This window comes from Vulpes lagopus, chromosome 4 (assembly GCF_018345385.1).
Source record: "Vulpes lagopus strain Blue_001 chromosome 4, ASM1834538v1, whole genome shotgun sequence".
NCBI lineage: Eukaryota > Metazoa > Chordata > Mammalia > Carnivora > Canidae > Vulpes > Vulpes lagopus.
Window position 1 is genome coordinate 55,474,736 of NC_054827.1, and position 144,179 is coordinate 55,618,914.

The 144,179-nt window shown below is 33.9% G+C and overlaps 1 protein-coding gene across 1 annotated transcript; it reads right to left on the bottom strand.

Annotated features, from left to right (window-relative positions):
• Positions 1-121,273: 121,273 nt before the first annotated feature.
• On the bottom strand, positions 121,274-121,781 carry LOC121489008 (ATP synthase subunit d, mitochondrial-like). Its single transcript, XM_041751404.1, has one exon. The coding sequence runs from the start codon at positions 121,779-121,781 to the stop codon at positions 121,296-121,298; it is 486 nt and encodes a 161-aa protein (XP_041607338.1). The 3' UTR covers positions 121,274-121,295.
• Between the last annotated feature and the right edge of the window lie 22,398 nt (positions 121,782-144,179).

Here is a 144,179-nt window from a genome sequence, read left to right on the forward strand (position 1 = left end):
CATCCATGTATGAGAATTTTAATTCCTCCACAGCTTCACTAACATTTGTCATAGATTTTTATTCCTTTTTCTTATTTAGCTATTCTGTTGCATATGTAGTGATGTCTCATTGTGGGGCTTTGGGGTTTTATTGGTATTTATGAAATGATTAATAAAATTAACTCTTTCTTTTTATGTTCAGTGACCATTTGGAAATCCTTTGTTATGAAGTACCTATTTAGAGCTTTCATCCACTTCTATATGAGGTTGCCTGTCTTTTACTTACTGGTTCGTGATTGTTGTAAATGGAAAGCCTTTGTCAGATCTAAGTACTGCAAATATCTTCTTCCAGATTGTAGCTTGACTTTTCACACTCTTAATACTGTCTTTTGGTCAACATATGTTTTTATAATGAGGCCCAATTTATCAGGGTTTTTTTTTTTTGCCTATACTGTTAGCATATTTTCTATGCATTGTTTCTAGTATATAGAAATAAAGTGAAATTTGGAATATTGATCTTAGATCCAAAGATCTTAATGAATTGTTAGGTTTTTAATATTTGTTGTTATTATAATTGTATCTGAATGATCACATAAGGTATACTGTAACAAAAATTTACTAAATACCTAACATTACATAAGTTAATCAGTCCTCATTTGTCCTAGAATTCACTCTTAGTGTGATGGGATGAAAGCCAGGTCAATTTTTCTGAGGAACTCCATACCCCATAATCAAACAAAAAGGAGAAATGATTTTTTTTCTCCTTACAAAGGCAGTTGTCCCTATTCCCTCTTGGGTTTCCTTCTCACTCTAGCCATTTGGTATGTAAATACAGTGTCTCCAGATAGCCAGATAGCTCACTTTGTCTCAGCTTTTACAATTTAGAGAGGTTTCCAAATTCCAGGCTTAATCTCTTTGACACCTAAATATGTAAATATACAGGGAGATAGTTTTGGAATCATGCAGCAATGTGAGGCTTCACCTAGGGCCTTTGTCAGGGTGTAACCACTTAGCTCTCTCAGGAAATAAGATGAGTTTTATAATCTTTTGGATCAGAGCAATTCACTAGAAAAAATATTGCAGACCTGATTATCTTGATGTGTCAAGAAATTTAGGTGACTAGGACTTAATTGCATGAGCAATAAGAAATCTTGATTTTTCTACAAATTCAAGTACAAATTCTAAAGTATTAATTTGCTTCTGGAAACAGCTTTTTTAGGAATTCAGTTATGCTCTCTGTGAATAATTTCATTTTAATCTTTTCAATCCTATGTTTTTTATTTATTTTCCTTGCCTTATTGTAACATATTTAAAATACAACGTTGAATAAAAGTGGTGATAGTGGTCATAATTTTCCTGATCACAGATAGCAAACATCCCGGTAGTGTGTTTGAACTATTCTGTATCAATTTGAGAATCTTCTTATTTTGCCTGGTTGCCACAATTTTATTGGCCATTAATGAGTGTTGGAGTTAATAAAACTTTTAAATGAATCCAGGTGAATCTATTTTATTTCTCCCCCTACTACTCCCCACTTCCTCCTACACTGGATTAAGTCATATAGAATTTTCTCGTTGTGAAAATACTGAAGAGATTCGATTTTTGAAGTAGATGTCACACAATTCATTTTGGGAAAGCAGTGTTCTAAAAAAATTGGGACATTTCATGCAATTTTTCAAGTAATTAGACATAAGTTGCTCACAATATTTTCTTATTAACTATATGATATCTAGGAACAGTAAGGATGTCTTCATTTTCATTCTTGATGTTGCTAAATTATATTTGCTCCTTATTCCTTGCTAAAAAACTTCAATTATAACTTTTAGAGTAAACTATATTGGGGGCTCCTGGGTGGTTCACTTGGTTGAGTGTCTGACTCTTGATTTCGGCTCAGGTCATGATCTCAGGGTCCTGATGTTGAGCCCTGCATGGGCTCTGGGCTCCATGATCCTTGGGGAGTCTACTTGAGATTGTCTCTCTCCTTCTCTTTTTCTCGCCTCCCACCCCACCCACACCACAGGTGCTCTCTCACTTTCTCTCTAAAAATAAAAAGGGGATGCCTGGGTGGCTCAGTGGTTGAGCATAGGCCTTCAGCTCAGGGCATGATCCCAGTGTCTGGGGATAGAGCCCCACATCAGGCTTCCCGTGAAGAGCCTGCTTCACCTTCTCCCTATGTCTCTGCCCCTCTCTCTCTCTGTGTCTCTCATGAATAAATAAATAAAATCTTAAAAAAAAACAAATCCTGAAAAAAAAAAAGAATAAACTATATTTTCTATTTTGGTTCTTTTATCCTGGAATCTTAAAATAGAAATGTTTTAAAGTTTTTTAAACTTCCTTTTTGGGGATCCCTGGGTGGCTCAGTGGTTTAGCATCTGCCTTTGGCCCAGGGCATGATGCTGGAGTCCCGGGATCGAGTCGTACATCAGGCTCCCTACATGGAGCCTGCTTCTCCCTATGCGTGGAGCCTGCTTCTCCCTCTGGGTCTCTGCCTCTCTCTCTCTCTCTCTCTCTCTCTCTCTCTTTCCGTGTCTCTCGTGAATAAATAAATAAAATCTTTAAAAAAACATAAATAAATTTCCTTTTTAATGTGCATTTTAAAAGTTTATTTTCTTATTTTCCTAGTTTTAGCAGCATCCATGAAGTGCAAGTTGTTTATTAAGTTGTGATTTATTTTCCTATTTGACAAACATCTTTTACATTTCTTTTATTCTCTTTTCTTGCCATCTTTTGGACTAGTCAATGTCTTAATATTCTATTTTTCTCCTCTATTAACTTGACATTATATATCTCATAATATTCTTTGAGAGGCTTCCTGGAGATTAGAACATTTATCTTTGACTTCTTAAAATCTAATATGAATTACTACATTTGGCACAACTTCCAGTACTTCCTGATGACACTAGGACTTAGAAAACTATTCCGTTTTTCCCTTTTATGGAGTAACTGCATTTTTTAGTGTTCCATTTTATGTTCACTAATGGAAATTTAACTACTTTTTTCTTTGTTGCTCCAGGGTTAAAATAAATATCTTTAATAATTTGTCACAGTCTCACTCCAAATTACATCACTTTATGTAAAGTTAAACTCTTACAATAATTGTTTCATGATTCCTACTTCCTGTCCTTTATACTGATTTTTTAATACATAGATATTCTCCATATGCTATAATTGTTACATTTCAAGCATTTTGCTTTAAATTGTAAATTTTCTTAAGAAATTTTTGTGGGAGGGCAGCCCTGGTGGCTCAGAGGTTTAGCACCATCTTTGGCCCAGGGTGTGGTCCTGGAGACCCAGGATTGAGTCCCACATTGGGCTCCCTGCATGGAGCCTGCTTCTCCCTCTCCCTGTGTCTCTGCCTCTCTCTTTCTGTGTCTCTCATGAATAGATAAATAAAATCTTTTTTTTTAAAGACGTTTTTGTGGGAAAAGTTATTGACCACATTTATCACTTTTCATTCCTTTTTTTTTTTTTTTCCAGGAATGAAGTTTTTTTTCCAATACTTTTTTTCTAACTGTAGGTCTACTGCTGATAAATTCTTTGAGTTTTCTATGTCTAAAAAAGCCTTAATTTTATGCTTACTTGTGAAGGGTATTTTTCCTGGATAAACTATGAGTTTTTTTTTTTTTCTTCTTTCAGCATAAAATTTTTCAATTATTTTCTGTTTTTTTTTTTTTTTTTTTTTTTATTTTGAAGAGAAGTCTCAGGTGTTTCTTTTTTTCCCTCAGATGAAATTAAACTTTTTTTTCTCCTGCTGTTTAGATGTCCTCTTTATTACTGGTTTTCCTAATATACTTATTTCATGCCTTGGTGTGTCTTCCTTTGTGCCTATTTTGCTTACGTACCCTTGTCTTTCTTACCTTTCTTGAATCTATGGGATGATAGCTTTAAACTATGTTTGTGTATTTTTAAGCTATAGACTTTCCATTGTATCATTTCCATATGGAGTTTATCTCTTTCATCACTATGCTCATGTTTTCCTTTAACATCTTACTGCTCTTGTAATAGATGTGTTGAAGTCATTGTTTGCTAATTCCACCATCTCTGCCATTTCTAAGTATGTTTTATTGACTGATTCTCTGACTCATGAGATCCATTTTCCTGCTTCACATATTTTGTGATATTTGTTATTATATTGCCTATTAAAAAAGTTAAAGAAAGTTATATCGTTGAATATTGGGATTTTGTTGTTGAGTTGGAAAATTCTGTGTTTCTCCTTTACTTCACATTACTATAATAATTCACTTCTGGTTACCAAATGTGTGGGGTTTTAAACACATAGCAAGCAATTCTCAACGCCAGCTAGGTGTCCTACAATTTAATTCATTTCTGACATTACCTGGAAACAGAATCAGGTCCCCAAGATTAGGCTCAGTTGCATAAGAGTGTACCTTGTTCTTACTCTAGATGGCATCCAGATTGTCACCTGGACTTCTGGGTGACCAGCTATGAACTGGGTTCCCACAGCCTCCTCTTTGGGTTTGATAATTTGCTAGACTAGCTTATAGAATTCAGAGAAACAATTACATTTACCAGTTATTACATAATAAAGGGTAAGATAATGAATACAGATAGACACATATAGAGACACAGAGGGGTAAGGTCCAGAAAAGTCCCAAGTGTGGGAGATTCTGGCCCATGGAGTTGGAATCTGCCATCCTTCCAGCATATAAATGTGTCCACTCATCTGGAAGCTCTCCTAATCCTGTGCTTTTGGGATTTTATGAAGGCTTCATAGAGTAGGCATGATCAGTCATTAATTCAGTCTCTAACCCCTCTCCTTTTCCCAGAGGATCGAGGCAGGACTTAAGTTTCTAAGCTTCGAACTATGGTGTGATCTTTATTATAACCAACACCAATCTTAAAGCTATTCAGGAGCCCATCAAGAGTTGCTTCATCAGAACAAAACAGACACCTATTACCCAGGAAATTCAAAAGTAACAGGAACATTGTGTATCAGGAACTGGCACCAAAGACTAAATAATAGAACAAAAAATTCTCTTTGTGCTCTTAACACTTAGGAAATCACAAGGTTTTAGGAGCTCTGTCACCAGAAATGGAGGCAGAGACCAATACCTATATATTTCTATTGTTGTTTAAGGAAGTTGTCTTTCTTAAATTTGTAAAACTCAAATAGATTGGTAGTTAAGCTGCTTACTAGTGGGTCAGCTTTATATTTTCCAGGCTTTTTATTAGTTTTGTTTTTAAAGTTATGAGGAGTTTGAAGTTGCTTTTACTTTAGGGCTTATTTAACCATACTACTGTCAAGTAAAAAGAAAGAAACAGTAAGAGACTGTATTCAAAAAGAATAATGCAGCAGGAAGAGGACTCTTACCTCAGGATCTGTAAGCAGCAGAAAATAAAAGGGAGAAAGTATTTTATTTCATAAAGGAGTACTGCACTAATTTTCTAGAGCTGCCATAAAAAATGATCACACACTTGGTTGCTTAAAACAACAGAACTTTATTCTCAAAGTTTTGGAGGTCAAAAGTTAGAAATCCAGGTGTCAGCAGGTTTGTGCTCCCTCTTGAAGGCTCTAAAAGAGAATCTTCCTTTTCTCTTCCAGCTTCTGCAGACATTCTTTGGCTTGAGTTGCATTAATCCAATCTCTGCCCTCAGTTTACATGGCTTTCTCCTCCTCATTGTGTCTTCTCTTTTGTCTTTTATGAGAACACTTGTCACTAGATTTAGAGTGCAACTGGATAATGAAGCTTTTTTTTTTTTACTTTTTTTTAAAGATTTTATTTATTTATCCATGAGAGAGAGAGAGAGAGAGAGAGAGAGGCAGAGACACAGGCAGAGGGAGAAGCAGGCTCCATGCAGGGAGCCTGACGTGAGACTCAATCCCAGGTCTCCAGAATCAGGCTGAAGGCTGCGCTTAACTGCTGAGCCACCGGGGCTGCCCACGAGGATGAATTTATCTCAAGATCCTTAGTTTAATTACACCTGCAAAGACCCTTTTTCAAAATAAGGTAGCCCTCACAGATTCTGGGGGTTAATCATGGACTTAAATTTTTGGAAGGGGTAACATTCAACCCATTACAAGGGGTTAGCAAGGCTAAGAGAACTGAGACAAACAACGACGAGTGAGCAGAGAGTATTATTGAAGCAGATCTACAGAAATTGTTCTTTGCAGTCAGCCAATTTCCAAAATGATCTGATAAGGGGAGATGTTCTGCATGCTAGTCCTTGGTTAAGTTTGCAGGTGAACCAAAGTTCAGAGGCCTGTGGGAGGAAGTTAGGTAAAGGCAAGTCAATGGGTAAATTATGGGCCATTGTGAGAACTTGGTGACTACTATAATATAGCATTTCTGGAGTCTCTAGCTGAATGCTCTTGGTGTTCAGTATGGTTTTTCCAATTTGCCTAGTAAGAACTTAACTATCTCCTGGTCTTGTGTGAGTTCTGGGAATTGATTTTTTTACATCTCTTGTAAAGCTTATTATTCAGTAACACACTCAAGGGGAGCCTTCTGTAGATTTTTGGATCTCTTTTTCTGTATGGCTCATTTTTGCACAATAATCTTTCCCATCAATTCTAGACAGTTTGTCCTCCTTGAATTTGGAGACTGGGCTCCTCAACTCTGTCAGAACATCATGCCTGCTTTTTTCCCTCTTCCTGTGCTGTAGTGTAAAAGTGCCTCCAGGTAGAAATCCAATAATTGTAAGCCTCATCTCATTTTTTTTTTAAGTATCATGGATCAAAATCATGCATGCAATGCCTCTTGTCTGATGTTTTAAACAGTTTTACCATAAAGCTTCCCAGTTGTTGAATTGTTTACAGTGAGTGAGCAAGTTCTGCAGTAGTTACCCCATCATGGCAGAAGGAGAAGCCCCCACAGCAGGGTAATTTTTAATTGGAACTTTCCATAGTTTCTTCACTGAAATAATTTTTACTTCATTATACCCAGTACTTTGTTCATGCCGTTGCTTTTTCTAATAGACTAGTTTTTAAAATTTATCTGTACCTTTCAGAATCCTTGGCAAGCATGTGATTTCAGTAGCAGAATTATTTCATTGCCATCGTGATTAAAGTCTTCCACTGCCTCTTCTACTGGGTAGAACAATCAGGGACTTAGATTCAGTAGAATTGTAATGGCAAATATTCAACTATAAACATGAGGGAACAATGAAATGTGAAAGAAATGGAAGCATTATATATTGACTATTGCTTTTATAAATTTTTTTATAAAAATAAAGGAGAGTGGTACATTCTGATGAGATATCAGAAATAACAAGATTGAAGAAAAATGGTTTTGTCTGAGGTAAGAGGACATTTATATGCTTTCAGTTTGAAAGAATAAATCATTTGGAAGAAAGATAGAGTGTGAAGAAAATATTTGACAGAAAAGAACCTGGCAGAATTAGAAAAAAGATGGAATTAGGGGAATAGAGGTTATGGGTAGAATTTGCTTTGAAAGGAATAGGGACAGTGTTTTATCTAACTCAAGAGAAAGAAACACAGAAAAAGAAATATTTGTTATCAAGATCTTATTATGTGTCAGACATGCATGCTAATTCATTCAATGCTTATGGGACAAACTAGGTAAACATTATTATTCCTATTTCAAAAATGAGAAATTGAGATTTGAGAGTTTAAATTGCTTGCACGTTCTCTGCCAGCAGCCAGTGTGAGCCTTTTACAGCAAGAATATATACAGGTCATTTCTACTCAGTATCTCTAGTGATTTCCCATCCTAGGCAATGTGCTGTGGGTACAAGGCCCACGTGATCTGTCTCCCACATACCAGTCTGAACTACTCTCCTGCCTCTTTTGCATGACACATACTGCTTCAGCCACTTGAACCTTAACTTTTGTCTCCTCTCTGAACTCCCAGTGCTCACTCCCATTCCAGAGCCTTTGCACTAGTATTCCCCCTACTAGGAATTACTATTAGCTTTCTTATTCTATTACCTCAGCCATACCTCTGTTCAAATGTTGTCTCTTCGGAGAGGGTCTTTCTGTCCAATCTATTAAATATTATACTTCTATTTTACCATGCTACTTCACTCTTTATATGTCTGTAGCTGCCCATGTAATGGGTTTGTTTAATCTGTCATATCCACCAGAATGTATATTCCGTAGGGAAGGCACTTGGTTTGGTTTTGGCTACTAAAGTAGCCCCAGAGACTAGAAAGTTTCCTGACACAGATGAGCTGCTTAATGAAAATGTACTGGATGGATAAATAAATGAAAGAAGAGCCATACAGCTAACAAATCACAAAACCTCGAATTCCAAAATTTTTTTTCTTTTTATTCCTGATAAATAAGGGAAGGCAAGGATTATCATCATATCATGTGGTCTTAAGGTTTTAGTAGACAGCAAAGTCAGGAAGAGTATTTTCCTCATGGAAGCAGAAGAAGGCAGATCCTAAAATCTTCATTTTTTTTTTTTTTTTTACAGTTGTGATAGTCACAGTAAAAGCTAAGCTTGGTTGAAGTTCTCATACAGGGATCCCTGGGTGGCGCAGCGGTTTGGCGCCTGCCTTTGGCCCAGGGCTCGATCCTGGAGATCCGGGATCGAATCCCACGTCGGGCTCCCGGTGCATGGAGCCTGCTTCTCCCTCTGCTTCTCCCTCTGCCTGTGTCTCTGCCTCTCTCTCTGTGACTATCATAAATAAATAAAAGTTAAAAAAAAAATGAAGTTCTCATACAGTGTGACCTTTAAAATGATACTTAATAGATACTCAAGAAAATGTTAGCTTTAGGACTGGAAATATAAAGAACAGGATCCAGTCCTCCAAATATAAAAGCTGTATCTTAAATTAATGTTATGTAAAATATAAAAATTTATTTAGAGTTTAATTAAAAACAAAGCTTTTGTTTCAATAAACTTATTTTCCAGTGTGGTTAACCTGTGGCACTCTGAAGTCGATTTAGATTGCTTTATCTTTTATTTCAGACATTTCTCTACACAGGGAGATACTGCTTTGCAGCAGAATGTATTTTCCTAGATAGTATTTATTACATTATTTGAGGGTTTATAGAGGACAGATCAGGGTTGATGAATAGAGGAACTGGACGAGATTATACATCTGAAGAAATCAATAAATGCATAAACAAAATCACCTTTAGAAACTAAGCAGATTCTTTGAACACTTCACTGCTTAATTTACATTACAGCTTTTGTATGATGGAGTTTACCTTGTGGCACCAATTGTTTCAATAATCTTTTCTACTCCAGAAGAGAACAAAGAATTTGCTTAGCAGATGAAATAAAATTGTTTTACTTTTCATGTGCTTTGTGCTTTGAGTTTTTTTGAATTTGGGTGTTATTGATTATGGTAGATAAACATTGAGTCACAAAGCAGTTTATACATGAGCACGGTAATTCTTCATCCTGTTTATTGAGGGCAGGTTTGAAATTGAAATGCCATACGCCATTATGAGGAACCAGTAGTTTATGCATGAAGGCAGCCTAGAATAGTTTGCTGGAATTAATGTCATGGAAACTCTTGGAAAAGCAAATGAAACTCTGAAGTTATTTGTAATTTTTCTACTTATTGTTATTCTATATCCATTTTAAATATTGATTTTTAAAATTTAAACAGGCATAATCATAAATATGGTAATATTAGATTAATGATAATTCCTGTTATTTCATTATTTCCTAAATTTAGCAAGCTAGACTAAAGCTAATGCTCTATCTTTCTATTGACTTCTTGGGTTCATAAAAGCCATATTCACATAGTCGTATAATCAGCATAAATATCAGTAAAAGTTAAGTGAATCAGAAGTGAACTGAAGTCAATGTGATTTGATGTAAATTTTCTTTTGAAGTTTCAAAGAGTTCTTGATTTTACCTGGCCTAAGTTGCCAAAAAAAGCTAATAATATGTTTCTCTGTGCATAGGAGAATTTATATACATATGTATATATAAAACACCAAACTGCAGGAAAAACTGTTGTTTCTAAATAATGTTCTTACTTCAAGTAAATGACTATATAAAATTGAGAATAAGGAAAGGGTTATTATGTTAATTAATATTAAGCTGAAAAAGAATCTTGGGTATTTAATAATTTCATTTGAGAAACACAAATTGTTGAAATACAAATGCTTATTTTCAGGTGTTAAGGTCAAATTTGTCTTCCTTACTATTAGTAATCCTTTATTCCATCCGTACTGAAGAAGAATTTCTGAAATATGAACTCAACTTGTGCATGAATTGACTCTGACATTATACCAATATTCTAAAAGCTTAATCAGATCATAAGTGGTAAATTATAGATATAAGCTTAATTAATAAATCCTGGGATAAGAGGAGACCTGGGGTATAGCCACCTTTTTTATTTTACTTTTTATTTTTAAGAATTATTTATGTTTCAATTTGAAGTAGAGTTGACATATAGCATTATGTTAGTTTCAGGTATATAACATAATGAATCAGCATTTATATGTATTATGAAATGCTCACCATGATAAATGTATATAACGTTTAAAAATTGTTAATTCCCTTTCAAGAGCTTAGAAAAAGTACTAAGTTTATCTAGTTACCTTGTTTGAAAAATGCATACAATAATATTTTTCCATTTCACTGAGATTTTTCAGAGCATCAGATGAACTTTTTCAAAAACTATAAGTGAATGATGAATCTTAGAATGAGGAGAGAGCTGGAGAAATGCCAGTAGTGTGTGTAGCTACGGAGATACTATTTCAGTGCCAGGAAAGAGATCTGTGGTAGAGTAATTGAAAGAGAACATGGTAGAAGGAGAAGTTCTAGAACACCAACTGTAACCCATGAGTAGAAAGCATGAACCTGAAAAGCTAAAAGAAAAATAAATTTAGTCAGGATGGAGAGAAAGAAGAAAACAGGAGTGGGATAATTGTGAACAAATAAAAGAAAGAAGATTGTTATTCTGAGCATCACTGATGATGGTAGAAAAGGAAAATAGAAAACAAAATTGGCAATATTTATGAGCATCCAGGGGCCTGAGAGTAGTCTTCTGAAAGAACTATGGTAGGGTCTGTCACCATGATAAGCTTTATTTTGCATAGTTCAGGACACATTTGGCTTCTGTGAATCTCAAGTTGATTCAGTGTTAGGAATATCTTGAACATATCCCAACACAGTAGCAATTAAGATATATAAGTTAGCTGATAGACACTAGAGTAAATCAAGGTGGTAGAAGATGGTATCAGGAGAAAAAATGGTCAAACCTAAACCTGTATTTTGTGATAGCTAGAGCCCTAATGGCAGAGCAGGGGCAAGAATTAGTTTTTGACCTGAGTCTAGCATGGGTTATCTACTATTTTGGGTTAACACCTTAATCTCACTGAACCTCAGTCTTGCCATGTCTAAAATGGGATCATGCTTTAGATGCTCTTCATAGACAAAACAAAACAAAACAGATGACGTGTAGAAGAGTACTTTGTAATATATGAAACCCTAAATGCATGTAAAATGACATAACTTTTCCTTTAGGAATTTTTGGATGCTTCTATGCAGAGACAATACTAAAAGACCCTATTGATCTCTTCAGCATGAACTAGTTGCTATATCACATTCATATAATAAAAGTAATGTTGGAGAGTCTCAAAACTCCAGAGAGAAGACAAGAGAGTTTGAGATGTGAACTGGAGATTATACATAGGAAAGAAAATTTTGGCAAGTGGAGGATGGAATTAATCACCTGCCAGGTACGGTTCACATAAGCAGAGAAGGATTATAACTCTGTAGAGGACAGTCAAAGATATACTATAAATGTGAATCAAGAAACCATTTGAGTGTAAATGAACAGTCAAAAAAAGGTGTTCTGGTGTGGAGTTCAAGGGCACAGCTGTGCTCTCAGTAAAAGAGACTTGCATAAAATCTCTGAGAAAGGAGGAAGATGACACAGAGGCAAAGTATTCAAAAGCTTTATCATTACCATTTCTCTAAAAATATCTTGTATAATGGATTTCAATTCATAAAGATCCTGTTTCAGTTTCATTGGCCAATATGAACTGTTTAAACTGAGAGGAACTCTCATAGGATTTCAAATTGACCAACCAACTGTTAGTGCCAAAGACAATTTAATTTATCTCTCTTTGGGTCTTAGGATCCATGTCCACCATGGGATACTTTAGGGTCGTGAGTGCTATGTCTATGGGGAATTAAGGCAGGAAAATAGTCTGATGGTTAAGATGAAGCATATTTGCTTTTCCTCTGTTCTCTACTTGGTAAAATTATAAGTAGTGCCTTGTTTAAATTTAGTGGGGCCTCCAAATATATCTATAATTTGAGTCTCAGTATTAAGGCCATAAAGGTTGGCCAATTGACGTATTTCAGCAGATGTTAAAATTAATTCAGAACCTATGTTTTAGAGGTCCTTTTAAATTTTGTTGTAAAATTTCTTTTAGTAAGTTTTGGATATCTGTTTGGGTTAAACTGAACTGTGGGCTCCTTTTCAGTTTTTAATTTTCTGTTTTCTCCCTCCAAACCCAGATTTTACATATGCCCACCTCCATCTTCTCTCTCAGTCTGTCTCTCCCACACTCTCTCACTCTCTCTTTTGCTCTCTCTCGTTCTTTTCTTCTGTCTTGTAGTAACTAGATACACTTTGAGTTTGGGAAGAGAGGTTCTCTCTAACCTGCTTACATTTAAATATTCATCCGGAGAGCTTCAAATCAGTATCACCGGGGTTAGGAGCCTCATACCAATGGCAGAATTAACTCCCTGTGTGTTTTTTTTCCCTATAGCTCCAAAAATCAGAATCTTCATTTTGACTGAAACATAGGCAGCATCAGTAGCAATAAGGATATTCTGTAGGGTCTTCATACCAACCAACAATTGTACTCTAATATTTTCCACATGAAGAATGTGGAAATATTGGACTGCTGAAAGATTTCTGTGCAAATATTCTTAACAGTATTATTTATAATAATAAAAAAGGAACTAGAAACAATTCTAATATCCATTAACTAGCAGAAGGATGAGCAAACTTGACAAACTGCCATATTACTACTATGGAAGATTACTCAGCAATAAAAAAGAAAACATTAGCAAGAGTATGTCTAAATTTTAGTTATTTATCGTATTTTTGTTTTATTTATTTACATTTTTTAAAATTTAAATTTAATTTGCCAAAATATAATATAATACCCAGTGCTCATCCCATCAAGTGCCCTCCTTAATGCCCATCACCCAGTTATCTCATCCCCCTGCCTACCTCCTCTTCCACAACTCTGTTTCCCAGAGTTAGGAGTCTCCCATGGTTTGTCTTCCTTTCTAATTTTTCCACTCAGTTCCCCTGCTTTCCCTTATAATCCCTTTCACTATTTCTTATATTCCACATATGAGTGAAACCATATGATGATTGTCCTTCTATAATTGACTTATTCAACTCAGCATAATACCCTCCAGTTCCATCCACGTCAAAGCAAATGGTGGGTATTCGCCCTCTCTGATGGATGAGTAATATTCCCTTGTGTATATAGACCTCATCGTCTTAATCTATTCATCTGTCGAAGGACATCGAGGCTCCTTCCACGGTTGGGCTACTGTGGACACTGCTGCTATGAACACTGGGTGCACAATGTGTCCTGATGTTTCACTGCATCAGTATCTTTGGGGTATATCCCCAGTAGTGCAATTGCTGGGTAAATTTAACATGGAAAATGAAAATAATCACATGAAGACTGCATCTTGTGTGATTCATTCATATGAACTTCTGGAAAATATTTATAGAGGTAGAAAGCAGATTGATAGTTGCAGGAGGCTGGAGATTGAAAGAGGACATTACCTTCAAAGGACCATGAGAAAAGTGGTAAGAACAATGGAATTCTTCCATCTCTGTTTTTGTAGCCTAAGTTAAGCACCAATATAAAATTATCAAAATTCCTCAAACTGTAACCTGTATTGAGATGGGTAAATACAATTTAAACAGTTAAAAAACTGTGAGATAGAATCAGGTTTTAATTCTAAATTTGCCAGTGTTTACTTTTGTGGCTTTAAGCAAGTTCTGTAGCTTCTCTGATTTTTCTGTGTAAAACAGAGAATAACAGTTACTTGGCATGGTTGTGGTCATGGTTAGTGTAATAGACACAATGTGCTTAGAATTGTACAGATCACGTGGTTTATTACATAAGAGAAAATGAGACTGATTATTTTTATTAGCAGTAAAAAGACATCTTGAGTCAGAGAAGAAAACATTAAGTTGTTTTGCATATCAAATTATTTGGTCATAAAATCCAAAGTATCCATATTCATGAATTAAATATGAAGATTGTTTAAATGCTCTTTAAAGTGTAATTGTTTTTAAAATGCTTAAATTCAACTGGGAGTTTTTTTTAAACCAAATGCATTTGATGATTACCTACAAATTCATGGAGTTTTTAAACTCCAAGATTTTTGTTTATTTCAACAAACAAAAGATATAACTAAACAGTACCCAAATAGAAAACTTGACAGCACAAGAGCACACAAAGATGGGAGAGGAAATTGATTTAGTCTTGTTATCCCTGGAAGCCATATTTCAGACAGCGATAGCAAAGTTTTTCAATTTCTTCTTTAGGGACAGGGTAGTAGGCTGGTTCTGCTTGCTAAATTATTTTATCCAGGCTTTTGTAATTCCAGTTCCAGAAAAAAGTGTCTAAGTGTGTCACGTGGAAGAAATGAGTCTTTGGTTACATGTATCTGAGGATAAGCTATTAGTAACTTATAGAAAAGAGAATGTCGATTGTCAAGAAAGAATAATAGTGATAAAGGAAATGAGAGGAAGGAATAGGGAGTGAAACATAGGGAATTCCAAATAAAAATAAATAAATGATACCATCATAAAAGGTACTCAGTTATTAGCACTGTTTCAACACCTTAAAAATAAGTCATATAGCAGCCTTAATAATATGTTTTATCACAATTGATTATTTAAATGGACCTTATTATTTAATATGCATGATTGCCTGAGAGTTAAGAGGAAGTCTCCAGAAAATCCCTTGTGGGTTACTCTCTTGGGATGGAAGATTCTCCTCTCTTTTTGAGACAATAGAGCAAATAGTTTTCTTAATATTAATATTGATATCCTAAATTTGCCTCAGCCACACCTCGGATAGGAAGTTCTCTCAGTGCTGTGCTCATTCATAGGTGCTGCAGCAAACTGCTAAATCGTTTGGGAACCTTCTTTCCCAAACACCTGCCTTCTTTTTTATTCTGTCCCCTAACTCTTTCTCTCCAGTAATTCTGAGGGTTCTTTTTTATTTTAAAAAGATAAAGCTGCTCTACTCTTCCCTGTTATTCCTTTTCTTCATATCATTCTGTAGAATGGAAAGAAAGAGTGGAAGTCATGAGCAAAAGTGTTTGTCATAAAAAAAAAAAAAGTTGTCCAATTTGGTGTTTGATTAAATAAAAGCTCACCTCATTTCCAAAACATTCTACTTCCTGGGAAATAGAATTAGCTTGGGTCAGTGTTTCTTTTGAACAGCGTGTTTCTCTTTTTCATCAGTTCTAGAGCGATTTGGTGAAATTTTGTATTCAATAAATAAATGTCGATTAAATGAAATTCTCTTTCTCATTCAAGCAATGGGAAATTAAAAAATTCAGTGCTGGCAAGGATGAAATGAGATTTGCTCAATCATCTGCGGTGGTTATAGACATAAAACGTATAATAAGGGTCCTGGTATTAATTCCAGTTTATAGATATGAAGTGTATAACTACATTCTTTTCTTTGTTTCCCCTGCAATGTTGCATTCATCTTTTAATGTTTGCTAGTCTGATAAATATAAACTATAACTCATTTTAATTTACATTGCCTTCAGTCTTACATTTAAATAAGTTTTCATTTTTTATTTGTATTTACTCTTCTACACTTTGCTTATTCATATACTCTGTCAACTTTCTTTTGTCTTTTTAAATAAAGTAATGAGGTTCTTCATATATTATAGTTATCAACTTTTTTTGTGGTCAAATTTATTACAAGTTGTTTTTTTCCAGAATATCATTTACTGTGACCTCATTTATTGTGTGATTTGTCTTCTGCCAAACTGTTGCACCATAAAACACAAGCAGCTGCACTTTCTACAATTTCCTAGGCTAGTGCTTGTTAAGATGTGTTAGAAACTGGGTCTGAGCTCCATTAAGTACAAAATGTAAAATCACTACATACATAAATAGTGCCAGAGAAGGAGCAAGCAAAGTGAGTACAATAGTCTGAAAACAAAATCTGGGCCCTGGAGGACAAAAAAAAATAACTTTAAAAATATGCTAATGAAGATAATGAATGTACATATAAACACACACATGCATATCTTACAGATCTGTGTATGTATATATGCATGCACATGCATAACATACTTAAGGATAATCCTGCATGACAGAAATTTGATTTTCTAGAATTAAAAATACTCTGTAATTTCCCAATGTGACACCTTTGAGTAGAAATATCTTTATATAATGAGCAAAAAATAGCAAATGATGAAAATATTGTTCATAAGTTCAGGAGGCTTACATATAAATAAAAAGATTCATTTCCTGCCTACTTCAGTATTCATTTGGGGAGAGAGTTAAGAGAAAAAAAATGCTTTCTGATGTGTGGGGTATGTTTTTCCTTTACATCAAATAACAATTTGGTGAAACTCAGTATTAAACAGATAAATGCCAATTAAATGCTATTTCTCATCAAAGCAATGGGAAATTATCAAATTCATTACTGGAAAGGGTGAAATGAGAAGTTCACACTCATTTGTAGCTGTTCGGTATAGATGAGAGAAAGAAAGTCTGTATTTGTGTCTCTAGAATTTTGTAGCAAATTGAGAATAGATTGCGTAGTGAAAAGGGATGTAATGGAATTTAAATCAAAAGCACCAGTAAAGCACAGATGAATTCACACTCAAGTTCAACCTAACTGAAAAAAAAAAGAGTGAAGTCTTGCCATTTGCAATGACATGGGTGGAGCTAGAGTGTATTATATGAAACGGAATAAGTCAGACAAAGACAAATGCCATAAGATTACACAGATGTGTAATTTAAGAAACAAAACAAATGAGCAAAAGGGAAAAAAGAAGGGGGCAAACCAAGAAATGGACTCTTAACTGTAGAGAAAATACTGATGATCACCAGAAGGGAGGTGAGTGGAGGGATGGGTGAAACAAGTGATGATTAAGAAGTTCACTTGTGATGAGCACTGGGTATTGTATGGGATTATGGATTCACTACATTGTACACCTGAGACTAACACAATGCTGAGTTACCTAACTGGAATTTAAATAAAGACTTTTAAAAATAGAAGAAAATGGGTAAATAATCCCAATATTAATAAACTAATCTCAATGATATAAATATGCCCAAATGAGCATCCATTTCAATTCGCTCCATATGTATATATGATAGAGAACTTTTCTTCAACATAACATTTCATATAGGTGACTTCTGGTTTTTGACAAGTGCGGTGGTTTGTAATCCATCATTGTGGTTAGGATTTGAAATTTCTGCTTAATAATGTTAAGTACTTTATCATATGGCTATGAAGCAATTGGTCCCTTTTCTTAATGGAATTGGTGTTAGCTTATTAAATTTTTCCTCTTTTATTATACCTCTTACCTGTCTTATACTACTAGTCAGGGAAGGACTTTATAAATAATATCACCCTAGGGGTGACTGGGTGTCTCAGTCAGTTAACGTCTGCCTTCAGTTCAGGTCATGATCCCAGGGTCCTGGGAACTCGCGCAGCATCAGGCTCCTTGCTCTGCAGGGAGCCTGCTTTTCCCTCTTCCTCTGCTCCTCCCCCTGCTGATGTTCTCTCTCTCAAATAAATAAATAAAATCTTAAATTACCCTAATATGTAATCCAGAACTACATTCATGAAAATTCAATTTAACAAAATCAAGTGCCATCCTGCGTACCCTCCAATATGATGGTGGCTGGGGACAGAGGGTTAATGGTATATAGGTGAGAAGCTGTTTGGTACTGGGTGTATTTTGAAATAGTGGGGACAAGATGTGCCTGAGAAATTGAGTATGCAATGTGAAAGCAAGCAGAATCTGTGATGAGTCCAAGATTTTGGAATGGGCAGCTGGAAGAATATAGTTGCTGAGATGGAGAATATAGTTAACTGAAATAGAGAGAAATAAGAGCAGGTGTGGAGTGGGGGTGGAAGGTGAGGTTTTACAGATGTTAAGTTTGAGAAGTTTATTAATCAATGTGATAGAGACAGTTGGATATAGCTGGAAATCAGGGAAGGGAAGGATATTGGTTGGAGAAAGAAATTTGAGAGTCCTTGGTGAATGGACACAAAAATATATAGTACCTGCTTTATGAATAAATGTTTAGAACACTTTCTGAATTATTTTAGTGCATGTTCTCATCTATTCAGTAATTTCTTTAAGGTTCTGGAGTTTTTATGAAGTGCTAGGACATGATTAACTTTGGTTATTATGGTGAGCATTTTAGGAGCATCTCTGGATAACAAAAAGGCCAGACTTAAGGATTACAAATAAAGAAGCATAACCTATTCCTATTGATATTATTATAGTTGAAAAAAGAAAATATTATTTGGAGCAGCTACATATTTTTACTAATGCTATAATAATGGTGGGTTCTTATGGAATGCTCAGTGTACCATGGAAAAGGTTTTTGCCTATATATAAAAATGGCCATTTCTTTTAGAATGCTTTGACTATTAGGATCTTATTGTGATCAAGAGCAATCTGAAATTCTCGAAATTTATAAAGATTCTGTTACTTTCATTGAATTTAAAATTTCAATTGTATTTGATTGTATTGAATTAGCAAAATTTATTTGGAGCATTGGGCAGAAAAAAATGAATATTTACCAACTTAAAATACTGAAAATATAAGATGCCTAACTGGATGGCCTATTGAAGCATTTTTAAGTTGTGTCTTGTAGTAGCTCATGCACAGGACATTTTTATAAGAATTTTATAAGTACCTGTGAAATACTCTAAGAGGAAGTTATGAATAAGAATGGCATTGAGTACAGCTAAAGGAAGTGGAGCAGACTGAGACCTGATAATACTTCATCTAACATGTGATTGGAAATCCAAGGGACTCTACGTATTCTCTGTCTCAATAGTTTGTAAAATAGGTTGCTACAACTCCAGTTAGTCTACTTCCCAGAGCACATCTCTGAAGATGTGTATGAAAATCTGCTTGTCATTTTCTCTTGCCAAATAAGAAGCTGCTTTTTTTTTGCTTGCCAAACAGGTTTTTTTTTTTTCTATAGGTAACATTAGAAAAGAGTAAAGCTGAAGTTTCATGTATTAATCAGGTTCGTAAAACCTGGAAAAGAAAATAACCTATTTCTTAGTAATAATTTTAAAGCACAAGGAATACAGTTATACATATAAAACAGCAGCTTCTCATTACCACTAGTGTCTAGCTATGACATCTTTCTATTTGAAATTCAAATCCTTGTGAACATATATTTACGTACTTCAAAACATATACGTGTTCAGAGAAATAAAGAAGTTGACTTTATGGTTTTCACAAAGAGTTTGTAGTCTTTATGAACCAGTCAGAAGATACTGAGCACCATGAATGTGATGAGGCAATTAAAAAAGAAGTAGATACTAAAATCTGAAAAATATTTATGTAACAGTTGAAATTGCTCATATAGAATGAACAATGTCTTAATAGGGTAAAAAGGGCTGAGAAAAATCCACATCAGGGGAGTAGCATGCATAAAAGATATGGATTATATGGAATGTGGAGCAACCAATAAATCAATTTGTCTGAAATGTAGTGTCATGTAAGAATATAGTAATAGATAAGGGAGAATGTTGAACTTCATTGCAATAGACCTTGATTACCAGCTTATTTGGATCTTATAAAGCAGTTCTAGGCAGTTTCATCTAGTACAAATTAGTCAGTGAAGTAAAAGGTGAAAAACTCCCAGCAGAAAGTCTTGAGGGGAAATGAAGCCAAAATTCAACTTGAATGGTGGTGGAAATGCAGATGGAGGGACCAAACAAAGCAGATTTGATATTGATCAGTGAGTGCAAATTTGGAGAAAGCCATATCAGACGTAAAACCTAGAATATGATTTGGAGCAAAATGTCAATCTGACCACAAGAAATAGGCTTTCAAAAACTTGACAAAATAACTGGTAATAGGAGTTTATCACAGGTGTACATGGGAAATGGGGATAGCAAATGATACACCTCTTGTCATGTTTCTCTGGGTCCATGTGCTGCTGAGATTGTGATGTACTGTGAACTTTATGGAAAACCAAAATGATGATACCTCATCTTCTGGAATACAGATAACATTCTTTTGGTTTAGGCAGATTTAGGTGAAACTAAAGAAAGTTTATTTTCAGTGTCTCTCATTTACACTTACTTTTAACGAGCCCTTACATCCAATTTCATGAGCCCACACCCATCCCCCAAAAATACTAACAATATTTGTGCTCACTCTTACAAATTCAACTCTCCTCTCTACTGATTTCTTACTACAGCATTTAAGGATGTCAGCATATTCCTTGCATATCAGAAAGTTACCTCTGTTATCTGTTCCACTGGCTACTTCCCTGACATTCTCTCTCCTACTCTACTAAATCCTTTCTGATATTCACATCAGGGACCTCAAGGAAAAAGCAACAGCTGTCACCTCAGTTTCTGCACCTCCTATTTCTGAACTCCCATCAATTGCATTCAGGCTTGAGTCACTACCACTCCAGTGGAACCACACCAACCAGTGCCATTGATGATCTTACTATCTACCAACTCTATTAGATTCTTTCCATGGCTTGTTTTTTTTTTTTTTTTTTTTTTAAAGATCTGCATTGTTTGACAGCATCAACCTTTCTTTCTTTCTTTTTTCTTAAGAACTACTTATTCCTTTGGATTTTGTGGACTGATTACAAGAGATTTCCTTTCCAGCCTTATAGCTGTTGCTTGACAGTATTTTTGTAGGTCATTCATGCCATGTCTACTCTTAGAAGTCATGGTCTTTAAAATCCTCTCTCTCTCTCTCTTTTTAAAGATTTTATTTATTTATTTATGAGAGACACAGAGGAGAGAGAGGCAGAGACACAGGCAGAGGGAAAAGCAGGCTCCCTGCAAGGAGCCTGATGTGAGACTCAATCCTGGATCCCAGGATCATGCCCTGGGCTGAAGGCAGACGCTCAACTGCTAAGCCACCCAGGCATCCCTAAAATTCTCTTTTCATTTAAACTTTCCCCTTATTCTCCATATGTGCTCAAACTGGGTGATCAGATTCAACTCCACAGAATTTTATTATTTTATTATTTATTTATTATAGATTTATTATAAATCTAAAAGGCTACCCTTGCTACTTGTTTCTTTGTATTGACCTCACTTGAGTTTGGCTTATCTTGTCCTTCATCCCAAATCTAAATATATCACTAAGTTTTGTTGATCAGTTTCCAAACTATTTTACCTGTGGTTTTCCTCTACTTTCCTACATCATACCCTCATTCTTTTCATTCTAGAATAGCTTTTCAGTTCAGCCAGGTATCAATGCCTTTAGTGATTTATTCTTTATACCACCTATGTTGTAGTCATCTTCTAAAAATGTAAATATGCTTGCTTTATCCCAGTGCCTAAAAAGCTTTTATATGTGCCATGTTAGTTACAGAACATATCTGAACTATGATCCAGCAGGTTATACCCTTCACAGTTTGGCCCTGACATAAATTCTAGGGTACATTAACGTGTGTTTATATAAACACAATACCCTCAACATACATAATCCTTAATGCAATTTTGTTGGTGTTAGGAACTTACTCAGGGTAGATTCAAAGAATTGTAGAAGTTTATAGTGATGGAAAATTAGGTCAAATACAATCAAAGATGAGAGATGAAAAGATGAAAACACCTTTCAAAGTGTTTCAAAGATGAAAACACTAATGCTCAGAATTGTAACAGGTTTAGTGTATGGAATTTGTTATTGACAGAAGAGGAACAAAAACCTTAGTCTATCTCCTTAGGAACTATTAGCCTCTTACTTGGCAGGGCAAATATATCCTACTAGTCAATGGAACCATGGTATTTTTGAGTAGTTTCAGATATCCTAGGCAACAGAAATTAAATTTATGTTGTTATACAGGTTTTTTTGATCCACTTTTTGCTGCCTGGCAATTGCCAAATCTGTTTTGTATGTCGGCTTCTATCTAGATCTGATCTGGAAATGTCTCTAGTTAAAAATTTTCATGGACAGCAGCTCACTTTTCTTCTTTTTGACTTTTAATGGAAAATGAGGTGTTCATATGATTGCAGTTTCATAGTAAAACACTGAATATTGACCAATGCTAATATTTGAAGTAAGGACTAGTAAATAGAGAAATTCATGTTAATTATAAAGCATTTTCACATAAAAACAGAATGCAAATGAGGGAAAAAGACGGAACTACTATGTCTTCCTTCTTACCATTCTCTTCCAGCAAAGGACATAATCTCTTCAAGACAGAATCACCATAAATATTCATATATTTTCCAAATGTGTTTACTTTTGTTCCCTTGTTTACTTCCTTGGTTGTGTTCACACGGAAAACCAAACTTGTTAAAGCTTCTGGACATGAGGACCATTAGATAGATACCTGACTTCATCATTCTTTGGTTGTAATGATGGAAGGAAGCATAGCTTAAAGGTTTTCTTAAAACTTTGAGATTGCTTTCTTATTTTGAATCAAATTTGGGCAGAGCCATCCATCTCCTTATTTCCTTGGCCCTTATTTACTTGGCCTGGCAAATGACATATGACCCATACAATTTCCTAGTCTTATTCAGAGCAATGCAATCCATTTTCAAAGTTACTCATGGTTAATAGGTTTGTAGAGGAATATCCAGTCATCAGAGATAAAGCATTCATTCAAAAGACTTTTAAAATACAATTCTAGTGAACTCCATAGGATTTTTTAAGCACCTCAGAAGAAATAACTTATCTTTCATCTCTTCTACTCAACTCAGTCCTCTCTGATTTTCACATCAGGGACCTCAAGGAAAGATCAATAGTTGTCATTTCAGTTTCTTCACCTCCTGCTTCTGAACCCTCATCAGTTGCATTCAGACTTAAGTCACTACCACTCCAGTGGGACCACACCAACCAGTGCCTTAGTAACTTTACTAGTAACACCACTGGATTTTTTCCAGGGCTGATTTTGTTTTCAGAGAAATAACCTTTCCTTCCCAGTTGCTTATATGGATAGCTATTAGAGACACTGTGTTTCAGATACTGGAATGTACCATGAGATTTGGTTAACAAAGCACTGGGAATTAAAAAGTTCATTCATTCTTTTGATTCCATTAACAACGGATAGGCACAGACTCAATGTGCTATTTTCCTTGCATGGATTATGCATTTTGGAACTCTTTGCTCTTTAATTTAGCATTCTAAATTAATTCATATCATAGCCATTATAGAGGAAGATGACCACCTGCCACCTCCATATGTTTGCTTTAATTACAAATATTTCCATTCGAAAGTCACAAAACTCTACCCAATCCTTTATTCTATATAAGTTCAAACAAGGAGGACTAAAATTGCATGAAATAATGTCTTATTATAAGGGTCTTCACATAAAAAAGAGAGAGAGAAAATGACCTATAAAAAAGGCATCAGAAACCTAGCAGATGGCTCATAGTAAGGGATTTGTTAATCTAGTTACATGAAGCTTCAAAAATATTTGACGACTAATAATGCATAATTTTTTTTTATTCCTTCTAATCACAGAAGCTCTAATGTAGAATTTCATTTCTGTTAGCTTGGTTCGGGTTGATTCATCCCTTCTCTTCCTTCTTGCTTCACATGTTATATCAATAAACAAATAGCCTTAACTGTTTTTTTAATATTTTATTTATTTATTTAACAGAGAGAGAGAGAGAGAGAGAGAGGGAGAGAGAATACAAGCAGGAGGAATGGCAGGCAGAGGGAGAGGGAGAAGCAGGCTCCCCGCTGAGCAGAGAGCCCAATATAGGGCTTCATCCCAGGACCCTGGGATCATGACCTAAGCCAAAGGCAGATGCTTAATGGAATGAGCCACATAGGTGTCCCAAATAGTCTTAAGTAAAAGTTAAAAGTTAGCTTTACACAAATTTTCTAAGTAAAAATTTATGGTTAACACTTGACTTTCTGGTTCTTTATCATCAACTATCATTTGCCTTCTGGTTTATTCTAGAGCAAGTATTTATTATGCTCCTCATGTTTCAGATACTTTATAGTTGCTGTGGATATGGAGCATATTGGAACATGGTCTTTTCAATAATGACCTCTCAGGGCAGGGCTGGGACAGGTCAACTATGTGATAAGTGTACAAATAAGCTGTATGGTTATTACTACTGTGAAGCATCTCCTTACCTGGAAATATCAGGAAGTTATTTTTAGCATTGATTATGTATGGGCTACAACTTGTAGGACCCTTAAGAATTTACTAGGAAATGCCATGGGGCAGTGAAAGAAGAACCGTGAATTTCCTAAAGCTGACCCTTCTCTGGGTAACTTATCTCTGCCCCATTTTATGGGAAAATTGTTGTTTTTCTCAACCTGAGTCTTAGCTAAGAAGCTTTTCTTAATCTGCCTCCAGTGTATTTTTATATATAGTGTCTTTCATTGAAAACTAAAAGTCATTTTATAAAAGAAAAATGGTTTCAGGGGTTGCAGAAAACAACATTTTAGAAAACTTATTAAAGGCTAGGCATTTACCTTATGCTATTTCACTTAAACCTTTCTATGCTATTATTATGGGCATTCATTACAAATGAGTAAACAGAGGTAGGTCAGGTATGTCTCTATATAAAGTAAGAGATTATCTCAGAGTGTGAAATTAAATCTTTATTATCTGCTTTCCTAGAATGGAAGAACATGGTAGTGCATGATCTTTGACTCTGCTTTTTTGTTCTTTCATTCTTATTAAAATTCGTCTGAACCGCCCAAGTCCCATTTCTATGTATACTGCTCTCCCATCTCTGTCACTCAAATTGCTCCCAATACCTCAAGCCTCTGATCAAATGCATTTTCTATATGAAATCTTTTCTGATTACTTATTACAGAATGTGACTTTCCAAACAATTTTCCTCCTTTGCCTCATTGCAGTGATCAGGGCCCTGATTAAATGAATACTTTTGTGAATTCAAAAACCACAAATCGAAACCTCAGGAATTTGATTTTTATCTAATTTCAGTCCATGTCTTCCATGCACTACAAATCCATAGCATTGCCTCCTTCATAAACTGGAGAAGTCCAACAAAGACATGACATATCTTGCCCTACAGCTAGATGGACCTGGCTCCCTAAAGAGAACACTGCAGCAAATCTCTGTTAAGAACAACCAGTTCTCTTAGGAACAATTTTGGTTGCTGTTTCTAACACTAAGGTAGCCCCCCCCACCCCCCGTGTCTTCTTTAAATTTGACATCAGATTTTTATCTCTCTCTCTCAACTCCAGCAACATGGCCCTACTTGTACTAATAAGTGTATCCTGCTATAGCTGAATTTCTGCTTGACTGAATATGCTTCCATATTCCAACTCCAAAAGGAATTGAGAATTGCACAATTTCCGTTGCTGATCATCTCATCTAAATAACTTCTTGACGAATCCATCTTTGGCTACTTGCTCTGTGTCAGTGTTAGAAGTATGACATCAACCATGGTTCAGTGGCAGGAAATAGGAACCTCTTTATCTTAAGCAGAAATGGGAGTCTGCCACCGAAATTACTGAAATTACTTTGCTAGCTATAATCCAGTACCTGTTATTGCTCATTCACACCTTTGCTACATTGACTGGATGCTCAGCAATGACAAAATATTTATGGGAGCATGTTGGTTTGCAGTTCTCGCAAGAATACATCATGGTTTTTGCTTCATTATTTTGCTAGGGAGAGATAATTTCAAAGCTTCTACTGAGATCTTTCTACAAACCCATGGATCAGAGTCCTGATATTGGTGATACTCTATTTGCCAAAGTAGGCCTTTTTATAATTAAGCTTTCAGGAACGGGAAACTAATTGCAGAATATACGGAGGGAACTCACATACAAACTACATCTTTTTAGTCCCACACAAAGCTGAGAACATCTTTCACTTTCTTTTCTCTCTCTCTCTCTCTTTGTTCAGTACCTCTTTATTGAGATATCAATTGACATATTAATTTCAGATGTACAACACAATGATCCCATATGTGTATATATTACAATATGACCACAATAAAAGTAGCCGATTTCATCAGCACGTGTAGTTAAAAACTTTTCTCTGATAACTTTTAAGATTTACTTCCTTAGTGACTTTCAAATATATAATACTGTATTATTAACTATAGTCACCATGATGTACATTGCATCCCTAGGATTTACTTATAACTGGAAATTTGTACATTTTGACAAACTTCACCCATTTCACACAACCTGTGCCCCGGTAACCACTAGTCTGTTATTTGTACCTTTGAATTTGTTTGCTTTTAAACTCCACATATTAATGTTATCATAAAGTATCTTGTCTTTCTTTGACTTATTTCACTTAAGTTCTATCTATACTGTTGCAAGTGATGGGATTTTCTTCATTTTTATGACTGAATAATAATACATTGTGTGTGTATATATATCACCTTTTCCAGTTTTATTGAGATCTATTGATATCGCATTGTATAAGTTTAAGGTCATAATTTGACTTACATATATTGTGAAATGATTGACAAAGCTTAGTTAACATCCATCATCTCATATGGATACTAAAAACTAAAAACTAAAAGAATAAGAAAAAAAGTCTTTTCCTCCTTGTAATGAGACTTCTGTGAACCAGTCTCTTAACAAATGTCAACTATACCAGATAGCAGTGTCAACTATAGTCATCATGTCCTACATTACATTCCTAGTATTTATTTATCTTGTAACTGTAAGTTTGTACCTTTTGCCCAGCTTCATCTAATTCCCCCACCCTCCACCTCTGTTAACTATAAATCTGATGACTTTTTCTGTGCGTTTGGTTCTATTTTTTATTCCACATATAAGGGACATCATACAGCATTTGTGTTTCTGTGTCTAACTTCTTTTACTTAGCAAAAAATACCATGTGAGTCCATTTGTGTCATTGCAAATGGCAGAATTTCCTTTTTTTTGACTCAAAAAATACTCATCTATGTATCTCATAACTTCTTTATTCATTCATCAGTGGACACTTAAGTGGTTTCTATGTCTTAGCTAATGTAAATGATGCTACTATGAACATGGGGGGGGGTTGAAGATACCTCTTTGATAAAATGTTTTTGATTCCTTCAGATAAAGTCCCCAAAGTGGAGTTGTCGGTTCATATGGTTAGTTCTATTTTTAAATTTTTGAGAAACTTCCAACTTGTTTTCTAAAGTAGCTGTACCAATTTGAAATTTCACCAACAGTGTGTAAGGAATCCCTTTCCTGCATGTTCTTACCAGCATTTATTATCTCTTGTCATTTTGATAACAGCTATTCTAACAGGCATAAGATGGTATCCCATTGTGGTTTTGATTTGCATTTCCCCTTTAAGCATTTTGTCATGTATCTGTTGGCTGTTTATATATCTTCTTCAGGAAAATGTCTAGTCAGATCCTTTGTCCATTTTTTAAATTATTTATTTTGTTGCCATTTATTTTTTGCTGCTGAGTTGCATGAGTTCTTCATATATTTTGTATATTAACCCTTTATCAAATATATCATTTGCAAATATTTTTTCCCATTTCATAGGCTGTCTTTCATTATATTATTATTATTATTTCTTTTTGTTATGTAAAAACTTTTATTTGATGTAGTCCCATATCCAAAAAGTCATTGCCAAGAGCTATGACAAAAAGCATTTTTCTTATGTTTTCTTCTAGGATTCTTATTGTTTCTTATATTTATGCCCTTAATCCATTGTGAGTTAATTTTTATGAGTGGTTTAAGAGAAGAGTCTAGTTTAATTCTTTTACATGTGGGTATTCAATTTTTTTCAGTGCCATTTATTGAAGAAACTTTTTTTCAATTGAGTATTTTTGGCTCACTTATCAAATATTAAATATATATTCATGAATTTACTTTTGGGTTCTTGATTCTGTTTCATTGGCCTATGTGTCTGTTTTTATGCCAATACTACACTGCTTTGATTACTACAGCTTTATGATATAGCTTGAAATCAAGATATGTGATGTGTCCTGCTTTGTTCTTTCTCAGGATTGCTTTGGCTATTCAGGATCTTTTGTGGTTCCATATACATTTTAGGATTTTTATTTAATTCTATAAAAATGCCATTGGAATACTGACAGAGATTGCATTGAATTTATTTGTACATTTTCACAATATTATCTAATCCATGAACTTGGGATATCTTTTCATCTATTTGAGTTTTCTTTGAAATCTTTCATCAATGTCTTGTAGTTTTCAAAGTAGAGATCTTTCACTCCTTCGTTAAATTTATTCCTAAATATGGTACTGCTTTTGATGTTATTGTAAATGAGATAATTTTCTTTGATTTTTCAGACATTTCACTGTTATTTTATTAAAAATCTTCAGAATTGTGTATATTAATTTTGAATCCTACAATTTTATTGATTTTCTTAATAATATCTGACAGATTTTTAGTAGGGTCTTTAGGAATTTCTATATATAGAATCATGTTATCTGCAGATAAAGACAGTTTTACTTTTTCCCTTTTACTTTTCCCTTTTCTTTCTTTCGTTTAAATTTTTAAAAATATTTTTTGCCTGATTGCTTTGGCTAGGACTTCTAATACAATGTTGAATAGGAATGGTTACAATGGGTACCCTTGTCTTAGTTTTGAACTTAGAGGAAAAGCTTTCAACATTGAATATAATGTTAGCTGTGAGCTTATCTGTATTCATCAGGAATGTTGACCTATAGTTTTATTGTAGAATATTTTTCTGGTTTTGTTATCTGGGTGCTGCTGTTCTCATAAAATGAGTACAAATTTTGGTGAGAGTTTGAGAAGAATTGGTATTAATTGTTCTTTAAATGTTTGGTAAAAATACACCAGTGAAGCTATTTGAGCCTTTCTCCATTGGGATAAATTTTATTACTGAATCTATCTTTTTACTTTTTTTAAAACTAGTAATTGTTCTTCTCAGATTTTCATTTCTTCTTGATTCAGTGTTGATAGACTGTATGCTTCTAAGAATTTTTCCATCTGTTCTAGATTTTCTAGTGTTTTGGGCAATGATTGTTCGTATTAATCTCTTAAGACTCCTTGCATTTCCATGGTATTAGTGTAATGTCTCCTTTTTCATTTATAATTTTGTTGATTTGGGTCCTCTCCCCCCCCCCCCCATTGGCTAGTCTAGCTAATGATGCATCAATATTGTTTATCTTTTCAAAGAACCAATTCTTGGTTTTGTTCATCTTTTCTGTTGTTTTCCTGCATTCTATTTTGTTTATTGCTGTTTTAATCTTTATTACTTGTTTTCTTCTCTTAACTTTAGAATCTGTTATTTTTCAAGTTCCTTAAGGAATAGAGTTAGGTTTTTTGAGATCTTTCTTAGTTTTTAATGTGTAAACATTTATTGCTATGAACTTTCCTCAGAACTCCTTTTGATGCATCCTATACAATTTAGTATGCCATGCTTCCATTTTTATTTTTCTCAAGACACTTTTTTATTTCCCCTTTAATTTCTTCTTTGATCCATTAGTTGTTAAGTAGAGTTTTCAGTTGCCATGTATTTGTGAACTTCCCAGTTTTCCTTTTATTAATGATTTCTAGTTTCATACCATTGTGGTCAGTGAGACAAAATATGTCTGGTGATGTCAGTCTTCTTAAATTTGTTAACACTTGTGGTCGAACATATGATCAACTCTAGAAAATGTTCCATGTGTGCCTCAGAATCTGTATTCTACTGTTGTCAGTTAGAGTGTTCTGTATGCGTTTGTTAGGTCAATTTAGTCTATAATGTCTTTCAAATCCAGTATTTTCCTATTGATTCTCTGTCTGGGTGGTCTATCCATTATTAAGAGTGGAATATCAAAGTCCCTATTTTTATATTGCTATTTATTTTTTTAGTTATTTTAATTTTTGACATATATTAGGTGTCTCATGTTGGGCATATAAATATTTACGATTGTTCTATATCCTTGATGTTTTGACCCCTTTATCATTGTTTTCTGGTAGTTGTGTGGGTCCATTGTTCCTCATTTCTTATCCTGCTATTTTTGTGTTTTTATGTCTTTTGGTATCAGTATGCCTTGACTTTTTTCATCATGTTCTTTTGTATATTTACACAAGTGTTCACCTTATGATTTCTATCAGGTTTACATAAAGTATATTAAAATTATAACAACTTATTTTAAACTGATAATTTAACTTGGTTAGAATTCCTAAACTTTAATTTTTTTTATTTCTCTTCCTCCTTCATATTTGAGATTATTGATGTTATAGTTTATGTATTATTTTTACTTGTATCCAGTAGCAGATTATTGTAGCTAAGGTTATTTTATGTTTGTGTTTTGACTTTTTAGTTTTTAGCTTGTTTTTTAAACTAGAGTTGTAAATGAATTATAAAGCACTATTATCTTACTACACAATCTTTGATTATATATTTGTCATTACCAATCCATTTGACTCTACCTTCTTATGTTTTTATAATGGGTTATATTCTCCTTTTACTTCCACTCAAAGAAATCCCTTTAGCATTTCCTGTAAGGCAGGTCTAGTGGTGACAAACTCCCTCAGATTTTGTTCTGGAAAGCCTCTATCTCTCCTTCATTTATGAAAGAAAGCATTACTGGTTATAGAATTTTTGATTGGCAGTGTTTTTCTCTTAATATTTTGAATAAATTATTTCATTCTCTCCTGGCCTGAATAATTACCATTGAGTAATCTGCTGGTAGTCTGATGGGTGTTTTCCTAGACCTAACTTCTCTCTTTTATCTAGCTGTTTAAAATTTCATTATTTGTGTTTGATTTTTCCAATTTTAATATGTGTCTCAATTTAGCCCCACTGAAATTCCACTTCTTTTGGGGTTCTTTGGAGCCTCATGGATTTGGATTTCCATTTCTCTTCCCAAATATAAATTTTCAGCCATTATTGTTTTAAATATACTTTCTATTTTTTTCTCTTTCTCTTCTCTTTCTGGAATATTCCTAAAGCAGATAATATTTCAGTTGACTATGGCAGATTCCATAGGTCCTGTAGGCTTTCTTAACTCTTTCTCATTTTATTTTTTCTTTTTGTTCCTCTTTTTGGATAATTGAAATATTCTGTCCTCTTGGTCATTGGTTCTTTCTTCCGCTTGGTTATATCTGTTTTGAAGCTCTCTACTGAGTCAGTTCACTTATATATTTTTCAGCTCTAGAATTTTTTATAGTTTGTTTTTTTGTTGAACTTATTGCTTTATTCATACATTGTTTGCTTAATTTCATTTAGTTGTCTGTGCATTCTTGTGATCCACTTCTTTAAGACAATTATTTTGAATTTTTTCACAGTTCTTAGATCTCCATTTCTTTAATGTCAGTTATTATTGGAGCTTTACTTGTTTCCTTTGGTGCTGTCAGGTTTACCTGATTTTTCATGATCCCTGAGTCCTTATGTTGGTATTTGCACATTTGAATAAGAAGTCTCCTCTTCCTGACTTTACAGGTTTCCTTAGGCAGACACAGTTCTTTATCAGGTAAGCTCAGATAAGCTCAGTCTATGTTTTTGGATGTGTCCACTGGTAATATACTTGGGCAAATGGGTTTGTGATCATGATCTATTTTGGGGACATATCACTTCTGAGCTCTGAAGTCAGAAGGGGAGTGCTGCTGGCCAAGAATAGTTGGATAGGACTGCTAGCTTCATTCCCCAGACAAGCAAGGTTATAGGATGGGCTCTACAGTTGCCTGAGTTCTCTGGCCAGGCCTACTAAATAGTTGTGACTGAGACTATACTCAGTATTAGGAGGGCTTTGAATTAACTTTCCTATCTTCATAAGGCAGCAGAACAGGCTTCAGGGCCCACACAGCTCATTATTTGGGGACCTGCATCATACAAGACTAGGCACTGAATTTCCTGGCCATATGCGGCCACCAATTTTGCTTTGCAGACAGGGAAATCCACAGGCTGTGCTCTCTACTTAAGTGCCACTGTAAGCAGAATTATTGGATAGTCTACAAAACTTCCTATGCAGTCTGGCTAAGTCTACCTTGTTTGAGAAGGTTGAAAGCTTTATTCAGTAATGGGCAAGGTTATAAATTAGTTTCCCTGCCTGGACAGAGCAGGAGAACCAGATATAGCATAGAAAGACTCTTTGTGGTTTTGACTCAAGATGGCCCATGTTGCAAGTTCCCTGGACAAACATTGCCACTGACTTAGTGTATAATGGGCTCTGCCTGCTGCACTTTAGGCTTGAGCATTGTTGGGCTACTAATCTTCCAGAGGTTCTGGATAATTTGTCTGTTCACATGGGAGTTACAGTCAGCAATGGGCTTTGTCTTCGTGTGGCTAGACCAGGCTCTAGGGTTAGAAGGACTCTTCATTTGGAGACCCATATTAGGCAAAACCACACACAACCAACTTGACTGGTCAAATTGTGCCACCACATTAGCTCTTTGGATGAGTAAATCCATGAGTTTGGACTACTTAAGCACTACAGGTGGGAAATCTGTCTGGCAGGATCCAAGTATTGGTGTTACAACTCCTTCCCTGCTTCTTTCATAATCAGATTTCCTATGATCAATCCCTTTAGATTCCCCTACAATCCCTAAGGAATAAAACCAGAGTAGATATGTCCAACCTGGGCTCTTTTTCCCACAGGAGGGACTTTAGGCTCAAGGGAGAGTTCTGATCTCTTGGCATGGTGCTCTGCCCAGAAGTGAAGTAGGGGCAATTCAGTAGTAACTGCCATTCTTACCCTTCTAATGTTGTATGTCTTGGCCTCTGTGGTACAGGAAGGGGTGGTGCTTCAGCCTCACCTCCATGTTCTAAGATTTTCTCAGTGATATATTGTCCATGAATAGTTTTTAATTCTTTTTTAATCTATTTTTTTAAACTTAAATTCAATTAATTAGCATATAGTGTATTAATTTCAGAGGTAGAGTTCAATGATTTATCAGTCATTATATAATACCCAGTGCTCATTACATCACATGCCCACCTTAATTATTGTTCATCGAGGGGAATAAAGTCATGAATGATCTATTTATTACCTTGCTGATATCATTTTCAGTTTCTTTTGCTTGTTTGTTTTTCTTTTGTTCCAACAGTAAAACCTTTGTCACTTTGGCTAAGATGTTGATATTTCCCCACTTCTAATTTCTCAAGGATAGAGTGAGGGGAGTGATCTGGATGGACCTCTGCTGTTCTTCTAATTTTAACATGAGGCTGCCTTCTTTTATATTTAATTCTCAATCAATGTGTTTTCATACTTTGTCCAATATTCCTTGCACATGTGTATTCTTTCCCCACTATAATATAGGTTCCATGAGATTAAAGAAGATAAACATTTTATTGATAAATATCCACAATGCTTTTTAATAAATACTTATTATGTAAAATGATTCATAACTGATTATTCATTCACACTGTTATGCTATATTTTTCTTCATTCATTCATCATGTATAAATGTACTTAGCAAATAAAGATCTTCATATCACCTGCTTCTTTTTGATTCTCTGAATCCTGTCTCCCTGCAAAGCCAACTAAGCTTCAGCTTGTCTACTAAACTATACTGAAGTTTTCAGCTATAACCAATCTCTATCTTACTTAAATTCCTATTACATACACAGTGTTTATCCTGTTATAATGGACCTATGAATAAAATCTTTACGGACTTACTAATATGGCACTCATTGATACTACACTACTTTTTAATATACTGTCCTTGAATGGTTCTGACTTGCTGAGTCTGTGGATTTTTCAAAGACAAGGGTGTTATAACATGCTTTCTAAAATTTATCCATGGTATGTAATAACATCTAGATATAGAATCTGAAAACTGTAACACCTTCTCTTTCTCTCTCCTTTTCTCTCTCCTAGTAACACATGTGCAAACACACATATATACACATGATCCTGAATGGCACTTCTGTATCCATGTTTTTTTTTTCTAGCAGAAATTGAGACAGAAAGAGGGGTAAAGTGATAAATACTCCAGAAAATGGCCACTGAATTTTTTATCTAGTTCATGGGGATGATGGTCAATCCATAATTATCTGAAGTATAAGTGTATCATTCCATTTTCTAGTTGTGCCCATGGTGTAGAAATGCTTCTTTGTCTTTGCCACCATTTCTTTCTTTTTTCTTTCCTTCTATTTTTTTTTCTTTTGCTATGAGAGAAGTCAAGAAGTCTGAAGTTATGCTGGTGCACAAAGCATTCTAAAATAGCCTTCATTTATGAGCAATCATCTATGAAGGACTAACATTTAAGGAACCTTGCTGTGTCCTTTTTTGAGATTACAGCTTCTGTGTAAGTGACAAATATATTTAGATGGAGCATGAAGTGTTCTCTGTACAGTTTTCGATTTGTATAGTTAGCATTTGTATCTTTTAGGATAAAATGCCCAATGGGGAAATATTGAAGAATGCTAATAACTACTAATAAATAACTAAAATAGATGTTGTCCCAGAAGGGCAACAGCAGGCTATACTTCTAGGGAATAAATTTGGGTAAATGATTTATGATTCCTTTCTGAGTATATATTGTTAATAGTTTTTCTGATTGCACATTTCCCAAAATACAGAAAGAGATGATGGGAGAGATTGAGAGAAAGACAGACTTCTAATTATTTATCTTATGTCTACTTCTTCTCTGAATACTGTATGTGAAAAATCTCAAAAGAAAAATAAATGTATGGTAATGCATCAATAATTCCCTATTTTATATATTTCTGGCCAAAGCCCAATTGATCCAAAACCTCTAATAAAAGAATGTTGTATACATAATTCCTCATTAAGAGGATTGCAAATATAGAACTATTTAGAGTATAGGGCCAAACTACACCTTTCTGTTATTTTCCTTAGAGAAGGAATATAAGATTTTACTTATTGGGGCTCTCTCCATATTATAAAGAAATGAGCAACACTCTAGAAAACACATAAATGAAAATAAAGACTTGCTCCTCTAGGGGAAAGTGTCTTATTTAAAAGTCTGCTATATCACATTTGTTAAAAATTTAGGCCAATGCAAAACTAGAAATAATAATTATTGCCTAAAGCATAAGAGATTTCTGAATATTGAAGTTGGAGCATGAGAAAAGATGAATGATTAGTGCTAAATAGAGACTTAGAAATTATTCTGTGACTCATTTAACTGGTGATAATACTGAAGCCCAGGGAAGTACAATGATGAGCCAGACTGAGATAAAGACCTAAAATTCTAGAATCCAGATTCCCTCATTCTGAGGAATTATGTATTTGAAAGTATATATGTAGGTATTTGAAAGTATAGATATTTTTCTTTGTAAATATAATATAAAACGTTACTTTTTGAAAACAATTGAAAAGTAAATTAAATGGTAAATTTAGTGCATCTTCTCAAAGTTCATCAAAAATAAGCTCCTGACACAGCTTTTGTTGTTGGTGGTGTTGCAATAAAATATAGATAACATAAAATTTCTCATTTTAACCATTTTATGGGTACAGTTCTGAGATACTGAGTACATTCACATTCTTGTGCAACCATCACCACGGTCTCCAGAACTTTTATATCTTCTCAATTGAAATTTGTACCCATGACACCAACTTCCTGTTTCCCCCTCCTCCCAGCCACTGGAAACCACAATTCTTTATATTTCTACAAATTGGACTACTCTAGGTACCTTATATAAATGGAATCCTACTATCTCAGTCCTTTTGTGATTGGCTAATTTCATGTTATATACATATAATCTTTAATAATATGTCTATTTTCTTTTTTCCCATCTTTCTGAGGGATAACTGACAAATAAAAATTGTATATATTTAAGGTATACAACTCCATGCTTTAATTTATGTATACATTGTAAAATAATCACCACAATCAAGGTAATTAACATAGCCATCACCTTGCATAGGTTACCATTTTCATTTTGTTATTGTTTTTTTGTCATGACAACACTTAAGATCTACCTTCTTAGTGAATTTCAACAGTACAGTACAGTATTGTTAATTGTAGTCACATTGCTGCACATTAGATATCCAGAACTTATTAATCTTGCATAACTGAAACTTTATACTCCTTTACTGACATCTCTTTACTCCCTCCTCCCCAGCCCCTGGCAACCACCATTTTACAATCTGCTGGTTTCATTTTGATTATTTTAGGTCCAACATATGAGTGAAATCACACGTGCTTACTTTCTGTGTTTGACTTATTTTACTTAACAAAATGTCCTATGGGTTTACCTGTGTTGTTGCAAGTGTCAGGGTTTTCTTCTTTTCCAAGTCTGAATAATATATATATATTATATATATATATAATATATATATAATATATCACATTATATATTGATTATTGAGAATAATGCTTTAATAAATATGTGTGCACATATTTCTTTGAGATCCTGATTTCATTTCCTTTGGACATATATCCAGAAGTAGGATTGGATTGCTGGGTCATATGATAGATATGTTTTTAGTTTCTCTAGGAATGTCCATACTCTTTTTCTATAATGGCTGTACCAAGTTGCATTCCTACCAACAGTGTCAAGGGTTCTTTTCTCCACATCCTTGTGAACAATTGTTATTTTCTGTCTTCTTGAGACTAGTCATTCTAATAGGAGCGAAATGGTAGGTAACTGTGATTTGACTTGTATTTCTCTAATGATTAGTGATGTTGAACATCTTCTCACATACATATTAGCCATTCGTATACCTCTTGAGAAATGTCTATTTAGGTTATTTGCTCACTTTTTTTCAATTATATTATTTGGCTATTGAATTTTTTTTTTTTTTTTTACTATTGAATTGTAGGAGTTCCTTGTTTATTTTTGGATATTAACTTCTTATCAGAGAGATGGCTTGCAAATATTTCCTCCCATTTTTCCATAGATTTCACCCTATATCTCTCATGGATTGTTTTTTTTTTTTTTTCACTCTCTTGGTTGTTTTCTTTGCCTTGCAGATGGCTTTCAGTTTGACACAAACTCACTTTTCTATTTTTCCTTTGTTGCCTGTGTGCCTTTGGTGTTATATCCGAAAAATCATTGCCTAGACCAAAGTCAAAAATCCTTTTCCTTATGTTATTTTCTAGTAATTTTAAGGTTTTCAGTGTATGTTTAAGTCTTTAGTCCATTTTGTGGTGATTTTTGTATATGATGTGAAATAGGGTCCTATTAATTCTTTCACATATGAATATTGTTTCACTAACACCATTTTTGAAGAGACTGTCCTTTTAAATTTGTCATGAAAAGTCTGAGATTTTACACTGCTTAGAAGCTAACAAAGTAGTTTGTTAAAGTCATAGGCATGTTGGTAGAAGACATGAAAATCCTGAGTTAGAGATAAAGGAACAGCTTACTCTTGGCACACTAAGCCCATGGGTATGGTGTTTGCATCACTTTTGCCTCTCTAGTCCCACAGATTTGAAGTGAAGGTGTGAGAGGTCTATTGCATTCATGTGGTTATGTATCACAGCTGAGGAGCCCTGAATTTAGGAAATCCAAACCCTTTCTTTCTTCCTTCCTTCCTTTCTTTCTTTCTTCAAGCAAATTAGCTTGTTATCCTAAAAAAAAAAAAAAAAAAAAAAAGACATATTTGTTGTATTGGACTGTAAGTAAATCTGTCCTTTGTTTTCAGAGAACTTGATTATTTTCCAAGGCTTTTCACCATACTAACATCTTTGAGAAGATTGTGAAAAAGAAAAAAAGACATTCAGTGCTTCACCCACAAGACATGCAACAGTGGGGTAGATACAGAAACTGTGACCCAAAAATCTTTTATTGATTCTTTCTTCATTTACTAATGGAATCATTCATGTATTCATTCATTCTTCTATTCACTTTTTTTTTTTTACTATTTATTCTGTGAACATCTCATCTTTTTGACAGAGACTATTCTATTCTTCCATATCTCTCCATTTCAACCAAATGGAATAGATCTTTCTACTTTCAATTAATCAATCAATCCTTCCATGAACTTTTCTAACATAGTGACAGTGTTGATTTCTTTTTAATGTTCTTCCTTTACTCAGAAAATCATCTAACTTATTTCTACTATTTGAAATCCTTTGTTTCCCTTGAGAAAAAAATTCTTTATCATTTTTTTTCCAATTCCTATGATTGGAACTGTCTACTTTGATTGATCTCATATAACAACGATGCCTTATATATTTATGACCCTTTTTGAATTCTTGATTTCTTTGACATTTGTCAGTTATTCACATTTGGTTCTAACTCCCTATCTTTGAGTGTAAGTTCCAAGGAAAGAGAGCCTGTTCAATCCTCACTTTTTTGTTATACCCTATAGTGCCTTTGCAGTCTCTTGCTCATAGTTAGAAACTGCATATTAATTAAAATTGATATTTTTAAAATTTGGTCTGTGTTGCAGCTGTGCTTTTATTTGGTATGCAAAATTACAGTAATTAACAAAGTAGTTACATCATTTAACCTATTTTTTCATTGCATTTGTACTTACACAGAATGAATATATGTATGTATGTAAGCATATACAGGGCATATATATATATTTCAGAAATCAAATTTTGCCTACTACCTATTATTTGGTTACAGATAAAAAATAGGTATATCACCTCAAAAGAAAAACAAAACAGGGTGTCTGGATGGCTCAGTTGGGTAAACTCCTGACTCTTAATTTTAACTCAGGTTATGATCTCAGGATCCTGAGTTTGAGTCCAGCATGGGGCTCCATGCTGGGTGTGAAGCCTACTTAAGATTCTCTCTCTCCCTGTTCCTCTGCCCGCCCCCCCTTCCCTCAGCACACATATGTGCTCTCTCTCTCTCTTTTTCTCTCAGGAAAAAGAAACAAAACCCCACAACAACATATTCAAAATTAAGCTTAGAGACAAAATGACTAAAAGTGAAATAACTAAAAATGCCAAGTATTTTCAAGGATGCTAAGCAGCTGGAACTCATAAATTGCTGGAGAGAGTCTAAATTGATATAGTCACTTAACATTATTTCATAATATCAATCAGAGATTAAATATACATCTATTCTGTGACCCAGCAATTACTCTCCTGGCTATACAACACCATCCCCAAATAAATGCATATGCCCATCAAAAAGCATACACAAGAATCTCCATAGCATGTTTATTCATAATAACAAAATAATGGAAATAATTCAAAGATATATCAACAGAATTGGTAAATCATGATATATTCACAAAATGGAATATTATATATAAATTAATTGTAGTTTTGCTACACATAACAATATGGATGGATTTTATAACACAGATTGTTGAATAAAAAAAGCAGATACAAAGAGGGCTTGGTATCATTAGTATCATTCCACTATGAGAAATTCAAAACTAAGCAAATTAAGTTTGTGGTAATAGAAGTAAGAATAGCATTTATATTTGTGGACTATTAACTATTGAGGGGGCTGCTGGCATGGGATCAATTTTCTAAATTTTGATATACTTGTGTATGTGTGTAGTAGTTGTGTATGTGTACATATGTATACAAATAGTGTGTATATACTGTGTTCATAGTGTGTATGTACATTGTGTATATTAGAATAATAAATCTGATGTGGTGAAAAATAATAGATAATTATCTCAAAAACTTAACAAAAGATGTTGATACTATTATTATCTTAGAATATTATGTTTACTAGTATTTGATATTCTTGCAATATCCAGCATTCAACATGTTTTATGATCTCCTGTCCTGATGAGATATAGTCAGCCTACTTGTTCAGCAGCTGAATGAGTTTAATGCCTGTGAGTAGTGATAGTTCCAGGTGGTTCTGAGCTCAGAGGTACTGGCTATCTTGATCCATGTTGAAACATTTAAGATTTACTAGCAGGAGATACTACAACTACTACTACTACTACTGCTACTACTACTACTACACACAATAATGAAAGCACTAATGGTAAATGCATTGGAGAGGGTTGGTGGTATGTGAGGCAAATCTCTAAGCATGTTCCCTTATCTCTCCAGAGCACATGGTTGATCCCCTTGGGGGTGGTTAGGGTTGTCACCGTACTGAAAGCTGGTGAACTATGGAAAATGTAGAAAGTCACAGCAGTATGGAGAGAGGTTTAACCAATGGATGTTTTTGTGGAATCATATTTACAATGGGAAGTGTTTGGGATTTTATATTTTCTCCCCACAGGAGCTGGGATCTTAGGTCAATAAAGCCACCTAAGTTTCTGCAAGAGAAGGTACACACGTTCATTATATTTCCCAAGCAACTCCACAGAACTCATGACTGCTAAAGAAATCTTAATAAAAGAATTGTTTCCCAGTGTTTTCAGAATCAGATAAGATAATGTATGTGAAGATTGCTCACAGAGCCGTCGTCTTGCAGTAGGTACTCATTTTACCTTGTTATAAGATGAAAGCCAATTATCTTAACCGAATATATGATATGTGGGAAACAGAATGCCGAGCTATTGGCAAAACACTTTCTCCCCCCTCTTCAGTCCTCACAAAATCCCATGACATGGCCACACATTCTTGTGTCTGGAGAGGGTGGAAGTTGTAGGTCGTGATTAAGTGGCTCAACAAAGTCATTATAAAAATAAGAAAAACCAAAGCACCTAATTCTGCAATCTGAAACTTGTACTTATGTTAAGTAATGAAGACTACACAGGTGCAAAGCACATCCTGATAATAGAAAATAATGCATCTGAGCAAAAATAAACATTTTCATCATTGAAGGAGATAAATCCAACATACTCTGGCTTTCCTGAAATCTTTATATTCTCTAGCTCAAAAGATGGTTTTCAACTGAAGATAATTTGAGCATGAAATTCCATACACCAGTCATCCTCCTCTGCTTAGAATTATACAAGGAGTGGTTAGTACTGCATAACTATTGAGAGGTCAGTGTCTAGACAAAGATGCACCAGGCAGTTTGGGTCCTGCTCTGTGTTTTAGAGCATATGACGTGGCGTGAACCCCTTCACCTCTGTCTTCAACCCATCCTTGAGAAAATAATGATGATAAGAGCAAGTTCTGCATAGGGTAGTCATGAGAACACAGAGATAGTCTGAAAAAAGCCCACAGTGTGTGTTCCACAAATTTCCCTATTCCTATTACTCTGTGTCCAGAAGTGTGCTGCCAACACCGTGGAGAGCTCTTCAAATTAGAGCTACAATCTTGTAGTTCCCCTAACTTTTACAGTTCCTCAAGTCACTTGGGTTGAGGGTATTAATCTATTTCAATTGATTGACAGTTGCACAGTAGTCAGTTACTTGATTTATAATTTGCACCAGGTTATTGAATTTATAATTTGGACTGAGCTCTAAATGCATTTTTGATTTATGTGTGTCCCCCACGCAGTTACAACAAATCATTGGTGGTTGAGCAACATTTACTGTAAGACACACACATTTAGCAGTTGGATTTTAAAGGGCAAAGAAATTTATATTTCTTCATGTAAATGTAAAAAATCAATGCTTCAAATAATTGCAAAAGAAGCAATGTGATCAAGTGAGGAGAGTCATACCATTTAATAACCAGAAAAAAAACCCTTTCTGTTTATAATGTTGTCCCTGTCTGGGTTGCATTACAGAGGTTGAGAGTTATGCCAGACAATGGCGAGGATCTAGGTCAGCATTTTTACTTTACACACAAGAGGGCTAAAGTGCTCGAGGCCATAAAGTAGTTAGTGGCTAAGTTAGAAATTTAACCAACTTTCCTGATTCTTGTTTAGGAATCTTTCCACTCTGTCTCAGGTTTTTTTTGTGGTTCATTTTCTTTCTCCGAAAAGTGCAAGGATAATATAGTCTTTGCTTCTCAGTGGAGTATTTTTTTAATACATGAAACAATACACTTGGTAGGCCTTTACAGTATACAGTACTGTATAAATTTTTACCTACATCCAAACCTTGGTTTCTTAGGGAAAGAGTGAACAGAAATCAAGGAGCACTATGAGCAGAAGGGCTCTATCACCCACATATTTTCAGTTTTAATCCTGACTAAACTATTATTTTCAGATGATAAAACTAAGGGTCAGAGAAGTTAAAGAAATACTCAATCTAGGATTTCAAATATCCAAGGCTTGCATATGTGTCACTGCTGTTGGACTCAGAAAATAAGGCCTACCAGGTCCCTTAATGCAAGAGTGTGAATTTAGTATTTTCTGGCAAAGGAAAAATACCTGCCTCTTTAAGATTTGACCCTAATTGTAAAACAGTTTTCTTCTTGCTGCAATATTAGGTGTCATATTAATCTTTCTTTCTGACCTCATTCTGGCAAATCGTCTTGGAGAGAGGAATAAATAATGTTCTTGTAAATTGATTTATATGAACTCTAGAGATATAGCACTAGCAAAAAATACCAGGCCACGTCTGGGCCTCAGTCAGTAGATCAAAGGTGTCTCTGCCTTATTATTTGCTCCAAATCAAGTTCAGAATGATTACTGAAATGCCCATTTTCCTAATGTCATACCTCCAGTCAAGTGTTCTGACCTTTGACCTCCACTGATCTTGTCTCAAATAGAATGCAATAACTTTTCAAAATGGCCAGGAAACATCCAGTTGTAGGAACCTGAACTTGAAATGGAGGGTCAGGCTGGAGCTGCAAAAATGAACAATCAGGACAAAGAGAATGTAACTTTAGACTTCCAAGTTCTAAAATGAACTCCGCAAAAATACTATTTTAGGGCATCTTAGGGCCCTATCTCTTTCACTTTGAGCTGCATGATTAAAGCCTGATGATTGTTTTCAATTTTCAACTCCCTTTTGATTATTACTGAATGCAACTTTCATCCAGCAGATACACTAAAGCAAGGGGGTATGGACGTGCCCATATCCTCCCACACTGTTTTAATCATTTCCTTCTCTGTGGAAAATGGCACTCTTTATTGTTAAGAGAGCATGATCATCTTTCCTTCAATTCCAAACATGCTAATTGAATGCCTGCAATTTGATTAGCACTCCAAAAAAGAAAAGGAAAAAACAACCCAGGATACACTTACTGACCTTAAAAATATTATTTCATTGATGGAGAAATAAGTAACATTGCTTTAAAAAGGAAATGTAGTATATGATTTTGTCTTAAAGTAATTGTTGCAGGTAACCAATAGAATACTAATTGCAAAAAAAAAAAAAAAAAAAAAAAAGAATACTAATTGCATAAGAGGATGGACAGGTATAGGAAAGCAGCCAAGAGATGAATTTTGCAGAATGGCTTGACAGGGTCATGACATGAGAAGAGAAAAGACACAGAAGTAGCATGGCTGACGTGATGGAGATACACAGTAAACATGTTTAACCTAAACATATTAAGAGTGAGACATTAACTTGGAGAATCAGTGGGACAAAAGTTGAGTAGAAATGTGACCTCAGTAAGAAGATGCCTGGAATCCAGCTGAGAAATTTGGACTCAATCGCACGTGGACCCAAGAGCAATATGGAAGATTTCAGAGGCCATGATAAAAGGCTTCAAGACAGCATGCACAAATATGTTGGATGAGAATGCCAGGTGAGGAACCAGAGGCAGGGAGTTTATATATCATAGATACTTCCAGGTGGCAGCATTGACAGGAGGGACTAAGCCAAGTAGCAAGAGGAATTATGTGAGGACAAGGGGGACAGAAGAAAAACACAAAGCTGAGAACTCTGGGGAAGCCCGATGGAGTCTCGGTAATAATTTCCAAGTAGTGGTAGTGTTGCCAGCTACAGCAAGTAAAAACACAGGAGCCAGTTACCTCTGGTTTCAAAACAAATCATTAATACAGTTGTAATGCAGATATGACCCACACATGTATAATTACACTAAGAGTTATTTATTATTTATTTGAAATTCAAATTTAACTAGGTATCTATCATCTATTATCTATATCTATCTATCTATCTATCTATCATCTATCATCTATCTATCATCTATCTTTCTATCATCTATCTATCTATCTATCATCTATCTATCATCTATCTTTCTATCTATCATCTATCTATCATCTAGTTTCTGTCAGCCCAGTCTGAGGAATTCACCTGTACCAGTATTTATCCTACATTTTGGAAACACTCAAAGAACATTCATTTTTGTGCTACAGAAATAGATGGATTTCTAATATTTATGTAATGTCAGAAGTACAGACCTGCTTAAGTAAAAAAAGTTATATAGATAACAGATACTGTATATGGAGATTAAACTTAGCTTGGGGAAAAGTTATAGCACTAATCTAGGTAAGACTTTCATTAAAAACACACATTTGACCTGCAGTTCTGAGGAAAACAGTGGAAATTATAGTTTTAAAGGAGAATATGCAATTACCTAGAACTTGTAGTTTCAAAAGTATAATGAAACATATTTTAGTGTTTTTGTGGAGAGTATATGAATTAGAATGAACAGCATAGTTGGATGAATTGCTATACCACATGATGCCAATTGAACTAAACTTTAAAGGTGGCCAAATAAGGAAGTAAAATAATTTGTCATACAGTTTTCCTGTTTTTGTAAAGGGAGCGATGATTAAGAGTAGGCATTATGGAAATAGGTACTTAAGACTCCCTTAAAAACTAAGATTACACTAACAGCCTTAAGAAACTCAAGAAATCATGTCAACTATTAAAAAGTGGTCATAGAAGCAAACAAAAGCATTGACCTTCTGATCAAAGAGCTATGGAGAAAGAAAAAAAAAGATTACATGGATTTTGTATAATATAAAATCGAAAAACAGGAAAACCAACAAACTACATCTAGAAGATGCACAACGGGCAGTGGCTGGCAGCAGAATGTGCTGTTGATGTGGGGAGGTTTGTGTACAAGGGCTGGAAAATCCCATGACAGAGAGATTTGGTTGTACCTGTGAAATGTCCACATTCGTATTTCCTTAACCCCCTTTAGCATAACCAAATTCTGCTCACTCCAAGCACTCTCTTCTCATTATGTAGACTTTCTAGATTGCTCTCCCTACTGTTCATTTCTTCCTTCTTCTAAAACCCTTATAACCTACTCTACTCATTTTTTCTCATAAGGATACACAGCTACATAGGCTTCATTTGTTACACATCTTCTCCCACCATTGTGAGAAAAGAGATCAATTTCTTTTCTGTAGGTAGTTCTAAGCACATAATGGGTGCTCAATAGTCTGTAGGTTCAACAGAAACATGGAAAAGAAAACATCATGCAACTTTGAATGGGTAGCCAGTTTTGATTGATTTAGTTGATTGATACAAAGCTCATTTGTTTGTTGGCTTGCAACACGGAGGCTTGATTTGGTAGCAGATTTTCCATATAGGCTTCCTGTAGCACAAAGTCTATGAATTCATGAAGAAAGTGTCTCACCTAGAGAAGAGCAATATAAAAGACAGTTTGAGATATTACTCCTTGTCTATTTGTCAAGGCAGTTTTTAAAAATCCAGAATGACTGTCATATCTGACTTTCAAATGAGGGACATTTTCACTTTGATTCTTGTCAATTATTAAATATTTATCACTTTTATAAAAGGAAACAATAGACTAGTTGCAGCAGTCAGAGCTTTACATGAAATAAAATGTGTTACCTGGAAGTACCCAATCATTCTTTTATATCGCTAATCTTCAGAATCATCTGAAAACAGATAAAAATGACAGATTTCCAGGATCTGCTGGTCACAATGTGTGTGTCTTAAAATCTCGTTATTCCTTTCTAAAGTTGCAACTTCCCTAATCACACTGTAGTCTCAATATACAATATTTTATTTATATGTATTTTTCACTCAACCCTGGATTTCCGAATTTAGGTAAATATAAAGATTCATATTTTTCTGTAGTGCCAAACCAGTTGTTCCTTGACTGTGTCTATTTTGTAAAGAAATCATTGGCATGAGGAAATTCTCCAGATGTGGTTGTCAGATTCATTAAGTCTGGGGTGGGATCAAGGAAACTAAAATTAAAAAAAAAAAAAAAATCAACAGTGATTCTGTTCATCAGTTGTATCTGGGAATCACAAATCTATTCTATTGCCATGGTTTTGTATTTAAAAAAATCAACTAAAAAAAAAAAAGAAGAAGAAGAAGAAGAAAGAAATCAAGGTCTCAGAAGGTGAAAAGAGATTTGTGAGTATCATAAAGCTTTTTATTATTGAAACAGAGTAAGAGCTCTTCAGTGTACTGGAACTTGTGTGTCTACACTTCTGCTGTGTTCATTTCCTTGACAGCCCAGTTCCCATTGATGTAAGTATGCCTAGGACTTAATCTGAGGAAAACCAGGGCAATCTGCCTTCTGGAAGCAATGCTTTTGAAAACTGAGAAATTCAAAGGGTTGCTGGAAATCAGGCATCAATGAGAGTCATTTAAGAGTGAGATGAATATTTACTTCTTTGAACAATATTATATGAAAGAAATGGACAATATCTTGTCACAGTGTGGGATCAAAATCATGTGCTCCTAAGGAAGGGCTCAATTTATGAGCTAAAAGCACTGACAATAACGTAGCACGTATATATTCAAATAACCCCTTGATTATATCCAGAATGTAACAGCACCCTAGCATTAAAAATCCTCCCCAAAACAAAAACACACACACACAAAATATTGTTCCTGCAACACCATGGTATATCATGCTCATTTCACAGACAAGGAAATCCAAGTGTGGGGATGGGTAGCACAATGAATTAGTGGTTAAATCCAAGAGTAAAATTTATCTTTGTGTCTTGCTATCTCAATTATTTTACTTATTGCTATACCTATGCCCTTTTCTCTTCTTTTACAAAATTGGGTAAACTCATTCTATATGTAACTATATATGTATATAAATAAATGAATATGAATATGTTTATTATAAGAGGTCTAAAAAATGTACATGCAGATTTTAAATATTCAATTTAGGTGGAAAGTGTCTGACTAGAAAGTATACTAAGTGTTTTGTCTGGGCTAGAGCTGATACTCAAAATGCACCATTAAAACAGAGGTGAGAATAGCATATATGTGTTCCTTTGTATATTCTGTATCAGATCAACCAAAGCAAAAAGAAACCAAAATATAATAACAAATAAAATCAAACAAAAGGAGGGGAAAGCCATTTTAATCTTCACATAGGAACATGGAATAGATGTTTCATTAAATTTTTATACTTAGGGCTCAGAAATCCCAAGCAAGAGAACTTTTTGTATCCAAAATAGGGTTTCAGACATAGACACAAATAACTGATGAAGCTGAGGTAAGAAATAACCCATGGAAGAACAACTATTTTCCTTAGACAAACATTTCCACAAAGAAGGAAGGAGTTCTGTATAATAGGCAACTTTATTATTATTAATTATTATTATTATTATTATTATTATTATTATTATTATTAAATTAGGATTAAAGACCATGTAGTATTAGTTTCAGGTGTAAATGTAGTGATTCAACACTTCCGTACATCACCCAGAGCTCATCACAAGTGTACTTAATCCCTATCACCTGTTTAACTCATCATCCTACCCACTGCCCCTCTGGTAACTAGCATTTTTCTATAGTTAGGGGTCTGTTTCATGGTCGAACTCTCTCTCTCTCTCTTTTTTTTTTTTTGCCCCCTCACTGCTTATTTGTTTCCTTTCTTAAATTCCACATGAGTAGAATAATATGCTATTAGCTTCTCTCCAATTTATTTCACTTAGCATAATACTCATTAAGCTCCATCCATGTCATTGCAAATGGCAAGATTTCATTCTTTGTTATGGCCGAATAACATTCATTTTATCCGTTCATCCCTTCAATGGACATCGGCCTGTTTTCAGAATTTGGCCATTGTAGATAATGCTGCTATAAATACTAGAGTCCATGTATACCTTTGAATTAGTATTTTTGCATTCTTTGGGTAAATACCTAGTAGTGCAATTGTGGGATTGTAGGGTAGTTCTATTCTTAACTTTTTGAGGAATGTCCATACTGTTTTCCAGAGTGGTGGCACCAGTTTGCAGTCCCACAAACAGTGCAAAAGGGTTCTTTTTTCTCCAGGTCATCAACAAAATCTATCGCTTCTCATGTTTATTTTAGGCATTCTGACCGGTGTGAGTTGATATATTCTTGTAGTTTTGATTTGTACTTCCCTGATGATCAGTGATGTTCAGCATCATTTCATTACAGTGGGCAACTTTAGTGACGGAGTAAATATTGGGGAGAACAATGCTGTTGAGTATTGTACTAATTGCTCCTAAATATACTTCACACCTATCAATACCATCATCCACACACCCACCCCTGGAAAGGAGAGAGCTGTATAGAAAAAGAAAAAAAAAAAAAAGGAAAACTTCTTTTTTCTAAGTTACACCCCCGCCTAAAGAAGGGGTAAGAGAAAAGAATTTGTCTTGATATTAGAAAGGAGTACAGAAGAGCAAGAGGCTAACTGATGATGAAGAATTGCTCACTGTAGAAGTTGACTGAGGGAAATGCTCACTCAGCCACAGAATGAAGGCCTGAACCACGGAGAGTGCCATCCAGAGGCAGGGGATACCAGTGAAGAGGGGAGCCATATAATTGCAGGACTAGAGTCAAATAGAATTATTTGTAAGGCAAGTCCCCGTTATTATTATTATTTCACAATAGATGAGATGGACACCTGGAACAGACCTAGAGACCTCAGAGTTGCCAAGTAAAATTACCCTGTTAAATCTGAATTTTAGATAAATGACTTTAAAAAAATCCAGTATAGTTAAACTGTTAAATTAGTTTTAGTTGTACAGTATAGTGATTTGACAATTTGAAATATTACTGCTCATCGAGATAAGTGTACTCTTAATCCCCCCTTCACCTATTTCACCCATTCCCTACACCCACCTCCTTTCTGGTAACCATCTGCTTGTTCTCTCTAGTTTAGAGTCTGTTTTTTTTTTTTTTTCATTTGCCCCCCCCCCCCTTTGTTTTGTTTCTTAAATTCCACATATGAGTGAAATCATATGATATTTCTCTCTCTCTCTCTCTCTCTCATTGATTTCCTTAGCACTATACTCTCTAATGTCATCCCTGTTGTTGCAAATGGCAAGATTTCATTGTTTTTATTATGGCAGATTATTCCATTGAATATATATATATACTATTATATATATATATTTAGTATTTTTGCATTCTTTGGGTAAATACTAGTAGTGCAATTGCTGGATTGCTATTCTATTCTTTCTATATATATATATATACCACATCTCCTTTATACATTCATCTGTTGATAGATACTTGGGCTGCTTGTATAAATTGTTTTTTTTGTAAAAGTCTCAATAAACATAGGGATGCAGATATCCTCTTGGATTAATGTTTTTATATCCTGCAGTTAAATTCTCAATGATGTGGGACACCTGGGTGGCTCAGCGGTCGAGCGTTTGCCTTCAGCTCTGGTCGTGATCCCGGGGTCTGGGATCGAGTCCTGCATCCGGCTCCTTGCAGGGAGCCTGCTTCTCCCTTTGCCTGTGTCTCTGCCTCTCTCTGTGTGTCTCTCATGAATAAATAAATAAAATCTTTAAAAAAAAAATTCCCAATGATGCAATTACTGGATCATAGAGTAGTACTATTTTGAATTTTTTAAGGAAACCTCCATATTGTTTTCTACAGGGGTTAGGAGAGTTTGCATTAGGACAAATTAGGTTAGGACAGTTTCCACCCACAGTACACAGGTTTTTTTCCTCCACATCCTCACCAACACTTGTTTCTTGTGTTTTTGATTTTAGCCATTCTGACAGGTGTTAGATGATAACTCATTGTGGTTTTGATTTGCATTTCCCTGATAATAAGTGATGTCGAACATTTTTCATATGTCTGTTGGCCTTTTGGATGTCTTCTTTGGAGAAACATCTGTTCATGTATTCTTCCCATTTTTATTTGGATTATTTGTATTTTTTGGTGTTGAGTTGTATCAGTTCTTTATATATTTTGAATACTGTTTATCAGATATGCTATCTGCAAACATCTCCAATTCAGCAAGTTGTCTTTTAGTTTTGTGATTATTTCCATTTCAGTGCAGATGCTTTATATTTTGATGTAGTCCCAATAGTTTATTTTTGCTTTTGTTTCCTTTGCCTTAGGAGACACATCTAGAAGGAAATTTCAATGACTGATGTCAAAGAGGTTAGTGTCTGTGTTGTCCTCTAGGGGTTTTGTGGTTTTCTGTCTCATATTTAGGTCTTTAATACATTTCAAATTTATTTTTTTTGTGTAGGACATAAGAATGCGATCCAGTTATGGGTTTTTTTTGCCTGTTCCTGTCCAGTTTGCTCAACATTATTTGTTGAAGAGACTGCCTTTTTCCCACTGGATGTTCTTTCCTGCTTTGTTAAAGATAGTCCCAAAAGTTAATTTTTACTTTTGTTGCCCTTGCCTCAGGAGGTATGTCTAGAAAGGTGTTGTTATGGCAAGTGTCAGAGAAATTACTGCCTGTACTGTCTTTTAGGATTTTTATGGTTTCAGGTCTCACGTTTACATCCTTAGTCCATTTTGAGTTCATTTTTGTCTATGGAGTGAAAAATTAGTCAAGTTTTGGTTTTTTACGTGGGCCCATCCAGTTTTCCCAATACCATTTGTCAAACAGACTGTCTTTTTCCTGTTGAATATTCTTGCCCTATTCATTGAAGATTAATTGACCATATAATCCTGGTTTATTTCTGGGCTCTCTGTTATGTTCTATTGATCTGCATGTGCACTTTTGTGCTAGAATCAAACTGTTTTTTTTTTTTTTTAAGATTTTATTTATTCAGGAGAGATAGAGAGAGAGGCAGAGACATAGGCAGAGGGAGAAGCAGGCTCCATGTAGGAAGCCAAATGCGGGTCTCAATCCTGGGACTCCGGGATCACTCCCTGAGCCAAAGGCAGACGCTCAACCAATGAGCCACCCAGGCATCCCATCAAACTGTTTTGATTACATATCTGTGTAATATAATTTCAAATCTGGAATCGTGATACTTCCAGCATTGTTTTTCTTTCTGAAGATTGCTTTGGCTTTTCAGGATCTTTTATGGTTCCATACCAATTTTAGGATTTTTTGTTCTAGTTCTGTGAAAAAATGTTGTTAGCATTTTGATAGGGATTGCATTAAATATGTAGATTGCTTTGGGTAATATAGACATTTTAACAATGTGAGCATGGAATATTCTTGTTTTTATCATCTTCAATTTATTTCATTAGTGTTTTGTAGTTTTCAGTGTGTATGCCTTTAGCCTCCTTGGTTAAGTTTATTCCTAGCTATTATTTTTGGTGGAATTGGGATTATTTTCTTAATTTCTTTTTCTGCTACTTTATTCTTAGTATGTACAAATGCATCTTGGGAATAAATCTCATTTGATCATGGTGAATGATTTTGTATTTATTGTTGGGTTTGATTTGCTAATACTTTGTTGAAGATTTTTGCATCTAAGTTCATCAGAGATATTGGCCCATAGTTCTCTCTCTTTGTAGTGTTTTTATCTGCCTTTGGTATCAGGGTAATTCTGGCTTCATAGGATGAATTTGAAAGCTTTTCTTAATCTTCTATTTGTTTCTGAAATAGTTTCAGAAGAATAGATATCAAATGTTTGGTAGGATTTGTGAAGAATTTCTGAAGCCATCTGGTCCTGGACTTCAGTTTGTTGGAAGTTTTTTATAACTAATTCTTTTTTTTTTTTTTTTTTTTTTTTTGCTAGTAATTGATCTTTTTACATTTTATGTTCCTTCCCAATTCTGTTATGGAAGTAATCTATTTCTAGGAACTTATCAATTTCTTCTATGTTGTCCAATTTGTTGGCATGTAATTTTTCATAGTATTCTCTTCTTAATATTTCTGTTGTGTCAGTTATTTCTCCACTTTTATTTCTGATTTCGTTTGAGTCCTCTCTCTCTCTCTCTTTTTATGAGTCTGGCTAAAGATTAACCAATTTTGTTGATCTTTTCAAAGAACCAACTCTTGTTTTCATTGATTTTTTCCCCCATTTCTAATTCATTTATTTCTGCTCTAATCTTTATTATTTCCTTCCTTCTGCTGTTTTTTTTTTCTCTTCTTTTTCTAGATCATTTGGATGCAAAGTTAGGTTGTTTATTTAATATTTTTCTTCTTAAGGTAGGCCTGTCTTACCATAAACTTCCCTCTTAGGACAGCTTTTGCTGTAGCTCAAAGATTTTGGACCATTGTATTTTCATATTCATTTGTCTCCATATATTTTCTTGGATTTTCTCTTTGATTTGTTGGTTCACCGAGTCATTTTCTAGTAGCATGTTATTTTACCTCCATGTATTTGTGCTCTTTCCAAAATTTTTCTTGTGGTTGATTTCTAGTTTCATAGTGTTTTGGTCAGAATAGATGCATGGTATAATTTATTCTGGAAAATGTTTCACCTGCACTTGACAAGAATATGTATTCTGCTGTTTTAGGATGAAATGTTCTGAATACATCTGTTAAATCCATCTGGTCTAAGGTGGTATTCAGAGCAACTGTTTCCTTGTTGATTTTCTGTTTAGATGATCTGCCCATTGATGTAAGTGGGGTGTTAAAGTCCTCTACCATTATTGTGTTACTATTGATTAGTTCCTTTAAGTTTATTATTAACTGCTTTATATACTTGGGTGCCCTCTTGGGAGCATAAATATTTACTATTGTTATATCTTGTTGGATTTTTCCATTTGTGATATACAGTGTCCTTTGTTGTTACAGCCTTTGTTTTAAAGTCTATTTTGTCAGATATAATTACTACTATGCCACCTTTCTTTTCACTTACATTTGCATGAAAAATGCTTCTCCATCCCTTCACTTTCAATCTTCATACGTCTTTAGGTTTGAAATGAATCTCTTGTAGGCAGCATATAGATAGGTCTTTTTTTTTTTAATCCATTCCATCAAACTATGTCCTTTGATTGGAGCATTTAGTCCATTTACATTCAAAATAATTATTTATAGGTATGTATTTACTGCCATATTGTTAGTTGCCTCATGGTTGTTTTTGTAGGTTGTTTCTATTCCTTCTCTTGCTCTCTTCTCTCATGGTTTGTTGGCTTTCTTTACTGATATACTTGGATTCCTTTCCCTTTATTTTTTGTACATCTATTACTGGTTATTGATTTCTGGTTACTATTAGGTTTGTATATAACATCTTCTGCATATAGCAGTCTATGTTAAGTTGATGATCACTTAAGCTTGGACCCCTTCTTTACTCCTCTCTGCACTGCATCCCATGGTTTAGGTATATGATGTTATTCTTTACATCCTTTTATGTTGTGAGTCCTTTGTTTGGTTCTTACAGATATACTTATTTTTACTGCTTTTGTGCTTCTTATTTTTCTTACTCTTACGGTCTTTCCTTTACACTAAAAAAATCCCCCTTTAACATTTTTTATAGAACTGGCTCAGTGGTCATGAATTCCTTTACTTATGTTTTTCTGGGAAACTCTTTATCTCTCTTTCTATTCTGAATGATAGCCTTACTGTGCAGACTGCTCTTAGTTGCAGGTTTTTTTTTGTTTTTTGTTTTTTTTTCCCATTCTGTACTTTGAATATATCACACCCTTCTCTTGTGGCCTGCAAAGTTTCTGCTAAAAAATCAGCCTATATCTTATGGAGTTTTCTTTGTATATAACTATTTTTTTCTTCTTTTGCTACTTTTACAATTCTCTTTATCACTTCTTTTTGCCATTTAATTTTACTATGTGTTGGTATGGACCTCATTTGTTTGATTTTGTTGGGGATTCCTGTGCCTCCTGGATCTAGATTATTTTTGTATCCTTTTGAGATTCAGGAAGTTTTCAGTTATTCTTCCTTCAAAAAAATTGTTCCCTTTTCTCTCTCCTCCTTCTGAGATCCCTATAATGCAAATGTTATTATGCTTGATGATGTCACTGAGTTTCCTGAGTTTATTCTCATTTTGCATAATGCTTAGCTTGATTGCTTTCCATTACATTGTCCTTCAGGCCACTGATTTATCCTTCTGCTTCCTCTAATCTATTTATTCCATCATACTCTATTTTTAATTCCATTTATTTTGTTCTTCATCTCTGATTGGTTCTTTTTTTTTCCTTTTATTAAGGGTCTCACTGATGTCCTCTACTCTTTACTCAAATTCAGTGAATATCTGTATGATCATTAATTTTAATTCTCTATCCAAATATATTACTTATCTCCATTTTCTTAGGTCTCTTGCTATGAGTTTCTCCTGTTCTTTCATTTGGGACATATTCTTCTGTCTCCCAATTTTGTCTAACTCTGTGACTATTTCTCTATTTGGAAAGTTAGCTACTTCTCCTGCTCTTGAAAGTGATGACCTTGGAGATCTCTGGGTGGCTCAGGGGTTTAGAACCTGCCTTCAGGGATCCCTGGGTGGCGCAGCGGTTTGGCGCCTGCCTTTGGCCCAGGGCGCGATCCTGGAGACCCAGGATCGAATCCCACATCGGGCTCCCGGTGCATGGATCCTGCTTCTCCCTCTGCCTGTGTCTCTGCCTCTCTCTCTCTCTCTCTGTGACTACCATAAGTAAATAAAAAAAAAAAAATTAAAGAACCTGCCTTCAGCCCAGGGCGTGATCCTGGAATCCCAGGATTGAGTCACGCATTGGCCTCCCTGCATGGAGTCTGCTTCTCCCTCTGCCTATGTCTCTGCCTCTGTCTCTGTGTGTGTCTCTCATGACTAAATAAATAAAATCTTAAAAAAAATAAAATCTCCTTATGAAGAAGAGGTCCTGTGGTGCCCTGCAGTACAGTATCCCCTTTCCACCATAACCTCACTTTTTAGTGGTTTCTTCTATGTGTGTTGCATATGCCCTTATGTGTGTGGCTGAGCCACCTTTTCAGTTCAGTTCTTTGCAGTGGCTCTCTTTGCCTGTTGTGGTCAGTGTTGGGTCCCTGTGATGTTAATGGGCCAATCCAAGTCAGCCTTGGGCTTGAGTTGAGTCAGACTATGTTTTCAAACCACAGGCCACTTTCCCTGTGTTGTACCCTGAAAACCTGCATTGGTGGGTGGAACCTACAGTCAGACCAGTTGTCTGACCTCAGCTCACTGCTGGTGCTGTGGTCTACCTGGTACATGTGTGTGTTTATCACTCTCTCTTCCTAGGACAGGAGTCTCTTTGGTGTTTACCCCTGTTGGGGCTGCTTCCACATTGCCAGCCTCATGTCATGGCTTTGGATGTATTTCAGCCAAGAATGTATTGGAGGAGGTGACTCTGCAACGTGTGAAGCGATGGGATGTGCAGTGTTTCCAGGGTGAGTCCTGGTCATATGTGAGAGGAGACCTATAGCAGGGGGACTGAGGTAGGCCCGGCTGGAGGAGTCAGATCCACCAAAGTGTGTGCAGGTGGTAGTGCACTGGCAGTGTTGGCAAGTTAGGTAGTGAATGTCAATTCTATGCTGGTTCCTGCTAGTGCCATGTATTTCATGGGAGGAATAAAAATGTGCCTGCCAACTCCTTTGTTGGAGGAGTCTACCAAAGATCTATCTCTCCAGGACATGCTCTGAGACGAATAAACAACTATCTCTCCAGTAAGCCCCAGACACTTTTCAAACTACCATATTCATACTTTATCACTGTGAAGTGCCTTTTGTGCTGTCTTTTTAGGGGCAGGACTTAATATCCTCTCCCAGAGAGGAGCCTACTAATTTTTAAAATTTCTGTTGCTTGTAAGAGCTTATGAAATTCGGCCCCTGTGATTTTTAAAGGATGTTATGGCATATTCATATTTGTCTTCCCAGTGCAGGCTCCCAGGTGTGAGAGTCTCTTTCTCTCCCCTCTCCATGCCCATAGCCTCCCTCCCTCCTATGGACAGTTCAGTGGGTTCATTTAGCTCTGCACCATTCCCCACCTGCCCTATCATCTATTGTGGCCTCTTCTCTACATTTACTTTTAGAGGTTGTTCTCCCAGTCTTTCAGTTGTTTTCTGGGTTATTTACACTGATGTGTTTTCTAGTCATATTCATGGGACAAGGTGAGCTTAGGGTCCTTCTATCCATCGTCCTCCCAGCAATCTCTATTTGGGACATTACATTAAAGTATTATTTGTCCATATAAAGTTAAATAGGTGTACCATATTTTTATTTGCTTATCTAGTATCCATAACCTAGGGACATGATAAGATTCAAGCTTGACAGAGGATCATATACTAAATTGGTCTTTCTAAAATAGTGACTGTTTCTTTTGAAAAACAAATATACATACATAGAAACCATTTTATCTAGTCATGTCAGAGAATAGTGGGTACAAATGAAGCTATGTAAAGAATAATCATTGTTTCTCTGGCTTATGCCCTTAAAAGCTAATGGCAAACTTCCAGGTTTATGAATAACAACAACCCTCCTCCATTAGCACCTTTCCACAGACACAACACTCTGGTTGGTTGGTACTTTGAACTTTTTCTCACCTGGTGTTCTGATGCTCTTCTTCACTTGCTCTCAAGCTAATTTTCACCCATGTAGTCACCTCCAGGTTCCTCACTACTACCACTGCTACTATTGCTCATGTACTGACATATTAGACAAAATCTTCACAATGTCAAAGTATTATGGCATTTTCTAGATTTTGGTGCTGCATTGCACCAAAATAACAAAAGAATGCCACACTTTGCAGATAAGAGGAGAAATTTTCTTCCATTTCAGATTCACACATTGTCATATGGTCATTGGAGCAGCCTTCTTGGTACCCCATGATTTACAAAGCAAGGACTTGGTTCTGCTTCAAGCTCTGAAGTATCGCTTCAAAATTGCCAGCATGAGCTGTGATGCCAGTCCCTTAGGTAGACTGCATAATGCCTTTCAACCTGGCCATCCCTACATGCTCCTTTGGGCTTTTTTCCACATATATCCCTAGCTTTCTGTAAACCTTCATGAAAATCACCCCAGCAACATTACTCCAATAATTTTGAGAATGGCTCATTTTAAGGCCGGGAACACTTTGATAAACAGAAATAAATTTCAAGCAATTTCTAACCAGTTGCTATACTTTTGAATATTCAACAACAAAAGATTAACAATCTTTAACATGCTGAATTTATATGAGCTCCAGCTGAAGCAATAGTATCTCAAGGGTCACAGCTGCCTAATATCATTTTCTGAAATTGGAAGGTGTCCTGGTCACCTCAGATTTTATATACAGACATAGTTCATTCCAGGTCATTCATTCACTCACCAAATGTTTAATGAGGACTTTTATATGAAAGGTACTACCAGAAAAGCAAAGAAATACATGACAGGATAATGTATTGGGAGGTTTTTTTTTTTTTTTTAAAGCTCTTTTCCCTGTCTACTTGCCCCACCTTAGCCTAAGTTACTTTGTCATACTTTGTCTCAGAGGAGAGATATGCTTGAATGATAGCAGAGAAATGAGAGACTTTTCTTGCATCTTAAAATCCCCAAATCTGTTCACACTAGGAGCTAAGGTGAATATACATTTTTAAGGAGGGTTTGAAGATGGTAAAACTGGGTAGGGTTAGGTAACATTCCTTCGTTCCCCAGCTCCCCATCCCCTAAGTATTTTCTATGTTAGGAGCATAAGTTAGGCAAAAAAAAAAAAAAAAAAAAAAAAAAAAAAAAAAAAAGAAACTGTAATTTGGACATTGTTGAGTCCCAAAAGAGAGGATATGGCTAAAAGGATATAAACTCCTGCTTAAAATTCATCTTGCTACTTACAATTAGGATGATCCTAAAATGTATCATCTAAATTTCAGCAATTTTGAGTGCAGAGGACTTTAACAGGATTTGAGGTCCTGGGACAACAGGATTAAATTCCAAGTTATGCTGGGAAACTATGATCAGCCTACTTGTAACCCTTTTTTTTTTTTGTCCTGGAATCCTTGCCTCCGATGTGACTGGATCAGAAAATTTAGAGAGGATACATTATTTTATAATAATTTTTTCAGTTACTGGCCTTACCTTTCATATCTTGGTTATCTATTCTTAAGATATTTTATTTCCCAGGGAAACATTTTGAGAAGATAAGAGGTTTGAAAGTTGCTTATCTGAGGAAAAAATGGTGAACACTAGAAAAATTTAGAAAACCTTGACACTTAAGGAAAGTAGAGAATGAAGGATATTTCAATAAGAAGAATAGAAGGGAAAATGTTGGGCTCAACAATCTTTCAAATCTAAGATTTTGTTAATTTTTGTGACAAAAGCAAGATTTAGAGTGATTATCAAATATGTGAACAACCAAAAATGGGGATACCACAAAACCGCTAATCAACAATTGCTGGTAAGATTTAATCATATAAATATTTTCCATTACTAAATGCCTTATTATATTATAAAATAAGAATGGCACAAGTGCCAATAAGAATGGCACTGCACCTGGTGGTGCAGTGGTTTAGCGCCGCCTGCAGCCCAGGGTATAATTCTGGAGTCCCGGGATTGAGTCCCACGTCAGGCTCCCTGCATGGAGCCTGCTTCTCCCTCTGCCTGTGTCTCTGCCTCTCTCTCTCTCTGTTTCTCTCTGTGTCGCTCATGAATAAACAAACAAACAAATAAATAAATAAATGAATCAATCAATCTTAAAAAAAGTAAAAGAATGGTACCAGTGAATGTCTATTATTTGTGATCCTCCAAACTCTTCTTGTCAAGAATCTGTCTAGGAGTCAAGAGATTTTCATATTCCCAGTGAATTTTTCTTTGTGCTTTTCATATCATTAGAAATTACCAAAAGTTCCCACTAGCTGATATTAAGGCATTTATCTGAAACTATTCAAGTGATAAATGACATGTCATTGTTAACACAGGAGAGGTTTTGAAATCCATCTTCTCAAGTGCTAAGTTAATCAAATTGCTTATCCTCATATGAACCTAAGATCAATTCTCTAGACACTCTCCTCCTTCAATGAGAGAAGGGTAACTCTGAATGTATGGCCCTAGGGATGAATGTGCCTGACAATAAAGAGTAGTAGAAAGGAATATGGGAAAGAATAAAGGACACAGTTACCACAGCCAACTACAGTTGCCTCACTTTGGGAAAGTCATTCCTAGCATTTGGGTGGTTGATATGTCTTCGGCATACCAAAATGAAGATTTGACCTCATTACATGCTTGCTTAAAATCATTCAAAGGCTCTTAGATAATGTCAAATGAGTAACAGACAAAATTAAACTCTTTTTTTAAAAAAAAAATTAAACTCTTTAGTGAAATTTTCCTCTCTAGGTTCATTTTGTAACATTTTTGTCTAATGATTTCCTTTATGGTCTCCCTAATTTACATTTTAATCTTTATTTCACATGACTCTCTTGTATTCTACAGTCTGCCATGTCTTGGAAGTTCTCAAGTTTCTGCAAGCCCAAAGATCACTTAGAAGAAAAGTCACACCCTATAGTTTAAAGTATTGCTAGTGAACAAGGTAGAGTTAAGGAAGGAACACAATCATTTCCTTACCATTTAGGTTCAACAGCCAATGCTGGTGAATTGTATCTGCTAATAGAGGCTCTAAACCATCTACAGTGAAATCTGTTCTACTTGATGGCAATGCAGTAACTCTAGGAATAATTTTTTTATTAGTTATGATCTTCAAAAGATTAAATAAGAAGTCAATGCCTAGATATTTATTTAGCAGTTTGATTAACACAGTGTCTAAGAATCCATATACATATCCTGGTAGGAACTACTTAAGTAAGAGAAACTTACTAATAGAAGATGCTCCTAGGGGACAAAGGATTAAAAGCTGTGTCCTGCCAGTAAATTGCCACCCTTTAAAAACATGTTATTAAAAATATTAAGTTAATAATAACTAGTTTTCATATTGTCCTAAAATCATGATTCCTACGCTTTCAAAAACATTTGGTGAATAAACGTAGCAGATGTAAATTCAATAATGGGCAGAAGTACATTTAAAGATGACTAAAGCTATAAAAATAGCTACAGAAAGAATTCAGTGCAATTTGAATTCTGGACATATTCATCTTGGAATCTTGCAGTGAAAATTCTGTGGAAAAAAGTAAATTTTTAAAGTATGTTTATTTCAAGTTGATTCCTCTTTAATTGATGCTTATGCTTTAACAACTCTGGTTCAGAGATGATGTTATACAATTAAACACAAACCACTGGAAACAGCCACTTTGTGTTTCTTTTATGAACACTTGTCTGGAAATCAAGTTGAAAATATATATTCTTATAAAGTCTAAAGAAATGGGCAAAATATGTCAGGAAGTTATCCCCAGCAATCTCTAACAAAAATCTCATTTTACATGGAAGAACAGTGGAAAAATAAAGGCAGCTTGGGTGGCTCAGCGGTTTAGCGCCACCTTTAGCCCAGGGCCTGATCCTGGAGACCCGGGATCCAGTCCCACATTGGGTTCCCTGCATGGAGCCTGCTTCTCCCTTTGCCTGTGTCTCTGCCTCTCTCTGACTCTCTCAGGAATAAACAAATCAAATCTTAAAAAAAAAAAAAAAAGGAATATAAGTGATAAATGCCACTAATTTCTGGGCATTGATTTAAAAAAAAAAAGCAATGGTGAAGGATGAAATTATTTCTAAAAAGGAGTTTATAAATACAGAAAAAAAAGAAAACTTCAACTCACTTTGTAGGAAAACATTTTTTCCCCATTTAGATATCAGACCACACTTAGTTCTCCCACTGTAAATGATGAGAAAATTAAATGAGTGCATGTACATACACACAGATATGTATAAATACATGTGCTGTATTACAGCATTGGGCAATAGCCAATGCAAAAACTTTATCCTTGAGAAAATGAACATGCACAATGGATGTCCCACTTTCAGTGCTGCTCTTTCTATTGTGACATATTTCTCCACCAGTTGCAGTGAAGTGGAGTCCAAACCATGTGGCCCTGCTGAGTAGAGAAGGCAAAAATCAGAGTTTGGGACAGATGAAGCAGCTATAATCTATACATGAGAGGAAGATAGAAGAGTCCAAAGAAGCCAAACAAAGTTCCTCCAGAGTGCTTGCGTAAGGATTGGGCTCTCTAGACAGAAAATGAGACTGTATAGCCTTGCCAGAAATCAGCAGCTATGAGATTCAAAGTGAAGAAAGAATACTAGAGGCTGTGACATGCTGGAGACAACTGGGGTTTGGACACATACTTCTACACTGATACCCTACAGAGACTCCACAGAGGCCCTTCTCTAGGAGTTACACACACATCTAGAAAGACTTCTACAGACTGACCCTAACATGGTCTGAAACTATGATGGTATCTACATAAAAAAATAGAGATTGGTGATTGACTCTTGACAATTTAGAGAGGTCTGAGAAACACAGCAGGTCTTCCCCAGGCATAAAAAAAAAAAGGTATAAAATCAAGCCTATCCAATTTCATAGTGATCAACCAGTAATGGAACTGCCCACCTAACTAAAAATCAACACCATTAGAGGACAGTAACAGAACCTAGTACATGCACAGTATATAAGCTATAATGTCCAATGTAAAATTAAAAAAAAATGCTGGTCACTCACACATGAGAATGTGTTTCATACTTTAGAAAACAGTAGTCAATAGAAGGCAACCGAATGATGGTGCTTATGTTGGACTTATCAAATTGCATCTACCATAAAATATTCAAATAATTATAAAAACATATTAAAAGGAAACTTAGCCCTAATGAGTTAATAGACCATTTGAAAGGAATAATTAGAAACGATAAATGAAAACCAAATGGGAATTCTTGATCTTAAAATTTTAATAATTGAAATAAAAAAGTTAACTGTATGGCCAATGTAGTATAGGATTATAACCTAGGATATAAAATTAATATCCATTACATGATACTAAAAATATTTTTGTGGAAGTAATAGCCAAAAATTCATTTGCTAAATATCTGAATGATGAAGAGTAGAGAATATCAGGGTTGAGTCTTTCCCTTTTAGAGAATATTTGGCAAAATTTAGAGAATACTTGGGAATTCATTTAGGAAAGTGGGGTTTGTTGGTAACACTAGCCATCCTAATGTTAATTATGGGGCATGGAGTGTCATGGTATAAATAAATCCTACCAAGTGTTTTAAAGCTGTTAGCTATAAATGCTAATTGGAGGAAATTAGCTGAGAATATATTTTAAAAGTGGATGTGGGGAAGAGTATTAGGTTATTGGACTCATGATGAAATAAATGAAGCAATATGATGGCAGGTGGAGAGCACCTATTTCACGATTGTATGTCAAGCCCTATAGTTGTTGAGAACTAAGAAGCAATGATTTAGTACAGCATTGGGATGGTCTTTATAAAAAGTGATCCAAACTTGTTTTCATATATTATATACTAAGATACCTCATAAAAATCATTCAACCTTTGTCATCATCTCTTTTCGATTATACTTACCCATACTTACCATATACAATGTCAAAAAAACTTAAGAATTCAAGACTCCCAGATGACATCAGCCTGACGTTTATATTTCCCAGTATTCAAAGAAAGCTCATAATATCTTTAAATGTTTCAGTGAGGTGGCAATGCCCTACGACAGGTATACATTGCTCATCACCTTGATGGATTTGCAGGGAAGGGCAAGTAACATTCAGAAACCTTCTCAATGGCATGTTTTTCTCTCCTTCTCCCCACTAACTATACATACAACCTAGGGAGGAAGAATTGATTTTGATATGTCCTGCTGCTACTATATAGCTGGAAGTTGGAGAAGGTTCTGCCTGCCTTATTCTGGACATTTTAAAAAATGTTAATTTTCCATAAGGTTTCCATTCCTCATTTTTCCAACTGATTGAGTGGCTGTATGTTACCTCTGGCACTCACCCTGAAAGCTGGTCCATTCACATTATAAACGAAAAAGATGCAGTCTCTTTTTAGTCATCTTATTTAATACTGCTTCACCCAGAAAGGATTCAATCATTCTAGGAACCAGGCTACAATCCAATCTTTTTCCCATTTACAATAAGCAAATTCAATTCCCCACATCTCTGTTTTAAAGGAAATTTAATTGTTAATGAAGTTGATGAGCTTATAGTTTGACACTTGGATGTTTCCTCCAGTGAACTAAAGATGATGAATCAATATTGATTTCTGTTGAACTGGACAAAATGTGAATATTTTATCAGGGATCAAACATTTTCGATTCATTCAATGACAGCATATGAAGATATGGTTCTAATTTTAGGTAGCTCTTATTTAGCAAAAATTAACAGAATCAATAAAATTTTGCAATCTCCATTAGAATATGAATTCTTTATATCTATTAGTTAGAAAATCTTATTGTAACAAATTAAGTAGGTAAATAGTAAAAACTTATACATTTTCCTTATTCAGTTACTAGCAATCTAATCAAAACTTCCAATATCTTTGCTCCAAAGCAAAGAAGTAATGTTTAGAATTAAAATCAATGTAGTAATGTTACTTTTGATAATGTTACTACTATTTTTAAACCTAAGAATCTTTAATAAAATAGTGTTTGGCTCAATCATTATAAAGTGTGAATCAATATTTAAGTCTTAGTTCTGGCATTGGAATCACATATGGATTATAAAATCAGTTCTGTGTCTTACCAGCTTAGTTTACATAATGTCTCTAAGCCCCGGTTATCTTCATTTGGAAAATGGAAGCTAAAATATACATGTGTATCTTGTGTTTCTCTGTGGTGTGTGGAGGTGTGCTTTTGTGCATAAATCATATTGTCTGCTCAGGAGGTCTTATAAATATGTTCTCTGAAATATTTTTTTCCTGTTTTGAATTATCTTTTTTGTTAATTTTATGAATATAATATTCACACCATTTTTAGTTATCAGAAGCCCCAATTTTGATGGATGTTGAATGATAGTACTTAAAAAAGCATTTTTTCCTTCACAATTAAAATAATACCTTATTTGAATTTACTTGAGAGCCTTAAAATCCAAAAAATCCTTATATGCTGTGATCTTGAAGGCCCCCAATAACTGTGGAATATTAACATCATTTGTACTTAAATAAACTCATTTCACATATTAAAAATGACTGGATATTTAGAGACTATACCAATTTGATTACAGTTACAAGAAAGTGATGGGTCTGATTATAGAGACTCCCTTTTCAACAGAACTTGGAAGTTCCTTGGAAAGGGATTAGGTAAATATGTTTGGTAGACACTAGTAATTGTGAACTTGTGTCAATCCTCTCCTTACTTTTAGTGGGAGCTCCCTGAGCACCTAGACAATCAATCTCCTAGTCTTCCTTCAAATACCAGACACTCCTATGATGAAGTCCAGGGAAATTAAATGTAATCAGAATTTATGTGAGCAACTTCTGAATCTTGCTGTGAACAGAAATGTAGGTATACTCTCTCTCACTTTATTCTTGGTTATTTATTATATTTATGATAAAAACCAAGAATGTATTTCTACATGTTGAAAGCTTTTCCAAGGTAAATTAGAAGCACCATCTTTAAACTGTATAGCCTTATGATGGTTTTGATGCAGAGACCTTGCTTTCAGATTCTAAAAAAGAATGAAAGCTTTGTTTTTGTTTTGTTTTAATGAAGATTTACTTATTTGTTTGATAGAGAGGTGGGGGGGTGAGGGAGGGAGGCACTGAGGGAAAGAGAGAATCTCAAGCAGATTCCCTGCTAAGCATGAAGCCCAATGGGGCCTCGATCGCACAACACTGAGATAGTGACTTGAGCCAAAATGAAGAGTCAGCTACTCAACCAACTGAGCTACTCGGGTGTCCTGAAAAGAATGAAAGCTTAGCACATCTCATATCAATTATCTCAGCAGTACTGGGAGGGAATTGACTCAAGAATGTGATTTTGCTGGAGAGAACATGAGGCTTTTATTAAAACCAAATATGGAGATGAAAAATTGTCTTTTAGTTAAAAAATACAAAGCAGCAGATTTGTATTTTTGCTCAAATAGTTATTCTTTCAACTCTGCATGAAGTAGACTATAGAGTTATAATTTTCTCTAGGAAATGTCTTTGACCCTATTTATGCGCCAAAATAAACTGTCTTATATTTTTATCTTTTTTCTGTTGGGGCTGCATCCTCTCTAGAGATGCAGAGAAGACAAATGCCTTTGCATACTAGATAAATTTAGGTTTACAATCTACCTTCAGTCTATACCAACTCTAAAAGAGTGAAAAAATAGCTTAACCACTTCAAACCTTACCTATCTAGAGTGTAAAATAAATAAAAGTATTACCTGATTAGGCATTTGTGAGTTTTCAATAAACTGAAAAGCATCAGAAATAATAAACATCACTCATCAAGAGCAAGGTTATATGCATTTTAATATTTGTATAAGTGTCCCAACTATGTCTAATGTTAACATAATGTAAGTCATATATATAATTTAAATTTTTCTATTAGACTTTAAAAAACCCCCACAAAATTAGTAACACTCTCTGTAACCTAATATACCCAAAGATCATTTCAACATGACTCAATATAAAAATTATTGAGATATTTTACATTCTTTTTTTATTCCTACCAAGTCTTTGTAATCAGTTATGTATATTATCCCTTATAGCACACTCAGTCTGGACTGGCCACATCCTAAGTATTCATAGCTGCATGTTACTAATGGCTGCCATTTGGGACAGTACATGGTTTAATACACAGTAGTTATTCAAGGTGTGTGTTCACTGAACAGTGGCCCAACTTACAGATAAATTAGAGGATGATGAGACCATCCTCATAGCCAGTACTTTATCATACAGAACATGGATACACAATTTAAGTGGAATATATTACCCGCAGTATGTAATTATTGATAATGTGTAAGTGCTTTGTTATTTTGAACATAATCTTAATCAAAATGGATTTTAATGTATTAACTATGTATACATAGAATAATATGTTATTCTCTTAAAGTATAAATTGGAGGGCCAGATCTTGAGTGAAGTAATCAAATGGTTTTTCTAAACCTCGCAAGTAATTCTAAAATGGAAACTTTTCAATGGGCTCCAAAGGTATATTTCTTTTATTCTGTTAATTTCCATGCTTTATTTTGCCGATTTTTATTTATTTATGATAGGGACAGACTTATCATTTCATTTACAGATTTTGGAATTCTCTAACATATAAATTCAGAATCTCTATGTGTAATGCTTAACTTTAAAGCTTGTGCTAGCTGCAAAGTAATTGAAAGATCTCCCACACTACAGACACTACAAAATTGCTACCCCTGGCTCTGAACAATTCCATAATAAATACAAAAGAATATTAAAACATTTTTACTAGAAATATCTATTATTACTCAGGGGTAAAAAATTCACATAAAATTTCTTCAAATATTTGTGAAATTACATTTATTTGATCTTACTCTGGAGCTTTAGTAAATTCATTAAGACATAAAACACAAGTAAGGCATATGTTATAATTATTTGTGGTCTATTTTATGAGAGGAATCAAAAGTCCAAATTAAGTGAAAAAAATTAGACCAATAAGAGGGCTCAATAAGTTAGCCTGTATGAAATAAAAATATAAAATAAATGTACTTGCTCAACACTATCAAATCAGTTTAGAACATAAAAGAAAAATATTCTATTGACAAAAATTAGTGGCAAAATGTTAGTATCTATGAATGACTTTCTGGCATTTCATGAATAAAGCCAAAAACAGAATAAAAACCCCAACATGATATATATATTTAATAAGAGGAGATCACATTCTGTCCTTAGGTGAAGCACTAAATATTAGAGATTTTCATTATTTTTGAAATATTTTGGATATTTCAAAATGACTTAAAATAGAGGTTTTTGAAGTTTCTCATGAAAATAGCTAAGAATATAGGAAAAAATTTTAAAGGGAAAATTAATCTACCACATGATAATTTAATAGTGTCACATTTGTCCCAAAATACCAAGAAATATCCCTGACTTTGTATAGTTCAGATCCTACAGAGCATATTTTAGGTAAAGCTGATGTTCTCAGTGTTAAAAGGAAGAGGTATTTCATAAGCAGTGCTAGAATAGAATGATAAAGTTTTTCAAATTACTTTTCACCTCTGAGCCTATTCTTTAAGAGACCTTAGGTCTCTATGCTTAATGTAAAGGTAGTAGCAGAAGGCCTGGAGACCTGATAATTGTTGTCTGTTTTTTTTTTTCTTTTTTCTTTTCCTTTTGTCTCTACCAGTCCTGAAGCTACACCTAACAGCCAAGTGTTAGAAAAGCACAGCGAGCAAGCTACTTGAGTAAATTTGGTCAATAAATAGCTAACAGCCACGGTATAAGTAGCAGCTTGAAATGTGCTTGTACTGTTGGGTTTGCTCATTTGTGCTGCTATATTTTATCAGGAAAAGAACACGCTTCAGAGAACTGAAGTTACAGCTGTATGTTCAGTTTGCTGTATTAAAAAAAAAATGAATGGGAAAAAAATTTTATCAGGGACATTTTTTCTGTATCTTTCAGGGAATACATGATTTTTTTTTCTTTTCCAATCTGTTAACAAGATGGCACATGTTCAATCTACCTACCGTGTGTTTTTGTAATAAACTCTATTCAATGATTGTATATATATATTTACTGGATTCCATTTGCTATATTTATTAAGTTTTACATTCATATCTGTAGGGGAGATTGATCTGTCATTTTCTATTATCCTAATTTCCTTGTGGCATAACAATAAAAAAAAATCCATCCTCATAAAATGAGTTGGAAAGGGTTCATTCTTTCTCTCCTAAAGAGTTTGTGGAATATTTCTATGTTTTTTTCCTTAACTGTCTGGAAAAAATTGTTGATGAAACTCATGGGTCTTAAGTCTTCTTTGTGGGAAGTTTTTTTAATATGTTTTCAGATTCTCTAGTTGATACTAGCATATTTATATTGTCCATTTCTGCTTCTTTTAATCTCAGAAAAGTGTATTTTATGTAAGGATTTTTTCCATCAGATTCAAATTGTGGATTTTTGCGTGTAATTATTGCTTTACTGTTTGTGAAATCTGTAGTGCTACCCTTTTTTGCATTTTTGACATAAAAATTTTTAATTTCCTCTTTTTTCTTACCAGGCTTGCTAGGAATCAATGTTTAAAATCTTTTCAAAGAAATATCTTTCAGTTTTTTTTGTGCTTATTTACAATTTCATTGATGTCTATTTTATATTCACTCTTTTACTTAAAATTTTGTCTCATTTTTAAGCTAGCTTCTCTGGATGAAAGCTTAAATCACTGATTTTTTTTTATCTTTCTTGTCTAATATAGCCTTTCAGACTATGCATTTCTCCCTAAGCACTGTATTATATCTTATAAAGTTTTGATATGTCAGACACATCATATCTTAATTATAATTTAGTTCAAATTATTTTTTGATTTTGATTTTACCTTTCTCTTGTTATATAGACTCTTATTTAAATTCCAGACTTATGGGATTTTTCTGCTTATTTTAAAGTTATTAAATGTCATTTTATTTAACTTTATTAAAACTCTTATAATCAGAGACCTATTTACTCTCGGTGATTTCAATTATTTGAAATTTGCTACAGCTTTCTTGATATCTCAATATATTGATGTCAGTAAATTTTTAAAATCAGATTGTGTCTAAACAGAGGTATTTTATTTTTCATTTCTAATCTAAGTACCTTTTAAACATTTTTCTTGCCAAACTTTTCCTGCTAGCACTCTCAGAACCATGGTGAGTAATAGTGGTGAGAACTAGTACCTTTGTTTTACTCAAGATCTTAGGGGGAAAACATTTAGCCTTATACCACTAAATATGTTAGCTGGAGTTTTTCATAGATAGTCTTTGTTGGGTTAGAGAAATTATCTTTATTCCTAGTAATTTTTCACAAAAGGATAATAGATATTCATGAAATGCTTCAAATAGGTGAGAATCTATTGATATGATCATGTTGTTTCTGTCTTTATTATGTGTTAATTTAGTTAATTTTCAGATGTTAAACCAACCTTGCATTCATGAAATAACTCAATTGATGATGGGGTATGATCTTTTTTATATGCTGCTGAATTTAGTTAGCCTGGAATGAATAAATCTCAGCCACTGCTGAGGGGTTTTGCATATGGGTTTGGGGACATGCTTTCATTACAGTATACAACTCTGCCTTAGCCTTCACTTCCTACTTTCACAGAACCTCAAAGTAAACCAGAAATGAGAGATTAGGACATTTCAAAGTCTTTCCTGGACAAATTTACAGCCCTGAATATTCACATGTCCTTTTAGATAAACAGAAATATGTGACAAATTTTCAAAGCTTCTATGAACATGTTATTATTATTCCCTAGTTTCCTTTTAAATTTTCTGGTCAGCCTCCTGTTTGTCCTAAAAGGTGTTGACACCTTAGGCAGCTATCACTCACCACAGTTCTATTGAACACTTGTTGCTAATTGTTTCTGATAAATACCCTGAAGACAGTCCTGTTTGCCTTCAGTGACCTCTGAGTCAGGTTAAATAAAGACAAATCCTCTGAAAGGATTTCTGCAGGGAACAAACAGGTCAAAGTAACAACTGTTGGGGCACCTGAGTGGCTAGGTTGGTTAAGTGCTTGACTTTTGAGTTCAGCTCAGGTCATGATCTCAGGGCTGTGAGATAGAGCCCTGCATCAGGCTCTATGCTAGGCATGGAGCATGCTTGAAATTCTTGTTCTCTCTTCCTCTGCCACACCCTCTGCCTGCTCTCTCTCTCTCTCTCAAAAAAAAAAAAAAAAAAAAAGTAACAACTGTCTGGGAATGGAGATTTGAGGGAACTCAATGTGTTAGACCATATGACCTAAGGTTTAAATCACTTATACTGTGTTCTGTCTTTTCCTTCTTTCTGGTTTCTCTGTCTCAGTATGGTTCTTTTTATTCATGTGCCTTGTACCTCATCAATGCTGTGTTATGCTATAAACAATATATGATTAAACTATCAAGTTGTTAATTTCAAATATTTATTAGCTCTAAAATATTTGAGGATGATGATGATTTAGATTCTATTAACTGGTGAAAATTTCCATTCTTTTGTCTCAGTTGACTTTTTCCTCTATTTTGAGCATATTAATTATTATTATAAGTTGGATGCCTGGGTGGCTCCATGATTGAGCATCTGCCTTAGGCTTAGGCCTGAGTCCTGAGATCGAGTCCCACATCAGGCTCCCTGAGAGGAGCCTGCCTCTCCCTCTGCCTGTATCTCTGTCTCTCTCTCTCTCTCTGTGTCTCTCATGAATAAATAAATAAAATCTTTTAAGAAATAATTATTATAAGTTACTCATCTGCTAACATCAATTTTGATCATCTATTCATCTATTTCTACTATCTATCTTATTCTTTATGTTATTTATCAGATAGCCATAATCTTCCATGGTTTTTGGTTTTGTTTTGTTTTTTGTTTGTTTTTTTTTTTATTTTACTTTTCGTGTCCTTTTAAAAAAGAAACATTTATTGATGTAGAAGTTGCACACTGAAAACTTCATCCTTCTCTTAGTGTTTAATCATTTGGCAGATACTGTATATAAAAGAAGTATAGAGGTTGCAAATGGTAATGTATCCTTTACCAGAGATAATTCTGCTTTTCCTTTTCATGTTTGGCCCTGGCCATGTTCACCCAATTTAGGATAAAGCTCATTTAGAGCAGGGTGAAAGTTTCAGAACACTCAGTCACTTTTTTTTAAGACTTTATTTATTTATTCATTAGAGACACAGAGAGAGGCAGAGACACAGGCAGAGGGAGAAGCAGGCACCATGCATGGAGACTGATGCAGGACTTGACCCAGACCCTGGGATCATGCCCTGAGCTGAAGGCAGATGCTCAACTACTGAGCCACCCAGGTGTCCCTCAGTTACTTTTGGTTAATCATCATTACACTACAACTTTGTTGTCCTTCAGGACTTTTAATTGAGCATCTTATGGGTCTTTGTCTATATTGAAAGACTATGAGGGTTTAGTTCTTGTTGAGTCAATTTTTAAGGGTTTTCTCTTTAACTTCTGCTGAATAATATTTCAAAATTTGGCAAGTGTCTTGTAAGGAGTTTCCTCCTTGGTTTTGAGGACTCCCCCATCCTCTGACTTGATCATACTTCACTCAGCAAACACAAAATCTCCAGTGGTTTCTATGTCCTACAGCACCTACCTTCTGACACTGGACTTGGAATCTTAATCTGAGACCCAAATCAGTGCTCCTACATAATATTGGCTGTATATTCCAAGTGTGAATTCACCACTCATTCCAGCTTCCTCATCTGGCTTATTTTTTGCTTTTACTTAAATCCAATTTATTTTTCATAGGGGAAGTTCTTAAACTCTGAATCAAGTCTATGGGAGATTTCCCTTTCCTTCCCAGAGTTTTCCTCCTGACTCCTTAGACCAGCACTGAGTCTGACAATTCGATCAAGATTGTGCAGGGGAAACCAGGATTATATATAAGTCCTCAAAAATCCTCAGATTTGATCATTCCAGAACCACATATCAGTTAAAAGATTTGCAGATTTCCCTTTCTCTATCTACCAACAGTCCACTGTCTCATCCTAAGCCTATGCTCACATCTGGAAATTCACCCTGAAAAGCAGCTGCCTATCTATCAGCTCACCCCTGAATGGTTGGTTCTAGCCCCAATGTGGTTTTAGCTTACCTAGTCTTCTTAGACTCCACAGGTACCTCATGTCTTTGAAAGTATAACTTGTCTGTTTCTTGTCATCAGCATTAGAACACAGAAAACTTCCAAAGAGAAAATGCTGTATAAAAAGAAATACAAATAGCATATTCCAATGAAAAAATAATACATCTCAGCATAAAACAAGAAATGCAAGTAAATCAGTAATATATCATCCCTCATCTATTAAACTAGCAAAATAAAATGAAAAGGAAAGAATATTTCTTGCTGTTATGTATGAGAATCTGTAAAACTCAAAATAATAAAGCAAGCATATTTTAAGAGCTAAATAGGTTTGTATTCAAGTCAGTTATTACCACTCAAAAATTCTTAGAAAGTAATCTGATAACTATAAAAATATTTTCTTATGAGCACCAAGGTGGCTTAGTTGGTTAAGCTTCTGATTCTTGATTTTAACTTAGGTCATGATCTCAGGGTCCTCAAATCAATATCCAGGTCAGGCTCTGTGCTAAGCATGGAATCTCCTTGAGAGTGGCCCCTCCCTGGCTCATGCTCTTTCACTTTCTCTCAAATAAATAAATAAATCTTAAAAAGAAAACTCTCTTACAAGAATTGTCATTATGTAGTTATTTAAAATACTGAAAAATTGATAAGAACCTAAATGCACAGAGTGCTTAAATCAATTATGCATATTTATAAAGTGATTAGCATACTACTAAAATAGTGTTTTCAAGATTTTTGTAATGCCATAGAAAAATACTTGCCATGTAATATTTATTTTAAAACATATTAACCCTATAATAATTTTAGTAAAAAATGCAATAGCACCTTATATCTAAAATCAAGCTGCCCAAAATAACAAGAAGCTGTATATATATATAATAATATACTAACAGTGTTTGCTTTTTTATCTTGCGATTATAGATTCCTCATTATACTTTTTCTCTAATTTTCAAGTTTTCTGCAATAAGGTATGTATTGCTCTTGAAATGAGAAAAACCATAAAAATTACATTAAAATAATTTGGAAGATTTCAATACACATTTGACAGTTTCTGATATGTATTTAAGGCCAATTATATATACTTATGTCTAATACATTTTGTAGGAGCCTCAGAGCTTAAAAAATATGCAACTGACAGGCAGAAAAATGAGCAAATATATTTTTATATTATACATACTTTTTCATTTTTATAATAGTGATTCTCTTGATTTGGGTTAAGTTTAAACTATGAAACTTTCCTTGCAAAAGAAGGCATATCTATTCTAGTATAATATTTTTAAAAAGATAAAAAATTGATGCGGCTCTAGTTATGAACCTTGAATCCTACCCACTGAATTGCTTTACCTGCTTTAAGCAGTTCCCAAGGAACCTCCCAGGCAAGTATAGTATCTGTGAGGAAAGAATAAATAACACTAAGTTTAGAGTAACATTTTTATAGAAAGAAGTTTAGTAAATGTCTTATTTATTTGTGATCTTACCCTACTTGTTAGAATTGTTCTACTTTACCAGATAATATTCTATGAAGGTAATATAAATGCTAAAAATTATAGGTTGCATTAGATAGTTAAAAATATTTTTAATATAATGACTCAAAGCATGTTTTATTTTATAATAGAATTATAACTTAAACTTACTTCAAAATATGCACATAGATCTTTTTACTCATAGTATTTAAATATGTGGTGGTAATAAAAAAGAAATTAATTTAAACCCTGAACTGTTGACAATGTTATCAGATTAAATAGTCTACATATGTCTTTTTATATGATTCTAACATCAATAATATGAGACAGAAGCCACTGACCATTTGCTATGAACCCGTTTTATGAGAACATTGAATTTTAGAGAAATAAAGTAAATGACAATAATAAATGACCAAATTGGAATTTCGTCATAAATGTTCTAAGATACAGCACTCTCAACCCTGTGCTTTCTGCCTCCCCAACTCAAACTTAAAAGTAAAGTGTTCTGTTTTTTTCAGAGACAATTTTTTTAATTTAAAAAAATTTTAATTTTTTTTAATTTAAAAAATTTAATTTTTTAAAAATTCATTTGCCTTATTTTTTTACTGATGGTCCTCATTGGGATTTTTAGCATGAAACAGATGGTACACTTAAGTTGGAAGAATTCAAAGAGCTTAAAAAGGGGGGGCATTTTGAAAGTGTGGCCAGAGTATAGGGAAACCTCAGGAGATCCTGCATTATTACAGGGCTAACAACAGCTGTTGTCACTCTCCTGAGACCTGAAGCAATGTGGAGAAATTGTTGCTTACCCCCACCCAGTAACAGATCATGATGGAAGCAAGGTCAATTTGAGAGAACTGTGACTTTTAACCCAGAGACATAGCCATGTTGAAATGACCCTACAAAGAAGTGTGATTTCATTAATCATCCTGACCTATTCAAGTGTCCAGCTGGTTGGACACAAACTGAAGCCAGCACCCAAGTGTTCAGTAGAGGTAGGAACGGGTGGGAAGCACTTCTGTAGGAACAAAGGTATTGTCTGCACACACATGCAACTGAATGAAAATAATTCTTACATAGTAACTTCTAATTTTTGGAATGTAATATTACAAATTTTAAATACATCAAAATAAATTTTATATTTTACTCTTCTCAAATAACATTTTAATTAAAGTGCTGATATTTCTTAGTTTTATTTCAATGAGAATTTTATATTCAAATAAATCAGCCTTATAGAAATCAGTGAGAAGATAACTCAGTAAATGTTTTATTAATCTTTAGCAAAATTAGTCTGATTTACTTAGTATTAAGCAAAAATGACAGTGGAATTTTTAGCACAAAGATTTTTACTGTGCCACCATTTGTGATATAAAAGTTATTAAAAATATTTTAATTATTCACATTTTGAGTGCAATCACATAAGAGGTCAACATTAATGGCTAAATGAGGTAAATAGCCAATACTGATGATAAAATATTACATGCATGACAAAAAATATGAAAAATTAATGCTTACTGTATGCAGGGCACTGCCAAAGCCTCTCCATCCATCATGTTAGTGCTTCTACCTTAAGTCCTCCGAGATACATGGTGCTATTAGCCTTATTTTAAGAGAGGGAAATGTGGACTTAGACTTAATGATTTGAGCACATATAACTTATTCATTCATGTCTTCATTATTTGAAATATTGTGATTCTGAACTATAAGCAACTTGAAGACAAGGACTGTGTCATTCATCTTTGCATTTCTTTCTACCTGCAGTGCTTGGTACATTAGAATGAATGGCACTTTCCATCGAGAAATGGCTCATGCTTTTCAGAGGCAAAGAACGTATTTTCTAGAGTGGAGGATCTTCATGGAATCAGGCAAAACCTGACACACTTGACTAAAGTTTCCTGGGGTGTTTGGAGAAGCTCAGCATCTGCCACATGGTGAAAGTTAAATGAAAGGACTGAAGTGGACCTTTCCCAAGATTTAGTTTGAGGCTTGCTCAATGCTCCTTGCTTGGAGTCCTTCCCCATATGAATGGGCCTAAGGTCTCAGGAGGTGATGTTTCTTCCTGCCATCAATCTATTTTAACACAGACCTGTAACTTACTTCTTTGAGGGGAAATGAAACTGGACAAAAATACACAGGCCCTGTAGAAAGACAGACTGGGAATCACCAGTGGATGGAGCCCTCAGTGTGTGAGCTTGCTCCTGCTGTGAGAGTGGTTTCCACAGGACACTCACAAAACAGCTGCCATTTTAGGAAATAAGGTGGACTATCTGAGAACCCTTCCTTTTATCTGCTTACAACTAGCATCCTAGACAATGGTGACGGAGAACCTCCAGGAAAGGCAGGTAGTTCCGGTTCTCTTATAACTTTGCAAGAACTTAACATATGATAAGAACATCACTGGCATGAGCACTGCCTTTAAAGATAAAGGCTATTCCTGAATTGCAGAGTTAATACACACTGAATTAAACATATGGAACCAGGATACAAGGAACATGGAATTAATTTAATCCTTGTTCTAAAATGGCTAAACTCTGAGTAGCCAATGGGGAGAAAAAATGGCAAACACTTTTATAGTATTTATGATGGGTCATACTTTCTCCAAGATTTTAGCATTTATTAATTTACTTCCTCTTCAAAGCATGAAGTTAGTATTAATCTTTACCTCCTTTTAACAAAGGAAGAAGCCAAACACAGAAGATTGCAGGATTTGCCCAAGATTACCCAAATAGTTTGTAGTGGGACTGGTGGGATTCATACGAAACAAATTCCTAAGTCTGTGTTTTTGCACACTGTGAGATTACTTCTCAAATACCTTTACTTCCAGATGGGATCCCAAGTCCCAGTGTGGAAATATGCTTTCTGTCCTTTGTTGAATAAGAGCGCCAGTAAGAGGCAATATCTGAGGAAATCTTCTGGTGTATAAATTACCCTAATTTATCCACAGAAATCACATAATGACCAATGGCCAAATCCTAAGTTTTACAAAAATGTTAATTAAAAGTCTTCTTTAAATTTTCGGAAGACTCACATGCATTTCCAGATAACCAATTTCTCTGGAACTGTGTCCTCATTCAAACTGAAGCACTCCTTGTGTTCAGTAAGTGCCATTTTTTAAAAGCCTGTACTATTTAAACATTAAGATGTTTATCAACATACATACATACATACATACAGTATGTATCACACATATAATATAGACTAATAAGTGATGTAACCACTATTGGACAATAGTAGTGTATCATATGAATGAGTGATTGATGTATGTGATAGAAGATACTTATCAAGTTCCCACTGTATGCCAGGTACTCTTCTAGGCACTTAACATGAATTGACTCATTTGATCCTCTCAAAGATACCACGAGACATGTAATACTCAATCTCTATCATTTAGGTAGAGAGAAATTACTTAAGACCCCAACTGGAAAGTGGGAGAACTAAGATTTGAGCTTCAGCAGTCTTATTCTGACCTGTGAAACTTTATGCTATGATATGTTTTTGATGATTTAAAATTTTATATCTTATACATTTAAATCGGTAAAAAAAGATATTTCCTGTGCTGGAGTTTCTGAAACAACTGTGAGTCCTTTGAAGGAAAGAACCAAGTTCTATTAATAGCTGCATCTCCATTCCCTCTTAAAGCCTGCTGTATGTACATCAGGTTTTTCTTTTTGAATAAATGACTGGGGGAATAAATAAAATAATTGAGGGATTGTCAAACTTGAGGGATATCAAATTGTCAAGAATAAGATTCATAATAACAAAAGATAAAACATAGGAATAAACCACAGTTATTATGCTTTAAGAAAATTATCAGAATTCCTTCATTAATTATTTCAGGAGTCTTTGGGAATTTTTTCATTTTTCCTTGTTTGTATGGAAATAATATCTGACCTATCTCTTAGGGCTAAGAATGTCCAGGCATTAACACCTGTTAAATAGGATTTATTTTTATTTTTTAAAAGATTTTACTATTTATTTTATTGAGAGAAAGAGAATGTGAGTAGGGCGAGGGACAGGGGGAAAGAGAGTCTCAGACAGACTCTCTGCTGAGAATGGAGCCTGATGTGGGGCCCGATCTCATGACTCTGAGATCATGACCTGAGCCAAAATCAAGAGTGGGACACTTAACCAAATGAGCTGCTCAGGTGCCCTCAAATGTGATTTAGACTGTAAACTATTCCTCCAAATTAAGAAATCAATACAATGCACCTGAAAAATTGCTTTCTGAAGTTACATGATATAGTTTATATACTTTTCAGTAAGCATATGATCGATAAATAGTGATGGATGATTGCATAGATAGAACAAAAACAACAGAAGTTATATGGAATATTCCAATAATTAATTGTAATAAGCTTGTATACTGTCAATATCTCCCTTTTCTTATTACCAAAATTTAAGCTGTTAAAGTTTCCTGCTACCTCATTAAGTAGTACATCTTATTCAAATGCAAGAATTCTAACATAATTTTTGTTGCTCTTTATTATTTAAAAGTCTTTCTTGCTCCGGCTTCTATATATGTGATGCCTTTCTTGGGGCTTTATTGATAGTTCAGAGTCCATTATCCTGTAAACATTATTTAAAACCTAATCTAAGCCTACTTACTTTTTCTAACTAACATTCAATATTTCCTACTCACTCTCTCTTATCCTACACCTCAGTACTTAGAAGAGTATGCATCAACTAAATATTTTCCCATACTGCCTCTTTCCAGACATTTTGGAAAAGAGGAAACACAACCATTTCTCTCTCTGCTTCCATACCCACCGCCCACCCCCTGCCTTTCCAAGTGATGCTTATTTATTCTGGTCTTTCTTAATTCATATGCTAGTTCCAAAACTAAGACAAAATTTTCCTTTTTTCTCAGTCCAGTGATAAATTAGTAGGTGATGCACTGTTTCTTCTAGGAGTTTTCTAAAGCTTTCTATGCAAAGCTTTCTAGAAGTCAAATATATTTTTGTAGTATTTTCCTCTCCCATACAATTACTTATTCCCTTTTATAACTTCAATATCTGAAAAAGCACAGTTCCCCAACATAGAAATGAGTTTAAAATATGTGAGGTTAAAAAAAAAAAGCTATCTATCAAGTTTATGCATTTGCTTTTGTGTGTAGCAGTGTAAAAAAAAGATTTTTATGCAAGAAATAATTTTGATTTAAAAATTGTTAAATTGAAAGCTGATATTATGTTCATTGTTGAAAAAAAGTTCCTTCACAGCCATTTTGTATGATGAAGAGGTTTATGTTTCAAGAGTAGGAAAATGAATACTTGGAACCTCAATTGTAAATTGAGAAATTGTATTAAATATTAAATGATTTTTCTTCTTTTGTAGAGAGAAAAATGCATCAGAATTTATTGCAGTCATTAAATAATGCATTAAATTTACATTAAGGAACTTAGTTTTCCTTCATCCAAAGTCTGCAATACTCCAAACTTTGGGTCCAAAAACTTCCCTCAAGGCACATTTAGGCTAAACATTCATATCATCATAGCATCAGTAATGTGATTTTTTAAAAATTTTTTAAAATTTATTTATTTATGATAGTCACAGAGAGAGAGAGAGAGAGGCAGAGACACAGGCAGAGGGAGAAGCAGGCTCCATGCACCCGGAGCCCGACGTGGGATTTGATCCCGGGTCTCCAGAATCACGCCCTGGGCCAAAGGCAGGCGCCAAACCGCTGCGCCACCCAGGGATCCCAGTAATGTGATTTTTTAAAAAAAATATTTGACTCAAACAAGGGCAAGTACAATAACATGGCAATTAACAAATTAAAAAAAAATGAACTGAAGGCAAACAACAGTAAGAATGATCAAGCTGATGGATTTGATTAGTTAAAAAATGCCAATTACTGAAGAGTGTGCAGAGTATAAAAAAAGAATTAAATGGTAAGCCAGGTTTCTTAGAATTACAGATGCAAAATATTTTTTTATATTGTCTTTTTGTTTCTTTATGGTATTTTCTTAAAAGTTCATGCAAAAACTCTTAGGTAAATCAAATCATAATATTGTCTCAGTCTACGTTATACTTATAGAAATATACTCTCACACACAAAACAAATTTTGGCTTCATAATAAAATAAAAATGAGGGACGCCTGGGTGGCTCAGTGTTTGAGCGTCTGCCTTTGGCTCAGGGCATGATATCCGGGTCTTGGGATCGAGCCCCACATCAGGCTCCTTTCGGGAGAGCCTGCTTCTCCCTCTGCCTATGTCTCTGCCTCTCTCTCTGTATCTCTCATGAATAAATAAAATCTTTAAAATAAAAAAAATATAAATAAAAATGAGAAAAGGGAGTTTTTATAAAAGTTTGTCTTGAAAATAAATGGCATAACTCTTCTGTATTACATTAATAGGCATGCTCAAAATACATAGCTTTCTGGAAGGTCTGTGCAGAACTCCTTTGTTTGGTGCGATCTAAGCAGTGCTGACTTGTCCTCAGGCTGGCCACCGCCAACAGGCAGCCCTAACTCTGCTCCTAGGGAGGACCAGTCTACCAGACATTACAGGCCCAGCTCCAGGTGTGCCTAACCATCCCAAAAAAAATCGTGACAAGTAATAGCCCACCTTCTAGTGACTACTGATTCATAGAATCATTTGGCTATTTTCAACGATAAAAAGAAAAAAAAAACATTACAGTAGTCACATTAGCTTAAAATGGAAACAAACAAAAAGCCAAGAGAGTGACGATCAAGAGTAAGTGTATCATGTTCTAGGCTTAGCTCCTTCAACCATTAGGACAGTTCTAAAGATTTAAGAAGACAAAAGAAATTGTAGCCAATACATTCTTAATGGTGTGTTGATCATAGGAAATAAATTACCAAGTGTGAGATACACCTCCATGGAGACCATGCTAAATGGCCTAGTATAGATCCACTTCTATTAGCATTTCCATCTCCACATGTATATCCAGCATCAGGAGGCTTAGGGATGGTGGAGGGGAGATGGGGTCAGGACACAGAAGTAAAAAAATATATAATGCTTGTTTATGAAATGAAGGTAAAAACAAAAGCAACAATTGCTATTTCTCTGAACAAGCTTCAGAAAGATGATTTTTTCTAATTTTTGCAAATATGACATATTTATTTCAACATGTGCAGCATTCCCCCAGCGATAAATTGATAAAATCACAAAAAAAGGCAAAACACTCCTCTAACAACACAGAAATATATTTTTCTGTTCCCTTCCCATGCTCTTGCTTTTCCACAAAAGTAACCTCTATGAACAGTTCACACTCATCCTTCTTTTCCTTCTCTATGGACTCAAAAATGCACATGTACTGATGTGTATGGTTCGTTAGGATTAGTATTTGCATATAAATACAGAATGACTTTCAATAATTCATATACACATGGTCTATTGAGCTATAGATTTCTGTTCATATCAAGCTATTTTATACTTTTATGGACTTTCACATTATTCCAGTATGCATATCCCATAATTTATTAATCATTATCCTAGTATTTAGTTTCTAATTTTTCATATAACAATGGCGCAGTAACACAAGTATACATTTGCATGTATTTATGAATATTTTTGTACGGTAGACATAAGTATGCACATTTTCAATTTCGACAGATTACTGTCAACTCGTCAACTTTGAAAGCTGTACCAGGCAAAAAAGTGCTACCAATTTATATTTCCATCAACTATGTGTGAGAGTACCAATTTTAGCAGATTGCTTTATCATTGCAATTTTTTATATTTTCATTTTCAGTCCCATCATCTAATTAATAAAATTGAAATCTTATGGTCACATTTATTTGAATTACTGGTTACAAATGAGACTGTTTTAACAATTTTTCAAAAAGATTTTACTTGGGATCCCTGGGTGGCGCAGCGGTTTGGCGCCTGCCTTTGGCCCAGGGCGCGATCCTGGAGACCCAGGATCGAATCCCACATCGGGCTCCCGGTGCATGGAGCCTGCTTCTCCCTCTGCCTGTGTCTCTGCCTCTCTCTCTCTCTCTCTGTGACTATCATAAATAAAAATTAAAAAAAAAAAAAAAAAGATTTTACTTTAGAGAGTAAGAGCGAGAGCATGAGTGGGGGCAGGGACTGAGGGGGAGATGAAAGAGAGAATCTCAAGCAGACTCCTCTCTGCCCATGGAGCCTGGCTCAATCTCAGGACTTTGAGATCATGACCTGAGTGAAATCAAGAGTCAGACACTTAACCCACTGAGCCACCTACATGCCCCCAGAATAATCTTTTATAAGCTCATTGGTCATTAGCATTTTTTAGCTGGGAATTATGCTTTTGTCCTTCATTATTTTTTTCAATTGTTATCCTTTTTTCTCAGGAATTATAGAGACTTTAAATATTAAACATTTTATTGCAATATATGTATTTTTCAATGTTATCTTTTACCTATAGTTAATTATATTATATATTTATATATATATAATATATTTCATGTAGACAAGGTATATAAATTCAGGTTTAATTTTCTATCTCATTTAGGAATGAGATAATACAGACTTCTCTTATATGTTGGATTATTGCCCAACTCTTGTTCATCTGGTTCCAGCATCCTGTTTCCAAGAAGGAAATCACTTTGACTCTATATGATTCAGGTGGGCGGACTCCACTCTGACTCCAAGGATTAGCATAAGTAGTGGACTTGGCAGGTGAGTGAACTGCATCCCAAGACTCGCAGAGGTGGAACACATGACCCAGGCTACATGAAAGTAAGGGGAAACTCACCTGGGCATGATTGCTGTTGCATTGGATAAAGAAAAGAAATCACATCTTCATTGGAGTCCTTCATCTAGTTGCATCTAAGCCTTGATCTTTCTATGACTATCTTGTTGACCTTCAGTAGAACTTGCCTGAAAAATCCAACACAATGCAGAAAGATGTGGAGAAACATTTCTGATGCCCTGCTAGTATCCAGAGTGCTGAAATCCCAGGCAAGCTTGGTACTTGTCAGGTATGTGAATATGTTCCTAAATTGTTACATTTTTGAAGTTTGAATAGTTTAATTCTGCCTTGGGGGGAAGGTGGGGGAAAGGCCTAACACGTTTTCCATCCAAATATAACTGTTTAAAAATCTCCTACATTCTCTGTGTAGTTTCATATATTTAATAGATTTCTCACTATATTTTCAATACAATGTCATTGTAAAAATATTAAGCAATAAAAACCTAAGTGAGAAAGTAAAAAATGTTCTCAATAGCCCAAAAGAAGTATCATTAATATTTGTATAACTTTTAAAAAATATATCCTTCTAGATAAGCCCCAAACTCCCATCCACCCACATATTTTCACATATCTTACCCTAGGAATTTTACTTTTTAGTTGGAAAATGGACATTCTTTTCTTATAGCATTTTGATATTATTTTTACTTACATCCCTTTCACCTTTTTTTACCCTTCTCTACCTACTGTATAAACAAATGTTAACAACCTGATGTGTACTTTTCTCCAAGTTCATAATGTCATTGATATATGTAAGCACACATAAAATGAATTTCTTCTATTTTTGTGTATAAATAGGTAACATTATACACATTTCTCTGTATCTAGCTCTTCTCACATTAATTGTATCTAAGGAATTCTCTGACTATTGATGTAAATTTTTATTTTTCATATATTATACCTGAGTACTTAGCACCGCAATTTATTTCCAAATCTGTTGCCTATACAAGATATAACTTTTTGTCTCTTATTTCAATTTGTATATGTGTTTTAAATTTTAGTAGGTACATTTGAGGTTGCTTTTCCAAAAGACTGAAAATAAATACATTTTCATGAGTAGTCAAGAGCAAGCCACTTTCCCCACATCTGTTACATAAGTAGATGTCACCACTTTTAATAACTATTATCAATATAAATATTGTTTGGGCCATTTCCTAGTTACTTCTGTATTTTCTTAATATGGAAATTGAACATATTTACATAAATTATATTTTGAATTAAAAAATAATGTAGGGAATCCCTGGGTGGCTCAGCGGTTTAGTGTCTGCCTTCGGCCCAGGGCATGATCCTGGAGTCCCGGGATCAAGTCCCACATCGGGCTCCCTGCACGGAGCCTGCATCTCCCTCTGCCTGTGTCTCTGCCCCTCTCTCTGTGTCTTTCATGAATAAATAAATAAAATCTTTAAAATACATATAATGTAAATATACTGATATCCTTTACAAGTTTTAGTTGTGATTGTCTTAAGAGTCCTAGAACTTTAGTTTTTTACTTTTTTTTTTAAGATTTTATTTATTTATTCATGAGAGTCACACAGAGAGAGGCAGAGACACAGGCAGAGGGAGAAGCAGGCTCCATGCAGGGAGCCCAATATGGGACTCGATCCCAGGACTCCAGGATCACACCCTTGGCCGAAGGCAGACACTTCACTGCTGAGCCACCCAGGCATCCCTACTTTTAAAAATACATATATTAAAATGTTTTAAAATTTTTAATATATATATTTTTAACGTGTTAAAATATAATTTTTATATTTTATTTTTTAAATACATATATTTTATTTGGCAAAAGTCAAACTATTTTTGAAAACATATTTAGCATTCTACATTTTTGAAAACATGTTTAGCATTCTACATTCTTACCAGTAGTTAGTATGATTCACAAATATTCAACAATCTTGCCACTGATTCGTTTGGTGAGGCTTTTTAATTTTAGGCATTCTAGGAGATGTAGAGTAGTATGAATTTGTGATTTTAATTTGCAGTTTTTTAATAATGATTGATGAAAGACATTTCAAATCCTTATTTGCACTTATAGTTATCCCTTAGCAAACAAAAATATATTCAAATATTTTGTCTAACTTCTACTCAACTTGTCACTTTTTTTATTATTGAGGTTTGATATTCCTTTATATAGTCAGAATAGTTCTTTATCAGATATATGATCATTTTTCCCAGTTGTGGCTTATATTTGTGTTAGTAGAAACTTTCAAAAACCAGTTATTATTTTTTATAAAACATAAGATTGTTTTTATTCAGTTATTACACTTCTAGGAAATCTTAGCCCAATGCTAGATCACAAACATTTTCTTTTCTACTCTCTTCCAGAAGTCTGGGCTTCATATTTAGTTCCACAATCTACATTATGTTAATTTTTGTTAAGACTCAGGGTGTGAATTATGACACTTCTTATATATTGTTGGATTTAATTTACTAAACTCCAGCCATCTTGTCCTGGACCTTTCTCTGTGGGAAGGATTTCAACTATAGATAATTGACATATGGCTATTTGTGTAATATATTTTCTTCTGGAATGACCTTTGGCAATTTCTGTCTTTTAATTTGTTCACTCCATCTAATATTTAAAGTGGGTGTTTTGAAAGCAGAATATAGTTAGGTAGGTCTTCCTTTTTTTATCCATGTTGATAATCACTGTGTGTTAATAGTTTATGTCATTTAATATGATCATTGCTGTAATTGGTTCTAAGTCTATTATTTGCTCTTTATTTCTCTATGTCCTGTTTATTCCTGTTCCGTTTTTTTCCTTACCGGAATGCATTCTTTTGGGCTAGGGGATTTTATGATTCTATTTTTTTCTCCTTTTATTATTAGCGATAACATTTTTTGTTTTAGTGTTTGCTTATGTTTGTATTATACATTTTAACTTATCAGTCTGCTTTCAAAAGACACCATACCACATCATACACAGTGTAAGAACAACGTATGCTTGCATTTTTCCTACAAGCCATTGTGTCAGTACTGTCTACAGTTACAGTCACATATACGTTTTAAAGTCCACAACACAATATTATTTTTTAAACAGTTAATTATCGTTTGGAGATTTTTACATAAGAGGAAAAACCTATTTTACATTTATCTGCATAGTTACCATTTTGGTACTCTTCATTCCATTGTGTATATTAGGATTTCTTAGTGTCATTACTTCTACTTGAACATTTTCCTTTACCATTTGCTGTATTTCAGGTTTGTAGAATATTAATTCTTTTAGCCACTGAATTTATGAACATGCTTTCATTTCCCCCTTTTTTTGGAAGACACGTTGAGCATATAACTACAATGATTGCTTTGTTTGATTTTGGCTATTTTCCATCTTAAAGATGCTGCTCTAGTAACTTCTGGTTTGCCTTATATCATGGGAAGTCTATTCTTATTCTTATCTTTGTTCCTCTGTATGTACTGTTTGCTTTTCCTCTACTCTTTGATGTTTCTATATCACAGGTTTTAAGCAAAGTTACTATGATATAGCCCTCAAATGATTTTGTCAAATCATTATGTTTGGGGTCCATTTAGCTAATAAAATCAGTGGGTTTTATTTTCATTAAATTTGCACTATTTTCAAACTTTAATTTTCCTATTATTTCTTTCTTCCTTCAATTTGCTTGCTTGTTCTGAGACTCTAATTACGTTTATAGTAAGTTGATCGAGTTTGTCCACCAACTCAGTGAGAAACAATTTGTTTTTTTCATTCTTTTTGTCTTTTATATTTTGAATAGTTTCTATATCTAGGTCTTCAAGTTTATTAATCCGCAACTGTTAATTATTCTGAAAAGTCCAATCTACCATTAATCCTATCAGGTGCGTTATATATCAGACACTGTAGTTTTCATCTCTAGATTAATTTTACATCTTGTTACATTTGCATATTTCATTTAAAATACTCTTTTCCTCTAGCTTCTTATATACATAGCATCCAGTTATAATAAGTGTTTTTGTAATTTGTGTTGCTACTAATTCTATAATCTGCATTTCTTGGGTTAATTTTAATTGATTTTTTTCTTCTTTATGTGTCATGTTTTCTTTATCGCATACCTGGTAATCTTTTAATGAACACCTAGTTGTGCCTCTATACCTTTGCATTCCTTGGAATAGGACTGAACTTTGTTAATGGATCAGTTAAGTTACTTGAAAATAACGTGTTCTGTCTTGCTTTTAAGTTTTGTTAGGCAGGACCAGAACAGAGTTCACCCTAGGTCTAATTTTTTCTCCAGTTTGGGGACTACTCTCTTCTGAGTAGTCTACCGAAGGACCCATGAATTGTGAAGTTTTCCACCCGGCGTGAATAGCAATTACACTTGGATGTGTGAACTCTGAAGGCTGCTTCCCTCTGTTTATTTTAGATGGTTGTTTCTGGGGCTTCAAGTAGTTTCCTCACCATCAAAAACTGAGAAGCACTCAGCTGAAGACTGAAAGAGAACCCAGTACATCTCTCCACATTGCTTTCTCTGTGAAGCTTTCTCCTCTCAGGATTCTGCCCTGGGAACTCTAGCCTCTCATTCTACCCACATTCTCAATGCCTCTTCAGCCCAGAGTTCACTCTCTGCCTGGGTTTTGCCTCCTGAGAGGCAGCCTAAGGCTTCTCTGAAGTTTAGGGTGGTGATCCTAGAGCTCACCTCTAGGTACACCTTTGTGTACCTGCAGTTAGGGATCACTGCCCTCACTTGCAGAATTTCCGATGCCTTGAAAAGTGTTGATTTACATATTATGTCCAGACTTTTAGTTGTTTAAGCTGGGAGTGTAAATTCAGATGCTATTACTTTTTCTTGGTCATAAGCAGTTCTTAAGAGATTTTGTTTCAAGATTGAATGGTAATAGGGACGCCTGGGTGGCTCAGCGGTTGAGTGTCTGCCTTTGGCACAGGGCATGATCCTGGGGATCCCAGGATTGAGTCCCACATCGGGCTCCCTGTGAGAAGCCTGCTTCTCTCTCCACCTGGGTCTCTGCCTTTCTCTGTGTGTGTGTCTCATGAATAAATAAATAAAATCTTAAAAAAAAAAAACATTGAAAGGTAATAAATCCCAAGAATCACTGTTGGGATAGATGGAACTCTAATTGTTAAATACATATGAAGATTATGGTGAAGAGCCCTAATAAGCATATTTAAATGACAACTCCTTTATAGTTTATGTCCAGTGTTCTTATCAGCCAGTTATTCAAAGTCAGCAAGGAAGTAGCAATCACTATTTTAGTGTTATAAAAATGTAAATGGATATTCTAATGAATAGAATAGGTTTGGACTAGGCATTTTGTAGCTATGTAAGTGGAACGACTAAAGTTTATTTTCCCCAAACATTTTATGGAAAAGGAGACAAATTAAGAGCAATGAAAAAAGCTGTGGTTTCCACCCCCCAAATGTAAGTCATTAAGAGAAAAAGAACTTAAAAGCTTTTTCTAAACATGCCTGCTCCCACTCCAGAAATTGTGAAATTTTAACGTGTTTTCTACTTAATTAATATATATCCTTAACAAAAGAAAACTTAAAATGCACCTACAGGTATTTATTATTTTATTTATTTTTACAGTTTTATTTTTATATGCTGGAATTCTTTTGCAGACAATTATGCGATTGACATTAAACATGAAAGTATATTGTTCTTTAGAAAGTCATGTACTCATATAAAGGACAAATTGCTTGGAATTCCATTTGGCATTTCAGTATTTCTATCTGCTTGGTAATTTAATTATAGTACTGTATAGCTAGTATTTTATGTTTTGTTCAGTGAATAATCCATTTATCTTTATTAACTTCTTTATATAGGGAATTTTTTCATGTAAAAGACCAAGAAAATAAGAGCACTCAATTTCACAAAATTTACTAAGTATTTAAACTTCCTGAAATCAAAATATCATCTTTTGCTTGTTTGTGAGGGGTTTTAGAAATACTGACCCAGGAAATTAAAACTCCAGAATGACCTACTCCTTGGTTTGGGACAAATTTATTAACTAATTAAAACTAGTTTTAAGCTTCTGGATAAAAGGAGACATTTCTAATTATCTGTAAGTAATATTGTTTTCTCACTATGATGAAATATAACCAAAGAATCAAAAACTAACTTCAGACAGAGATTCACAGATAATCTAATGTCAGGATATGGAAAAAGATCACAATTTTATCAAAAGTGAGATGGAGTTGGATTGAGGGAGGAAAAAACGTAGTTTCAATGAATAGTAAGTTTGGCCTTTATTTTGTGAAAACAGACTATCTGAAAGGGCAGAAGTTCTAAACTTGTATACTGGGTCCTTTGACACTCTGATGTGGAGATTTAGGGTGTATCCCAGGAATTCTCAAAGAGAAGGGAAGGCTCTGGCTTTCACCAGAATTAATTGAGGGGTTTTATTTTTCTAACTATATTCGCCTGCCCAAGAGGCAAGTCATCATGATAGAGGAGAAGCATTGCTTTTGGAGCCTAATTATGTAGGCTTGAATCCTAAATTTATAGCGCTAGTCAAATTGCTTTCTTTCTGTATGTTAGGATCTTCAGCTATAAATGGGAATTAAAAATAAATCATAGAATGTTTTGAGGTGCAATAGGTAATCCACGTAGACCGGTGGGCACGGTGTGACCTATAAATCCTCACTAAATGTTAAACATCAGCTATTACATTAATAGTAATTATCATTATCAGCCATACAGAGCTATACTTACTAATGGAAGTGTTTCATAACACACAGACGTGAAGAACAGAAAACCAGTTGAGAATTTCAATGATCAGTAAGAGAACTGGACAGCCACTCTCCACAACTCAGCAATGGACAAGTAAGGAAAGATGTAAAGCATGGATTCGTCTCACCCTGGTATTTACTTTGTCGTATAGCACCCTGATTTTTGTACCTTCATGAAATGATAGTCTTTAGCAGGTTAAGGAAGCTCTCCTCTGCACTCACTTCACTGAGAATTTTACCATGGATGGTGGGTATTAGAATATGTGAAATGCTTCTTCTGCATGAGTTGATCTGATCTGATGCATCTTCTTATCCTCTTGATGTGATAAGTAAACTTAATTGATTTTTGAATGTTGAGACAGTCATATATCTGAAGTAAATCACACTTGGTTGTGCAATTACTTTATGCATTGTTGGATTCCATTTGTCAACATTTTGTGGAGGAATTTTGTATGTCTATTGATAACATATTTTTGGTCTTTAGTTTTCCTTTCTTATAAGATCTTCATCTGGGTTGTGTTATTAAGATAATGCTGGCTTCACAGATGAGTTAGAAGGTGTTTCCTCTGTTTTCATCTTCTGGATGAGATTGTGGATTATTGGTATCATTTCTTCATTAACTATTTGACAGAATTCATAAGTGAAATCACCTGGGACTATTGCTTTGTATTTTAGGAAATTATTAATTATTGATTCCATTGCACCTGAGAATACACTTTATATGATTTATGTTCATTTAAATTAAAGTTTATTTTATGGCCAGGATATGATCTGTCCTATTTAATGGTCTATGTGGGCTTTAGAAAAATGTGTATTCTGCTATTGAGGGATAGGGAATTTTAAAAACGTCAATTAGATCAAGTTCATAGACTAGTGCTTTTCAGGTCAATTTTATTTTTACTGGTTTTCTGCCTTCTTGGTTTATCAATTACTAAAAAAAAAAGGATGTTAAAAATATAGTTAAAAGAGTGGGTTTGTCTATGTCTCCTTTCAGTTCTATTTTTAATTTTTTATTTTGATCTTATGTTGTTAGGTGCATAGAGGTTTAGAGTTTTCTTGGAGAATTGACCTTTTTAATGTTCTTTTTTTATGTCTTATCTCTGAAGATTATACTTCTAAATTCTTGTCTGAAAATAATGAAGCTACTCAACTTTCTGTTTATTACTATTATCATGGTATGTTTCTCCGTCCTTTCACTTTCATCTTCTGTGAGTCCTTCTATTTAAAGTGTATTACTTATAGACTGTACTGTTTTTAGTAGTGTCATGGATGTAATATTTTGCTTAAAGAAAATCATTTAACTGAGGTAAATATGAATATAAGAAATTTCTATATGAAATGACAAAAGAGAATTGAGTCTATGTTTAATGAAGTGTTTGGTCAATTACTATGGAAATCCTTTGTGACAGCCAATTTAGAAAAAAATAATTTTCTCAGCTGAGGTCTTTTTTGCCTATTTCAGCTAATTCTCTTCATTTTACTGAGAATTCAAAGTTACAAGGTTATCTTCTCTTGCCAAAATCAATCTATTATTGTCACCTTTATTATTATGTATATTAACAGCTTGACACTTAAAATACTCAATTCTGCCAACTTCCTTTGTAATTTTGAATTGCTATGCTCCCTTTTTTAAGAACTATATGCTTTCCCTTAAAATTTTTGTGACTTGTGAGCTCATTAATTGGCTCATCAAAAATGCTAGAGATTATCTAAATAATTTTATTACACGGAAAAATAATTCAAATTATTAACACTATGAAATTTTGAATTTTTATGTGTGACCAATTTTAATGAGCTCATTAATTACCATACAAATATACCATTACAATGAGCTTTTATAAGAAATTATATTTTCATTCCACTATAGGAAAAAAAGTGGAATTTTTACTTTAATTTTGTTCTTATTAGTATCATCTTCCTAGGTAATCTTATTTTTCCCAGGTTAATTTATAGTTAACTTTCATCTAAAGATTTTCATCTTTCTGGTTTGAGCAATGATAGCTGCTGCAGAATGCCTCAACGGTCTCCTCGAGATTGTGAGAATTAATCTCTGTTGAGATTAAGCAATGATGTATTTGTAAATGAAATTTTCAGTATTTGAACTACATACATGTCTTACAGAAACCAATAGGGAAGGGAAATTGTTTGTGGTATTGCTCTACATTTCTTTTTCTCTTAGTTAAAATGATGACGAAAGTGTTTATCTAGATCAATATTAAAAAGTTTCCCCATGTTCTGAGGACATTACTACCCATTACAGCAATCTCACTGATCTTACTTTTCAACATAGTCCTCTATTACCAAGAATTGATGTCAGTGTGTAAGGTGAGAACTTTTTGACCTGCAGAATTTTTGTCTAAACAGTTTCTTTACTTTCTAATTAACAAGGCATAATAATGTTGAAAACTTGGCATTGTTATATTTACAGTTATTTCAGTATTTGTAAAACCTTTATTCTAATTCAGAATACATTGAAAATAAAGTTTCAATTTCATAAATTGCCTTATTTTTTGAGATAAAATTGATATAATAATATTATTATACAACACATGGATTTTGTGTATATAGTTGACCCCTGAATGACATAAGTTTGAAATTCTTGGGTCTACTTTATATGTCAAAATCTTTTGATACAGTACCATAATTGCATTTTCTCTCATTCTTTTCTTAATAATATTTTTTCTCTAATTTGCTTTATTGTAAGAATATACTATACAATACATACAACATAGAAAATATACATTCATTGACAGTTTATGTTATCAGTAAGTTTTCCTGTCTACAGTATGCTATAGGTAATTAAGTTTTTTAGGAGCCAAAGTTCCACACAGGTTTTTGACTGCTGGAACATTGGGGCCCTAAACCTCCAAACTGTTCAAGGGCCAACTATATTGAGACATGGTCATCATAGTAAGTCTAGTTAAAAACAATCACCACATATAGATACAAAATCTTTTTATTTTTTAAGATTTTATTTATTTATGAGACACACAGAGAGAGGCAGAGACATCGGCAGAGGGAGAAGCAGGCTCCTTGCAAGGAGCCTTATGCGGAATTCGATCCTGGATCCCAGTATCACACCCTGAGCCAAAGGCGGATGCTCAATTGCTCAAACACCCAGGTATCCCAAAAAATATTTTTTCTGGTGATGAGAATGTTTCAGATTCACTTTCTTAACAACTTTCAAGTTTACAGTATAGTATTAAATGTAGTCATCATGCTGTACATTACATCCCATGACTTATTTATTTTATAACTCAGATTTTGAATCTTTGAATCTCCTTCTCCACCCTCCATACACCCAACTCTGGCAACCACCAATCTGGCCTGTGTGTAAGTGAGTTGTTTGGTTTCTTTTATTTTCTTTACTTTTCTTTTTTAGAGCTCACATTTAAGTGAGATCATATGGTATTTGTCTTTCTTCACCTGAGTTAGTTCACTTAGTGTTATGCCGTCAAGACGCATCCGTGTTGTCACAAATGGCAAATTATGTTACCATTCATACAAGAAAGGATTCTTTTCATACACACACACACATACACACACACTCACAACACATTTTCTTTATTCATCCATCAAGGAACATTTAGGTTGTTCTATGTCTTGGCTACTGTAAATAATGATTCTATGAATGCATAGGTGCAAATATCTCTTCAAACTCCTGTTTTTTTTTTTTTCATATCTTTACCCAGAGGTGGAATTTCTGGATCACAGGGTAATTCTGTTTTTAATTTTTTGAGGAGCCGTCATACTGTTTTCCTTAGTAGCTATACTAATTTTCATTTCCCTACAGTGCACAGTAATTATCCTCTTTCTATGTCCTTGCCAACACTTGTTATTTCCTGTCTTTTTTATTTTAGCCATTATAGCAAGTGTGAGGTGATACTTCATTGTTATGATTTGCATTTCTTTAGGATTAGTGATGTTGAGCACCCTTTCTTGTGCCTGTTGGCCATCTGCATGTTGTCTTTGGGAAAATATCTATTTAGTTACCCTGCCCACTTTTTATTTGGAGTCTTTTAGTTTGGTTGTGTGTATGTGTTTTGTTTTTGCTTTTGAGTTGTAAGAGTTCTTTATATATTTTGGATCTTAACTCTTTATCAGATAGATGATTTTCAGATATTTTCTCTCATTCATAAGTTGTATTTTCATTTTCTTTTGTTGTGTATGAGCCTTTTAATTTGATGTAGTCCCACTTGTTTATTTTTGTTGCCTTTTCTTTTTGTATCAAATCCAAAAAATCTTTGAGACCTAAGTCAAGGAAATTACTGCTTTGTGTTCTCAGAATCTTAAGGTTTTATTCTTTTCAGGTTTTTGATTCATTTTGAGTTAATTTATGCATATGATGTAAGATACTCATCCAGTTTCATTCTGTTGCATGTAGCTCTTCTGTTTTCCCAACACCATTTATTGAAAAGATTTCTCATTGTTTCTTCTTGGCTCCTTTGTTGTAAATTAACTGACCATATATGTATGAATTTAATTGCTTTGTTTATCAGGTATTTTCTGGTTCCATACAACTTTTAGGATTATTTTATTTTTGTTACAAATACTACTGTAATTTGATAAGAATTACATTGAATCTGGATATTACTTCATATAGAAAGGCCATTAAAAATAAAAAAAAAGAAAGGTCATTTTAACAATACTACTTCTATGAATCCATGATGATGGAAATCTTTCCATTTTTTTGTGTCTTCAATTTTTTTTCATTGATGTCTTATAGTTTTGAGTGTGCAGGTGTTTCACCTTATGGATTAAATTTATTCCCAGGTATTTTATTATTTGATTTAATAGTAAATGGGACATGGGGGCTATTCTCTTAAGTTCCCTATCCGATCATTTGTTAGTGTATAGAAAAACAACAGGTATTTGTATATTGATTTTGTACCTCACGACTTCACTGAATTCATTTACCCTAATTTTTTGGGGGGGGTGCACTTAGAGTCTTTAGGGTTTTCTACATATAATAATAAGTCATTTGCAAATAGTAACATTTTACTTTTTCTGTTTTATTTTTTTTTTAAATATATTTTTTAAATTTTTCATTTATTTATGATAGTCACACAGAGAGAGAGAGGCAGAGACATAGGCAGAGGGAGAAACAGGCTCCATGCACCGGGAGCCCGACGTGGGATTCGATCCCGGGTCTCCAGGATCGCGCCCTGGGCCAAAGGCAGGCGCCAAACCGCTGCGCCACCCAGGGATCCCTACTTTTTCTGTTTTAAATGGCTTTTCTATTTTCTCCCATAATTGCTCTGGGTAGGACTTCTAATATTATGTTGAATAAAAGTAATGAGAGTGAACAATTTTGTCTTGTTTCTAATTTAAGACAACTTTTAGCTTTTCATCTTTCAGTATGATGTCAGCTGTAGATTTGTCATAATATAGGCTTTATTAAGGTGAGGTACATTCCTTCTATGCCCACTTAGCTGAAAGTTTTTATCATAAATGAGTGTTGAATTGGGTCAAATGCTTTTTCTGCACCTATTGAGATAATAATTTTTATACTTCATTTATTAATATCATGTATGATGTTGACTGATTTATGGGCATTGAAGCATCCTTACAACCCTGCAAGTAATCCCTCTTGATCATGGTGTATGCTTGTTTCAATGTGTTGTTGAATTTGTCTATAAATAGGTTATTGAGGATTTTTGCAGCATCCTTGTCTCGTTTTTGTATCAAGGTAATGCTGGCCTCACAAAATGACTTTGGAAGTATTCTTTTATTTTTTTGCAAGAGTTAGAGATTAATTAGTAACACTTCTTTGAATGTCTGGTAAAATTCACCAGAGAAGTTTCTGGTCCTGGTCTTAGGTTTGTTGGAAGGTTTTTGATTACTAATCCGATCTACTTATTAGTAATTTAAGATTTTCTGCTTCTTTATGGTTCGTTCATGGTGACTGCAGGTTTCTAGGAATATGTAAATTTCTTCTAGGTTGTCCAATTTTTGGTGTATAGTTGTTCATAATAGTTTTTTATGATCTTTTGTATTTCTGTGGTATCTGTTATAAGGTCTCTCATTTCTTGTCTATTTTGGTTATCTTTTTTAAAAGCCATATCTTAGTTCCATTAATCTAATCTAATGCTTTATGAGTATTTACTTCCACTCTGATACTTATTTCCTGCCTTCCACCAGCTTTGGACTTATTTCTTTTCTAGTTCCTTGAGGTACAAATTAGGTTATTTTAGATCTTTTTTCTTAGTTTATTTCTTAATGTAGGCATTTATCGCTGTGATATTTCCTCTCAGAACTCCTTTTTGCTGTTTCCTATAAGTTTTGGTATATTGTATTTCCATTTTCTTTTGTCTTAAAATATTTTTAAAATTTCTTCTTTGACCAGTTAGTTGTTTAGTAGCATGTCATTTAATTTCCATGTATTTGTGAATTTTTCAGTTTTATTCATGTAAGTGATTTCTAATTTCATACCATTGTGGCTTGGAAATAATGCTTGATAGGGTTTCAGTGTTCTTACATCTATTAATATTTGTTTAATGGCCTATCATGTGACCTGTCCTGGAGAATATTCTGTTGCTTTTGGATGAAGTGTTCTGTATATCTGGTAAGTCCAGCAAACTAATGTGTCATTTAAAGCTGATGTTTCCTTATTGATTTTTTTGTCTGATAATCTATCCATTGATGACAGTGGAGTATTAAAGTCCCCTACTATTATTGTGTTGTCTATTTCTCTCTTTATGTCCACTAATATTTGCTTTACTATTAAGTGTATAAATGTTTACAAATGTTATATCCTCTTGTTGGGTTGATCTCTTTATCATTAGATAATGACCTTATTTCTCTCTCGTTACAGTCTTTGTTTAAAGTATATTTTGTCTGATATCTATATAGCTATACCAATTTTCTTTTTGGTTCCATTTCCATGAAATATCTTTTCCATCCCTTCACTTTCTGTGTGTCCTTATAGCTGAAGTGAGTTGCTTGTAGGCAGGATCTAGGTGGATCCTTTCTTTATCCATTCAGCCACTCTGTGGCCACTCAGTGTCTTTGACTGGAAAATGTAGTCTGTTTACATTAAAGTAAATATTGATAGCTACATATTTATTGCCAGTTCGTTACTTGTGTTCTGGTTGTTTTGTAGTTACTCTGTTTCTGTTTTCTTCTCTTGTTCTCTTTTCTGTGATTTTATGATTTTCTATGTATTATGCTTAAATTTCTTGCTTTTCATTTTTTATGTATGTACCAATGGTTTTTGCTTTGTGGTTACCATTAGGCTTACATAAAACAACTTATCAATTCCAAAAAGGCTGTTACATCAAGTAAAATTTGAACACACTCTAAACCTATGCATGTTTACTTCCCTTCATGAACGTTCTGTTTTTGATATCACAATTACAATTTACATACTTTACCTTTTAGCCTTCAGACTAGCTCTACAAGTAATGAACTATCTTTATCAGTGAAACTTATACTTTCATATGTTTTACTGTTATTAATTATCACTCTTTCATTTCAGCTGAAAGAATTTTCTTTAACATTTCTTGCAAGGCCAGTCTAGTAGTAATAAACTCCTTTAGCTTTTGCTTGCCTGGAAAATTCTATCTTTCCTCTGAATTCGAAGAATAATTTTTCTGGAAAGAGTACTTTTGGGAGGCAGGTTTTTCCCCCCACACTTTTAATATATTAGCCACTCTCTTCTGGCCTGCAAAGTTTGTGATGAAAAACCTGATAGTCTTACGGAGGCCAGTGTGTCTCTGTGTGTGTGTGGGCGGGGGAAGGAGTGGGGGGGTGGTTCTCTCATATGTAATAAGTTGTTTTTCTCTTGCTGCTTTTCAGACTCTCTCCTCTTCTTTAAAAATGGTATGTCTTGATGTGGATCTCATTTGAACTCTTCAAAATTATTAGATCTGGATGTTTGTTTCCTTCCCCAGGTTAGGAAACTATTCAGCCTTTATTTCTGAAAGTAAGTTTTCTGGACCTTCCTTTCTCTTTTCTTTCTGGGACTCCTATAATGTCAATGTTAGTTTGCTTGTATTGTCCCATAAGTCCATCCAGCTATTTTCATCCTTTTACATTCTTTCTTTTTTTATTTTGAATCAGTCAGTTCTACTGCCCCATCAGGTCACTGATACATTTTTTTTTCTTTTCTCTGGTCAGCTGTTGAATACCTCCTTGTAGTGTTCAATTATTGTATTCTTTAGTTCTGTGACTTGTACTTAGTACTTTCTTATACTTCCTCTTTATTGAAATTCTCTTTTTTCATCTACTCTTCTGTCCTCAGTATACATGTTATGTGAAAAAAAATATCAGTTAATCACTTATCTCCATTTCATTAAAGTCTTGTTCTGAGGTTTGATTGTGTTCTTTCATTTTGAATATATTCTTCTGTTCCTTAATTTTCCTTCTCTATGTTGTTTTCTGGGCATTATATACAATAGCTTCCTCTTCCAGTTACAAAAGAATGTTTGAGCCTTATTCAACTGTCTTTTGAACCCTTTTGAAGTTGGCTTTCAAACTTCTGTCATTACCCATTTCTACCCAAAATAGAACTTCTGTTCTATTTTATTTTTAGTAGCACCTACTTGTTAAGATTTTGTGAAGATCTGTCAATGTCCTCCCAAAGGTAAGGATCTCACTTAGCACCTAGATTCAGACTGACTGGAAGCCAGACTCTCTGGTAGCACGTTTTAAATTATGCAAGTATATCTTTTTCTGAGGAAGACTGGGGTATTAGTATTCATATCTGTTCCCTCTGCACAGAACCTTCAGGTGATAGCCAGGGAAGATGACATAATAGGAAGATCCTAAGCTTATTTCATCCCATGGATATACCTGGATGACATCCAAATCAGTGTAAGTAACCCAGAAAGTGTCCCCAAAACTGGCAGAAAAGATTATCCACAGATAAATGTAGAGACGAGACAAACAGAAAATGGTATGGAGGGCAGAAACATAGTGAGGAACAAAACTAACCCATGTGATTGTCTAGGAACCCATACACAGAGTCAGGACAGGAAACGACCCCAGGCACGAGGACCCACATGGGGAAGATGAATCCCTATAACATTTAGCTTTAAGCCCCTTTGGTTTTCAAGTTTTTTGTTTGTTTGTTTGTTTTGGTTTTCGACTTTATGAGAGCTCCAGGGGGGGCATAGGAAAGACTCTCCACCCTGAAATAGCCAGCATAACAAGTAACTCCACTGAGATATAGCACAAAAGCAGCAGTTTGAAAATAACCTGGTATATATAGGAAGGGATTTATTTATTAATCTCAGAATTAGCACAGGAGCAGCAGGAGTCTTCAGGCTGGAAGGCACTATTTCTTTCATTGTAGCCTAGATACACAAACACCTGTGGAAACCAATGCACGCATTCTCCACCTAACTTGCTAACAGCATGCTCATTCCCATGCAATCACTCTCAGCAGGAATACTCCAAAGCAGTTTCAAGTCCCCTCCCACAACATACTGCTTATGCAGTAACAGTAACTACAAATCAAAACCTGTTGATATACACAAAATAGAAAGGTATCCAAGTACATCACTAAAGAAAGTCAACAAATCAAGAAAGAACAAGAGAAGGAGCCAGTAGACAACTACAAAAAGACATTGGGTGACTGAATGGATAAAAATGCACAACTCATCCAGATGCTGCCTACAAGACATTCATTTCAGACCTAAAGTCTCAATCCTAAAGGAAGGAAGATTGAAAGTGAAGGAATGGGAAAACATTTATTATGCAAATGGATCCCAAAAGAAAGCTGAGGAAACAATATTTCTATCAGACAAAATAGACTTTAAAACAAAAACTGTAACAAGAGACAGTAATTGCAAAGTGAAGAATTCAAGAAGATGTGACAATTGGAAAGAATTATGCACCCAATATTACTGTCCAAATAAATAAATCTATTAATATATATAAAAGTAGTAGTTGATAGTAACGCAAAATTTAGTAGGGAAATTTATCTGTTAGATCCATCTGGTCCAATTGTCTATCGTTTCTTCTTTAGATAAATTCAGAACATTCGATCTTAAAACACTGAAATACACATTCTTTTCAAGTGCACAGGAATAGTCTCCTCAATAGATAACATGTAAAATGTGTATCCATACACAAGTCTCAACTAATTAAAAAAAGATTTAAGTCATATCATGGATCTTTTCTGACTAAAATGCTATGAAACTAGACATCATTCACCGGAAAAATCTGGAAAGAACACAAAATCACAGAGGCTAAATAACATGCTATTAAATAATGAATTGATCAACCCAAAAAATCAGAGAGGAAATAAAAAGCTACATAGAAACAAATGAAAATGAAATATCATGTTTCAATATTTAGGATACAGTAAAAGCTGTTCTAAGAAGGAAGATTATAGTGATAAAGGCTTACCTCAAAAAGCAAGAAAAACCTCAAACAACCTAACCTTACACCTAAAAGATCTAGAAAAAGAACAAAAAAAAACCCAAACCAATAGAAGGAAAGAAATAATAAAGAATATTGCAGAAATACATGATACAGAAGCAAAATACCAAAGAAACAAATCAATAAAACAAGAACCTTGTTCTCTGAAAAAGATAAGAAGAAAAATGATAAATCTTTAGCCAGACTCATCCCAAAAATAGGGAAGATTCAAACAAAATCAGAAATTGAAGAGGAAAAATCACAACGGACAGCACAGAAATACAAAGGATTATAAGAATATTATGAAAAATTATATGCCAGCAAATTTAACTTAGAAGACAATTCCTAGAAACAGAAAAGTTGTGCAGAATGATTACAGCAATAAAAATTAATTGGTAATCCAAAATATCATACAATCCTTGATCATACAGCTTCACAGGTGAATTTTACCAAACATTTACGGAAGAGTTAATACCTATGCTTATCAAATTATTCCAAAAAATAAAAGACAAAGGAAAACTTCCAAATTAAGTTTATGAGGTCAGCATTACCTTGATACCAAAACCAGATAAAGACATTACAAAATAGAGAACTACAGGCCAATGTCCCTGATAAATATGGATGCAAATATCTTCAACAAAGTATTAGCAAACTGAATCTAACAATACATCTAAAAATCATGCACCAAGATCTAGTGGGATTTATTCCCAGGATGCAAAGGTGGTTCAATATTCACAAATCAATGTGATATATCATATTAACAAGAGAAAGGAGAAAAAACATATGATCATTTCAATGGATGGAGAAAAGCATTTGAGAAAGTACAATCTTCATTCATGATAAAAGCCTCAAGAGAATTGGTTTAGAGGGAACATATATCAACATCATAAAGGCTATATATGAAAAAAACTCAGTTAACATCATACTCCGTGGTGAAACCTAAGAGGTTTCTCCCCAAGATTAAGACAAGGATGTCCATTCATTTTTATTCAACTTGTACTGGAAGTCCTAGCCACAGAAATCATATAAGAAAAGAGAATAAAAGCCATCCAAATGGGTAAGGAAGAGGTAAAACTTTCACTATTTGCAGATGACATGATACTATATATAGAAAACCCCACAGACTTCTCAAAAAACCCACTAGAACTGATGAATGAATTCAATAAAGTCACAGGATACAAAATATACAGAAATCTGTTGCATTTCTATATACTAATATTGAAGAGGGAGACAGAGAAATGAGGAAAACAGTCCTATTTACAGTTGTATAAAAATAATAAAATGCATTGGAATAAAACTAACCAGGGAGATAAAAAAATGTCTACTCAATACTATCAAACATTGGAGGAAGAAATTGAAGATGCTATGAATAAATGGAAAGATATTCCATGATCATGGATTGGAAGAATAAATATTGTTAAAATGTTTCAGCAATTTATATAAATTTAATGTAATCCTATCAAAATGCCAACAGCATCTGTCACAGAACTAGAACAAGTAATCATTAAAGTTATATGAAAATTTTAAGATTCTGAATTGCCCAAGAAATCTTGAAAATGAAGAACAAAACAACAAAGCTGGAGGTATTCACAATCTCAAATTTAAGGATATACTACAAAGCCATAGGAATCAAAATAGTATAGTACTGGCACAAAAATAGACCCAGATCAATAGAACGAATAGAAAACTTAGAAATGATCACAGAGGCATATAATCTTCAACAAAGGAGGGAAAAATATGCAATGAGAAAAAGACAGTCTTTTCAACAAATGGTGTTTGGAAAACTGGACAGACACATGCAAATCAATTAAACTAGATCACTTTAATATACCATACACAAAAATAAGCTCAAAAGAGAAGAAGGGCCTAAATATGAGACATGAAACTATAAAAATCCTAGAAGAGACCACAGGTAGTAATATCTTTGACAGTGACGATATAACAACATTCTTCTAGATACGTCTCCTGAGGCAAGGGAAAGAAAAGCCAAACATCAAAATAAAGGTAATATGCAACAAAGGAAACTACAAACCTAAAAGACAAGCTACTGAATGGGACAACACATTTGCAAATAATGTATCTGATAAGGGGTCAATATCCAAAATACATAAAGCACTTATACAGCTCAATACACACACACACACACACACACACACACACACACACACACACACTAAGCCAATTAAATGGGCATAAGACAAAAACAGACCTTACTCCAAAGACATACAAATGGCCAACAAAATCATGAAAAGTTGTTGTAACTCACTAATCATTAGGGAAATGCATTTTAATACCACAAAGACATATACCCTCATTCCTGTTGGAAAGGCTAAATTCAAAAACAGAAGAAACAACAAGAGTTAAGATGTGTAGAAGAAACAACACTTATACACTATAGGTAGGAACATAACCTGGTGTAGCCACCATGGAAAACAGTATGGAGGTTCTTTGAAAATTAAAAATAAAAATTCTTTGTCACATAATCAAGTATTTCTACTACTGGGTATTTACTCAAAGAGGACAAAAATACTCATTTGAAAAGGTAGATACACCCCTCTGTTTATTGCAGCATTATTTATAATAGCCAAATTAAGGAAACTCTAGTTTCTAACCATCGATAAATGGATAAAAAAAGAGGTAGTGTATATAGTGTTCATATATATTAGCCATAAACAGGAAAGAAATCTTTACATTCTCAACTATGTGGATGGATCAAGAGGGTATAATGCTACATGAAATAAGTCAGTCAGAAAAAGACAAATAGTGTATGATTTCATTCATGTGTAATTGAAGAAATTAGACAAAGGAACAAAGGGCAAAAAAGACAAAAACGAGCATTCAAATATAGACTGTGAAGATGTTTACCAGAAGGAAGTTCTAGGACCTGGGTGAAAGAAGTGAAGGGGATTAAGAAAATACTTTTTGTGATGACCACTGAGCAATGTATAGAATCGTTGAATCACTATATTTACCTGAAACTAATGTAACATTATATGTTTGTTAATTATACTGAGAAAAGAATTTAAAGACCTGTTTATGTTTTTGCTACTGCCTCACTGAATCCATGAACATGAGCACCACTAGCTACCAGAGCCAGGCAATCTTGATGTGTTCCCTGGTGGCAATCATGAAAATCAGGTGCCACATGAGTATACCAACTCTTTTCTCAAGGTGGAGTGAGAGAGACAGCAAAGATGGTGACTTCAGGTTAAGCATTATGATGTAAAAAATAGCTTTTATAGAAAGTCTTGGCAACTTTTCAGTGAGTTGTCTCTGTATTGGGTCTTGGGGCACTTGATCTACATGCATAAACCCTTAAGAAATGATTCCTAGTTCACTACAAGACCCTTGGGCTTTCAAAATAGATGACTTGGAGGTTGATCTCTCAGGTATAAATCCTAAAAGTTGGGCTGCTACATGGGGGTTCAAATCTTTCACTTCTTAGAAGCTCAACATTTTTATCTAATTGTGGGTTAGGGTTTAGGATGAGATTTTTGTCTTAACCTCTTTTACCTGCTTCAGGGTTTTTTTTTTTCCCCCTCATTTGCCCAATATGGATGATCTACTCAACTGATTTTTGGGTTTTTAGAGGAAATTGTTCTGTATATATCTGTAGATAAAATGTGTCCATGTAATGAGGTGAGTTTAGGAAGCCACTAAAGTTGCCATCCTGAGTCAGAACTCCTTATTGAATTTTTACTGTAGTGAATGACTCTATTGCAGACTCAAATGCCTGAACGTGTATTCAACAATTAAAATCAGCTTGCCAAATTGCAGAGTTTGCCTTCAAGAATTTCAAAGTCTTGGGATTAGAACCATATGGAAGATGAGAAAGTAAACTGGAACAGAATGAAAACAGGGATCCTGAAAAATAGGTTGCTGTAAAATAGAAGACAGATTATCAAGTAGAGAATGAGCCTTATCCGCTTCTAGGATTTTTGTGCCTCACTCCTGCCAAAAGCAATAGAGCACAGGTCATATGGTTCAAATTCCAGTCCCTGCAGCCTCTCCCTGTATTGACCTTGTGCAAGTTCCTTAACTTTCCTAATATGGATCTCTAATTACAAGGATTGAAAAGAACTTTGTATACCTTTTCATGTATCTGCTTTATCACTTTCCTGTCTCTTTTAATTATCTAACCCATATGTCACTGGCCTTACTTAAATTAAATACAATTTCTTTTTAAGTACACAGGCTATTATGGAATAAAGCCTTACTGGCAACCTGTGAGAAAATCACATTCTTGGGCCTATCCTAAAATCAGTGAATCCCCAACCATCTACCTCTGGACAAGCCTCTAGGTCTTTAAATTACATTTTCTAGGCCTGCTGGTGGCTATCTCTGATGGTGAACATCCACGGCCCACTGATATTTTATTGGATATAGCTATTTTCCTATAGATGATTTCTTCTGCTTCTCTCCTTCGGACTTGAGGGGAAACATTATTACATAATCAATCCTAGTACGAGTAAGTCTAGGCTATGACATGTAGAAAGCTTTCCAAATGTTTTCTGATTAGGGCAAATTCAAATGGAGAGTACTGTAAAGCTGCTATTAAAAATAATTTCTTTTAGGGCACCTGGGTGGCTCAGTGGTTAAGGATCTGCCTTCAGCTCAAGTCATAATCCCAGGACTGAGCCCCGTATCAGGCTCCCTGCTCAGTGGGAAGTCTGCCTCCCCCTCTGTCTGCCCCTACACCTCACTTGTGCTGAAACTAATATAATAAATAAATAAATCTCAACTAAATAAATAAAATCTTTAAAATAACAGTTTTTTAACATAATACATAATTATGTATTATGTTAAAATAATGTCCAAACATAATGTGAGGGTCTTCTTTTCCTCCTTGTTGTGGGGTCCACTTTAGTCCCTGTCACTAGACTTCTCCTAATTTCTTTTCAGTTTTTATTTTAGGCCCTAAAACATGCAGGCAAATTTCTCTGACTCCACTTTAGTCCCTGACTGTTCATAATTAATATTACAAAAGTGGTTATTTTTTTCCCCATAGAATACTTCTCCTGCCACTATATTTCCTAAAGTGAGTTCCCAATAGTGTTAGAGTACATCTTCTGAAAGTCTAAATTCTCAACTTTTAAACTGCACTACATATTGGGCACAAGTCATCTAATTCAGGAATTATTGAACCAAGTCAGATTTTGTTTTCTAGTCTTCCACAATTCCATTAATCAGATTTTTAAAAGCCTGATCTTAACATGGATCTTTGCCTTAGTTTGAGGAATGCACAAATGTTCAGAATATACACAAGCACACATACTTTCATAAAACACACACTTCTGGCATTCAACAAATAAATTAGCAGTAGCATTTTATCCTAAATGCATTCATAAAAAATTATCAGAAGTGTTAACAGATGACTTTTAAAAATATGCCCCTGGAATAATTCCCTGCATTTTGGTTATTCTGAGAACAATAGCTGGTGCTATACTTTGACATTTACATGTAAAATTATAATAAAAAGATGTTACCTATACATTGGAACTCTTGGCTAGCAATATTAAATTTCAGTAATTACTCTAAAAAATGAGAACCATGTACAACCCTTAGTTGTATTTTCTCCTATTTAATATTCACTTCTCATCAACACAGTGTTACGTTATACACATATTGATTTCTATTCTCAATGTTTTTTTTTTAAATTTTTATTTATTTATGATAGTCACAGAGAGAGAGAGAGAGGCAGAGACACAGGCGGAGGGAGAAGCAGGCTCCATGCACCGGGAGCCCGATGTGGGACTCGATCCCGGGTCTCCAGGATCGCGCCCTGGGCCAAAGGCAGGCGCCAAACCGCTGCGCCACCCAGGGATCCCTCTCAATGTTTTTTTTTTACACATCTCAATATTGCTCTGTTTTCTGAGCTGCAGTCCTTATCTAATTCCTTTCATATATAATCACTTCTCACTTAATATGAGGTATAATCTCCAACTGAAAGCATACTAAGATTAAATATAACATCTGGAAATTTGAAGGGAAACAATTATAGAGCAACAACAACAAAAAAGGAAAATGTAACAAAAAGGATTTAGCAGATAGCTTCGATGCTATCTATCTACCATCTGATACCACAATACTTTCTACCTTTATGTTTATAGCTCCTCAAACTACACAAGTAATTCAATGAAGTTCTGTTCAGCAAGCATGTGTCTATCACTTGCTAAGTGTAAAACACTGTGAAATGGCTTGTACTTACACAAAAGACAGAGATATATTGTTTACCATAAATGAGATCACATTTTAAAAGGGGAAATGATTATAGACAAGTAGTTATATATAATTATATACTCAAACAGCAGGGAAAAATGTAGTAGAAAGTTTAGGCCATATATAGAGCAGCATATACAAAAGACTATAATGCAGAAGATAAACAGAAATTCACCTATAAGTGTTCATGGTCTTTACTCTTTATCAGTTCAGTATTTCACTTTATTTTTTTTTTACCCTCTAAAGAGAAAATTATGTGTATGTGGTGGGGAGGCACTTGAGAAAAAAGAGTTATCCTCCTTGAGAATTTGAATACTATTTTAGGAGAAGTGAAGTGCTAAAGCTATTTCCATGATTCTGTATACTATGCAAAATGCAAAAGTTGTGAGGAGACCAAAATATTAAGGCAAAGCAGTTTTGGATGAAACAAAGTGTCATTTTAAAGAAAGAGAATCAGAGACCTTCAAGAATTTCAGATACCAGATAATGAGTAAAAGCTGATTTCTAAAAGAGTGGCTGTGTGTCAGCAATGGACTCTCTTAATGGTTTGAATAATGTTTGAATCTTTTGTATGATCCATGGAACTTAATTACATGAGCCATTAACTTTGAGGTATTGTGGAAGCATGAATGGGCATGAAGATGTACTGCTGACACACCAGAAAGGTGTACATGTAGGTATAGTAGGAGTGGTGAGAAGCAGAGAGAACAGAGAAATCATGAAACACATTTTTTTAAAAAGATTTTATTTATTTATTCACAAGAGACATAGAGAGAAGGCAGAGACACAGGCAGAGGGAGATGCAGGCTCCATGCAAGGAGCCTGATGTGGGACTTGATCCCAGAACTCTGGGATCATGCCCTGGGCCGAAGGCAGATGCTCAACTGCTAAGCTACCCAGGTGTCCCGAAATCATGAAATACTTGAATATATAAGATGGTGGTAGAGCCTATGAGCAAAACAAAAATATTTCTGAGACTCTCCACTGAGGGCACTGTAGTAAATCTCCCAAGTCTCTGGGCAGTGCCACAGGATAATGAAATCTAACAAGATATAGAAAAATTAGAATAAGGATAGAAAGCAAAGAAAATTCCCTAGTGCTATGAAACCTGATAACTAAGTTGTAAAATAGAAGAATTCACCATAATTTGCAAAGCTGGTACCTGATCTATAAAGCAAAAAGAACTCTCTAGAGTCTTAATGGTTCTAAGATCTCAGATCCCTCTCAGGAAATGCCATAATTCACAACTTCAAAATATTGACTACTAGTGGGACAATTAAACCAATTAAACCTGCAAGAAAGTTTAAGCCTAAATCACTTCAGATTAACTTTAACTCAGCTGTCTGCCTAGAGCTGTGGCATGATAATAATAATGTGTCATTCTTGAAGATAAATATTAGTTAAGTGATGATAAAAGGAAAGAAAGTGTTATATATGATTAAGGGAAAAAGCAGTCAATAAAAGCAGACTCACAAATACCCAAATGAGACTTTCAAGTAAGTGTGATAAATGTTAAACAAGTAAAACATAAATTAACAGATGGGAAATTTCATCAAAGATAAATGAAACTGCCCCCTAAATAAATGAAGATGCTACTTATGAAAAATCATATATCAGAAATTATGAATTCATATGATGGTTTTAAAAGTAGTAGATTGAAGACAACAAAGAGGCCATGAATTAGAAGAAAGATCATTACAAATAAAAGTAAAATAAGAAAATTAAGAAAATGTAACAGAGAATCTGAGACTTTTGAACATTAAATAAAATATAAAATATATCTGGAATGCCACAAGGAGACAATAATGACTAATATTTTACAAAATTAATCAAAGAAATTAATCTTCAAACCCAAGAACCAAAGGAATCCTAAGCAGGATAAATTCAGGTAAAACCATAATAAATCATGTTGTAGTCACACTTGTGAATAAGAAAGATAAAGAGTAACTTAAAAAGTTACATTGAGAATGGTCATATTAGATAAAAAGATACAATCATAGGACAGATGAATGACTTCTCAATAAGAATGTTTGAGGATAAAGAGATTGTTAACTCAGAATTCTACATAGAGCAGAAATTCTCTTCTATATGAAAGAAAAATTACATTTTCAGAAACACAAAAATGAGAGATACTGTCTCCAGAAGACATATATATCCACATATAGTATGAAAAGTTTTTCAGGGAAAAAAAGTGATGATATCACATTGAAACCTTAAGATTCAGAATAAAGGGTGATTATATATACTTAAAAAGTATTTTATATTTTTTTCAAAGGCAACTTACTACTTTAGCAAAATACCACCATTTTAAAAGTAAAACAAATGATGAAAACAACATAAAACATAAATGAGGTTTATAATCAGACTATTTTATTACTCATTTAAAATTAGAAGTGCAAGATGAATATTTAAATCTTTAGAACAATCCATATTAACATAAAACAAATATAGCTAAAAAGACAGAGAAAAAGGGATACCTGGGAGGCTCAGTGGTTGAGCATCTGCCTTTGGCTTAAGGCATGACCCTGGAGTTTTGGGATCGAGTTCCACATTTGGCTCCCTGTGGGAGCCTGCTTCTCTCTCTGCCTATGTCTCTGCCTTCTCTCTGAGTCTCTCATGAATAAATAAATAAATTATTAAAAAAAGAGAATATAAAATAGAACACTAGGAAATTATTCAAACACCTAAAAAAAGTTAGGAACATAGGAGTAAAGGAACAAAACACAAATGGGAAAAATACACAATAAAAACTAACATGGTTGACTTAATAGTGTCAGTCCTTATTTATTTTTAAACAGGTAAACATTTGCTGTAATGGGCACAGATTATGACATAGGGAGAAAAATACCAGGACTTTTAACAGAGAACATTTACATTTTGTGTGTGTGAAAACAGAGAAGCTGAAAGTAAAATAACATAAGATAGTGCTATAGACTGAATGATTGTGTCTCACCAAAATCCATGTTTTAATTGTAATCCCCAATATTATGGTATTGAGAAGTGAAACTTTGGGATGTAATTAGGTCCTGAGAAACGATCCTTCATGAATAGCATTGCTGTCCATATACAGAAGGCCTTTTCCCCTTCTGCAGTGTGAGGACACAATGGGGAAAAGACCATTTATGAATTAGGAAGTGGGCATTCACCAGGCAGGGAATTTGCCAATACCTTTGTTTGGATGTCCCAGACTCCAATACAGTGAGAGAGAGAGAGAGAGAGAAAAAAAAAGGTTTGTTATATATGCCACCCAGTATAGATCATTGTTATAACTGCCTGAATGGACTAACAGATTAGGGTTCCCTGGAGAAAAGAACCAAAGGGACACATACATACTTTCAACATATACTTGACATACATATTATAAGGAATTGACTCACATGATTATAAAAGTTGACAAGTCCAAGGATCTGCAGTTGGCAAACTGGAGACCAGGAAGACCCAATGATATAGTTCCAGTCTAAAAGAAGGCAGGCTCACAACAGTTGAAGAGCTAATTGCAGTTCCAGTCAGAAAGGAGGCAGGAAGGAACACCTGGGTGCATCAGTTGGTTAAGCACTTGACTCTTGATTTAAGCTCAGGTCATGATTTCAGAGTCATGAGATTGAACCCCACAAGGTGCTCTGTTCTCAGCATGGAGACTGCTTGAGATTCTTGCTTTCCCTCTCCCTCTGCTACTCTCTTGACCCATGCCCACTCTCTCTAAATAAATAAAATCTTAAAAAAAAAAAAAAGAGGTAAGAAAAAACAATGTCCCAACTCAAAGACAGTTAGGAAGGTGGAAGGTCAGCCTTTTTGTTCTATTTAGGCCTTCATATAATTGAGGGCCACATTTTGAAGCAATCTGCTTTACTCATTCTATTAATGTATTAATCTCATCCAGCAACATCCTCACAGACACATCAGGAATAATATATGACAAAATGTCTGGGCACCTCATAACCCAGTCAAGTTGACAAAGAAATTAACCATCATAATAAGCATAAGACAAGCTAGGATAGCTACATTAGTATATGATAGTGTAGGTTTCATGACAGTACTATCAGTGATAAAAAGAGGCATTCCATAATGATAATTAATTCACCAAAAAACCCTAAATGAATAGGTATCTAAAGCAAGAACTTCAAAATGCAGAAAATATTAACAGAATCAAAGATGTATATATACCTATAATAATAATTGGATATTTTAACACCCCTTCCTCAGTAAGTAAGAGAAGAACTTAGTAAGGTTGTGATTAGAAGTATATTGTCAATAAATTTGACAAAATTGATATATTTTATATGATAGCACCTCTATCACTTTATCTATTTCATCACCAATTTTTTATCATATTAAAATACTGTTGCTATACTGTTGCCTATATTTGACTATACTTCACTTTAGATCTCCAGAATTTATCTGCTAGTTGCAGATTTTTACCCTTAAACAACATCTCTTGGGAGGCCTGGGTGGCTCAGTGGCTGAGTCCCTACCTTCGGCCTAGGGTGTGATCCTGGAGCCCCAGGATTGAGTCCCACATCAGGCTCTCTGCGTGGAGCCTGCTTCTCTCTCTATGTTTCTGCCTCTCTCTCGCTGTGTCTCTCATACATAAATAAATGAAATCTTAAAAAACAACAACAACAACAACAACAACAACAAACCCCACAACATCTCTTGTAGTTTTCCACTCAGAAGCATTGGTCATATTTTATATGTAAGTGATATCATACAGTATTTCTTTCTATGACTTATCTCAGCATCATGATATCAAGGTCCATCATGTTATCACAAGTGGCAGGATTTCCTTCTTTCTCATAGCGGAATACTACATTTTACACACACACACCACATTTTCTTTAGTCATCCATTGATAAACACTTAGACTGGTTCCATAAAATTGATGTTTATAAATTATTATACCCAACAACTACATAATGCATATGCTTTCCAAGTGCATATAGAATCTTAATCAATAGTCAATTAGCTGAGCCAAAAGACAAATGTCTATACTTGTTAAAAGTAATAAAGTCATACAGAATAAGTTTTCCAACAATAACAGTATCAAATTATAAATTAGATATCTGCAAATCCTAAAATGTTTTGAAATTAAACAGCACCCTTCCAAATACTACAAGAATCAAAAAAGGAATCACAAAGGAAAATAGAAATATTTTGAGTTTGCTGAAAATGAAAATATATATTAAAATTTATAGATTGCAGCTAAAGCAGTGATTACAAGGAAATGCATTGCAATAGATGTCTACTCCAAAAGGTAAAATCTATTATTTATCAGTGATAAAAAGAGACATTCCACTTCAGATGCTAGAAACAGAAGAGCACAAATAACCACAAAGTGAAGGGGTAAAGCAATACAACAGATATCAGGTCAAGAAAACCAATAATGTAAAAACCTTGGTTTTGAGACTTTAATTACATTTATAAACTCTTAGTAAGGCTGTTTGAAAATAAAAAATAAAGAGATTGACCATTGTATTAAATGAAAGATAATACCAAAATTCCATCAGTTGTTAAAAGAAATGTAGGGAAATATTTTGAAGACCTTTCTAACAAAGACTATTTGCCTTTTTAGGTAAATAAAAATAAAAGCAAACAAAATTGAAATAGGAAATTGAACAGATAATTTCAATATCCTTGTATCTATTAAAGACTGCTCTTTCAGGATCCCTGCGTGGCTCATAATATATAAAACCCAGTGTATTTATCCCTGGAATACAAGCTTGGTTCAGAAGTTAAAAAATTAACTGTATAACAGAATAACATAGAAATAGTGTAAGTATTTGAAAAATTCAATATAAACTATCAAATTAGGAATTCAAGGTATTTCATTAACCTGGGGCATCTAGGTGAAAAACCTGGGACATCTATGAAAAAAAAACCTGAGTCTAACATTGAACTTAATGGTAAAATATTGAATGCTTTCTGCTAAGATAAATAAGACACCTGTATGGACCTTCACCACTTCTATTCCATATCATACTGGAGATCCTAGTCATACAGTTAGATAAGAAAAAGAAATAAAAGGCATGAAATGTAAAGGAAGAAGTTAAAATCTCATTATTGGAAGATGACATTGCTGGATACCTAAACAATCCTTTGAAATCTATACATAAACATTGTTATGGGTTGAATTGTGTCCCTTAAAAATTCGTATGCTGAAGTCTTAATCCCAAATACCTCAGAATGTTTGCTTACTTGGAAATAGGGTCATTGCAGATGTAAAAATAATAATACAATAATAGTAGGGGACTTTAATACCTCATTTACAGCCATGAACAGATCATCTAGGCTGAAAATCAACAAAGAAACAATGATTTTGAATGACACACTGGGCCAGATGATATATTCAGAACAGATATATAACAAATATATTCAGAACACTTCATCCAAAAGCAGCAGGATACACATTCTTTTCAAATACAGATAGAATATTCTTCAGAATAGATCACATACTGAGTCACAAATCAGCCCTCAATAAGGACAAATAGCCTGAGATCATATCATGCATATTTTCAGACTATACCACTATGAAATTTAAAGTCAACCCAAGAAAAAATTTGCAAAGACCAAAACTATATGGAGGTTGAAGAACATCCTACTAAATAATGAATGGATTAACTAGGAAATTAAAGAAGAAATAAAAATGTACATGGAAACAAATGAACATGAAAACATGACAGATCAAAACCTCTGGACACAGCAAATGTGGTCCTAAGAGAGAAGTACATTGCAATATGGGCCTACCTCAAGAAGTGAGAAAAGTCTCAAATACACAGCCTAAACTTACACCTAAAAAAGCTAGAAAAGAAACAGCAAATAAACCTAAAATTAGCAGAAGACAAATAATAAAGATTAGAGCAAAAATAAAAATAAAGATTAGAGCAAAACAAAACAAACAGTAGAACAGCTTAGTGAAAACTAAGAGCTGATTCTCTGAAAGAATTAATAAAATGGATAAACTCCTAACCAGATGAGTATCATAAAGAAAAGAGAAAGGACCTAAATAAGTGAAATCATGAATGAAAGAGGAGAGATCAAAACCAACACACAGAAATACAAACAATTCTAAGTGATTCTGAAAAATTATATGCCAACAAATTGGGCAATCTGGAAGAAGTGGACAAATTCCTAGAAACATACAAACTACCAAAGTGGAGACAGAATGAAATAGAAAATTTGAATGGACCCACAACCAGCAAAGAAATTGAATCAGTAATCAATAATCTCCCAACAAACAAAAATCGAGGGCCAGATGGCTTCCCAGTGGAATTCTACCAGACATTTATTTATCTTTTTTAAAGATTTTATTTATTTATTCATGAGAGACACACAGAGAGAGAGGCACAGACACAGGCAGAGGGAGAAGCAGGCACCATGCAGGGAGCCCGATGTGGGACTCAATCCCAGGACCCCAGGACCACGCACTGGGCCGAAGGCAGGCACTAAACCACTGAGCCACCCAGGGACCCCACTACCAGACATTTAAAGAAGAGTTAATACCTATTCTTCTCAAACTCTTCCAAAAAAATAGAAAAGGAAGGAGAACTTCCAGACTCCTCCAAAGCCAGCATTATTTTGATTCCAAAACAACCCCCCCCCAAAAAAAGTTAATTACAAGCCAATATCCCTGATGAACATGGATGCAAAATTTCTCAGCAAGATGATAGCAAATTGATTCCAAAAGTATATTAAAAGAATCATTCACTACAATCAAGTGGGATTTATTCCTGGGCTGCAAGGTGGTTCAGTATTTGCAAATCAATCAATGTGATACCTTACATTAATGAAAGAAAAGATAAGCACCATAGGATCCTCTAATAGATGCAGAAAAAGCATTTTCTAAAATACAGCATTCATTCCTGATTTATAGAAAAAAACAACAACTCAACAAAGAAGGGATAGATGGAACATATCTCAACATCTCGAAGGCTACATACAAAGGATCCACAACTAATATCACTCTCAGTGAAGGAAAACTTTTCCTCTCTGGACAGGAACAACACAGGGATGTTCCTTCTCATCATTACTATTTAATATAGTAGTGGCAGTCCTAGCCTCAGCAATCAGACAACAACAACAACAAAAATAAATAAAAGATATTCAAATTGGCAATGAAGAAGTCAAACTTTCACTATTTGCAGACAATGTGATACTCTAAGTAGAAAACCCACAAACTCCACCAAAAAATCGCTAAAACTGATAACTGAATTCAGGAAAGTTATAGGATACAAAAATCAACATACAGAATGCTGTTGCATTTCTATACACCAATAATGAATCAACAGAAAGGGAAATCAAGGGACAGATCCCATTTACAACTACACCAAAACAATAAGATACCTAGGAATAAACCTAACCAAAGAAGTAAAAGATCTACTCTGAAAGGTATTGAATACTTCTGAAAGACACTGAAGATGACACAAAGGAAAAATATTCTATGTTCATAGATTAGAAGGATGAGTATTGTTTGATGCCTAATCCATCTAAAGCAATTTACATATTTAATGCAATCTCTATCAAAATACCACCAGCATTTTTCACAGAGCTAGAACAAACAATCCTAAAATTTATATGGAAAGTCAAAAGACCCTGAATAGCCAAGGCAATCTTGAAAAACAAAGCTGGAGGCATCACAATTCTGGACTTCAAGCTTTATCACAAAAAACAGACACACAGATCAGTGAACAGTATAGAAAACCCATAAACGGACCTACAACTATATCATCAAGGAAACTTCAACAAAGCAGGAGAGAATATCCAATGGAAAAAAGACAGTCTATTCAATAAATTATGTTGGCAAATTGGACAGCAACATGCAGAATGAAATTGCATCCCTCTCTTACACCATTCACAGAAATAAATTCAAAATGGATGAAAGGCATCTAGAGGAGAACATAAGCAGCAACCTCTTTGACATCAGCCTATTGGGCCTTCATCAAGATAAAAAGCTTCTCCAGAGCAAAGGAAACAATCAACCAAACTAAAAAACAACGTACAGAATGGGAGAAAATATTTGCAAATGACATATCTGAGGAAGGGTTACTATCCAAAATCTACAAAGAAGTTATGAAACTCAGCAACCCCAAAATACATAATTCAGTTAAGAAATAGGCAAAAGACACGGACAGACATTTCTCCAAAGACATCCAGATGGCTAACAGACACATGAAAAGATTCTCAATGTCACTCATCATCAGGGAAATACAAATCATAACCATGATGAGATGGTACTTCACACCTGCCAGAATGGCTAAAATTAATGTAAGAAACAGATGTTGTTGAGGATGTGTAGGAAAAGAACTCTCTTATACTGGTGCAGCCATTATGGAAAACAGTAAGGAAATTCCTCAAAATGTTAGAAATAGAATTACTGTATGACCCATCAATTGCACTACTAGGTATTTACCACCCCCCCCCCAAAAAAAATACAGATTCAAAGGGGCACATGCACCCTGACATTTATACCAGCATTATCAACAACAGCAAAATTATGGAAAGAGCACAAATGTCCATCAACTGATAAATGGATAAAGAAGAGGTGGGATACACACACACACACACACACACACACAATGGAATATAACTCATCCATTAAAAAGAATGAAATTTTGCCATTTGCAACAACATGGATGGAGCTAGAGTGTATTATGTTAAGCAAAATAAGTCAGAGAAAGAAAAATACTACATGATTTCACTCATTTGTGGAGTTTAAGAAACAAAACAGATGGACATGGAGGAAGGGAAGAAAAAAGAAGCAGAGAGAGAGAGAGAGAGAGAGAGAAACCATAAGAGAATATTGAGACTGAGACTCTTAATTATTGAGAACAAACTGAGGGTTGATGGAGGGAGGTGGGTAGGGGTTGGGCTAAATGGGTGATGGATATTAAGGAGGGCAGTTGTGATGAGCACTGGGTACTATATGTAAGTGATAAATCACTAAATTCTACACCTTAAACCCATTTTATCCTCTGCATTAACTAGAATTTAAATAAAACTTGAAATAGCTTAAATTTTTTTAAAAAGTAAGCTAAACTTTACTAATAAATATAATGACAGATTTTGAATGCTGATTCAATTTAATTAGGAATATTTTAAAATAGTTATTAATGGAAAATTATGACCTGAGTGAAAATTTTATATTATACATATTATATCTAAAAAGTATATTACTTGTCTTTTCTTATTACTATAGGTTATGTACCTGTTTATATTATTTCTCTTTAGTGTTAGAAGAGGCAAAAAAAAAAATCAACCACAATCTCACATATGTTAATAATGCTAGAGACAGCTTTTTACTTAGTGTAATAATGGCTTTTCTATCTAAATGATGCTGTAATTCATTGAAATAGTATTTGTTGTGCCCAAGATTGCAAATCCGAGAAACCACCAAGGAGCCGACACAGATGCAAGCTCCCACGAGGGTTTGTTAGCAAGCTCGAGCTTGGGTCCAAGTATACCCAACACGGAGCAGGGACTTGGACCCCGAGGTGGGTTCCAGCTGGATTTTATAGGGGATTTCCAGAAGGGGTGGAGGAATTTCTTAAGCTCTGTTTACATTCTGATATGGGGCTTTTAAGGGCATTACACTGTTTTTTTCCTGTAACTGAAGTAGGGTAAAGTTCAGCTCTTATTCACAGGGGTCTGGGATGGCTGTACTTGTGCTAAAGCTGAACTTAAGGTGGAATGGCCTTAATTTTCTCGGCCTCCACAGTATTAAATCAATATTGTCTTCGAATTATTTAATAAGAGACTACTTTATGCTATAAGATATTTGATTAAAGACAAACTGTTTAACATAATTTGAATATAATTTACTTAGCCAGGTGTGCTCACCTAGTTAATACCAAACCTTACTTAGTCAAAAGGTCAACCAAGTACACAAAAGTTTTCATTCAGATGGTTTGAAAGAAGTATTACTGAAAACTCTAAATTTAATATCCTCCTGTACTCACACTCCATCAATGATAAAATTATTACAAGTACTTTAATTAGTAAGGATTTCTGATTGTAGGAATTTTAGAGTGTTAAAAAACCCACATACACTTTTATGGACATTTCCAAATGCTTTAAATGTTTCCCACTCCAGCCCATTATTTGGAGAAGTTCAAGGACAATATAAGAACTAATTAGGCAGTAAGGTCCGCATCCAGAGTGACTGAAGTGTTCTATGATTATGTTGTGGTGATGATGGCAAAGCTCTGTAAATAGGAAAGACCATCTTTGAAATGGATGATTTTTATGGCATGTACACATTTTAGCTCATAGAGCTGTTTTTTTGTTGTTGTTGTTGTTTTGTTTTGTTTTGTTTTAAGTAAACCAATCAGGAAAACTTTGAATAGATGTGCTTTCAAGATGCTTTTAAGAACACTAGAAAAAAAAATCTGAACAGTCAAAAAGCTGAGGAAAATCTGTGTGGGCATTAAGTATGTAAAGTATGTATTGCTTGTATTGTATTGCTCATTCACAATGCTTCCGCCGTCAAGTATCTTGTTGTTTTGAATGTTTTTGCTGTTGTTGCTATTGTTACTCACAGTGGTGTTGGTGTATATGCTACTGCTGCCAGAGAAATGCTGGGAAGCAAGCAATATGTCCTCTGATATCTCTTGGTGAATAAAATCAAGCCACTGACAGCTATTGACGTGTTGGATAGGCACCAATTAATAGAAACACCTGTGCATTTGGGAGATTTTAAGATTTAATTAACTTTTCCGTATCACCTAAATAAAAGATATGATAGCAGAAAATATCAGTCTAAAATTATCCTTCCCATCTATGAGTTATCATATTATTTTATGTGCATTTATCAATATTGAGGTATCTTTCATTTATGTCTATATACACTTTTAACTAATTTCTTCTACAATATATGAGCTCATTGAGGGCAAAAGATGCACTCTCTTTATCTTTATATCTTTAAAAATCCAGAAAAGTTTGCAAATAGAGTACTCAGTAAACATATGTTGTGTTAATCTAAGAAACTCCTTATAAAGAAAGCATATGGACCATTTCTGGTGCAATATGCTTAGGCCTTTAAAACATTTTTTTTAAAAAACAAGAAATTCACAATATGTATCACTTAAACATAATTCTTACTAAAATGTTTTTGTGACATATAAATGATTTGATTAGCCTTTACTGTAGTTTGGTTTTAAATTTTGGAATATTAAATATTTGCAAACCAATTTTTTCATTTTCTCTTAATTTTTCAAAATTGTTTGGGAGACATCTTATAGTCCTTAAAAAGAGCTTTAACTAAAAATAATATTACACTGACAATAAAAGTAATATTGAAATTTTAAAGTAATTTATCCTAAGTTAACTGTTTTCTGAATTTAAATGTTGAGGAAAATTATTTCCCTATTCCAATTCTAGCATTTTATTTTGTATGACATCTAACAGTTTATGTTAATTCAATAATTTTGATTTGCATACATCAAATTGATTTACGAAATGCTTGAATGTCAGAAAATAATCATGTCAGCAAATGGCAACAATCTGATTTAGTAGTAGTACAAATAACATTTTGAATATAGATTTCTACATATTTTAGGTATCTCATGGAAAGGATTTTATTACTAATATAATTTTATGAAATATGTTTATAAAAATTATAAATATCAAGTGAAAATTATATAGATTTTAAAATCAGGACACTGCAGTTTAAATCAATCAGAGATGAAAAGTAATAAAACCATTAAGACAGACACAAACACTTAGTCCTTGGGAGTTAAAACTGTACCTATTTTATGAAAGGAACATACAGTGTCCTATTCAAAAGGCAGTATTTTAGAATCCATATATTAATTGGTATAATTAGGTATTTTACAATTATGTTTGCATGTAAGAGTAAGTACATTCAGTAGTTTACCTAATGTCACATAATACGTCACACGCATTTTGTGTTTTAGTTCTTAAGTTTCAAACTATGTAGCAAACCAGATTATAGTTTCAATTGGTATTTTCACAACCAAATGTTCAAATTCTGGCTCTTCAACATACATTTTGAATATTAATAATACCCTGATTGCCTTTGAATTTAAATAAAGTAATATCACGTTCCTCATCCGTGGCTATGAACATCACTAAGAAGAAAATCCAGTTCTTCAGTGGCACTGAAATGAAACACATTGGTGGGTATTATTGTTTGATTATAAGACACATTGTAATGACAGCAACATCATCATGACTTGGATTACGGTTTCTTCTGGGTATTGCTATCTATGTCCTATAGACATACTTTCTGCTAAACTTGTCATTTTTGTTCTGCTTTAATATTCCATTAGATAGGGGATCCCTGGATGGCTCAGTGGTTTAGCGCCTGCCTTTGGCCCAGGGCACGATCCTGGAGACCCAGGATAGAGTCCCGTGTGGGGCTCCCTGTGTGGAGCCTGCTTCTCCCTCTGCCTGTGTCTCTGCCTCTCTCTCTCTATGTCTATCATGAATAAATAAATAAAATCTTTAGAAAAAATTCCATTAGCTAGTTAATCACTGTTAAATATTTACGGGTTATTTCTAGTTTCTAGAATTTTATGTAAAGTTTCCAAGTTGTATTTTTTTTACATCTGCATTTGACAAAAAAAAAAAAAAATCACTTTCATGCCCTACTAAAAGTGGATGAATATATTTGGTTTATTTACATATTTTTAAATTATGTGTTTAATCCAAATGATATTTCAAAATATTAAAAAAAATTTTTTTGTAAATATCTTTAAAAAGATGAATAGATCATTAGTGATCATTTATTAAAATTTAAATTATCAAAATAATCAATCTTTCTTTTTTTGGGGCAGTTAGTAGTATTAACAATAAAATCTGATGTTTGGTCCAGCATCACATTGTTTTAAAGTATTCTCTGATACAAAACAAAATCCTATAAATACAGAGCTAGAGTACAGGACACTGAGATATAGAAAAAGATAAAAAATAATTCTTATTTATTTTCAGTTTTCAGAGAAAGAAACCACAATGGACCTACTGTCAAATACACACAATTCATGGACCAAATTTATGTCTCCTTTCATATGATCGCAAACTGGCCTGAAAACTTAAGCAGGGATCTTGTATCTCTTTCCCATAAGGATACAGCCAAGTGATGGAAAGAAAGAAGAAAATACCTTCAAAGTCCTCCTTTCTGGATCTCATCTAATCCCTTCTTATCCTTTTAGTAATAAAAACAACCTCACAGCAAGTGAAATTTCTATATTCAAATGAACCTTCAGAAAAAAAAAATGGCTTCTTGATGTACAGTCCCATCTACCTTTCTTAGGTTAGAAATCATTTTATTCCTGACAGTGAATTTCTGGACACAGTGGAAATGGCAGAAAAAGTAAAGGATGGGATATATGCCACTGACTCTTCTCTTTTTCCTGGAAGTAAGTGCATATCTACGAGATTACCATCACAATCTATGCCATAAACATATCTATCACCTCCCAAAGCTTCCTCCAACCCTCTTTATTACATTTGTGCTGTAAGAACACTCAACATAAGAGCTACCCTTTTTGTAGATGTTTAAGTATGCAAGACAGTGCTATAAGCTCTATACTGTACAATAGATTTCTTCGTGTAGACACTATGGAAAACTTATGGAAGTTACTCTAAAAATTAAAAACATAATTGCCATAGTATGCAGAAATCCCACATCTGGGTATATATCCAAAAAAAAAAAAAAAACAACTGAAATTGAAATTACGGTCTCAGAGAGCTTTTTGCACTCTCATGTTCATTGCAGCATTATTCACAATAGCCAAAAAGGAAATAGAAACACACTTAAATGTCCATCAGTGGATGACCAAGATAAAGAAAATGCTGAATATACGTAGAATGGAATATTAGCCTTAAAAAAGAAGGAAATCCTACCATTTGCAACATGGATGAATCTGGATAATATTATGCAACAGCATATGCTAAATGAAATAAGCCAGACACAGAAGGACAAGTGCTACATGATACCACTTAGCTCTTCCCTAAGGGTGTAGATCTTGCAGCTTTTTGGTCAGGTTTATCTCTAAGGAGTTTCATTCTTCTGATGTATTATAAATTGCATAATTCTTTTGATTTCAGTTTCTAATGATTTATTACCAATATAGTATTGATATTTATGTTTTGATTTTATATCCTGTAACCTTACTATTATCACGTACTAGCTTTTTATATATTCAGTTGGACTGATACATAGAATGTTGCATACAAATAAAGATAACTTTTTTTGTTTCTTTCCATTCTGTATAATTCTCTTGGTTTTTCTTACCTTACTCTACCAGCTAGAATATATCGTGCAATGTCAGGCAAACGTAGTGAAAGCAAATATTTTGGCCACTCTCCCAATCTTAGAGGGGGCAGTTTATCTCAATAATTAAATATGATGTACATAAATGGCTGTCAGATTTTGTCAAATGCTTTTTCTGCATCAATTACAATAATCATGTGGTTTTTATTTTTCAGTTTCTTAATATGGTAAATTACATTAATTGTTGAATGTTTTAAAACCTGTATAACAAAACAAAACAAAACAAAACAAAACTGTATACCTGGAATAACCTCCAATAGGTTATGATGTATATCCTGTTTATATAGTATTGAATTCCATTTGCCATAATTATATTCTGGAATCTACTTATACATATTAGGTTCCATGACTTCATTCCTGAACTCACTGTTCATTTTTTTTTAATTATCTTTCCTCTCTGTGTTTAATTTTAAATACTTTCTGTTATGATGTCTTTAGGTTCACTAATGTTTTCTTCTGCAGTGGATTGTCTGCTATGAATATACCATTCAGTGAATTTTTTATCTCATGTATTCTAGTTTTCATTTCTAAGATGTATAACTGTTTGCAACTTCCATTTGTTTCCACTTAATTTTTTGAATATACCGAATACAGTTCATAGAAACTGTTGAATTGTTCTTGTCTGTTAATACTAAAATATATTTTAGTGTAGAGTCTGCTTATAGATTTATCTTTCTCTTCATTATGAGTATTTTCTTGCTGTTTTGCATGGTTAGTAAATATTATTGGATTCAGACATCATGAATTTTATTTTCTTTCGTGTTGAATAGTTTTGGAATCCTGTAAGTGTTCTTGTGTTTTGTTTGGAATTCAGTAATTTAGCTGGAAAAGCTCAATCCTTTGAGTCTTATTTTGAAGGTTTATTGGGCAGTACCAGTGTAATGCTTGGCCTCAGGCTATTTAGTCTCCATTCATCAGCTCAGGCTAGTTACTCCCCATTCATCAACTAGGAGTCTTGGTATATTTATTCAATTCTTAATCTTGAAGCTTTCTATTTTAGCTATTGAGAATTTGCAATATTCCTGGCTCCATGTGAATTCCAAACACTCTATATCCTTAATAATATCTAGTATCTGTAACCTTTCTAGCTTCAAGTAGCTTCTCACATTCATGAGCTAATCTGTATTTTGCATAGAGTGTTGTTTCTGTGCAAGTATTTCTATTTACGTTGCATGTCTTAGGGGGCTAGACCTGTTGATCTACCTGTATTCTCAACTTCAGTTCTTCATCTCAGGGACACAGTTGGGTTTTGCCTGGGTTCTCTGCTTGGCACAACCTAGAAATTCATTCAGGATAGTATATTTGGCTGTTCATAGGGTTCACCTTTCTTTTTTTTCTGTATCATTATTTTTAATGTCCAATGTTTATGAGGGCTGGGGCTTTCTCCTCAACTCGAGTTTATAAATTTTCAATTGGCTTGTGAGGCCAATAGGGATACTTCTTCTTGTCTAATTTGGTTTCTGGGAAGACTTCATTCAGGTCCTCAATGGTCATCTGATCAAATGGAATTATGTTCTTCATCTTCTCCAGCTCTTTTTCATATTCTTCAATCCTGGCCTTTGAGAGGGACAAAAACTCAGCACAGCTTTTCACATCTTCTTTTTCCTCAGCATCCACCTGGACAGTGTATTTATCCTCTGGCACAGGAAACTTCAGGGCGTTAAACTTCTTCTCAAAGTCATCTACCAAGCCAGCCTTTGCCACATTGGCCTTGTAGTAAGCCCAGTCAATAGCAGGTGGTTTCTCAGGAAGAGTAGCCAACCTGGAGGTAAGCATCTCATTCCAGGATTTCAGGGGGTTGGCAATGGCCTTCTGGTTTCGGGGTATGATCTCCCCAAAAGCTACCCAGTCAATGATTTTTAGAGCAAGTTTTCGCCCAGCCATCTTGAGATCCTTCACCGACCCCGGCGGCCTAAGCCGGTCAGACGAGGGACGGCCATCCATGGTTCACCTTGTTTATTTGCTACTTTATCTCATGGATTGCTGCCCTTCATTGCTTGATATCTAGTGTTTTTAAAACCATTGTTCCATTAATTTGGTTCATTTTTTTGGTTGTTTCAGACAGTAAAGCAAATCTAGTCTCTATTATTTTATCTTTACTGGAAACATTGTTACTATTTTATTAAAATTTTTTTTTGCTTTAAAATATATTGATTCCTACAAATACTTAGAATATTTAAATATAACTAATAACAGCATTTCTCTCTCAAATATACTTTTACCAACATGACACTCTTCAAAATAATGACTTTGAGAAAAGAAAGTGTTTCCTGTTTGATTTTTAATATATCTTTAATAGTGTAGTCCAACCATGACAAAATGTATGATAGCTGAATAAATTCAGCTTATACTTGAAAAAATATCCCGGGGTTATACATGGATTTTATTTTATTGACTAGGTTAAAAATAGACAGGGGGATATTATCCTTTGGTAAAGGTAAAGTCATTTAAAAAATGAAGAACTCTTAATAACATATGACTAAATTTATCTATTTTTATCTAACTTTATGAAAATATCTTTAATATTTTACTTGTTTCTTTTTAATATTGTTCTAAAGTAAATAGGGTACATATAACTGACATATTAAAGCTGAAACAGATACTCTATTCCAGAAACTTTAAAGACAAACCATTTTTCATATCTATCATTTTAGTTGTATGTTTATTTTGCTTTTTCAGGATGGGAATAAAGAATTAGAAAGCACTTGTTTTCTTTCTTTTTTTTTTTTTTTAAGATTTTATTTATTTATGATAGAGAGAGAGAGAGAGACAGGCAGAGGGAGAGGCAGGCTCCATGCCAGAAGCCCGACATGGGACTCGATCCCAGCGATCCAGGATCGCTGCCTTGGGCCAAAGACAGGCGCTAAACTGCTGAGCCACCCAGGGATCCCCAAAGCACTTGTTTTCTCCTGATATGCAGGAGTTCTCTCCATTTGTAACAGAGAACAAAGAAGCTCTTGAATCTTTTGAGTAGTGGCATCGCAAAAGAAGATTGTGAGGAAGGTGACAATAGGCTTAAGACCCTTTTCTATCACCTTTTGCCACTACTTTTTAACCCCTGCTATTTTTGCTCTTTTCTCTATGGGCATCATGTACCCTAATTACTATCCGATCTTCCTATACTTACAGTACAGAGTCAAAACACTTAAAATTCCACTGACAGTAATGCTGTGCAGTAAAGAAACTGTTAGGTCAAAGTGATAACATTGAAATAGTCTAATTAAAGAAAATTGACAAGGATGGAAAGATTATTTTTACTTGCCTTTTTTCTTGTATATATTGAAGTATTATGTGTAATTCAATATTACATATATGAAATGCAATATAAATACAAGCCATATGATTACTTCTGTTACATCCTGAGGTTTTATAAATTATTAATAATCATCACAATAAGGTATTTTATAATTTACTCATTACTAATCCAAGCCTATAAAATAATTTTTAATGAATCATTTTATATAGAGGAAATTGTAGGAGAAAAGGTTAAACATATTTTGTGTCCCAATATTACAAAATCCTTACTTTCTTAGAGATATGTAGGACACAACTCCTTTTCCATAGTTTACCATATATATTTTTCTTGATTTCACTAAACTCTACCTCTTGTAAAATATTCTGTTAGTAAATATGAAGCTAAACAAGAATTTGAAGTTATCCTAAAGCAAGGATCTCTTTTGAATATTAATATCCTAACATACATAACAGGTGCTGTCTCACTCCGAATTTTTCCTTGTGGATGTTTTTTTAAATCTATGTTAATATGATATAGATAAAACAAATGAGATGCTTTCCATATTTAGTCAAGGCTTCCCTATCACCTCTCATAAAAATCCAGCTAATATTTCATGAAAAAACAGAAATTATTACATATTCCTTAGGCATCTCTGAATGTGTGCTTTTGTATTTGTACTAACTGTCTCAGATACAGACCTCCAGTTACAATGAAGAGCATATCTTTGCTTTCTTCTTTTTTTAATACATAGATGGAAATTTTTGAGAAGCCAATTAATCTCAAAAGATACATAGTGGTTGTTTTAGAATTGATATTGAAATAATAAATTTATTTCCCAACAACTGTTTAAAAAAAGACATATACGTTTAGGAACAATGGCATAGTCTAATCTCATTTAAGATAAATTTTAGGTTCTATTATTTCAAATATTATTTCAGGTTCATCACATTTTTCTATAATTTAAATGATAAAATATGCCCTGGAGGAAAACTAAGTTTCCAGTCAAATAAGACAGACCAGACTTTTGAAACACACTATTATGTTAATATTTTCCCCATAAATTTATTATGAATAATGATTCATTTTCTTTGGAATTAAGGAGCTATAATGCAGTTCCATTTGTCTTCCTGGATAATACTCTCTTTCTCTTGCTTTGCAGCCTCAGTCCCCAGGCTATAATGAGACACTACCTAATGAATTTTTATTTGGTAACTCTATAAACTTCTGAAATTGTACAAACTAAATTTATGTTACCAGTGAAAGTGCTGGATGCATATATACATACATACGGATCTTATTTTATAAGCTATAGATAACTAGTATTTCTTCTGTCATCTCAAAGGTGGTATACATTAGTTGGATAGCTTAATTTTATAAAATCTGGGTTTTGTGGAGATGGCTAAAATTTCATTTTATTTTACCTCCTTTCACTAGGTTAAGATAGAAATTTATAATTGTCTCATTTTAGAAAGTGTATTCCTGACATAAGCTTCTTATTTTGTGATAGTACTTCAGAGCTGAGAGTACAGTTAATATTTATGAAGAAAATTGATGACCAGCTTCTTTTATATTGAGTTTTCAAGTTGAAGAATAGTAGCCCTGACAGTAAAAGCAAGTCTCTGTGGTGGACAATATATTAACCTCATGCAACCTACCACATACAACCTAAACCCTCATATCTGTATACTTAAGTAATGCCAGCAATGAGGACAAAAGAAAAGTATTACAATGTTGTCTATGATTAAGGCAAGTTTACAGATTTCCTTTACATTAAAAGTCATGTTCAACAAAATGTAATTTTCTTGAACATTTATTTCTCAAGAAGCAATTACATTTTTATGTGTAGCTTCCATCTGTGGTCATTTTCATTTGAAGGTTGTATCCTTCCTATAAGCTGAATTCATCCTAAAATATAGCGGATTATAAATCTTCCATCCAACCCCATCAGTTCTTGCTCTCCTTTGTCCCCTGGCAAACCAATGACTTCTGTGTTTTTTTTTTTTTTCCTAGTTGCATCATTCTCTTAATGGCTTAATGTGAAAAAATCACAAACATATTTTATTCTTGTAGTTAATTAGCCAAATGCTCTATAAATCAGTAACAAAAGAAAAATGGAAAAATTCACAATACATGGAAATTAAATAACACATGATTAAACAGCCATTGGGACAAAAATTTTAAAAAAGGCAATTAGAAAATATCTCAAAGCAAATGAAACAAAAACAAAACCCAGCAAAACCTGTGGAATACAGAAAAAGTCATACTAGGAGGGAAATATATATTGAAAACACATATGTTAAGAAAGAAGAGCTCAACCAACCTAACCTTTATACCTCAGGAGTTAGAAAAAGTCAAACTAAGCTAAAAGTTAGCAGAAGGAAGAAAATAATAAAGAGCAGAAATAAATGAGAATGTAAAAACAATAGAAAAAAATGACAAAACTAAGAGATAGTTTTCGAAAAGATAAAATTGACACACTCTTAGCTAGATTAATGAAGAAAAAAGAGAAAAGATTCAAAGAAATAAAATTAAAAATGAAAGAAGAGACATTACAATTGCTGCCAAAGAAATAACAACAACAACAACAAGAAAAAATTACAAGGGACTACTATGAACAATTATACACCAACAAATTAAGCAACCTAGAAGAAATGGACCAATTTCTGGAAACACAATGTACCAAGACTAAATTGAAAAGAAATAGGAAACTTTAACAGACCAATAACAAATAAGGAGATTGTCAGTAATCAAAAGCCTCCTCAAAAATGAAAGCCAAAGACCAGATAGCTTCACAAGTGAATTCTACTAAACATTTAAAGAATTAATACCAATCATTCTTAAACTCTTCCAAAAAAAAAAAAAAAGAGGAAGAAACACTTCCAAATTCATTTTATGAGGCCAGCATCACCTTGACAAAGACACCAAGATACCAGAAGAAAACAAAACTACAGGCAAATATCCTAAAGAACATGAATGCAAAAATTCTCAACAAGATATTAGCAAACCAAATTCAACAGCACATTGCAAAGATCATGCTCCATGACCAAGTGGGACCTTTGGATGCAAGGATGGTTCAAAATATACAGATCAATAATCATATAACAGAATTCAGAATAAATATCACATGATCATCTTAACAGATGCAGCAAAAGCATGTGACAAAATTCAATACCCTTTCATGAAAAAAAAATCTCAAAGAATTAGGTATAGAAGGGATTTACCTCAACACAATAAAAGCCATATATCAAAATCCTCCACAAACATCATACTCAATCGTGAAAAATAATTTTCTCCAAGATCTAGAACAAGATAAGGATGCCCACTTTTGTCACTTCTTTCAACGTAGTGGTGGAAGTCCTAGCCACAGTAATTAGACAAGAAAAATATTTTTTTTCATAAAATTTCTTATATTTATCCCTCTCTTTGTATTTCAAATGCCACTGGCATAATCTAGGATCATAATACTTCCTACTCAGAATACTGCAGTGTCTCTTCACTGCCCAATCTTCAACTCCTAGCGTCTCTTCCTCCCGCATGATTAGACTTCTAAATGCTAACGATATCCATCTTCTGATTTTAAAAGCTATCATAGTACCTATCATGTTACAGAATAAAGGTCATGAGATGCTGCATTGCATTAATGATATGCAATAATCTCTCTTTATCTCCTTTATTTATCAATTTGTAACATAAGCCTTGTAATATGAGCAACCAAAGCTAAACCACATCAAATCATTAGCCATTCACTGAACAAATACTTGCCTCTTGCCCAATGCCAGACACAACATAAATATGTTTATAGATGTAATAATGTAGCATTATTATGAAAACAAAAGTTCAGAGAGACAAATGCAGTCCTTATAATCTTCCAATATTCTAGCTTGTTTTTGTGCTGTAAGTATATTTTTGAAGACTCTGAACTTAAAGTGTGGGCTGTCAGCTTATAGAATTCTAAAGGAGAAATTGTGACAAATAATGTGTATGTTGTATTCAGATTTTGAAACTGAATTGCAGATGGGATAATCATGTTCCTTTGAACATCTTTGAAATGTACATATACCAGGCAATTTAGACTTCTTTCTCAAATTCTGTAATTCCACTTGCTGCAATTCTTCATGCTACAAATCCCAAGATAAAAACAGACAGCTGATGACTTAAGTGGAAGGAATATTTTGTAATAATTTTCAAAGTCTCTAAATTTCTGAATTTATTCCCATATTAATGCTTTTATTGAGTATAAATATTCAGTTCATATTCATAAATACTATAGTAATTTTGCTAGTGAAATACTGTTCATCTTAAATTATAAATATTATGCATCAATAAAAATAGCCATTAGAATCCATGTTTTTGATATTATAAATTACATTAGTAAATCATTAAGATATTTCATTCATCTGATCACTATAAAGTGTATTTCATGTAAAGAAAAAATGTCATAAAATGTTTTGCTTACTTAAAACATGGTAGTTATATATTAAAAGATATATAAAATGTTTCTTATATTTCCCTGTTCATTTTCTATTTGATAGTTTATTTTTTAAAATATTTTATTTATTTATTTATTCATGAGACAGGCAGAGACCTAAGTAGAGGGAGAGGCTGGGTTCCAGTAGGGAGCCTGATGTGGGACTTGATCCCAGGACCTCAGCATCATGAGCTGAGCCAAAGGCAGATGCTGAACCACTGAGCCAATCAGGTGCCCTCTATTTGATATTTTAATAAAATGGTATAAAATGCTGGCATTTGAATACATTATAGCGATTCCCTTAAAGTGAGGTATTAAAGCATAAAACACGTCTTAAATTAATATTTAATATCTCCCTAACTCCACTGACTCATGTTAACTGTAATATTTGAACAATGTACTAATAGCATTCTGTGAGATGAGCTGTTCCTAAGAACTTTTTAAGAGTCTTCCTGCTAGAAGTAGACTAAAGAAAAGAGCAATGATGAATAAGGAAAAGAAAATGGAAAGCCTACTACACAGCCATGTTTTCTAGTTTGGAAGTATGAACTCATACCTTTGTTAAATACAGGTGCAACCTACAGTGTTACACACACAAACACACAACTGCACAATTATACACTCTACTAAGTCAGATACAAGGCCATATATCTGGTCTTACATGTGTAATGTATTTTGTCTGCAATGTGAATTCTTTAAAAAAAAATAAAGCTGACAGTTGTGGAAACCCTTTATCATATCTGTAGAGCAAAGTCGGCTCCAGATTTTCTGCTCACATGCAGCTACTTTATGTCTCTATGGATCTGATGGCTCTAAATACCTCATTTAAGTTGTATCATACAGTTTTTATCTTTCTGTGAATGGCTTATTTCATTCACTCAGCACAACGTCCTCAAAATTAATCGATGTTGAAGCATGTGTCAGAATGTCCTTTCTTTTTAAAGCTAAATAGTGTTTTATTGTATGTATATGCCACTTCTGTTTATCCATTCATCAACCATCGATGAACTCTTAGGTTGCTTTAGCTACTGTGAAGAGCGGTGTGATCGTTGGTGCACTATGCTTAAGAAAAATATTTTTTTTTTGTTAATTTACACACATATAGACCTTTGCCATGAAGACGAATATATGAATGTTGTGGGAGGAGATGTGTAAGGGACATTTTTCAAACTTGCCTGAATCCCAGTTGATCTCATGAAAGAATTGATCAATTGTGAATCTTATTATTACAGATCACATATGGAATTTTTTCTGTTTCAAATTTGGAGTGTTGAGAAGTGTCTAACGTCATACAGACTTTTAATGTTAGGGTCAAGTAGAAACACAAACAAAGAAAAAATAATATTTGTGTATTTGACCACAATTAATGCTGTTTAACAAGTGTTTCTTTTTTGCTTTTAAAGTATTGCTTTGTTTGAATCTGGTTTGAATTTATCTTATATATGATATTTTCCCAGTTGTAAAGCAAGATAAAACTTGATGTAGTGCAAAAAATGAGCACTAAATGAGCACTATTATAGCAGTGATAAGCAATGTTATCTTTTAGAATATGTTAATTTTAACGTATATAATTGGTTTCATTAAAAAAGCTTAATCTTGTGAGTTGTTTTATTGTTTCAGGAAATTCCATTAAAAATAACAGTAGAACCAATATAAAAAAACAAAATCTAATCTAAAATTTACTGCAGGGCATTTTCTTTTAAAGCCGTATCTGTGTTTGTTACTTGTCATAAAATAAAAAATGGAAAGTGGACTCCATGTAGTAGAATAAAGTATGCTTATCAGGAAATTAATATATTGAAACATATAATGTTTGATGGAATTTACAAATATGCACTTCAACAGAATTCCTAAAAAGTTTCATGAGAGTAAAGCCGACACCAAACCATCCTCATAACTGATTATATTCTGAGAACCCATGAAATTTAACATATCAGTTATATATCAGAGAATTCCACTTACTTGTTTACTATATATTCTCCATTATGTTTTCCTTTAGGAAACTAATTAATGATGTGGACATATTCTAGATTATATAGTTCTATTTTCAAACAGAAACTGCCAGATTTTGCTTCCCAAAAATCTCCTTAAAGAGGGCTGACCTTGCTGGGTACTCTGTGTTTTATTCTTACTTCTCCCTCCTTGCTTCTGAGGATATGGAGTTGATGACTACAGTTACCATGGCTGTCTCATGAAAATGAGCCAGTCCTTGTGTTTGGAAACTTATCACAAAAGACCACAGAACAGATAAAAAGAGACAATACTTCTGAAGACACCAAAGACTCCATAAAAACCATATCAACCCTGGTTTGTCTATATCTGGGATCCTATTACTTAAAAGAAATATTTAAAAAATCTACAGTAAAAAAAAAATAAAAATAAAAAATAAAAAATCTACAGTAACTATTATTTTTTTGTTGCAGCTGCTTTTTGATGTTATACAGAATAAATTTAATTCCAACTGATACAGAGTTTTGTTCCTGGAAGTGTGTATTAAAATGAACAGATGAACCATGGAACTGACTGAATGGAGAGGATCACAAGGCAAATACTAAGCATTCAGTCATCATAAACTAGAGAAATACTAATTCTTGTTGTTTCATCACAAAATATTTGTTCAAATTCTTGCCTGATGTACATTGGAAGAGGAAGATAACATGCCAACCTAGGCTGTGTGATATTACAAACTCTGCTATCAAAGAAGAAAATAGAAGCACAGCACATGCTCAATTTTCTATGCTACTGTCAGTTGATAAACTAAAGAAAGAGCCAGGAAAGAAGTAAGTAGAGATCAAATAAATAAGGCTTGCAGGATCTATGCAATGGTAGATCCAATGGCTTGCAGTCTAATTTCATTGAGACTTCATTAATTTGGAATCTAACTGGGGTAAAAAAGGTTGAAATCTACTGTATTTTAACTTGGTGCATGGGACACCTGGGTGGCTCAGGCCCAGGGTGTGATCCTGGAGTCCTGGAATCAAGTCCCATGTGGGGCTCCCTGCATGGAGTCTGCTTCTCCCTCTGCCTGTGTCTCTCCCTCTCTCTCTCTCTCTCAATCTCTGTGTGTCTCTCATGATTAAATAAATAAAATCTTAACAAAAAATAACTTGGTGCATTTATCAACTCCAGATGTTAAAGGGAAATAGTGGTCGTAGGCAACCCTTTGGCCAAACCCTTTTAAACAATTTTCCTACTATTCTCTTGCTATACAACAGAAGTAAACACACTGGTGACAGTAGGAATAAAGTATGGCATTCCTACGTGAGTCTGGTTTTTGAAGTGTATTCAAAATTGTCAGTGTCCTGTTAATGAATAGGAGATGGGAAGAACACAAAACTTAGTAAATAAAAAGTGAGAATGTTCAGGCTTTATCATATCTGGATGAAAACTTTAGCTATGATTAGTAATACAGGAAAATGATGAGAAGAATATACTAGATAATCCCTAATGTTTGTAAATACTTTTATAGCCAATACAATGGACTTGAGTTCTCTAAAGAGTCCATGCTCCACTGAACCCTCCCCTCAGGAGGTATGCAGCTCCCAGAATGTATTTCCCACTGTCTATAACAGATAGAGTAGTAGATAACAAGGAACTCCCCCAAAGGCAAGCTACACTCTGTGTGTGTGTGTGTGTGTGTGTGTGTGTGTGTGTGTGTGTGTGATATCAATACACAGGGAAGGAGAAAAGGAGGATGGAGAAAGACAAAGAAGATAAATGATGTGATGCATTACACATCTTATTAAGTAAGACAAAAAAAACCTATTAATAACAATATCCTTTCTTTTTTGATAAGGAAAAATCTTCAAGAAATTAAATAATTAACCCAAAGTAAAACTACATAAGTGGAAAAGCTAGTGGTGGCTAACTGCATAAGCTTTATCCTTACGTAAATTAAACTGGAAAAAATAATAAATATTGCCAACTGATGAAATTATAGGTGATTTTTAAAAAATATTTATGGACCTTTCTTTAGTGTATAATGGGTATGTATTTACTTTAAATATTTGAAGGAAAAGAAATTTTAAAATAATTCTAGTCAGATTAATATGTGCAAACTTAAATATTCTAGTTAAATTTATATTCGACTGTATGACTGTACTACTATTTATGGTCCCTGACACTGCCTATATGTGTGTGTGTGTGTGTGTGTGTGTGTGTGTGTGTGTATGAACATGAATTAATCTAAGATGCCTAGAGATAGCACTACTGACTAAAACTATGTTTACATATTTAAGTTTACTAGATAGTGTCATATGGATTTCTAAAGAACACAGTTATTCCGTTTCATCCACAACTATTCTAAGAGTTTTACCAGTTAGGTAAGGATAAAACAGTACTTCTTGGTTTTTTAATTTTGAATTTCTACAGTAAAAACTGAGGATATTTCTTAACAGGTTTATTTTTTATGGATGATTCTTTCTCTGTTAAATGTCCATTTTAATATGTTTAATCCTCTTAGCAATAATTTGTAGCAACTTATGAAATGTTATCTACCAGAAAAGCTGATTACAGACTCATTGCCCAAGATTTTTAGTGGGGACTGTTTACATCAACATCCTCTGCCTAGCATTTATTTATTCATTTATTTTTAAAGCTTTTATTTATTTATTCATGAGACACACACACACACACACACAGAGAGAGAGAGAGAGAGAGAGAGAGAGAGGCAGAGACACAGGCAGAGGGAGAAGCAGGCTCCATGCAGGGAGCCCGACGTGGGACTCAATCCCGGGTCTTCCGGATCACACCCTGGGCCAAGGGCAGGCACTAAACCACCCAGGGATCCCATCTCTGCCTAACATTTATCAAAATTCCAGACTCCCGGAAGAAAAGCAGATGTTCCACAAAAAACACAGTATATGCAAAATTTAGGCACAAGAAACCATTCTTATTACAGAATGCTGGGACTCCTCCCAAAATTCAAGTACCCAGACACAAGCTGAAGCCCGAACTTACAAGCATGGCTTTTTAAGGGTAGCAATCTCAGGCCATTTATGTTAATTTTGGTAGGTGGGGACACTTTTGGTCTTTAGCAATTTGATAAAACTATCTTCTATTCACCTTTCTTCTTTATGTACTCTTACACACATAAAGCAGCGCTCACTCCCATCCCTCCTTGGAAGTGTCTATTTTTCCTTAGATTTTAGGCTAGTAGATTGCTCTGCAGTCTCTGCTCTCTGACTACATAAAAAAAAAAGTTATAAATTTGTATATTTCTCACTTTTGTATAATTACAGTGGGAGTGATGTTGTTGACAGCTTTTGACACTGTAAGTTGAACCTAAAAGCATAGTGGCAAATTGAATTAAAAAAACACAGTGGATTTTAAATTTTCTAATATATTTGGACTTTGTAAAGGTTACCTGTCAAATACTTTTAATTTTGTTTGCCCTGTATTTACAATTTTTGAAATGTGTATTTTTTAATTGCTCAGTTTAGAGTGTGACTGAACTGTTAGTGGTCTTGTTCAGAGTATTTATATCATTTGCATTTATACAAAAATTATATTAATAAAATGATAGTTATACACATTATTTATCTATTATTAATGTTGAATAGATGATGCTGATGTTCATAATGATAGCATAGTAATACTATCAAGCTATGCATACAGAGTCAATTCTCATTAGTTGCCTATTCACTAAAATTTGTGTCCCCAAATCTATACTTGTACCACTTTTCATTATTCACAGACATGCACATGCACAGAACTCTAACAAATTTTAGCCATCCAATAAGTATGTGTGTTCCTAGCTAAGGTCAAATAAGGCAATGCTCTGTTTTCTTGTTTCAGTTCTCATGCTATCAAAAGCACCCTTTTTCTATTTAATTCAATGCTTTGTACATTTGATTTTGTTAATTTCACTGCCTAAAATGTCCTTGAAGCGTGGTATTGAAGTGCTGTCTATTGTTCCAAAATTCCCATGATATATGTTATGGACAATACACATATGTTTCGTGAGTTTCATTCAGACATGAGTTACAGTGCTATTCACTGTGAGTTCAGTGTTAATTAATCAATAATATATATTAAATAAGGTGTTGTTAAATAGAAATACACACAAAACGGGTTAAAGATTGACTGGTTGATGAAAATATTATGACCCGAGCTTGCAGGAACCTAACCCTGCATTTCCCCCAGGAGCAATGTGTCAGTATTCACTAATTCAGTGTTCACTGTAACTTTATAAATGTAACACAAACAATGAGGATCAACTGTAAATTTGTAAAATATTTCATTATAATGGTTGATTAATTTTATTCTCTGAAAGAGGTAGGGAGCCCCTGATTCCCAATTGCTCTTAATCCAGACAACAATAGAAAGATATCAGTGTCATTTTAAAACAAACTTCCTTAACTTCTGAGTCAATATATAATTTTAACAACTAAAAATAAATCATAATATCTTGAATTCATCCAACAGCAGATTCATATTCATGTTTTCCCAAAGATATATTTAATAATGATTTGTTGGACCTTGACCTGATCAAATTAGTATGTACATAAGTTCCACATATTGAATTATTTTTCACAGATGTTATGTTTCTTTTAATCTACAGCATTCCTTCTCAACCACATTTTTTAATGCATTGGGATTTTGAAGAGAACAGGCCAATTTGCCCCTAAAAAAATTGCCAAGCCTTCTGCACATCTCTTATTATTTTCTTGGGGCAGAGTATAACTCATTTAATAAATCCCTGTAATGTCTATAAACTGGGAGGCTACATTCAAACTAAGCATTTTACCAAGAATACACCATAGGTGATGCGGTGCATTTCTTACTCAAACGCAGCAGGACTGCAATAAGCTTTATAATTTAATACAATTCATAAGTCTGGGAAATTATGAAAATTGTATTTCTGATCATCCAATTTTTTAAAAAAAGATTTTATTTTTGTGTTTATATGAGAAAGAGAGAGAGCACAAATGGAGGGGAAGAGAAAGAGAGAGAATCTGAAGCAGACTCTGTGCTGAGCCTGAAGTGGGCTCATGACTGCAAGATCATGATCTGAGTTGAAACCAAGAGTCTGGCACTTAACCAAAAGAGCCACCCAGGCACCTGATCATGTGAAATGTGGTGTACTCAATGAAGAAAGACTGTTCTTTTAAAAGTAACTTCTGGAACAAAATAAATGATAAAAATAATTTTATTAGATCATGTGCCTAGCAAGAAATGCAATAAGAATAAAAGATTCCCTTTTCTTGAAACACATAGTAACATCATCATCAATAATAACAAAGACTTAGTAAAATGGGAGTGGGAGTACAATAAAACTCCTGTATTTTACCTTTATAGATTCTGAAGAGCATAAGTAGAATTAGAAAGAGGCAACTGCAGGTCCTGATAAGTGAGAAAGTATGAAAAATCATCTAAGCATTTCAAATTAGATAAAAGTCCCAGGCCAAAAGATTTACATTCTTTATAATCATAAAATAATCTGTACATATATGATCACAAAGAACACTGCAGAAGTGATTTCATACATTATCATCATTATGGAACATAATATTTTGGAGGCAATTAAGCACTAAAGAGGGATATATACATATATATATATATATAGTAATCTAGCTCTTATTAAGGAGTTAGGCAAGAATTAATTCAGTTTCTTCACTTGTGGAAGCTACATAATTAAGATAGGTTTGCCGGGTATGAGTAAGTCTGCATTGATTTTTTTGAATTTTTATAATATGAAAACGAATTACTTTTTTTTTTAAAGAGGACTAAACCTCTTAAAATTAGCTATCTAGGGTGCCAAACCATAGATGATGAAATGTTAAAATTGAAAAGTAAAATGAGGCTAAAAATTTGATTAAAGAGCTTATTACAACTTTCATCAAATTACACAATAAGGAAAAAATTTCTGTGTATGGGTCACTAATTTGACAATGATTGAATGAAGAAATCTTATAAAACTCGGTAATATTTTTTTATATAAAATAGTATGCTTCATAACATAATTTAACTGAAGGATCAAAGAGGAAAACACACAACAGAGAGAGTAATCAGAAGGTTACAAAACTCAGAAAAGTTGACTACCAGATTCCATGTAAAGCAATTTCTAATCTGAATATGTATTCAGGGAAGGAAGAGAATATTTTTCCTTAGAAAAGTAGAGCAAAGAGCCATTTATTTCAGGTAATGTTCAAGTAAAACATATCTATCAGTATTTTAGTTTTAATGGAAGATTTAGGAGTTTCACTACATAGTCACAAGCTGCCCATCTCTTCAAGGACCCCTTGCCCTTCCTCTTTCAGAATGTTCCAGATGAAGAAAAGCAAACTCTCCCCATTTCTTCCCTGCGTATTCTCAGGCTTATGACTGTCCCTCTTTCTTGTTCTCAATTCCCAATGAGATATCAAAGCTGGAATAAAAAAAATTAACTTCTGTAAAATGCTTCTTTTTTGGTAAATTAAGAAAATAAAACATGCCATCTATACCTTCTGATTTACAAGTTCAGATGTCATAAGATATAGAAAAGAATTTCTTAACCTTTAAGGTGATAGAGCACTACGTACAAATAGGTTTGATTATGGAGGGAAGGAGAGGAAAGAAGAGAGAGACACACACACACAGATAAAGGGAAACAAAGTTACAGAGAATGATTCATAGATGATAGAGGTTCTCATAGTTTTAAGAAACTCAAATAACCAGTACTGTTTGTCAAGCACATTTTAATATACAGATACCTTTTATGTTATTATACTCCCTTATTTTCAAAGGAATTAATTTGGCTGGCTTTTCTTTCTTTTTTTTTTTTTTTTTGGCTGGCTTTTCTAAGATAATTCAATATTTCTCTGTTAGTTTATAATAATGCTTTAAAAATAAAAGTATTTAATACAATAAATATCTCTGTGTATAATTTTTGCTGATGGCATGAAAGATTTCTATCATTGTTTTTCTCTGAAATTTCTAATTACAGAGTATTTTTTAAATTAATTATTAGGATGGATTCTGTAGTTTCTAAGATTACAGTTAACATTTCCATAATTATTTTATTAATTTATATCTCATTATATTTTGATAATTGAATTTCTGATTCCTATAATCAAATTTTTTATTATGTATTTCTAAAACTTTACAAATGCTCTAGTGCAATATTTATTTTCTGTGTTGAAGCGCTAGAATTAAATGCAAAAAACTAAACCAACTACAGTATTCAAATAATAATAATTCAAATTCAAATTATAAACATATTCAGTTAATATTCAAATGTCCTTATGTCTACTTTTGAAGGCTGTGTATGAACATTTCTGAAAACACTTTTTCTTATTACTTTATTTATGTATTATGTAATTTTATACACTTTAACAATGACAAGTTTACCTTATTTATGAACTTTTAATTAATATATACCTGTCTATCAAATATTTTTTGAATATATACCTTCTATTTTTGTTTTTGTTCACTCAATATTTACTTTCAGTGAAACTGTATTTAAAATGGCCTATTATAAACAACAAAATTTGTTGTATGATAGGATTTATCCATTTTGGTAATTTAATAGATAATTTCAGTATATTTACACTTAATTATGTAGCAAATGTATTTATTATTTTTTTAATTTTTGTTTATTTATGATAGTCACACAGAGAGAGAGAGAGAGAGAGAGAGAGGCAGAGACACAGGCAGAGGGAGAAGCAGGCTCCATGCACCGGGAGCCCGACGTGGGATTCGATCCCGGGTCTCCAGGATCGCGCCCTGGGCCAAAGGCAGGCGCCAAACCGCTGCACCACCCAGGGATCCCTATTTATTTTAACTCGGTTATATTTTGTATCCTTTTAGTTTTTGATATTTCCTTACTGCTTCTTATTTTTAGTAATATAGAAAGATGCTATTTTTTGTTTTCTCTAGTGGTTTGGGAAAATACTCTTGTAAACTTCATTAATTTTATGTATAACATTTTAACATATTTGAATCTTTGCATCTATATTTTCTTTATTATCTATTCCCAAAATTAAATATATATATTCACTGATCTACCAGTTTGTTATCATCACTTTCTGATATAAGATGAGAACAATGTCTAGTTACTATTTTCTAAACTCCTACCTCTTAGTTTATATTGTTGTCTTTAATGTGCATATGTTTTTTGTTTACTATTATTTTAAGTATACAATATCCTATATTCTTTAATTCCTTTTAAAATTTGTTGAATGTTTTCAATTATTTAGAATTAATTTTACAGAGTTCTACTATTTAGTTATCCATTCTTGGTGCTAGAATTTACTTTTTACTATACTTAGAAGTCTATATAAATAAAACCATTCATAGTAGCCAAGGAAACAACTTAAGTGTCTATCAGTGGATGAAAGATACAGAAGATTTACATATATATGTATATGTACATACATATAATAGAATATTAGTTCATGAGAAAGAAGGAAATCCTGACATTTGTGAAAACATGGAAGGACTTTGGGAGCATTATGCTAAGTAAAATAAACCAGAGAAAGACAAATGGCATGTGACCTCACTTGTAAGTGGAATATAAAACAAACAAAAAATGGGTTCATAGATAGAGAGAAAAGATTGACAGTTGCCAGAGTTGGGGGTAGAGGGTAGTAGTCAAAAGTTTGAAAGTAGTCAAAAGGTACAAATTTCCAGTTATAAAATGAATAACTCATGGGGATATAATGTAGAGCATTTTTACTATAGTTAATAATACTGTATTGTTTATTTGGAATTTGCTAAAAGAGATCTTGGAAGTTCTCATGACATAAAATAATTTGTAGCTAAGCAAGGAGATGTATGTTAACTAAACTTATTGTGGTAATCATTTCACCAAATAAATACTGAATCATTATATTGTACACCTGAAACTAAGTTAATGTTATATGTCAAAAAATAAGAAAAAAAGAACTTCTATATAAATTTAACAAAATATATTTGCTGCTATCAAGACCTATTTGCAATAAAAGACTGATGACAGAAATCAAAGTAAAGCTATAAAATTTTAAATATATCTAGTTTTATAAATGTGAAGAATCAATGTTTGTAGAATATCAATTTTCCTCAACTGGCTTATAAATTTAAGTCTCAATCAAAATACCAACAAGCATTTAATTTGTTTTTGTAGAAACTAACATATGATTTTTAAAATTTATATGGAAAGGAATAAAACTAGAACAAAAACAACTTTGTACAAAGAAGCACAAAGTTAAAGAATGTGCAGGTCATAATTTCATGATTTACTATAAATTACAATAATCAGCCTGATGTGGTATTTTGAAGGTATAGACACAAGGATCAATGAAATAGAATAGAAAGTCCAGAAATAAACAAATACACCTATGGTAAATTTATTTTCTGTAGATTTCAAAAAAAAAATTTTAATGGAGAATATAGAGTCATCAAAAAATGATTCTGGAGCAAATGGTTATCAATATGCAAAATAATGATCTCTGTAATAATTAACTCATAGGCCTAAATAAACAACTAAAAATCTTTTGTTTTCCAAAGGAAAAATATTTGATTTGAGCACAGATGCCTTAGATATTACCAAAATAGATTTTTATTTTTAGAAAAAAATAATAGTAAAATTTTTAAATTTCTGCTTTCTAAAAGCTTAAATATGTTTAAGTAAATTACAAGCCACAGACATATATAATATTAAAAATTTGTTTTGCTTTAAAAGTTTCTCAACTTGAATTCTTAGGTATATCTATTAACACACTATGTAAAACTAATTCTTCTGTTGCCAAAAGGCTGCCTGTTGAAACATCCCATCCCAACACATGTTAATTTTATCACAATGTCTTTTGAATTAATCCTAAACAAATGATACATATTTCTGAAGGAGATATCCATGACAAAATAAGGTTTCAGTTATGTAACCTTTTGAGCCATAATAATGCATATATGTTTGTTATTATAGTGTCCTAAATGTGTTCACATTTTTCCACAAGTGCATATCATTTTTCTGCCTTGGTTGCTACCTATGGTGGCTGTTCAGAAACATTTTGCTTCACTTATCTCAGATTTATTGAGGTTTTATTTTAAGGAAGTTTAGTTTGTTGCATGAATGACTTCTGGATAAATGAAGCACTCTCATCTTTGAAGAGATTACAGTTAGAATCTGTGTCTGATTTCTGAAGGAAATAATATTACAGAAGCAATACAATCAAATATGGTGATAATAAAAATAATTATTTCAGAATAATTAAAGATTTATCTTCTTTTGTCATTTACATTTTAACTTCATCATACAGTCTCGTTGACATTATAATAATTTAGAATTAATCTCCACAAGCTTTCATGATTCATGTAGTTAGTTACGGTAAAAAGAGACTTAATTAATTTCTGGGGTAAATTCCAGATCATCATAAAAACTTGGAAAGAGACCATTTGTATATTTAATTAATAAAACTGTAGCATGCACACTATTGTTTCTATTTAAAATGAACACCATAATACTGATCAATGCTTAATGTGAAATTCCTGCCAAGTGTAATAACAGGAAAGTCCTCAGGATGAAAAAAGAGTATAAGGAAATATCAAGTAGTGCCTTAGAAATAATTCAATGGAAAAAATAACAACAACAGATTAGGACTAGATTATTTCCACATGGTTCTTGTAGACTACTTGCTGAAGACAATCAGAATCAAACATGAACTTACTCTAAAATGACCAAATCTATGAAAAAGCAGATAAATATTTAACCTTGGTGGGATGTAGTAAATTCACCTTATTAAAATTCTTAAATATGGCATAATTTATTCTCTTACTTACTGGTGCATATATCTTTCAGGTAATAAGTCCCAATAGGTCAGGAAATAGGCAATTCTGTTACTTTTATTAAATTTTTGGTTTAACATGTGGCTCAACACCACAACTTGAGACTATATTAGGATGTTTTATTAATTTTAACTATATGTATCAGATAATGTGTGCACTTGAATGATTATGTTTATATATTCTCGCCACTGAACCTGGGAAGTCTGAAAATTCATCATTTTGGATCAATGAACTTCATTTGATCCCTTTGTAATTCTTATAATACTACATTATGTAATCTATTATTCTCTCCTGGATCTTCATATACTTCTCTCAATGGCTTCATTCTTCTGCTATAAGATGTAATTAAATATCCTCATCGATAGTCACTTGTTTTTTCTTTCAGAACTTTTCATGGAAACACAGACACATAATCCTTTATTTAACAAATATTTATTGACCACCTAATATGTATTATTAGCTACTTGTGTGACATGATAAATTAAAAGAAAAATCTCTGCCTAACTTGGCTAATATTTATTTGGTAGAAAAAATATTTGGTAGAAAGATTAATACATTAAATATAATAAGTTAAAGATATGGTATATTAATAGTTAATAAGTGCTTTAAAAAACAAAAATAAAAAAATAAAAAAACAAAAATAAAGAGTATAAAATATATATAAATGGGGTGGAGGCGATTTGCAGTCTTAACCAGGATCATCAATGCAGGCTCCACAAAGAAAATGGTATTTTAAAAATTATTGAAGAAGGTGAGAGGGGTAGGCATTAGGATAGTTGGGAATAGAACATTCCAGGAAGGAAGTATGCTCTGGCCAAAGTGGGAGAGTAGAGGAGGGAAGGTCAGAGGGATGATAGAATACCTTATGTGTGGAGTTACAGGCCAATGTAGGATTTTTGGATTTCTCTGAGTGAGGTGAAAGGGCACTGAAGATTTGTGTAAAAAAGAGTAATATGATTAGACATATGTTTTCAAACGATCTTTGTAAATGACATAGAAACAGACTGCAGAGTAGCAAGTGTGATTGCAAGGAGACAAGTTAGGATACTTCCATGCTAATAATGGCAAGAGATTTGATGGCTTGGACCTGAGTGGGAATAGGATTTGTAGAGAAGTAACCAGATCCTGGATATATTTTTTAAGTGGAGAAGACAGCATTGGATGTGGTGGATAAGAGAACAAATACTAAAATGCCTAAAGAATTTTTGGTATGAGCTATTGGAATGAGTAAGTGGCCAGAAACTAGAAAGGGATGAGAAGTAGTGATTTTGTTGGTTGGAGGAATTCAGCAGTTCAATTATAGGCATGCTAAATTTAAAGTGTTTATCTCCAAATGGAGGTATCATACAGGTTAGGTGAGTATTTTAGTTCAGGGTTTAGAGAAGGAGCCTGTATTTTTAAGATCCTTTAAAATTGTATTCAAAGCCAATGGCTGGATAAAATAACCAGAAACTTAAGTGTAGATAAAGAAGGGGGAAAGCCATGTACTAAGAACTGGGGTGCTTCCACATTAGGTGGTTATGAAAAAGAGGAGAAAAAAAGAAAAAGAGGAGAAAGCAAAGACATTTTACTTATAATTTCTATTAGATTGGGTTTCCCCAAAGGGAGGATTCAGGTATAAGTAGTTTACTTGTAAAATAAGGAAATACTGCTGGTGGAGAGGGAAAATAATACAGAGAAGGAAGACAGAGGAACCCATCATTACATGTTATTAACTTAATTGCTATAGTGGATGACAGGAGCTTCATTTCATATGTAAATCTTGAAATCATTGTAAAATAGTTGGCTCAGAATTTTTCCACTGGTAGCAAATGTAAATTTCTAAGCAGTGATAAAGAAAGTAAATCTACATCTACATGCTCAAAACATCAAGAATAGATACAATATTAAAAGCTACCATAATCGAATGATTATCTGCATAGGGACTATAATTAATGTTAAGCTCATTTTCAATGAATAAAGATACCAGCAGACAAAATATTTTCAAAGAAAAATAACTCTCTATTCAGAATTTTATATCCAGCAAAATTATCATACAAGGCTGAGCAATACAAAGACATTTTCAAAGCAAATATTGACAAAGTATTCTATGTGCAAACTCCTACTAAGTATCACTCAGAAAAATGATTTCATTCATCTGTGGAATTAAGAAAATGAATGAACAAAGAAAAAGAGATGAAGCAAAAAACAGACTTAACTAGAGAAAAACAGATACCAGAAGGAAGGTGGGTGGGGGATGGGTGAGATAGGGGAAGGGGATTAAGAGTATAGTTACCGTGATGAGCACTGAATAATGTATAGAATTGTTGAATCACTATATACAAAGCTAATTTTTAATATGGAAAAATATGGTAAAAATAAAAAATAGAAATTACTACAAATCTAACATGTTTTGAGATGTATTCACTGCATTGGGCTAGGAGCAGCATATTTCAACTTGGAGGAAAACAGAATGTCTGGCTTTTTTTTAGGATTAATTAATTCATTCATTCATTCATGAGAGAACATAGAGAAAGGCAGAGAAATAGGCAGAAGGAGAAGCAGGAAACATGCAGAGAGCCTGATGTGGGACTTGATCCAAAGACCCCAGGATCATGCCCTGAGCCAAAGGCAGCCGCTCAACCACTGAGCCACCCAGGTGCCCCAGAAACATCTGCTTTTTATATCTGCCTTGCCTTTTTTTTAATTTATTTAAAACATGTTCTGACTTTTAAAGAAAGAAAGGTAATCTAGTTTATAGATTTCAGGTATTTCTTTAATCACCTTTATTTCTTTTTATTTGTTACAATTTTAGCTGTGAATTTAAAAAGGATGTTTTAAAAAAGTTTTTATTTAAATTTCATCTAGTTAACATATAGTGTAATATTAATTTCAGGTGTACAATACAGTGACTCCACACTCCCACACCCTCACCAGTGCTCATCACAAGTACACTCCTTCATCCCCAACACATTTTACCACCCCACCTCCTCCCTTCTGTAACCATCAATTTCTTCTCTGTAAAGAGTCTATTTCTTTGTTTGCCTCACTTTTATCTCTTTTGCTTATTTGTTTTGTTTCTTAAAGACCACATATGAGTGAAATCATATAGCATTTGTCTTTCTCTGATTGACTTAGAGTATTATATACTAAAATGGCTTTCTGAAGTAATTTATCTGGCATTTTTATGTACTTGGTTGCAGGGGAAATTATCACAATACCTAGGATACAATATTACAAAAGCTTAAATCCTTAATTTTTTGAAAACCCTGAGCACCCAGTATTTTTTCTAATAATTATTTATTCATGAGAGACACAGAGAGAAAGAGGCAGAGACACAGGCTGAGGGAGAAGCAGGCTCCTGAAAATAAAATGTTGGAGGACTTTTTACCATTCAAATGGTCCTCAAAAGAAAGCTGGGGTAGCCATCCTTATATCAGATAAATTAAAGTTTATCCCAGACACTGTAATAAGAGATGAAAAGGGACACTATATCATACTTAAAGGATCTATCCAGCAAGAAGACCTAACAAACATCAATATTTATGCCCTGAATATGGGAGCTGCCAAGTATATCAATCAATTTATAACTAAAGTTAAGACATACTTAGATAATAATACACTTACACTTGGTGACTTGAACAGAGCGCTTTCTAAAATCAATAGATTTTCTAAGCACAACATCTCCAAAGAAACAAGAGCTTTAAATGATACACTGGACCAGACGGGTTTCATTGATATTTACAGAACTTTACATCCAAATGCAACTGAATACACATTCTTCTCAAGTGCACATGAAACTTTCTCCAGAATAGATCACATACTGGGTCACAAATCAGGTCTTAACCAATACTAAAAT

Bases quoted from the DNA above. Each gene is read 5' to 3' on its own strand.
- LOC121489008 (XM_041751404.1), bottom strand. From the start codon at position 121,781: ATGGCTGGGCGAAAACTTGCTCTAAAAATCATTGACTGGGTAGCTTTT.